General features: G+C 36.0%; 1 protein-coding gene across 1 annotated transcript; it reads right to left on the bottom strand.

Moving 5' to 3' along the window:
• Window positions 1-23,224: 23,224 nt before the first annotated feature.
• Window positions 23,225-84,750, bottom strand: SCN7A (sodium voltage-gated channel alpha subunit 7; the record flags this gene model as incomplete). Its single annotated transcript, XM_080927292.1, has 24 exons — window positions 23,225-24,288; window positions 27,546-27,816; window positions 28,355-28,456; window positions 29,264-29,401; window positions 29,779-29,832; window positions 30,537-30,815; window positions 34,185-34,292; window positions 36,601-36,774; window positions 37,684-37,838; window positions 40,332-40,437; window positions 45,733-46,143; window positions 47,849-48,205; window positions 48,744-48,914; window positions 51,835-52,073; window positions 53,025-53,121; window positions 60,980-61,186; window positions 66,116-66,257; window positions 68,772-68,841; window positions 72,130-72,336; window positions 77,453-77,544; window positions 78,992-79,120; window positions 80,831-80,919; window positions 81,160-81,279; window positions 84,517-84,750. 24 exons carry the CDS (start codon window positions 84,748-84,750, stop codon window positions 23,225-23,227), a joined length of 5,016 nt encoding a protein of 1,671 aa, XP_080783418.1.
• Window positions 84,751-144,179: the final 59,429 nt, after the last annotated feature.

Genomic DNA, 144,179 nt, shown 5'->3' on the forward strand with positions numbered 1-144,179 from the left:
AAGAGCCTCTCCCAGGTGTAGAAAAACAATTGCAGGAAAACCAAACCTCTTTAATGACAGTTTTTGAACTGTGTAATAACAAAAAGAATATATCTACAGTAACTCAGACCATCTCTGAACACCCAACAGAGGGAATGTATCCAACTATAACTCAGACCATCTCTGAACACCCAACAGAGGGAAATGTAACCAACTGTACCTCAGACCATCTCTGAGAACCCTAACACTATATTTGGTGGTAGCAATCATGAGCATTTACTCAATATTTAAATGACAGTAGCAGTAGGTATTTTTGTCATTTCTACTTCAAGTGGTACTGGGATTGTCAGTTACACAATGTAGATATCACTGAGAAACTATAATCATAAAGAAAGAAAAATTTCATTTGTGGGTGATATGAATACAGACAACAAACACTTAAGAACACATTTGAGAAATTTCAGTCTCTGAAAACCTGTGTTCAGAGTTGTGATACAATATTCTGCATGTCAGTGACTAAATCAACTGTGCTTGGGCAGAGTGTGTGCTGGCACTGTTCTAATATCAAATTAGTTTTCAAATCCTACATAATTTCTGATTGCTTCGCCTTGTTCAGATCTGAAGGTAGAATGCAAGGACTCTGATCATGCTGGGATGTTTTCTATTTCTCCTTAATATGCCATTAGTACATGTGCCTGTGTGTGTTCATGCCTTTGGTGAATCAGGAGATTACTGATTTAGGTAGACTTTCTCGATGGTAAACTCCTAAGATGTCTCTTCCTCCCTAGCACTGGGGATTACTTACAGACAGATCATGCCAAACTTTTTACATCAGTGTTGAGAATGTTTTTGTGGCACCACTTTAAGGACCAAGTCTTCTCCCCAACATTCTACTTATTTATAAATCCTATTGATTTGTTCATTTTCTTTAGGATATTGTTTACATATTAAACCTTGATCTTTTGTGCTGTTAGTGTATTTTAACTCTACTTATATTTGTTAAATTCTTGTTTATTTCTTCAGACAATACTCCTGATATAGCCCCATGCTGGTCCTGAGCTTACAAGCCTTCTGGATCTTCATTCCAATTGGAGGGATCATAGGCATGTGTCACAATACCCGCCTGCCTCATTTTTTGTTTTTTTTAACATAAAGCTTTAACATAAAATCTATGTTAAATAATTTTAACATAAATTATTAAATAAATAATATGTCATTAAATCTACCATTTTGCTATTTATTTTCAATATCTCTAGTTTTAAAAATTAATTTATGGAATGGGAGTCTATTATATCCCTTATGTTGACATAGTATCTGAAGTATTTTTAGTTAGCATTATACTTCATTATTTTTTATATGACATTTATGCTTCATTTGACATTGTGCCTCTTCATGTACAGTGTACAAATCTTACTAGAATAGCACTCATGCCTACGTCACTCTTTGTTCTACTCTATAAACACCTGTACATTAGAAACAAACAGCATTATATAATGCTGTATTTTTACTGTAGGATTTATTTTTATTTATATATGGGTATTTTTCCCATATATCCACGTGTATCATCTTCAAGCCCAATATGTGTGGAGGCCAGAGAAATTGTCAGATCCTATGGAACTGGACATACAAATGATTGTAAACTTCCGCATGGGTTCTGGGAACCAAACTTAGGTCCTTTGCCAAAGCACCAAGTGCTCTTTATCATAAACCACCGCCTAGCCCACAAGGTTAAATTTAAAAAATTTTACTTTCTAAATATTCAAAACATACATTTTACATGTATAGATTTTAGTCTGGCATCCTGTGTTTTCCACCTGAAGAATTCTTTCTGACCTGCTCTGAAACACAACAGTACTGGGAATGGATTCATTTTCTGTTTGTGACACTGGGAGTGAATTCAGTTTCTGTTTGTTTGTGATAATGTCATCAGATTGTTCTACATTGGTGCAGAGATTACAGAGGTATTACTTATTTTTTATTTTATTTTTTTATCTGTTAACTGTGTGTGTGTGTTTTTATAGTCCAAATCATTAATCTCTTTTGTAGGGTCTAATATTTGAAGGCCATGAAGTTAATTTTTCATTTTGAATAATATTTTTATTTCTTGGACTTTCTGGTGTTTTACAAATGTTTTCTATCTTTCTTTATATAACCCAAAGTCTAATTAATGTGCATAGTTATATAATGTGTAACGTCTAATTTTATGTATAATTGGCTTATTCTGTCATTTATGTTTTGAATGAAATTTTTATGGATAAGGTACAAACGTTTTGGTTTCTATCTAGTTTGAATGCCAGTATTAATGAAATGTTGGACATAGACTGAGGAGATGCTCTGTTGGTAAGATGGTTGACGTGCAAGCATGAGGACCTGAGTCTGATCTCTACCTCCCAAGTACAAAGGAGCCTGCACACTGCATGATTTGTCTTCTTAGCTTTGGGGAGGATGAGAAAGCCAATCCACAGTGCTCGCTGGGGGTCCACCACTGCATCAAAGCCAATGACGTTCAGAGAAAGGTCAATCAGAGAAAACAAAACTAAGAGGAAAGTCATCATGATACGGCTCAATGACTCAAAGGTACTTACTGCCAAATTTGCCATCCCAAGTTCAATACTCCAGTTCCACATAGTGGAAGAACAGAACTGACTCCTGCAATGTATCTTTGGACAGCTACACATGTGCTGCAGTATGTTCATATCCCCACATGCATGTACATACATGTGCATATGTAAATAACTACATAATTTGAATCAAAAATGGATGAAATGCAGTTAAAAAAACACTTGATTTGACGTCCTCTCAACTACGCTCAAGTATGAAGATGTGCCACATTCGCAAGCATACAAAACTATGTAAGACCCTGAGTGCTGAACAATGTGAATTTTATATTATGGATGATTTTATTTTATTTTGCCCTTGAATACAACACATTACCCTGTCTTTTGTAGATTCTTTCTTTGCAACATGTTATAGAATATGTGGAATAGTCTTTAAGTCAAATCTATGGTAGTCTTTAAGTAGGGCAGAAAATCTTAAGTTTTTTTTTTTTTAAGGAAAAAATAATAATCACATATTAATATTGTACAGGAAATATTCATAAAATTGTTGTAAAAATACAAAACTCCACAATAAATGAAATAGACAGGCAGATAACATTGCAACCAGACATACAAATATCTGTAAGTGCTTTTAATAATTCACAGTATATGCCACATTACCGTTACTCGTTTAATATTCATGTAAATGGTCAAAAGCTTTGTTGGACCTTTAGCATAATTTCCCAATCATGAGAGTATCTGTATTCATCCTAAATTGGGCCGATAATCTTGGCTGATTGAGGTGTGTCTACAAAAGATATGATATTTCAAGTCTAATACACAGTCTCTGATTGAGAAAGTAGTGTTCTCTATTTTCATCTTACATAATAAAAAGATAATATAATTATGCAGAAGACTCATGATAGTCATTCCAGGAAGGCACCTAGAGTCACTTGATGCTTCCTGTCCTTGGCATTAAGAAAAAAGCTTAGAATAGAATCATAGCCTTCATGCTGTTTCATTAGACACACATCAGGACTGAATCCTGTTTCTAAACCCACTTACCCCATTATAAAGTAGGTTCGTATTAGAAGCTTTGGTTTCATACTTTCTCTGAAATATTACTCTAAATTTTGATTCCCGAGACTTGAAAATGTTTCCCCATTTTTGTTTTGTGCTGCATTTTTGATTACCCTACAATATATAAAAGCTTTTTGCAGAAAATAATGCAGGCCAACTCAAGCTAATGCACATAAACTCAATACCTTCCTTGCTTAGCTTTTCATCACACTCTCTTCCTTTGTAGATCAATAGATAATGAAGGTATCCAGTTACTTCCCTCAGAGTGTATTTGGGAATAGCATTAAGTGAAGAGAGCATGAAATGGCCACCTGTTTATAATCATAAATCATTTATGAGGCAATTTCTGTGTGCATCAAATGATGCTGTGGTGGAGAGCCACACAGACACCAGCATAATGCACTTGGTGACATTCCAATAGAATCTTTGCATGAATTTACTAAACCCAGAGCTTTCTTTAGCAAAACATGAGGTGAAGACATTATAATATATTTAATGATTAAATAAAGAAGAAGTACAGCCTCTTACAGATAAATAATTGCCACTTCGAGTGACATAAAACAATATATCTCCTTTAATTAAACTAGTATTCCTGCTGAGGAATGTTACCTTTCCTAACATAAGAATGCATATCACTCAGTTGAAAGAACAAATAAGTTTCTTGACTTGAACTGTGAAGCATGATCAAAAGGTCAAAGAACATTGATTATTTAGCAATCTTGGTGGCTCTTCTACATACAAATACAAAGTAGTATCAGGGTATTTAGTGTTCAAAAGACTGGATTGCAGAGTAGGCTGGGCCTCTCTTTACTGTAATCTTGGCACTTGGAAAGCTGATGTAGGAAAACAACCTTGAGTTCAAGTCCAACCTTGGCGATGTACTATGAGAGTGATCCCCTGTCTCAAACATCACTAACAAAGCAAATGAACAATTCAAACAATAAAAAACATCTTTGGGAAAGGATGTCTAGTTCTTGGGCATATGAGGCACAGTGACATAGCTGTGCCTATGGGAGATTTAATTTTCATGCTAATTTTCTGATCTGACATGCCAGTTTTTAGTATCACAAACTGTGACTGAGTGTTCCTTTTATGTACATTCTTTCCACCCAGCCTTTATTCTCTCTTGTTGTGTTTGTCTCAGTCTGACTGGAGCAAGGTGAAATATAAATGATGTTTTAATTTGTATTGACCTATTTGCTAAGGACGATGAAGACTTTGAGATATTTCTGAGCAGTCTCATCCTTTAATTAGAATTCTGTTTGAGTCCATGGCATATTTTTTTTAACTTTAAAATTTTATTTTAATTATTTTCTAAACTTTTAAAAGTTGTTGCTCTTTCTTTTCTTTTCTTTTAAAAAAATTTTTGGATATTTACTTGATGTATATGAGTGCTCTGTTTTCATACACACCAGAAGAGGGAATCAGATTGTAATACAGATAGTTGTGAGTCATTATGTGGTTGCTGGGAATTGAACTCAGATGTCTTGTAGAGCAGCCAGTACTCTTAACTATTGAGCTTTCCGGCCCTACATTCTAAATTTTTAATTAAGATGCACTTATATCAGTTATCCCATCTTTCACCCCTTCAACTTCTCTTATGACACGCTCAATGCACTCTCAAATCCATGATCTCTTATTCTTTAATATACAGCCATTGGTATATCTATCTATCTATCTATCTATCTATCTATCTATCTATCTATCTATAAATATATATGTAGCAATAACCAAAATTATATAAATAAGTATATAAATACAACTCACAAAGTTCATTTAGTCTTGCTTATATTTATATGATGACTTGGTATAACATTAGTAGCCTCATATCAGAGGAAGACTAATATCACTGTCAGCAGTTATTAATTGCCTATAGATCTTTATCTAAGGTTGATATCCTGTGGCATTTCCCCTATCTATATCGACACGTCGGTTGATATTGTGATCATTCCAATCATCTTTGGATAGCCAGATTGTACAGACTTCATGGGTGTACCTTCTATGTCCTATCTAGAAAACAATCTCACATCAGACTTCTTGGTCCTCTGGCTCTTATCCTATCCCTTCTTCTGCAATGGTCCATGAACCTTAGGTGTAGACATTGTTTATTAGATGTATCAACTCCGGCACCGAAAAATTGTTCTCTGCATTTTGTCCAGGTGAAGCTTTCTTTAAAGGTCTTTGTTTAATGTAGACAAAAAAGAGTCTTTGGTGAGCGACAGAGCTCTGCTTCTCTGTGAATATACAGATATTTATAACGCTGTCAGGAATGGTTTAGGAAGGCAACAATAGTTGTTTCTCTTCATAGATTCATAGTCACACTAACCATGGGAGCTTGTCTGAGTTCACAGTACCTGGCATAATTATCTTCCTGTTGAACAACCCCTAAATCCCATTAGACAGCTCTTGGGTATGTCTGAGACATGTGCACTGCTACTGACCTGTTAGAAACCTCTCCCCAGGCTTGTCCTTATTATGGTTCATAGACATCACAACTGGGTAGAAATGCTAGTTGCCTTTCTCCCTTGGCAGCATCAATATCAATTCCGACACTACAAAATCAAGTCCCCAGGCTTTTGGTCAGATCCAGCTCTATTCCTATATTTTTTACTGTCTTCAGCAAAAGGGACATATCTTCAACATTTTGGAGGTAACAACAGGCAACAAAAATAGCCTATATGGTTCAGAGTCTCTTGGTTTCCTTTACCAACAACTCAAAAGCAGGCTTACGAGTACTTGGTGTTTTGCTAGAAAATGGACAGTTTTCTTGGCAAGCATTATCACCCAAGTAGCACAATGACATTTAACACACAAATTGTTGATAAATCTTAGCTGTATGTCTTTTAGGAAAGTTTCACTCATTCAGTCCCAGCATAGCATCTGCCTGAGAAGCTGTCCTCTGCTCCTGCGAAGTTGAAGCTTTGAAAGCAACAAGATTTAATACTCCTAAAGAGAACTTTTACAAGTAGTCAGTCTTAGATTTGATACTAAGGAAGTGATTTTCTCAGGAAAGGATTCAGGTAATTGGAAGTTGAAGTAAGAGAAGAAAAGGGATTGGTGTAAAAGTTGTCAAAAATATTTTCACCTTAATCACATATAGATGTTTATGATGTGGTGCAGGACTGGGTCCGATTCAATGTGCTCTCAACACTGCAACTGTAGTATATGTAATACCATTGGTAGCTAAGGTTGAAGTATTTCTTATCACTTTCTTTGTGGATAGCAACTTTTTGAAGTGAGAAAATTTGTTGTTCACAGGTTTGTTTGTTTATTTGTTTGTTTGTTTTGTGGCTGTTTAAATCAATTTGAAATCCAGGAGAAAAGTAGAAGGAACAAACTGAATGGAGGTCACCAAATGAGACAAAACCCTCCAAATCAACACCATCAAAGCTCCTATGAACTCACAGACTTGGAGTCAGCATTCACAAGGCCTCTACAGTTTTCACCATGTCCTCTGTATATACAGTAGCTGGCAGTTTGGTGTTGTTATGGGATTCTTAACTGTGTACAAAAGAGTTGGCCTATGATTTTTGAGGCTTCATTTTGATCACCTTGCTCTATCCATTTGTCCTGTCCAACTCTGATCTATTAGTTTTTATTTCATCAATATTATGTAGTATAGCATGTATAGTCCTTTACAAGACTATTCGTTTTCTAAAGTGACACAGCAAGGAAGATTCAGATGGTTGGGAAGGTAGGGAGGTAATGAGAGGAATAAAGAGAAGGAAAACAATAACCAGGCTGTATTATATAAAAACATATCTATTTTCAATAAAAGGAAAATCATCTTAAAAATAAAATAAAACAAATCGTTAAAATAAATCTAAAAATATGTGATTTCAAATGCAAAAAAATAATAATGGCTTTGTTGATATTGATTCACTTGATGCTATTCTGCATACATTTTGGTATTTAAAATTTAGAAAAAAATGACTCCATAGTGGTATTCTATAATGAAGAAGTAATAACAACCAATTATAAACTCTTTCAAAAATTTTATATACATGGAATACTAACAAATTTATTTTTATGCCAAAATTTTCTCATGTAAAATTCAGATGTAGCATAATAAAAGAAAATTGTACATCAATGTTCCCAATATACATGAATTAAATTTGTCATGGAAATATCAGCAACCTCAGAGTGGGCATCCACCCAATTAATTTGGATTTATCATGGAAAATCAATGTCAAATCAGCATATGTCATGTTATCTGTATGACAGACCACATCAAAAGAACAGAAGTTTAAAAAATATGATCATGGTAACTCAATAGTTACAGAAAATGCATTTGATAAAGTTCAACACCCTTTTATGATAAAGCACTCTTTAAATGTGGAATATAATGAAATGCAACAAACACCGTATATAACAAACTTGCAGTTAACACACACGTAATGATAGAAAGTTGAAAGCATTTTATTAAATGAGCTGGAACAACAACAGAATTGAGATTTCTCACACTGGTATTTATCAAATAACTGAGACATTTAGATAGGACAGGAAATACAGGCATTCAGATGATTAAAAAAAAATAGTGATGTCTCAGTTTGAGGAAGACACAATCAAATTTGTGAAAATACTTAGATTCCATGAAATCATGACAACTGAATACACCATCACAACACAATTCTGAATGCTTACTTATGATTTTGTAGTTTGTCGAGTCAAGGTGGATCACGGATCATTTGTTAAAATTTTTACATAAAAATAAATCAATACACCATTCAAAAATCCTACCCCAAGTCAGAGGAATCAAGGAAATTGCCTTTTCTTTTGTTCAACAATATGGAAAGTAATTGTGAAAACAATGAAAGGCTACAGGGAATATTAAAAAGTTCTTCGTGTAACTGTGTAATTTTAGTGAATCATTTCAATTCCTGCAGAAAAAAATACTTTTATTAAAGCAGGGTGAACTAGAAGAATATTTTAACTGTAAGAGCATGCTTCTTGATAATAAGGCCACTGTGTAGATGTGTGACCTGAAACAAGTCACATTTCATATAGTTTGATGTGAAAGTACTTAGTTAAGAAAATGTTAGCATATTTACAGCATTGTTGACTGGTCATAAGTGTTAATTCTGAATGTTCTCATGACTTTAAACCCATGGCCACACCTAGTCATTCCCCTTTCTCTTCTCTGTCTAGTCCCTACCTACTACCTCACCATTTTCAGACTCCAGATATTCTGCTCCAGAACATTTCCATAAAAGGAATAACACAATGTGTGCTCTTTGTGTGAAGCTTTTTAAATTTACTTTCCTGACTTAATGTTGCACCATATGTTGCTAGTTCAGACACTTGGCAGTTGAATGATTTTCATTGTATGAAAATAACACATTATACTCATCCATCAATCAGCTCATGACATTTAAGTCATCTCTACACATTTATCTAGTGTAAATAATAGCATTCCAAATATTTATGAAGAAGAAAAATCACAAAGTAACTGGGATTTCTTCACAATAATGACAGCTTGTCTGAAAAAGTTAATAAAAAGTTCAATTACATTTGCCATAACACAAAATATTTAAGTGTAAATTTAGCCAAAGTGCTAAGATATCCATATGCTACAAATTATCAAATATTGCTGAAATATTTTATTATAGAATATATGGCATAATGAATGCAAATATACAGTTTATGGATTTATAGGATTACAAGTTAGTAATTATTTCAAAAATTATATTTCGATTTAGGAGGCAATTAAAATATTCATATTATCCAAAGTGAACTTCAAATTCAATGTTATCACTACTAAAATCTCAAAATTTTTATTGAACTATGTGTAAAAATACTCCAAATTTCTATGAAACAACAATGTTGAAAATAATTTTCAAAGTTATCATGAATAAAAATCCAGAAGCTGGAAGCAGCGTACTACATGACCTAAACATCTTCTTAAAAAAACTGTCAGAAAAGTGTGCAGCCACTTTCACTGTGACATGACATTGTGACATATAAACATGATTTGTCATGACTACAGACATCCCAGGATGTATGCAGTTCATAGGCTGGAGGTATGACGTAACTGTTAGTGGTCAAAGTGCCTTAAAAGTGGCATGTCATAAAAATTGACTAATTGACAAAATACACATCATTGAGACCCAAAATAAACCCATATACTTATGGTCAATTGATTTTTTACATAGTTGCCAAGAACACACATAGCTGGCTATAGAGTCTTTATAGTAAAACAGACTAGGAAAACCAAATATTCACAAACAGAAGAAAAAAGTGAACCCTTATCTAATTAATGTTTTTGTAAAACTCAATTTAAAATGAATTAAAGAGTCAAACATAAGGCACACATTAAAATTAGAATAAAACATACGTGTCCTATGATATAGTTGTGGGGAAAGTTCTTGAATCAGATTCCAAAACTCAGGCAATAGCAGTAGGTTACCTAGTCACAAAAGAACACACATGAATGTACTCACTGAAAAGAATATGTTAGCAAATAAAGTTCAAAATACCCATGATGCAACTCAGAGATCTAAAAACCTCAAGAAGAAGAAAGACAAAAGTGTGGTTGCTTTAGTCCTACTCAGAAGAAAATAATTATGAGAGGCAAAGGGAGGGAGGGATCTAGGAAGGGAAAAGGAGAAGAAGTGACAAGGGGGAACAGAATCGGATGTAGGAGGAGATGGGTGAACAGACAGAAGCTGGAAATGACCCATATGTTCTTCAAAAGAGGAATGGATACAGAGATTGTGGTACATTTACACAATGAAGTACTACTCAGCTATTAAAAACAAGTTCATGAAATTCCTAGGCAAATGCATGGAACTTGAAGCTATCATCCTGAGTGAGGTAACCCAGTCCAAAAGAACACTCATGGTATGCACTCACTTATAAGCAGATATGCTCCCCCCACCCAAAAAAAAAAAAAAGCTCGGAATACCCAAGAAACCATCCACAGAACTTATGAAGCTCAAAAAGAATGAAGACCAGAATGTGGATGACTCAGTCCTTCGTAGAAGGGAGAACAAAACAGGAGGAAATGCAAGGTCAAATAGAGGAGCAGGGATTGAATAAAAGATCTCCATAGACTGCCTCACCTGGAGAACCACCCCATATGCAGCCACCAAATCCAAACACTATTGCTGATGCCAAGAAGTGTTTACTGGCAGGAACCAGGCATGGATGTCTCCTCAGATGCTCTCCCTGAGTCATATAGATACAGATGAGGATGCTTCCAGCTAAACATCAGACTAAACACAGGGACCCCAGTGAAAGAGCTAGAGTAAGGACTGAAAGAGGTGAAAGGTTTGTACCTTCTTGTTAAGAACAACATCATCAACAGCTAAGACACTGAGATGGAGAGGGTGATTGGGAAAGGGAGCAGCTTTGTGGAAACAAGTTGAGGGGCAGGAAGGAGTGGAATGGAAGGAGGGTATAGCATTTGAAATATAAATGCCAAGAATATCCAATAAAATGAAAAAAGGGAAAAGTGTTCTAGATGCCAGGAACCTGAGAGATTCCTAGGATCCAACAAGGATGCCATTAGAAAAAATTCCTAACAAAGGGGAGAGGAAACCTGTAGATAACATATCCAGTGGATAGGCATGGCCCTCGGTTGTATGGACCATTTGCCCATCTCAAAAATATTAACCCAGAACTACTTCTGTCCAAAGAAAATGCAGGGCCAATGAATAAAGCAGAGACTGAAGAAAAGGCCATCCAGAGACTGCTCCACTTAGGGATCCATGCCATTTTCAGACATCAAACCCAGACACTATTTCTGATGCCAAGAAATGCTTGCTGATAGGAGCACAGAGTAGCTGTTTCCTGAGAGGCTGTGCCAGAGCCAGGCCAATACAGATGTGGATTCACACAGCCAACCATCAGATTGAGTGCAAGGGACCCCAATGGAGGAGTCAGAGCAAGAACTGTAGGGGTTTGCAAACCCATAGAAAGAACAATATAAACCAACTAGACCCCCCAAAGTTCCAGAGACTAAACCACAAGCCAAAGAATATACATGATGGGGGGGACTCATGGCTCCAGCTGGATATGTAGCAGAGGATTGCCTTCTCTGGCATCAATGGAAAGGTATCTTCTTGGTCTCATGGCGGCTCAATGCTCTAGTGTAGGGGAATGCTTGGGTACTGATTCAGAAGTGGGTGGGTAGGTGGGGGAGAATTCTCATAGAAGAGGGAGGGCAGACAGACAGGGTATCAGGGGTTTATGGAGGGCAGGGTATCAGGGGTTTATGGAGGGAAAACGGAGAAAGGGGATAACATTTGAAATGTAAATAAATAAAATAACCAATAAAAAATCCAGTGATCTAATATTACCTGCAAAACTCCATCCAAAACTGATTAAAGAGTCAAACATAAGACACAAATTATAAAACTAGAATAAAAAATATGTCAGGATTACACGTTGTAACTTCAACTATGACTTCAAAACATAAGCAAGAACAATAAAAATAAACAAATTGGATTGCATCACACCTAAACTTTCTACCTAGCAAATGATTCCATCACCAGAGAGAAAGGTCAAGCTCCTAGATCTAGAGAAAAGATGTGAAACCTATACAATATATAAAAAGATTACATCCCAAATATGTATGACACATAAGCAAATCAGTATAAATGAAACCATTCCATTAGAAGTGTGCAAAGAACATCAAACAATAGTATAACAAGTGATAAACACAATTAATACATTTAGAAGAAAAGTTACCAAATTTTCATCAAAGGAACAGAAACTTAAAGCACAATGAGCATCACCCACAAGCGTTAGACATTCTTCTAACATTAAGATGAAAGATAGTGTTGGGAAAGGCGTGGAGAAAATGGAACCTTTGGAGATGCTAGTGGGAATGCAACTATAATCATCATGGGAAACAATATATTAAGATTCCTGAAAACACTAAGAATTAGAATTATGATTTGACTCTCTAATCTCCCTGCCAAGTACATATGTAACCAGAGGCATCAAAAAATTACTCCAAGTACTTTTTCTGAACTCTTGTGCTCATTGAAATTATTAATGAAAGCCAAGATATGAAATTATCTAAGTATCTCTATCAGTAAATAAAGTTAGAAAAATTTCAGTCAGTATAGTATTGTAATAGTTTTGGTGGGCTATTATTCATTCTGCTACCCTAATGGTTTGCTAATATGGATGAATCTGGACCACATTACATTAAATTAAATAATGCAGGAAGAGCAAGTCAGAATGGCCTCTCTAAGGTAGGAGACCTAAAATGCAAATGGATAGAATGAGGAAGCAGAATTGTGGTAGTATTCTACTAAGAAGTAGAATTACAGGAGCCTGGGATAGGGGTGTACATTGGGACAATGAGGGTGCTGCTCAGAGTGTACAGAATTTTTGTTAGGGAAAGCAAGAATAAAGAACAAACATATATTGAAGAAAATGCAGACAATAACAAACAATAGTGTAATTTAAATGTTATTTAAATTGCTAAAAGATTTTTAAATGCTCTCCTAATAGAAATAAAACTGAGAGTTAGATATATGCACTAACCTCATTTCACATGGTAGGCATATATAAAATCATCATTTTGCACAAAACTAATATCTGTAATTACTGATATCAATTAAAACATTAAACTTCAAAAGAAATATATTTTGTGATATTGCTTGATACAAAACCATAATTTTTATAATAGTTCATTAATTTTTTGTGAAGTCTATGCAACATATTTTAACCTTATTACTTTCTCTTGGATCCACCTCCACATTTTTAACAACTCAAATTCTTGTTTGCTCTGTCTTTATTAAACCTTTACAGTCAATTGGGTTGTCAAAAAAGTCTTGAGAGTGGGATTTGCCCATTACATGTGATTATACTTGAAGAAAACTGACTTTCCCTCTCTCAGCAGCTATCAAATGTCAATACCTCCTCTTTTAGGCAGGACTTTGAGGCCTCTTCCCTCCCTCATGCTTGGATTTTGTCTGAGTTTGTTTTGCACAAGACTAGTTCATTCTGTAGCAACCACTCTTTGTTCATATGTGCAACTATCCTACCTATCTGAAAAACACTGCTTGTGGACTTACTCTGTTTCTAGCCCTTATAAGTTTTATGTTCCATTTACCTCAGTGATCACTGAACCTTGTGAGAAAGGGTTCAATATAAATGACCAAGTTCAGAAGAAGTGCTCTGAAGTATAGTGTTCTCTGTACACTGAACAGTTGTGAGGTTTTGTGTGGTTATCTGCTTCAAAAACAAGCTTCTTTAATGAGGGTTGAGAGATACATTCATCCATGAGTATAATGTTAAGACATTAGGAGTCTGTTTCATATTTCCACTTAGCAGAAAAACAGCAGTAAATTTCCTCCTTGATTGGCCTCCAATCTATCCAGAAACAGATCCACAGTTCCAACACCTGTGCCAGCTCTTGATTCCATTCCTTGAGTAGCCCATAAATCCAATGAGAAAGTGTTTGGTTACCCCTGTAAGATTCATATAACCACTCCTGCAGCACCATGAAAACTACCCAATAGAGATGAAGTACTCATCTTATTTCCAATGCTCTTGTTGAAGTATAGAGGGTAACCAAGAGCAGTGACAGTGAAGGGCTATGTTAGAATTATATGGCTCTCCCCTGGCCAACAACTCCAAAAATGATGACCAACTACTCGTACTAAGAGTTTTATTTGCTAGTATGTGTTACCTTGGGTATTTGCCCATACTTCTTTACATAGCAACACTACTTAAACTCCTTATATAGATGAATATGTGTATTTTGAGGAAGCTTCTAGAGTTGTAGATTTTCACATGGTACTTGGTATAATGATGGATTCATATCTTTGGACCTTTATTTTACACTTTCAATCCTCGGATATTTTCCTCCCATGTAAGCAAAGAAGAGTTTTTCTTTTTTCTAAATTCAAGTATGAGACAATACAAATGGAAAACAGTGTCCATGTTTTTTAAAATATAGGTTTTTCTCAAAAAATATATGATTTGAATACATTTTAAGACTGAACGGAAAATATAAAAAGGCAGAAAAATAATATGACCTTTACTTCACCAGATGAAATAAACTGTTCTCCATGCTGAATATAAGAGGGGGAGTCAATATCTTTACAATGCAAAGAAATAAGAAATTATACATATGATAGAGGATTACTGTCTAGAATAAATATAAAACTAAAGAATAGTGAACATAAAGAAGGCAAATAACCATATTAAAATGAGATGCAAAGGTAAATAGAGTTCTCCCAAAATGAAACAAATGAAATACTTTATAAATATTGAGTTAGGTAAGTCGGGAAGTGGGAATGATATAAGAGAAGTTGTGGGAGAGTAAACTGTGATTGGAACATACATATATATTTATATATATTAATAAAATTACAACAGAATATACTTTTTTTTTCAAAAAAAGATAGAAGATGTAGAAATAAAAAAGAACTGAAATGGGAAAAATATCCTTAGAGAACAAATGTCAGTCTTCAGGAATAACAAATCTCTAGGTAAATGTGAATAGTTGAATACATAAATACAACAAAATCCTTCTTATCAGAAATTTCCAATTCAATGGCATATGAAATTGGTAATTAAAAGGTCAAAAGTAAGGAAAAAATTTACCAAACCCAACCCAACTCTTCTAAGAAAGCAACACAAATTATATTATCTGCTGAAGTCAATTTCAGAAGGAATGATTATGAGGTGAATTCTATAGAGTGATAAAAAGAAAGGCTTATCAGGGCAAAAATAACAATGCTTAATATAAATGTGTCAACAACAGCACTTCAAAATAAAGAAAAGTACATTGAAAGCAGGAGAATATTTCCCTCTCAAATAGCAACAGAATCCGCAAAGACACAGATGATCTGCACAGCACAGAGAGTGAATGGAATGTAAGCACACACCAATCAGCCACTCAACCATGACAGTGCACATGTTATCAAGTCCCCATGAGCAGCATCTGAAACAGGTCAATATTTGCTCAACAAATGGATGGCCAAATGAATTGAAATTTGCATTCCATATGTTACTAGGCCACAATGTATCTAAATTATAAATCAATAAATAACATACATGAAAGTACTAAACATGGAAACAAAACAGAACAAATTCTGGTTTCGAATGATGAGCAATAAAGAAAAATTTAAAAGATTCCAAATTAATGTGTTCTTGTATAAATAAAGCACAGGGACGCAGGCCTGGTGAGACTGCACTGAGAGTAGCCTGGGCGCAGAGAGGACTGGGCCAAGCACGCAGAAAGCAGGCTCCCTTCCTCGATTGTTTCAGGATGTGGAAAGCCGAGATAACATTCGCCATCACAAGATGCCAATGACTTCCGTTGCAGCAGCCTGGCCCCTCTCTGTAATCAAACTGTGTGCACGTGTGCAAGAGTGTGTTCCTGCCAAGTCTTTGCCCAACCCGGGGCGTGCCAGTGAGATCGTGAGTAAGCGATCAATTAGACGTGGACACGCAGCTTTGGGGACTATATAAGGGACAGCTCACGGGGTCTCGTGGTCTTTCTCTTCAAGATGCAATAAACGCTTTGCTGCAGAAGGATCCTGGTGCTCTGTGTGCATTCTTGCTGGCGAGACGGTAGCCCGGGACATCAGGAGAGCAGGAACTCTGTCATAGGGGCTAGGTTTACACCTGGAGGGACTGTGCCTGCAGACAAAATGCTCAGGCCATCCTCCACCAGAAATAGCAGAAACCCAGGGAGGCAGGCCTGGCAAGACTGCACTCGAGTATCCGGAGCTCAGAGAGGTCTGGGCCTAGAGCGTGGAAAGTGACCCCCCCTGAAAGGTTCAGGGGAGCAGGAAATCTGCCATAGGGACTTGGTTTCCACCCGGAGGGCCCGTGCCTGCGGACTAAATGCTCAGGCCATCTGATACTGGGAACAGCGGAGATCCTGGGACACAGGCAGGGTACACAGAAGAGATCAACTAAGAGGCACAGTAAATATCTTTAACAAAATTGTAGAAGAAATCTTCCCTACCCTTAAAAATGAGATGACCACAAGCATAAGAGAAGCCTACAGAACTCCAAATAGATTGGACCAGAAAAGAAATTCCTCCCGACACATAATAATTAAAACACCAAGTGCCCAAAGCAAAGAAAGAATACTAAAAGCAGTAAGGGAATAAGACCATGTAACATATAAAGGCAGACCAATCAGAATCACATCCAACTTCTCCACAGAGACTATGAAAGCTAGAAGATCCTGGACAGACATCATGCAGACTCTAAGAGAACACAAGTGTCAGCCTAAGCTGTTATACCCAGCAAAAATCTCAATCACCATAAAAGGAGAGACCAAGATATTCCAGGACAAAACCAAATTTACACAATATCTGACCACAGACCCCGCACTACAACAAATTATAGGTGGAAAACCCGATACAAAAAGGGAAACTACATCCTAATAAAATCAAGAAAATACCTAAGCAAGAAAACCAAAAGAAGAAAGACACACTGGCACAATTCAACATATACACATGGCAACTAAACAATGCTCTATTATACGATAGCAGGGTAAAAGAAGAAATAAAGAAAGAAATTAAGAATTTTCTAGAATTCAATGAAAATGAAAACATAACATACCCAAACCTATTGGATGCAATGAAAGCAGTACTGAGAGGAAAACTCATAGCTGTGAGTGCTTCCAAAAAGAAACTGGAGAGAGCATACACTAGCAACCTGACAGCACAATTGTAAGCTCTAGAACAAAAGGAAGCAGATACACCCAAGAGGAGTAGATGGCAAAAAATAATCAAACTTAGCTCAGAAATAGAACAAATAGAAACAAAAAGAACCATCCAAAGAATCAACAAAACCAAGAGCTGGTTCTTTGAGAAAATTAACAAGATTGATAAAAACTTAGCCAGACTAACTAGAGGGCAAAGAGAGAGTATCCAAATTAACAAAATCAGAAAGGAAAGCGGAGACATAACAATTGAAAATGAGGTAATTCAAGAAATCATCAGATCCTACTACAAAACCCTATACTCAACAAAGCTAGAAAATCTGGAGGAAATGGATGAATTTCTAGACAGATAATAGATACTAAAGTTAAACCAGGACCAGGTAAACCATATAAATAATCCCATAACACCTAAAGAAATAGAAGCAGCCATCAAAAGCCTTCAAACCAAATAAAGCCCAGGTCCAGATGGGTTCAGTTCAGAATTCTATCAGACAATTATTGACGACCTAATATTAATACTCTCAAAACTATTTCACAAAAGAGAGTCAGATAGAATACTACTTAACTCATTTTTCGAGGCCACAATAACCCTTGTTTGTAAACCACACAAAAACCCTACAAAGAAAGAGAACTTCAGACCAATCTCACTTATGAACATTGATGCAAAAATACTCAACAATATCCTTGCAAACTGAATCCAAGAACACATCAAAATAATCATTCACAATGATCAAGTAGGCTTCATCCCTGGGATGCAGGGATGATTTAGTATATGGAAATGCATCAATGTAATCCACTATATAAACAAACTCAAAGAAAAAACCACATGGTCATCACATTGGATGCTGAGAAAGCATTTGACAAAATTCAATACTCCTTCATGTTAAAAGTCTTGGAAAGAACAGGAAAGCAAGGCCCATATCAAAACATAATAAATGCAATATATAGCAAAGCAATAGCCAACATCAAACTTAAAGGTGAGAAACTTGAAGCAATCCCACTAAAATCAGAGGCCAGACAAGGCTGCCCACTCTCCCCCTACCTATTAAAGGTAGTACTGGAAATCCTAGCCTGAGCAATTAGACAGCAAAAGGAAATCAAAAGGATACAAATTGAAAAGGAAGAAGTAAAAATATCACTGTTTACAGATGACATTATAGTGTATGTAAGTGATCACAAAAATTCCACCAGAGAACTTCTACAGCTGATAAACAAATTTTTTTTTTATTTCAGCAAAGTGGCTGGATATAAAATTAACTCAAACAAATCAGTAGCCTTCCTTTACTCAAAGTACAAACATGCTGAGAAAGAAATTAGGGAAAAGATACCCTTCACAATAGTCACAAACCATATGAAATACCTTGGTGTGACTCTAAGTAAGCAAGTGAAGAACCTGTATGACAAAAACTTCAAACCTCTAAAGAAGAAATAGAGGAAGATCTCAGAAAATGGAAAGATTTCCCATGCTCATGGATTGGAAGGATCAATATTGTAAAAATGGCCATCTTACCAAAAGCAATCTACAGATTCAATGCAATCCCCATCAAAATTCCAACCCAATTCTTCATAGAGTTGGAAAGAGCTAGAATAGCAAAATCCATCCTCAACAACAAGAAATCTTCTGTGGGAATCACTATCCCTGACCTCAAGCTATATTACAAGGCAATTGTGCTAAAAACTGCATGGTACTGGTACAGAGATAGGCCCTTGGATCAATGGAATAGAATAGAATATCCAGGAATGAGCCCTCACATATATGGTCACTTGATTTTTGACAAAGGAGCTATAAACATCAATGGAAAAAGGACAACCTATTCAACAAATGGTGTTGTTCCATCTGGCACTCAGCATGCAGAAGAATGAAAATAGACCCTTTCTTATCTCCTTGTACAAGGCTCAACTGCAAGGGATCAAAAATCTCCACAGTAAACCAGGTACACTGAAAATATTAGAAGAGAAATTAGAGAAAACTTTAGAACACATAGGCACAGGAGCAATTTTCATGAACATAACACCAATGGCTCGTGCTCTAAGGTCAAATATCGACAAATGGGACTTAATGAGAATGCAAAGTTTCTGTAAGGCTAAGGACACTGTCAAGAAAACAAAACAACATCCAACAATTTGGGAAAAGATCTTTACCAACCCCACATCAGATAGAAGCCTAATATCCAAGGTATACAAAGAACTCAAGAAGTTAGACACCAGAGATTCGAACAACCCTATTAAAAAATGGGATATAGAGATAAACAAACAGTTCTCAATTGAGGAATATAGAATGTTGGAGAAGCATCCAAGAAAGTGCAGTACATCCTTAGGCATCAGGGAAATGCAAATTAAAACAACTCAGAGATTTCAAGTCACACCAGACAGAATTGCTAAGATCAAAAATTCAGATGACAACATATGCTAGCGAGGATGAGGAGAAAGAATAACACTTCTCCACTGTTGGTAGGGTTGTAAACTGGTACAACCACTCTGGAAATCAGTATGGTGATTCCTCAGAAAATTGGACATAGTACTATCTGAAGATCCACCTATTCCACTTCTGGGCATATACCCCAGAGAAGCTCCAACACATAACAAAGACACATGCACCACAATATTTATAATAGCCAGAAGCTGGAAAGAACCCAATTTCCTTCAGTAGATGAATGGGTACAAAAATTGTGGTATATTTATACATTGGAGTACTACTCAGCTATCAGAAATAATGACTTTATGAAATTCTTAAGAAAATGTATGCATCTAGAGAATATCATCCTGAGTGAGGTAACCCAGTCACAAAAGAACAGACATAATATGTAGTCACTGATAATAGGATCCTAACCCCTGAAAGCTCTGAACACCCCAGAAGCATCTTAGAGACTATATGAAGTTCAAGAAACACAAAGGCCAAAAAAAAAAAAAAAAAAAAAAAAAAAACAAAAAACAAAAAAAAAAAATCATTATGCCTAATCTTTACACACCAAAAAAAACTTTAACTATTTCCAGGTTACATCTTGTTTTACATGCACTTTATGCTCATTGTAACTAGTAAGGTTTTAAGGCTTACTATCAAACCTTTAAAAAATCAAGTACTGACAAAATATATTCATATAATTCTATGCAAAAATACTTCAAAATATGTACCTTTATCTTTGTTTTTAAAAATAAAGTTGTTCAATTAAAAAAAAGAAAAAAAGCATGGGCTACAAGTGTGAATCTACATACAACAAGGTATTTTAAGACCTACGTAAGTGATACAGTCTTACTTCTATTCATAGAATACTTTATTTTTGATTATTTTAAGAGTGCACATGTGTGTGTGTGTTTGTGTGTGTATGTACACATGTGTACAGATGCCTACCTATAATTTTAAGTATTTACTTTTTAATTTTTACCTAAATTTCATGGCGATCAGAGGAGATCCTGATCTATGTGACTGACATCATTCTTTGAAATTCACGAAGATCTATATTTATGGACCAAAAGATGTTTAGTTTTGATAAATCATCCATAGGCTCAAAGATGATTTATGTTCTGAGCTTATTAGGTAATGTCCTATAACACCCAATTCAAGTTTATTTAATAAAGGCTTAAGGTTTTGTATGTCTCTAAAAGGATGATATAGAATTAAATAAATACATTCAACACATGCTTTATTAGTGGAACAGAAGGCATGGTGACTATGCTAATACCCAAATAAATCTCAGAGTCAACGTGAGTCTCAGTAACATCCTAACCATGCTGTTTTGTGGATTTGTTAGCTGATCCAACACTGATGTATAAGTGTCAGAGATCCACAGCCAACCTAAGGATTTTCACTCTTTTATTATGAGGATGAGCACATGAACAACTTACGATGTAAATATTATTTAAAGTTTCACTAATCAGTTTTGCCAAAATGGCTTATAAAAGAATAATATTAAAAACAAACCAAGCCAAGTGTTCTTAACAGGTTATATTTATTATTTTCTGTGAGATCTCAACAGAGCACATGTGACAACAGTCTTCAGAAATGAAACTTTCTAGTTTTTGGATGGTTACTGCTTGGCATTCTTTATATGTAACTGCAAAATGATTTTCAAACTCAGTGTGTTGTCTGAATGGGATTTACGGAAGCAAGTTATGATTCAGCCTTACAATCTGTATCATTTTCCTTATTAAGGCATTAAGAAATTAGAAAACTGAGACATTGAGGTAACATAGAAGCTAACATTTCCCCAGTTAAACCTCCATGTTTCTCTTGTCTTCAGCACATAACAAAGAGTGCCAACCAACCAAAGAACCAGTCAAACAGCCAGCCAGCCAAACAAACAAACAGACAAACAAAAACACAGAACCCACAGACTCAGTTACATTTACTTAGGCGATCATCCAAGGCAAATTGGTTAGGTCATTGAGTTTGTAAGGTCTGGGAGTAGATTACAGGAGTTAAGGCTCAAGTTCATGCGTTTGTTACAAAATACAATCTTTAGAATATAATGGCATTCAGTGTAATCAAGCCCATTTAAAGCTTCTTATTTCAGTCAGTAGAATATATATCTTTTTTCTTTTTAATTCTGTAGGATTTCATAGGCACAGTGAAATCAGTTCTTACACAAATGGAGAAAATATGTGATTCTCAAACTACATAGGTAGAAGTAAACAATTTTGTGAAGAAATCAAAACCAACTATGTGTGTTAAAAATAATATCAGTAGTGAAAACTAATGTTTGTTATTAGATTCTCAAATATAAAACCCTTGCATGAGTACTTATATGTATGACAAGATATAAAAGAAATAAGGGAAAAGATAAGTGAGCGATAAAACTAATTTGCATATCAATGTTAGAAAATGCCAACTTAACATTCATCTGCTTATTTACTACCCCTATTGTTGGAAAGATCACTTTCTTCTTCAAGTTACAAGAAATACAAAGTGCAATTGAAAGAACTTTCAAGTGACCAGTTTCCTAATTAAGGGCCAGGGCACTGAAAATCCCCAAACATGCGGGTTGCCCCCAAAGCTTCTAATTTACATGATAGCATGCACCTGCTATGGATAAGTAGTAAAAAATACACCAGTTTTTAGAACAAGATAAAGCTTTAGTCCATTAACATTTTTTATGTCTATTGTATTCTTTTAGTAAATGTGTACTTTTAAAAAGGTATAAATGTGAATCAAATACAGAAAACACACTCATTCTTAAGCGTGTCTTCTTTGTTTCTTGCTCTGTAAATCTCAGCTGTTGCTAAGCTGGAGCTCTTGTAGATCTTCCATGGCCATGAGGACCAAGAAGCAATGAAACAAAGTCACCTTCTACTAGCCAAAACTAGAGAACAGTGAGGAAACAAAGCAAGAAAACAAGCAAGCAAACAAAAAGGAAAGAAAAATACAAGAAGCCCACAGCAAGAAAGCAAAATGGGGCAGGGCTGTCAGTTAAACATTTTGAAAAATAGATCTTGAAAATTAGCCCAGATCTGAACTGAAGGCACTTTCTGATGACATGCATTTTTCTTTACCACACAGCAGCATTTATTTGGGATGTTTGTGATTTAATGCAGTCCTTTTCTAATCCTGAAACACAATTGCACATGAAGGAAATATCTCACATTTGCAACTAAGCCCCAGTGGTGGTGATCCTGCCTGTAAAACCACATATAAAATATATAAGGGGAATTGTTTAGCTGCTGAACTTTATGTCCATTTCTTCCCCTTTCCACTGCCACATTGTCCACTCTACACAATACTAGACAATTCACAGAGAAACATTTTAAATAGCTCAATGACAACGGTAACCTACTTTAGCTACCTGCGGAAGCACTGAGGTGCTGTCTTTCCTGAAGCATCTGAAGGCTGAACATAAGCTGAGCTTGTTATGGAGAAGTGTGGGCACACAGATGTGGTCCCTGTCTCTAGTCTCTGATCTTCAGCTTAATTGAGCATTTAGTGTGTGTGGGAATATGCCAAAAAAAAAAAAAAAAAAAAAAAAAAAACCAGAAGTGGGAAGAGGCATTAGATCTGGGTCTGAACAGACGCCTTTTCCTGGATTTTGCCAGAGTGGACACCTTTAGAAGTAAGATCATCTCTGCCATCATCTATTACAGGGATATCTGGTACATTTTTGTCATTTTGCCTTAAGCGGTAATTTTTATATGCACGCTGGATGATGGTTGCTGAGACTGCCTCTTGTTTGCGTTTCAAAGTAGTTGTAATTGGCTCATATGTAATTTTGAAAGGGTTTGCTAACATAAACCCGGATTCTATCTCTGAAAGGATTTTCTCCACCCTCTCATCCTTTCCCATCACTCTATTCGTAAAGGCAAGTAAAACATCGAGACAATGAATTCTGTCTCCTGCAGCCATGGGGAGATCCATGGCCACGAGCTGGCCCTTGTTCGGTTTTGCCATGAAAAGAGGAGGATCTAGAGAGGCTGCAAAATCGGAAAGTTTACTAGAGTCAATGTACTGGGTCCTATTAGGGTCAAACCTGTTCCACACCTGGAAGAATCTCCTAAAGTCATCTTCACTCAAGGTCCTGTTTTTTTTCTTAGAAGGAATACTTAAGAACTCCATGATCAAAACAATGTACATATTAACAATGATCAACCATGATATGAGGATATAGCTGACAAAATAAAAAATTCCAACGGAAGGGCTCCCACAATCTCCCCTGACCTGAGTGCCTGGATTAATTTTATCAGGATCACAGTCAGACCACTGACTGTTGAAAATTGCATCCAGCATCCCGTCCCAACCAGAAAATGTTGTAACTTGAAAGAGACAGAGCATACTGCTTCCAAAGGTCTCAAAGTTGGACACATCATTAATTCCGGCTTCCTTCTTCACGTAGGCAAAGTTGTACATGCCAAAGATGGCGTAGATGAACATGACCAGGAAGATGAGAAGACCAATGTTGAGCAATGCTGGGAGTGACAGCATCAAGGGGAGCATCAGATCATGGAACACCTTTGGTCCTTTTCCAGGACGCAGGATGTGAATGATGCGAGAGAGGAGTATCAGCTGCACAAGTGAAGTAGGCACAAAGTATTGTCCTATTGTCAGAGGCAGCAGCAGTCCTTAGTGTGAGAAAAGAGAAGGAAAGAACAACATTATCCAAATGCAACTGTATATAAAAAGATGATTGAGTTTGCAATGGATCTAGTTTTGTATAGTTCATGAATCTACTATTACTCCATCACTTAACCTGTCTCATAAAACAGCATATTGGACATTGGGTTAGTTAAGTATTAGTTGCATCAATGATCAGGCTCTGTATCAAAATTTAAAATAGAATTCTTCTGTGTTATTATTAAACGGTAGTTTTGAAATCACAGGTGACCAGATCCATACTGTAGTTCAATAATTCAATTTTTCAAACATTGTTGGATTAAGGGGTTTTGCCCAATCTCACGAATACCCAATACCTTCACAATGTATATGTAAATACAGAAAGGAGGATATTATAATTTTTCTCAAAGACTTTATAGTGCGTTAACTTTTGATAGTTATCAAAGACAAATAGACTGCAAGGAGGGAGACATTATTGATAACCAAGATTGAAAGAATGTATAGCATTCAGTGGTTCGTAGAGTGTAATTTAATATAACTCTTTTACGGGTAGCATTTGAGTCCAAAGAACTTTAAATATTAGCATAATATATGAGAATCTCTTCATAACTTCATTGCAGTTTTAGTTGCAAAGGTTATGGAGGCATTTGCTGAGAGGAACTATCAGGCCTAATTTTTTCGTTAACATACCCACTCTCTAAGATGAGCTTTTTGGTGGAGTTCTGTCATGTCTACATTCCCTCCAATGTATGCTTGTGACTCTTCTACACTGGAAAAATTCCCATCTCTTCCAAGTCTTTCAAGCTCTTCCATTAATAAAGAGGAATCCTCAATTCTTTGCACAAATTCTTCCTTGTGCTCAGTACCAGTAGATTAAACCCCATTATCTAAAATGACTCTGCTGAAGACATTATTTTCCACATATTCACTTCTACCCTATATTTCTAAGGCAAAGTGGCAGTAAATGCATCCAGTGAGACTCCAGGCACATTTTATTCAACAATTTTTATTAAAAGATATGATACATTTCTGACCTCAGTGGAGTATGCTGTCCAACTCAATTGTTTCTTATCATCTCTTTGCTCTGTGATTCACATAGTTCTCATCACTTACACTCAGCTGAAGACATACTAAGTGGCTCATGGTTGCCCTGTTCACCTCAGCATCTCCCTCAATGAACCATCGCAGGGCTCAGGTCAGCCTTTAACCATCTCAATTTAACAATACTCATTATTTTAGTTAAGTTGACAACATCAGTGCCTTGGCCAGATGAGTGCCTCAGAAGATTAGAGATTAACGTTGAGTCCCTTTCTTGATGGCTACTTTTGCTATTCCTGCACACCTTTTAATGCCTCCTTCAGTCACTGTAGTTCTATAATTCACTTGTTTCTTTCTTCTTGTCTCTTTGATCTCCACATACTTTTCTCTCAAGATTATATTTTTCTTTCTTTAGTCAGTGACATGAATTCACTATTATACTGAAAGAGTGAAATTTCTAAATTCATATTAGGCAGGTGATTTATATATGTTTTCTCTTATAAATTTTCTGGTTGATATCATTAACATTTTATTTATTTATTTTTTTTTACTTTTTTAGATCATAATATAATCTCACCAGATTCCCTTCCCTTCATTAAAACCTTTCTATATACTCGTCCTCCCTCTCTTTTCTATTTATAGCTTCTTTCTACATTAATTGATATTACATAAACATACACACACATCTATATGTGTATATATATAACAATGTATATATATGCATAAACACATAAATACTTAGTTGCTCCTTAATATGTAAATACAACCTGCCAATTATATGTAATGTTACTTATATGTTTGTTTTTCAGGACTGAGCATTTGGCATGGGATAACCAATTGGTGTGCTCTTCCTTAGAAAGAGTAGTCCTCCTACTCACAACATTCTTTGTTCCCTGTAGATCTTTGTGTGTGGTAGAAATGTCCTGAGCTTTCCTTTGTAGCATATCTTTCATCCTTATTCATCAAATGTTTATACAGCCACATTGGTGTGACTTCATGAGTGTAGCTTCTGACATTCTTAGGAGACACAATCTCTCAGCACACTCCCTGCTTCTCTGGCTCTTACATTCTTCCTACCCACCCCCCTTCTCCAATGATCCCTGAGTCTTAAGTGCAGGCATTGATTAACATCATTGATTTTTAAATGCTTCTTACTAACATGGAGATCACATCCTGGTTATGCAGAAGCAACCACTAAAGAAACTTCTTTATTCCTGGCATAATTTTGCCCTCAATTTAGTGTCTGGATAACCCCTTACCAAGTAGGTCTCTGTTTAAATTTGTTTCTGAAATGGCATTTTCTCTGACCACCAGTTACTGGTCAGGTGCTCTTTCTTTTGCTACGTGTTATAGTGCCGTATGCTTGAGCACATTCCTGAATGTTCTGCTCTGCGTGTGTATGCTCTGATAGTCTATAAATGATATGTATACAGAAAATTTCCTAGCCTTAATATACAGAGTTCTATTTAGCAAGATGATCATGAAATGATTTTGTCAACAAATGTAATGTTTTTCTTTTTTCTCTTCTATTTATTAGATATTCTGTATTTACATTTGAGATGTTATCCCTTTACCCTGCCCAGCTCCCATCCCCTCTCCCCTCCAGTTGCATTTACAAAGGTGGACTCCCTTCTGGTCCACCTCTGCACCCCATTGCCTTGTCATTTCCTGTACTGGGACAATGTGCCCTCTCTAGAATAAAATCCTCTTCTCACATTGATGCCAGACACTGCTATCTTCAGCCACATATGAAACTGAGTCAATAGATCTCTCAAAGTGAATATATTCAAGTAAGAGAAAACTAGAGACAAATTCATTAAGCCCTAAAACTATGAGACTAGGAACAAAGTCCTTTAAGTCCTAAACTCTTAATGATGGGATGGTTGAGGACATTTTAAATAATTAAAAGTAAGGGATTGTAGTGAGCGTTGATAGTTTAGTGATCATTTTAATACACATACCTCTTCTATGGCAGCTTAGAATGTTACAGATTACAGATAACCAAACCCATATCATACGTTTGTGACAAATACTTATGTTTCTAAAAATATGAAATATATTTTACCACCTCAAAATAGTAATAGTACATATATATGACAAATTATGATTCATCCGTTTGGGGGAAAATGATCTAATCATTTTGCTTCTTCAACGTCACTATCCTGGTACATGATATGATAGACTGAATTAATATCATAAAGGAAAACATGACAAGGGACAGCCTTACCTGTAATGGAGAAAATGACCACCATAAAGTCATGCACATTCCATGCACTGGTGAAGTAGTGGCAGTGGAAGGCGGTGAGCTTCAGTATGCATTCCAGAGTGAACAACATGACAAAAATGGAGTTCATCCAGAAGACGGCAGTTTCCATTGCTGGACCCTGCTCATCATTTTGTATCATAATGGTTGTTGCTTGGAAACAGATGAGAAGTATGATGGTAACATTAAAGACACGGTGTGTTACTAGGTCAAAAATGAAGCCTTGGAATTTGTTCTGTAGGTGAAAAAGAAAGGCAATGCTTATTAACAAGAGACTTATAGACTTGTAGGCACAGTTTTTGAATTCTACAGTCTCCCTCCCCAAGCAATATAAAACCATCACTCAAGTCCTTTGTCAAAGAATGTATTTTATAATTGTTGTCAAGAAACAGTTACACACAGGCACACACATACACACACACACACACACACACACACACACACACACACACACACACTCGAAAGTAGTGAAGACCAGTGATTGTCTCCTGATACTGCTGCCTCTACATCCCACTTTCTGGGATTAAAGGCATGTTCCACTACAACTAACATATCTTTTAAAGAATAAAAGAAAACATATTTATGTGACTTGTAAGAATATAATGAATATGTTTATGTTTATTTTTCAAAGAAGTTTTTTTTTTTTTTTTTTTCAGGTACTAGGGATTAAACCTAGACTCTTGAATTGGTTAGGCATGCATTCTGGCACCAAGCTGTAGTCCCAGCCTGAATAAAATGAATATGTTTTAAGGTTCAATATAATATTGTCTTACTATAGGACGGGGTGCTGGTTTTTGAGGGTCTGCATACAAGAGCTTCTTCAGTGCCCGGTACTGCTTTTTCTGTTTTACTGTTATAAAGATATTTGATCCTCCCTGGTAAACAATAAATAAATAAAAACATATGAAAATTGCATTTTACCCAAATTCTTCCCTTTATTGTTGTACACTTTAGAAAACTAGGCTTCATTCTTCACACATTCAACTTTTCTCTGTAAAATCCATATAAAACATGAGGAATATATGATAATAACCATCGTTATTACTTGTTTTCCTTTTCGTTAGTGAGACAAGGACATAGAGTGGAAGACATGAGAAACCGGCCATGACAAATTTAATTTAATAGATATGATTTGTGTCTGTTACCAAGTAGAAGTCATTAAAATTAGAATTAAATAGTTTTTATAAGCTCAAAATATGGCCAAATTTTACAAATGTAATAAAAATATTTTTAAAAAATAATTCTGAAAGTACATAACGTTTATGTCCCCTGCCTAATTGCAAAAACTTACTGTAATTACACTTTAACATTGCCTTGAATTTATGATGTTTCTACTCCAAAGAATAGTGAGGCCTTATTAATAAGTAATACTTTTTCTGAACATATACATACTTGTATGGACATAGAAACATTTTGTTATTTGGTTCTCATTACACTATCAATTACAAACAGACACATATAAATGCAGGGACTTTTTAATTTTGCCTCTTCTCTGAATGTGCTTTGAATATGGCGGGTACAATAAGGTGGGCATTTCTGTCATATGGATAATGTACAAGAACACTAATTATTGTTCTATTACATCTGTGCCATGAAAATACGACATTAACCCAAGAAGACAATCCTAGAAATACTTTGCAAAGTCTGATCTTTAAGCATGTAGAAAGAATATTTATACTTACCTTATTTTTCTGCTTGTTGAAATTACTAATAATAACACCAATCAGCATACACAGAGGGAGAAATAATCCAAACATAACAAAGATGATGAAGTAAGTATACATATAGAGGTTGTGCTCAAAACTAGGTTGCATGTTTACCTACAATGAAATGTGAAAAAAAATAGTAAAATATGGATACTAATGTGTAAACGTGAGACTTATAACACAAATGAGGACAAGAAAACCCTGATAAATAAAGCCAATGCTTTCCTGGTTTCTTGGTGTAAGGCTATCATGGCTGTGTTCATTTGGAACTTTATTATGCTTATTTTGTTTAGTTCGGTTTTCAAAAGATGACAATGCTTCAAGAGGGATAATCAGGGCTCAATTTTCACATATGTTACTAGAAAAAAAATTCAGTGCCCATTAAATACCATATGCGGGAGAGAATAAGTGAATTAATCTACTGAAATTACCATTATGACCTGAGCTTTAATTATCCCTTTGACAATACATTGGGAATGTCAGATACTTACACCAACAGAATCGATTGCTGAATTCATAATACTGATCCACCCATTGAATGTTGCCTGTGAAAAGGAAAAGATATGGAAATCTTATAGAAAAATTTACTATATATAAAAACACAAACCTTAAGTCATTTTAGTTTAGTACTCTAAAAGCCTGGATTGTGGGGTTTCCCACACTTCAATATACTGTGCAACTGAGATATTTAACCCATTAATGTCAGAGTGCTATTTTTACCTAATTCATTTAAAATTCATAAGATAGATAATATACTTTCAATAGAATGAGAGAGACAAAGGAAACTGATACTAAAATCTGAACTACATGTTAACAAGCATCAAGGTTACATTTGTTGTCTTATTCACATGATTTGAATGGTGGACCCTGCCTATCTGCTGGATACCAGACTAGCGCATGGCTGTCACCCAGCATTTTACATGGTGTAGAGATAATGGCCACATAACCAGACTGAAGGACTGTGAGCCTGTTACCAAAGAGCAATGGTGGAGATTGTCAAGTCGAGGCATTTCCTCTCCTTTGTCTGTGCTGTTACCCTACTTGCTTCTCCCGCAAGACACCCTGCCTTACTGGATCTCAAAGAAGCCTAGAATAGCATACATCTCAGAATTGTGATCTATCACTTAATAAAATTGTCCCGCTGTTTTATAACCAGATCTGTTTATTATCCATATTCTGTTCCAGATGCAAGTTTGGACTCTAGCTTAAACATAAATTTGATTTTAAATAGGTGAAAAACTGCACTCACCACTTGGAACAAAGAAAGAAATCCATTTCCGACATTATCAAAGTTCAGTTTCGCATTCTCCCATGGCATTGATTCATTAAATACTAGGTTTTCACATTGACTCTTATTCATAACTTCAAACACAGAGAATCTTTCCCCCCTTGTTGGGTCAATGCATTCATAGAACTTGCCAGCAAATAAGTGTACCCCGATAACACTGAAAAGCAGCCAGATCATTAGGGAGACAAGAAACACGCTCACAGTGGGTAAAGATGTTTTCATCAAAGCTCTCAGAACCACCTGGAGTATAAGAAAATGAGCATTTGAGAAAAAAAAGAAAAGCATTTTAATTTATAATCAGATTAAAAGTACTAATTCATATAGTAACACATTGAGTCATATAACAGGCATATCTAAAGATTGAGTACTTAATATCCCAATATTTGAACTAACTTAACATCCTTTCACTTTTAATAAAAATTGTACTATAAGTTAAAATTCCTTACAAAATTTGACACATCATTAACGGGTAACAGAAAGGTTAGTTCAAATATTATACCAAGTCTTTATTTCAGTTAATTCTGTACTCTCAAAGAATGGCTTAGATAACTGAAACTCTGCATGAATTAGATTATGAATAGAATTGGGTTATATATAAAAGTGACAGAGAACAGGATGAGAGGTGACCTGAAGGTTATGAACTTTGGAAGGATGGATTTCCAAAGGAGACAATAAAGGAAAGTCACAGGAAATCTGAATCAGCGACTGATGCAGTAATGAAGTCAAAGCCATAGATGGGCACAGGAAACATAGTATCCCTAACTTGGATTCTGCCCTGCTTGCTGAATTATGCTACTAGTGAGTGAGGTGGGGAGAGAGGTCGGAGTAATGAATCCACACCCTAAAGGATATGAGCACCAGCCACAGTCTACAGTCACTGTCTTCCTTTCCTCATCACGTGCCCTTCCACATTTTAATGGGAACTTTGTGCTTATTACTGCACTGAAACTTTTGCATCAAAATTGAACTGTTTGCTATACTCAACAGAATCCCTTCAAACCATTGCTGTCTATTTTATTCTCTCTAGGAATTTATATTCTTATTTATTTTCCAACCTGAACCACCATCAATTCTGTTACTTCATCAGTCTAAACATTTTTTGATCTTTTAACCACTATCTTTTCCATACTTCTTTGTTTATATGCCATGGATTTATGATCTTGTATTAATGTTTTCACTTAAGGTGTTTTTACAACCACTTCACTATAACTCTAAAATGAAGCCACAGAACATTTATTGACATTGTAGATATTTTGGCATTTATATAGTTGAACCCATTGATTATCTTCATAATTTTCAGAGAAGCCTTAAGGGTTCAAGTGGGGAGAACACACAAGTAAGAATTAACTGGGAGTGAAAGGTAACTTTAAGTAAATTTATTTATAGAAAAGTCCAGTATGCAAGAGAAATTAATTTTTCATTCGCTGGCATCAAGAATGCATACAGCCTTGATAGTCCTCTGTGATTAGAAGGAGAAACATCCAGAGACAGCCTCACCTGGCAATCCACCCCATTTGAAGCCACCCAACCAAAGCATTATTGCTGATGCCAAGAAGTGCTTACTGACAGGACCAAGATGTGGATGCCTCATTACAGGCTCTGCCAGTGTCATACAGGTAGAGTTGAGAATGCTTACAGCTAACCATTGGTCTGAACACAGGGACCCCAATGAAAGATCTAGAGAAAGGACTAAAGGAGTTGAAGGAGTTTGCAACCTCCTGGGAAGAACAATATTATAAACTAACCAAAACCTCCAGAACTCCCAGGGACTAAAACACCAACCAATGAACACACATGGAAAGAAGTATGGCTCCAGGTGCATATGCAGCAGAGAATAGCATTTTCTGGCATCAATGGGAGGAGAGGCCTTTGGTCCAGGAAAGGCTCGTTTTCCCAGTGTAGGGGAATGCCAAGACACTGAGGTGGAGAAGGTGCTTGGGAGAGAGAGCACCTTCAAGAAAGCAAGTGGAGGGGGAGGGGAGAGGGGGGAGGGGGGTGGGAGAGGAGTAAATGTGATAACATTTGTAAATACAGAGAATATCCTATGAAAAACAGAATAAAGTAAGAACATCACTCTCTCAAAAAAGGAATGATATAGAAAACAGTAGTTTAAAGAATGGGTTTTAGTCATAGACTTAAATTTCAGAAATATCATTTAAATAGAAAATTACTGAAGCTGAGGGTGTTGAGATTAAAAGAAGAGAGCCTAAGAAATGTGTCTGGAGTAAAGGACCTGGGACAGGTGTGAGGAGGAGAGAACCCAGGACAGGTGTGTGGGGAAGAGAACTCAGGACAGGTATGTGGAGGAGAGAACCCAGGACAGGTGTGTGGAGGAGAGAACCCAGAACAGGTGTGTGGGGAAGAGAACCCAGGACAGGTGTGTGTAGGAGAGAACCCAGGACAGGTATATGGGGAAGACAACCCAGGACAGGTGTGTGTGTGTGTGTGTGTGTGTGTGTGTGTGTGTGTGTGTGTGTGTGTGTGTAATAAAGAACCCAGGACATGTGTGTAGAGAAGAGGGCTTGGGATGGGTGTGTGGAGAATGCCTTTTTGAAGGAACCAAGAGGGAAATGATGGAATGTCCTGTGGAAGAGAAATGTTCAGATAGGGAAAGAATAAGAAAGATTCCCTGGTGTAGAAATCAAGAGCTTTGAAAGATTTTTTTTTTTTAACAGAATTAAGCATGGTCATGGAAGATGAACACTGAGATAAAAATGTCTGGAACACTCATAGTGAGATTGTCTGTGGTTATAAGGACTTGTTTTCTAGCACACTGGGAGCAGGATGGCAAATCAGAGGTAGATGTTAGGCATAACAGATGTTCCTTTGTTCACTGGATGACGGTTAATGCAGAAAAAAAGAAAAACAGTTAATATGAAGAGCATCAATAAGTGCTCAGCCACAGATGGAACATTTAAATTATTCTTCCTCTCTGAGACTCTGACCATGGCAGAATAAGAGGCAAAAAAGTTGTCAGAGACACAGGTTCAAAATGACCAGGGTGAAAGAGTGTATTTTAGACAGATCCCTGCACTCATGAACCGACATCAGCCATGGTTACCCACACGATTAAACAAGTCAACTCTAATGCAGGGAGGAGAAAGTAGTTCCTGAGACCCTATTCCTCACTGAGGAGCCCTGGACGGGTGAATATGATTGAAATGTGTTTATGAAATTAATTTACAATTAACTGAAATACTAAAATAGCTAATAAACTTGTTTTCCTGATAGTCCCCGTGTGTGTGTGTGTGTAAAATATATACATTTATATTGTATATCATATATAAAAAAGAATAGTATTTTATTAAACAAATGATACAAATATTGAATATATATGAGGGTTAGAAAGATATTGTTTCTGAAACTGTTCTTAATCTCTCAATTTTTACTTGTCTTTACTTTCTTTGTTAGTTTTCAGGACTTTTGGGCAACAGATTCCTAAAATCAGTAATTGTGTTGCCAACAAAGCTTCTCTATTTGTTTGCACTGGGAGATATGCTATTGGTTTGTTTAAAAATAACCGTTAATAGCAACAATAAAGCTTGTCAATTCATGGAAATCTAGTGGTCCTACAGGAAAACTTCCAGCTGAGTTTTAAGTCTGTCTTACCTTCATTCTTTCAAACTGAGACAGAACTCGGAGTGCTCGAAGGAATTTTATGGAAGTAAGAGGGTTCAGATCTTCTCGAGTTTTGCCTATTAAGCTAAGGCAAAACACCTGCACACATGTTAAAAAGAATTAATACAGTCATAACCTCTGTGCTTATAATAAACAGTACACTATCTAAAGCTAACACCCAACCTTTTAAACACCTAAATGTGCCTTAAAAATACAAACAGTCAAGAAAATAATTTTTGTTAAAATTATTTTATAAAAGGTAAAACAGAAAACATTTCCCCAAATAAATAATATTCTTACATAAATATTTATAAATATTCTTTATAAACAAGATTAATGTTTATATTGTTTTTAATTTTCAGTAAGATAATTTATAATACATCAGTGAAAATATACTCATTGAAACACACAGACTATACTTACATATTCACAAGTGCATAATTAGGGTTAAGATAACATATAATAAAAAAATCCAGAAGCTATGTATATAGAAAGATACTAATTGAATTAAACAAATGTATAGATTATAAAATATATGGCTATGTGCTGAAGTGACTTTTAAAGTAAGTTTATATTCATAAAATTGTCAGTGCTTATTATATGTTACTTAGAACTGAACAATATTGATACTGCTATGATGAAACTTATACTGTGTCTCTATGATTCCTGTATTTTCAAGTCAGCACAGAGAAACACGAATTTGTTCTTATCTCTGGGCTATAAAAATGGTGTTGAGGCACCCTTAGAATCACAGGGCTGCCCACAAAAATATACAGGGATGGAGATTAAAATAGCATTCAGTAGAGGCTCAATGCTATTTGCTTCTCCATAGCGTAGAAGGCTCATGATGAAAACTGAGTTATGAGACAGTGGTCACCTATTACAAGTCACTAATTCTGTGCATAAAAGCCTCTGTAGTTTCTCATAACAGACAATCAGCTATTCCTTGGGCAAACACTATCAGCTCTATGATATGTCTAGAAGGCACAGTGAATAAAGGGCGATAAATAACACTCAGAAATTTCTGTCCTAATAAAACTTACCTTTAAGCACGGGAAGACAAATTATTCATCACAACTGAATAGATTAATTAATATTCACAGGCAGTATGGAAGCAAAGGGAGATGACATGAAAATACTGGGGTGGTTGTAGGTTTTATCAGAAAGCTCAGGATGATAGAATGTCAAAGGTTTCATTTCAGCTACAGCATAAACACTTGCAAAATCCCAGATGGAGGAATGAGTATCAAGGCAATAAGATGGAAGTCATATGGACTAATTTGAAGCACTTCAAAAACCAGTGCTGTCAGGTCATCTACTGAGATGGCAGGGGTAGAGAATGGGGTGGCTGGGAAGTGGAGCAATGGGTGATCTCATCACATCAGGCTGAATTCAAAATAGCAGAGACCCATCTGCCTCCACCTTAGAACTGGGGCTAAAGGCTTTACCACCACTACCCAGTCAAGAGAGACTTTTATTTATAAAGAGTGGGCTTTTGCTCTGAGGAGCAAAGACTGTTATACGGTTCCACTAAGAGAAGTAAGTGCATTAACTGATTCCACTTTTGACTTTTTCACCTTGTTTTCCGTGCAGTAAAATAACAGAAACTCCACCTCTGCCAAAGCTGGAATGTTAGCAAAAAGTTTACACAATGATCCACTAGAGAAGCCCTGACACTGTGTGGATGGTTCAGATGACAATAAATATTCAAATTGTGTATATATTATTTAAATGTCAAATCAATAGAATTTAAAGATTTTAGTGACTTTTCACAATCTTGTTCAATAAACTGGCATACTATCAGTAATTGCCTGTGTGAATTATTGTAATAATCTAGAATTGTAATAATGGATGTGTTAAGTTGTGCAGTGACAGAGTATGAATAGACGTTAAACATTACAGTTGTGGACATGTAGCTAAAGAATTCTTGGTGTAGATGTTGTATGGTGGGGAGGGGGGATAAGGTCAAAGGTCGAGAATAAACAGAGGAGAGTATAACTTAAAATACAAACAATATCCCCATGGTGAACCAGAGAAAAGCTGGACGAACCTGAGGACAACCCTATCGGAAGACCAGCAGTCCCAGTTAACCTGGATCCCCAGGATCTCTCAGACACTAAGCCACCAACCAGGCAGCATACTCCAGCTGCTATGAGGCCCCCAACACATATACAACAGAGGACTGCTGAGTCTGGACTCCTTCAGAGAAGATTTGCGGTCCCTGGGAATTGGAAGGTCTAGTGGGGTGGGGTGGGTGAGGATAATCTCTCAGAGATTGGGGTTGGGATGTGGGAAGTATGGGATGTGGAAAAGTCAGAGGGTGGGTGGGGGAATAAAGTCTGGACTGTAAAAAAAGATTAAAAATAATTTTTTTAAAAGATAGTGAAAAGTGGGAAAGAATACATACGATAACGACCATGAAGTCCAGCTTGTACCAGTTGTTAGAGAAAAAGGCTTTAAAGCCATAAGCCACCCACTTGAGAAGCATCTCCAGAATGAAGATGTAAGCAAATATCATGTCCGCGTATTCCAGTAAGATTTTAATGGTTTTTCTCTGATCAATATATATGTCTTCAAGAGCCTGTAATTAAAGATTTACATGGTAATGTACAAAATATTCTAGGAATTCTGATTATATGAAATTAAATTCAATTTCAAATCTGATGACACATAAAAAAATCTAAATGAAAAGCTAATGACTTTCACGAATTCCTATGTGCAGGTCACAGCAGGTTGTATGTGAACATACTTTGAAAAAAATGAAACTAAGATATTTAGAAAACAATGAATTGTAGCACAGTGATTTTACACATTGATTTTTATACTTAGTACCCTAACACAGTGTTTGTCATCTAAGTACTAACTTTACTTTTGCTTAGCTTCTAAGATCAGTGAGGCCAGGCATGTAGTTTGGAAAGGCCACAAATAAAAATCAACCCTATTTCATCAGTAGACATATAACAGATAAAGCCAAAAGAATCAACAAATTAAATAATTGCACAAGCTGTACCCCAATATATCATGGCACCTACTTTTAAAGTACACATGGAGTAGTTCATTTATTCTACAGTTGTCATCCAAAACTCAACACTGATCAGATGTCAGTTCCACAAATTGTAAATGTGTGTAAATCTCGCTAGCAAACAATATAGTTAAACAGAAACACCCTCAGTTTTCACTTTTACAGGGAAATGTCATAGCTGCCATCAGAAAAACAGGTACAATAGACAACCACTTTTCTACTCAAGGTGGATTTTCTGGGGTATTTTTTGGACTCTAGAGTATTCTTGTAAAATCCACAAAGTCTGTTCCCACTTGAGGACCATAGAAACTTGTTCAATAAGTAAGGTATTTTTGGAAAACAAACAGGACACATTTAAAACAATATAACTTTATCAATGTTCTAGACGTACAAACAATAGTTTTTATCAAGTAGCTAGAGGATTGCTAAAGAAGGGGACTGTGACATTTCCTGAGGCTGAGAGCTCACCAGAGTGCCGGTGCAGAGCAACGTGACCAGGCCAATGAAACACTCAAACCAGGTGTTCTCTACTATCTTGCAGCAAGTTTTCCTTATGTTCTTCCAAATCTTTCCATTCCTAGATTCTCTACTGACTTGACCAGTTGAAGATTTGCGTTCATAACCTGCCAAGAATGGAACTGTTAGAGGCGACTATCTAGGAAACTCACAAGGGATAAACGTCTCATTCTTTTATGCTTTACTGATGACTTATTAACTGATTCTGATACCCATGCTCTGTGACCCATACACATTTGTCTTTGTTACCACCACTTAGTGTCCGGTGATTCGAGAGGAAATGAGAAGAACTGAAGCCCTGTGTTTGCAAGAGCAAGAAATGAGATGCTCAAGGTAAATAGAACAGAATATCCTTCTCCCAGAGAGGGCAAAGAAGGAATGTGAAGGAAACCAGCCAGCCAATGCTACCGTCATGTAGCTATAAGAAGGCTGCCTTCTTGCCAGAGAGAGTTAGCACAAACAAAGTTGTATCTCAGTGAGTGAATGATTATTGGGGTGGCTGAAACAAATGGATGTGGGTGTTGGATAAAGTTAAAAAATAATTTGAGTAAGCTTTAAGTACAAAAATGTGCTTCTTTACTAAAAATGGAATATATTCTTGCCTTTGTCTTAGTTGATTCATTTGAATTTAAGTTGCTGAAATATTTGTCTTTGTGTGTGTGTGTGTGTGTGTGTGTGTGTGTGTGTGTGTGTGTGTGTGTAAATGTGTGGTGGTGTGTCTGTCCATTTGGATTCTTGAGAAGTTGCTGATGTGGGGATGTTTTTCTTGATTTTTTTTCTATATCTATATTTTGATACAGGTCTCTCACTGTACTTGGAACTCACCATTTCCACTAGACTAGCTGGCCCTCAGGTCCTTGGATCCATCTGTGTCTGCTTCACCAACACAGGGATTATAAACTTGGCTGCCAGACTTGGCTTTTATGTGGATGCTTGGGATCCAAATTCTGCTCTTTCTGGATTGTATAGCAAGCACTCTATCCATATCATATCTACTCTGAGCCATATTTTGAGCCCAAAATATTCTTATTTTGGCAGTTAGTAATTTAATGAGTGAAATGACTTTAAAACTCTAAATCTGTAGTTAATTTATTAATCTTGCTAGTAAACAAATTTGAATTAAAATCACTAAGAAGTACTCAGTTATTCTACTTCTGGGCATATACTCCCGAGATGCTCCAACATACAATAAGGACACATGCACCACAATGTTCATAGCAGCCATATTTATAATAGCCAGAAGCTGGAAAGAATCCAGATGTCATTCAGTAGATGAAGAGATACAAGTGTGCTATATTTACACAATGGAGTACTATTCAGCAATTAGAAATAATGACTTTATGAAATTTCTAGGAAAATGGATTCATGTAGAGAATATCATCCTGAGTGAGGTAACCCAGTTACAAAAGAACAGACATAATATGCAGTCACTGATAATTGGATACTAACCCCAGAAAGCTCTAAACACCCCAGAAACAACTCACAGTCAATATGAAGCTCAAGAAAAACAAAGACCAAAAAGTGAAAGTCTCAGTCTTTCTTAAGGAAACAAAAGTGTATAGCACCCTTTTAGAGTGTGGTACATCTAGACTTTAAATCATTAATAATCAAAGAGCTAGGAATTAAGCCTTGTGGCAATTTTTGATATTCAAAGATCATTATGTTTAATCTATACACACACACAAAAAAACTCTGACTGTTTCCATGGTACATTCTGTTCTACATGTACTTTATGCTTATGGTAACTAGTGGGATTTCAATGCATGCTATCAAACCTCTAAAGGAGTTAAGTACTGACAAAAATAAATTCGTATAGTTTTATGCCAAAATGCTTTTAAAAATCTGCACATGTATCTCTCTTTTTTAAATAAAGTTGTAAGGAAAAAATGTATACAGTATATACCTGGTATGCCAAAGATATTCCTGAAGTTATATTTTATATATACTAATATTTATGCAAATATATAAATATATAATTATGCTTTATTTTTGTCTTAAGTATGTAGAAAATTAAATTGACTCAATTCATGAAGTCAAAATTATTTTACTTGCCATTTATATAGTCTAGTTCCAATTTAGATACAATTCCTTGTCCTGGTACAATGTATGCAGTTACATTAGATACCAGTAGGCAATTACATACAAACTTTAGATATACTCTTAATATTATACCACAAAGAGTGCATTTGAGTAAACTACCAATATTATTTCATCAGTCATAAATTTGAAGAGTTCCTTTCTTTAACAACGATGTCAATAACACTCACTACAGGCTTCTAAAATTTATTGCTCTTTAGATGAGAAGGTGGTGCAGGGCCTGATAATAGACAGACAGACAGACAGATGAAATGAGCTGTTGATGTCACAGATTTTAACTCCCACATTACAATGCATCATACAGACCCTTTCTCTTTTCCCAAAGATGATTTTTTTCTTGATACTTATTTTATCTATTAAATTATAGGTGTGTTGATGTGTACACATTTCAATACGTGTGCAACTTTTTTCACCATTACATTTCAAAGTAAAGACCACGCTGTTATTGGGATTCAGAAAAATAACCTATTTGGAATGAAGTTACTAATGGAGTGAGTACTTGCCATTTTTATGAAGCTTTGACTTTGCATGCTCATAGACAATGTCTTCCTCTTCAGAAATGGCGATGTCAACAGTGCTGCACTCCGATGAACTAGACTGCTTCATTTTCTAGAAAAAGATGTATAGCCCCAACAAAAATGTTACAGCCAAAGGTCAACTTGATTATTGTAGGTTTGTTTCATTTTTCAGAAGTAAATATGATATAAATATATATTTTCCAAAGTTAAAAGACATCAAGGTAGTTGAGGCTGACATGAAATGAAATTCACCCTGCAAAGATTTGCTTTTGAAGTTGCTTTGAAATATAACTTTGGATAAGATTAAAGTTTAGATATAAAGCACTTATTGTTTATAAAATAACTGGGTTTAAAAGTGTAAGGCAATTCACACAGGACATATATGTGTTTTTCTAAATAGACAGATACAGCACAATAATTCTTTCTATTACCAAGTAGACAATAAATTTCCTGATCACTGCTTATTTCAATTCAGATAGTTTTGTATTTGTCAACTTTGCACATGAAGTTTTGATGGGAAAGGAGAAACACACAAAGAAAAGATATCTCTAGACAGAATGTGGCAAGTGGATAAAGCCAGATATGAAGATCCTGGAGACAGAGAGGTTCTTCATCCCCACACAGCCATGACTGAGGCTCAAGACTACCCAGTCTAGGTGTTGATTGCTTTGTGCATATGGTAAAAGTTTCAGTTTACTTTGCTTTGAGATGGACATAAACATGCTCTCATTTAAGTACGCCAGGGTCCTATAAGTCAATAGCACCAAAAGATATTTTCTAATTTAGACAATTCACACATAGGAGTACGTAAAAATATTATGTTTGTGTTAAATATTCTCTGTATTTACACATTCGATGTTATCCCCTTCCCTCAATCTGACCCCCCCACCACCTCCAATTGCCTCCATGAAGGTGCTCCCTTCTCCCAGCCACCTGCACAATGGCGCTCCCTACACTTCGAAAAGGAGCCTTCGCTGGACCAGAGGTTTCTCCTCCCATTGATGTCAGGTCTAAGTTTCATTATTTTCTGCCATCTTCTCCTCTTGGGTGTATCTGCTTCTTTTTGTTCTAGAGCTTCCATGTTTGCTTTCAAGTGTATGCTTTCTCCAGTTTTTTTTTTTTTTTTTTGGAGACACTAAGAGCTACAAGTTTTTCTCTTAGTACTGCTTTCATTGTGTCCCATAACTTTGGGTATGCTGTACTTTCATTTTCATCACATGATAAAAGGTCTTTGATTTCTTTATTTCTTCCTTGACCAAGTTATCATTGAGTAGAGCATTGTTTAGCTTCCATGTGTATGTGGGCTTCTTTTGTTTTCATTAAAGACCAGCTTTAGTCCTTAGTGATATGATAGGATGCATGGGATTGTTTTGATGTTCCTGTATCTATTGAGGCCTGTTTTGTGTCCCATTATATTGTCAGTTTCGCAGAAGGTGCTGAGGAAAAGGTATATTCCTTTGTCTTAAAATGAAATGTCTGTTAAACCCATTTGGTTCATAACTTATGTTAGTTTCAGTGAGTCTCTGTTAAGTTTCTGCTTCCATGATCTGTCTGTTTATGAGAGTAGGGTGTTGAAGTCTCCCACTATTATTGTGTGGTGCAATATTCGCTTTGAACTCTAGTAGAGTTTCTTTTATGAACATGGGTGCCCTTGTATTTAGAGCATAAATGTTCAGGATTGATAGTTCATCTTGATAGATTTTTTCCTTTAATGAGTAAAAAGTTTCCTTCCTTATCTTTTTTGATGACTTTTTGTTGAAAAATCTATTTTATTTGATATTAGGATGGCTACTCCAGCTTGTTTCTTGATACCATTTGCTTGGAAAGTTTTTTTCCCAACCTTTTACTCTGAGGTAGTGCCTATCTTTGTTGCTGAGATGAGTTTCTCATATGCAGAAAATGCTGGATCCTGTTTATGTATCCAGTCTGATAATCTATGCCTTTTAATCGAGGAATTGAACCATTGGTGTTAAGAGATATTAAGAAATAGTGATTGTTGTTTTCTGCTATTTTTGTAGTGAGAAGTAGAATTATATTTGTGTGCTTTTTTCCTTTGGGGTTTGTTGCAAGAGGATTAATTTTTTTTCTAGGGTGAAGTTTCTCTCTTTGTGGTGGCATTTTCCATCTATTATTCTTTGTAGGGCTGGATTTGTGGACAGATATTGTGTAAATTTGCTTTTGTCCTAGACTATCTTGGTTTCTCTATCTATGGCAATTGAGAATTTTGCTGAATATAGTATCCTGGGCTGGCATTTGAGTTCTTTTAGGGTCTGTATGATGGTAGTCCACGATCTTCTAGTTTTCAAAGTCTCTGTTGAAAAGTCTGGTGTAATTCTGATCAGCCTGCCTTTATATGGTCCCTGTCCTTTGTCCCTTACTGCTTTTAGTATTCTCCCTTTGTTTTGAACATTTGTTGCTTTAACTATTATGTATCAGGAAGAATTTCATTACTGGTCAGGATTATTCATGTAGAGTTTGAAAAAACAACTTATCAATAATTGATCATTCCTTGTGATCTCATGCCCAATCATTACAGTGGAAAGCTTACTTTTCTTTAGTTCTGACAAATTGCTCAATTAAATATATAGCACTTGTATAATAGAATATATCTTTGATAAGTTATTTAACCAAATAAAGACTTAAATATGCACACAATATTAATGATAGATTCTGAAATCCAATATTTATAGTTATTTTACATTGCTGTTTTATTTCATATTATTTCCTTTTTTTTTTTACTGGAAATTTTTTGCATTTACATTTCAAATGTTATCCCTTTTCCACAATCCCATCTCCCTCCTCCTCACATTGCCTCCATGAAGGTGCTCCCTCTCCCAACCAACCTTTCCATCTCAACATCATGGCCTTCTGCTACACTGGGAAAATAAGCCTTTGTTGGACCAAAGGCTTCTCCTCCCATTGGTGTCAGAGAATGCTATCTTCTGCTGTGTATGTACCATAGGTCTCTTTATGCAAACTCATTGGTTGGTGTTTTAGTCCCTTGGAGCTGTGATAGGTTTGAATACTTGATAATTCTGTTCTTCCCTTGGGGTTGCAGACCCTTTCAGCTCTTTCAGTCCTTTCTCCAGCTCCTTCATTTGGGTCCTCATTTTCAGTCTGTGGTTAGCTGCAAGTATCCTCCTCTGTATCAGTATGGCTCTGGAAGAGCCCCTGAAGAGGCATTTATGTTAGGTTCTTGCCAGTAAGCACTACTTAGCATCAGAAATAGTGCTTTGGTTTATTAGGCACATATGGGGTGTATCCCCAGATGAGGCAGTCTCTGGATGATATTTTCTTTGATCCCTTCTCCTATTTATGTATCTTTATTTCCTCACATGAACGTTTTGTTCTTCCTTCTAAGAAGGACTGAGGCATATAGCTTCTAGCCTTCAGTCTCTTTGAGCTTCATAAGTTTTGTGAATTATTTTTTGGGTATTCCCAGCTTTTAAGGCTAGTATCGACTTATAAGTGAGTACATACTATGAGTGTTCTTTTGTAACTGGGTTACTTCACTCAAGATGATAGCTTCAAGTTCCATCCATTTGCCTAAGAATTTCATGAAGTCGTTGTTTTTGATAGGTGAGTAGTACTCCATTGTGTATATGTACCAGAATTTCTGTATCCATTCCTCTGTTGAAGCACATCTGAGTTGTTTCCAGCTTCTGGCGATTATAAATAAGGCTGCTATGAACATGGCTGTGCATGTATCCTTATGAGATGTTTGAGATTATTTTGGTTATATGTTCAAGAGTGGTAAGGTGGGTCTTCAGGTAGTACTATGTCCAATTTTCTGAGGAACCGCCAGACTGATTTCCAGAGTGGTTCCAGTTTATAATCCCACCAATGGTGGAGGAGTGTTCCTCTTTCTCCACATCCCCACCAGCATCTGCTGCTATCTGAGGTTTTGATCTTAGCCATTCTCACTAATGTAAGGTGAAATCTCAGGGTTGTTTTGATTTGCATTTCCCTGATGACTAGGGATGTGGAGCATTTCTTTAGGTGCTTCTCAACCATTCAATATTCTTCAGTTGAGTATTCTTTGTTTAGTTTTGTATCCTATTTTTTGTATGATTATGTGGTTCTCTGTATCCTAATTTCTTGAGTTCTTTGTATATATTGGATACTAGCCCTCTCTTAGATGTAGAATTGGTAAAGATATTTTCCCAATCTGTTGGTTGCCTTTTTTTAAAAATTCTGTATTGTGTGCTTTAGACTTTCTAATAATAGTACCAAGCTTTTGCAATGAAAGCCCGGTTTTATTTGCTATGCCAAACAGCAGTTTTATCTAGAGATCTATGTAAGCCAAGACTTCAGAGGAGAAAGATATGTGTGAATATTTGAGGAATAGAGATTCCCATCATCTTGTCATTAAGATTAAAAAAAGCCAAGAATATTGATATGCTCAAGAGGGAAGTTGAGGGACTACTAATTACTGACCCTGAACTTGTATCAGAAGATACATTTGAGGCATCATAATAGACCACATATGCCTAGCCAGCAGAGTTTTGAGGAAAGGAATGCCAGGCACAATGGAGACATGTTAAAGACATAATATGTCCTTCTCTGTAGCCTTCAACTGATCTGAGATGATAACCAATGAGACTCATAGCTTGAAGCTGATACATCACACAGTGCTCGCTGTAACACTGACTCTTACCTTTCCTAACTGTACCTTTAGATAATGCATTGTTATTTCTAAGTGAAAAGAATACAACATTAAATATTTCAGAAGCTAAATAAACAACAATTTTTAGCCATTTAAATGTGTTTGCTATGTGTTTTTCTAATTCAGGTATTTATAAACTTACCAATTAGTCACAATTCAAACTACTGACTTTATTATTATTATTATTATTTTAGTCTTAATCCATTATATTTTAAAATATGGTAGACGTGTGTGAATGGACTAAACTTTGATTCTTAGCAATCAGGAAATAATCATGCCACACTCATTAAGGCTATCCTCACAGCTTGAAGGTGATAATGCACAAAGAATTCGAATCTCCCTGTCATACACATTGATCTTTATAAAGGTATCTATGTGCTTTAAAGATAATTTTCATCACCACAAACTTTTTATATATTGATTTACAGAATTTCACAATGAAATCATCTGATAGCTTCTGAATATCCCTTTAGTCTAGGCATATTCGGTCCTATTTCTCTTACTTCTTCCCTACAAAAGAAATATATCTTCATTTTCGGAGGAGGAAACAAAAGCCTGGGCATTTAAGTTGTTTGATTAAAACTGTTGAAATCCAGTACTTAGGGCAGGTGGAGTTAGGATCAGGTGTGCAATTTGACTCTATAACTTCAGTATTGACTTACTTCTTTTGAACAAACCCACAAATCTACAATGAATACAGAATATAACAGGACATCTTACCTCTTTACTGCCCCCATTCCCAGTCTTGCTCTGAGTCTCCTTGTTACCCAGATTTTCTATATCAGTTTCGGAGACACTGGGACTCGCCATCAGCGACTGGCTCTCAGACTCAGTCACTGGAGTTTTCTCAGTGCCACTGCTCTGGTCCTTATATCTGAGGAACGTTTGGGTGTCACTCAGTTCAGAAAGAGTATGACCGGAAATATTTTCTTTAACACTTGGATCACATATTTGATCTGTTGCTTCTGTAGAAACAGTTCTCTTTATGCACAACATTTTAAGAAGCACACAGTTTATTCCAGTCTTTACCCTTGCCATGGCAAGTTGAAGGTTTTTGGTTTCTTTGCTCACTTCTGTTGTAGCATCGTATGAAGCGAATGAACTCACCAATGCCACAAAGAGGTAAAGTATCTTAAAAAAAAAAAAAAAGAAAGAAAAATGACATTTAATGTATCTCGCTTGTTTTGCTTATTATGATAAAAGCAGACCTCTAAAAATCCTAGTCTTAGACACAAAATTTTATCAACTGCTAGTAGATTTTGTGAACACATTTCCATTTGGTCACTTGGTGGGTTGCTGGTTTTGCTGATGTAGTTGTAGTTAATGCTTCTTTTGATGCTAAAGATTGAACATGAGGACTTACAGACCTGTGAGTGCTGTAGGAAATATTACTACTCCACCAAACATCTAATTGTAAGTTTACAACACTCACTTAGCTATTCTAGATTGTCATGCCAAAACTTGTTTTCTCATGGAGCCTGGTTTCCTTAAAGTGAGAGAACTTACACTAACTTATAAACAGGTAGCAGTACAACTGACAGATAAGCACTCTATCAACAAATGCCTATGGCAAGTCTGTTGTCAGCTGAGCCCAGTGCCAGCAAGATGGGCAGACCATACAATGAAAAGATAAGCTCCAGGGAGTTGGCCATATTACCAAACTCAATGTCTAATTCTTCCAGTGCCATGTAAACAGTCATTACATGAAATATCGTCTCATAGTAAATGAATAGAGTCATGTAATGCAAAACTAATTAAAAATCATTGTATAGAGATAATTTTCTAAACCAACAATAGTGTTTGGCTTCACTATCACTGAGAAATATAATCAATTTCTGTTTAATTTACAGAGAACTATTTTTAACTTTGTATGCAACACTTGCACATGTATAATCCTTTTGGATTATTGCTTTTCTTTCTAAGTCTTTTGCAAAACAATTGATTTTCATGACATAATAAAGAAACAAAATTTAAGAAATCTATAAGAAAATATAAGAAAAACAAGGAAGAAAATTTCAAGTCCCATTTTTTGTTCTATGAAAAATATTTTAAAATTTTATGCCATATTATTATTTTAGAAGCAATGAAGGCTCTTTACTCAGTCCATTCAGCAGTAGTTCAATGGTAAAGCAATTGAAAAGTAAAAGCTTTCTTCTTTATCTAATGCAGAACTCTCATATACCTACTGGTTTATAATCATTGAAAATTAAAAAAAAATTCCTTGTCTAATTATAAGTCTACCACATATCAATAGCATCAGTATCTGTGGGCATGCATTCTGGGCATGACTCCACCACTACGAATTCCCCAGATAACACCAGTGTGCTGGTGTGTTGACAGCCACTGTTGCATTTAAGTGCTTCTTAAGGTTTAATGGACAAACAAATCTTTTGGGAATAGAGTTACAAGGTGAAATATGCTTTCATATACTTGTATGGAATTAGAAACAGCAGGTCTAACCATTTCCATGTGATTCCAAAACTACTTTGATTAACAATAGTATCACCTTGTACTAGCCAAGAGATGTATGGGAATTACACATGTAATATTAAAGATTAATGCACTTCAATAAACTATATGCTATAAATAATTTTATAAGTACAAATTTATTAACAAAACACATTCTTTGGGAATAAGACTTAAGTTCAGCATATATTTTTCAGTTACTACATGGCTCAAATTGGACCAATTGCATTTCAATCATTAATCACTATTTACCCATTACTTTGGACAATGCAGCTACAGATTACTGGATTCCACTAATCCATCAATCACAAATATGTACAACAGGATTCTTTGTTGTTGTTAAGAAGAAATAAAGACAATCAATACTTACCAATAAATTTCCAACTAAAATGACCATCATGTAAAAAGGAATACACCAGGCCTGGCCTGCAACTTCCATACACTCCCATAATGTCTCTATCCACTCTCCACAGAGGATTCGGAACACAGTCATGTAGGCATGGAGGAAGTCACTCATGTGCCAACGCTGGCGTTGACAGTCTTGATCTATGTGGCAGACACATTCCTTGTAACTTCTACCAAACAGCTTCATGCCGAACACGGCAGAGAAGTAAATGAATATGACGAGCAACAGCACCAAGTCTTTCAGTGCTACCAATGTGCTACCAAGGATGCGCATCAAATTCCTAAATGGTGGTCCATATTTTCCCAGTTTTATGAATCTCAACTAATAGACAAAAGTAAAATAGGGGAAAAATCAACAAAGGAATGTTCTTGATTATAATGAGCAATTAATTTTTTATCAGAATTATATATATATATATATATATATATATATATATATACTTATATACACATTAAAGTCGTACCAATTTCAACATTATTGATAAAAACAAGTGATTACATTAATAATCATCTCACACATTTTAAAATCTTGTACACTAATTCTATATATATGTTCTTAACCTATTTTTTAATTCACTATCACTATCGTATTTTTCTTATTGAGACAGGTTTGAATTTTAATATCTGGTGGGCATAAATATCCACCTTTTGTTTTTCTTTATAACATTTTTGGTTTTTCTTATCATTAATATTCTCTTGCATTTATGTTCACTGAAAACATTACATATTCTCAGGACTGAATGAATTTTACAGAGGATCCTAATATTTCTATTTTAAAATGTTTCAATATTATCCTTTTATGTTCATGAACGGGAGAGATACTACAATAATATGAAAATTTGCTTTTGAATTCTACTTACTGGGACTAATATAAAAACAGTTATTCCTTCAATATTTGCTAGTAAAGTTTCTGTTAACCCAAAAACCACAAGTATACTGTCAAAAATATTCCAGCATATTTGGAAATATCCGTATGGATGCATAGCGATTATCTTCAAAATCATTTCTATTGTGTAAATTCCAATAAAAATCTGAAAGGAAACCAAACATATGGTAAGAACATTTCTCCAGAGGAAGGTAACACTCACACACAGGCCTATGATGTGGAGGAAGCTCCACACCCCGACTTGCTACACAGTATTGTTCAGACCTTTGTTGGTTTAGGGTCTGTACTTGGTTTCTATTTTAAGTCCTAATGCATGGCACATGATAATTTAATAAAATCTATTTTTGAAGAAAGGGAGTATCTGAATAGTAATTACATTTGGAATTCTCTCTCTCTCTCTCTCTCTCTCTCTCTCTCTCTCTCTCTCTCTCTCTTCTCTTTCTCTGTCTTTCTCTCTGTCTCTCTCCCTCCCTCCCTCCCCCTGCCTCTCTCTCTCACTCCCTATCTATCTATCTATCTATCTATCTATCTATCTATCATCTATCTATCTATCTATAAAACACACATTAAGACACTTAAACATTTAACTCATGAAAGAATGTAAGAATTACGTATTTATGCATCTGCATGCAATGACACTTTGTAAAAAACAAAAAACAAAACAAAAAACAAAAAACAAAAAAACCAAAAAAACTAGGACATCATGAGTTTTGCAGGCAAATGGATGGAACTAAAAGAATATTATCCTAAGTGAGATAACTCAGACCCAAAAGAACATGCATGGTATGTACTCACTAAAACGTGGATATTAGCCCAAAAAATACGAAATATCGAGGATATAATCCATAGAACTTAAGAATGTTACCAAGCTGAAGGGCCCCCAAGTGAGGACTCCTCAATCCCCCTTGAGAGAGAGAAGAAAGCAATAACAGGAGAGGGGCAGAAGAAAGGAGGTTCCTGGGTAGGAGAGGAGACAAGGAGGGAAAGGGGGAAACATGATCAGATATTGGAGGGGACTGAACTGAAGAGTTGAGGTCAATGTAAAGAACAAAAACAGGCAACCTCGGGAGATAGGAGATGGGGGACACTCCAGAACACACCAGAGACCTGGGAGGTTGAAGACTTTCTGGACTCAAATGGAGGAAACTTTAATGAAGTGCTTTATAGTGGGGAGAGGGAACTTGTAGAGTTCACCTCCAATAGAAAGACAGGGCATCAAGTGGAGGTATGGGGTTGCATCTCACAGTCAAAAACTCTGACTCAGAATTGTTCCCATCTAAAAACACTGCAGGGATAAAACTGGAGAACAGCCTGAGAGAAAGGCAGTCAGTGGCAGGCCCAAATTGGAATTCAGTTTAAGAAGAGGCCTGACACTGTTACTGTTGCTGTGGTGTGCTTAAAGTCAGGAGCCCAGCATGTCTGCCCTCTCAGCCTATCAAGCAGCTGAAAGAGTCTGATGTAGATACAAACATCCAATCAATGGACAGAAGTCAGAGGCCCCTGTGGTTAAATTGTGGATAAAGCTGACATACATAAAAGAGAGGACTCCCTGGTCTGCCTCAGTGAGAGAAGATGCACTTAACCCTTGAAAGACTTGAGGCCCCAGGAAGTGGGAAGGTCTGGTGGGATGGGATGGATGGGTGGGGACTTCCTCTTCGAGTCAGGTGGGGGGGGGTGAGATGAGGAGCAGTCAAGGGGACTGGGAGGGGGATGAAGACTGGACTGTAAGAAAGGATTAAAAAATAAAAAACTAGGAAGTATATTTGAAAGAGGAAAGGGGAAATGTTGTAGTTATAACCTTTAAAAAGTACATACATGATCAAGAAAAATTCCTGAATAAATGTATGCAAATTATTTTTCAAATGTTATACTGACAGTAATTTCTAAACTATTGTTTTTTACAATTTTATTTATTCATTAAAGTGTGTGTGTCTGTGTGTGTGTGTGTGTGTGTGTGTGTGTGTGTGTGTTTCAGGGTGGTGGTGACATATACCTTTATTCCCAGAATCAGGAGGCAGAGGCAGATGGATCTTTGAGTTCAAGGTCCACCTGGTCTACAGACTGAGTTCTAGGGCTGCACAGAAAAACCCCATCTTCGAAAACAAACACCAACCAAACAAAAAACAAAACAAAACAAAAAGCAACTACCCTTCCAAAAAACCCAAAAACCTAAAACAAAAATACTGTGTGTGTGTGTGTGTGTGTGTGTGTGTGTGTGTGTGTGTGTGTGTGTGCAGGTGCATGCAGAGGCCAGAAATTCAGATCCCTATTGAAGCTAGAGTTACAGTCAGCTTTGAGCTTTCTGATATGGGCGGCAGGTACTCTAGTGACTGAATTTAGGTCCTCTACAAGAAAACTATGTACTCTTAACCACTGAGCTATCTCTCTGGTATCCCATTATTATAGTATTAAGTAAATGTATATTTTTAAATGTACTGCTGGTTTGTTATATGTATAATATTTAGCAACTAAATAAGAAAATTCAGTTAAAAGATTTAAGCAATATTCATTTGCTTGAGTGTTAATGTGTTTATAAATCCATAGAAATCCATTTCATTTATTGCATTGTTTATGAAAAACTACTCATAAATCTCAAAAATGCCTCATTAAAATAATAAACACCAACCTAACTAAAAGAGAGACAGTTAAAACAAATGGTTTTATGGACTGCTGTAGTCAGGATTTAGAATGCAGAAGAGAGCTACCATTCACACTACCACACCCCTGGGGTATGATTACAATAGGACATCCATACCTAGAATGTATGTTTGGGAAAGACTAAACAATAAATCATTTCCATTTAATTTCATTGCCAAGAGGCAGGATTGGATTCCCAATATAAATGATAGAATTCTGAGTTTTAATTGTCAAACTTTTGACAATAACACTATTTACAATGCAGGGGCTGAAGTGAACATGATAATAACAGACCATCTTACTCAATACCAGAACAATCCATGCATACAGCAACATAGGGGGTTATGAGATTATCCAATAAGAATAACAATTACACTATTACAAAAGCCTGAAAGAGTGAGTGAAAACCATGAACGATGAGCTCTTACCAAGTTTCCAATATGAAGGACAGACATGAGATCCTCACTCATTGGAAAATGTTCTAGGGCCAGAAAGCATATGTTTAAAATGATGCACATGACAAGGAAAAGATCAGTCAATGGGTGTGTTATGATTCTGTCAGCAAACTCGCTCAGTTTCAGCCAACATGGAGAACATTTCCAGATGAAGCAGGTTTTAGCAAACTTATGCCAACCCAGTGGGCATTTTTTTCTGGATGTTTCTGGTTCTAACATGAAAGATAAGAAAAGTTAACTATTGAAAAATAAACGTTAAATTCTTGACAGTAGACAAATTGAACACTTTCATGCAAAGAGCTCTACCGATCTTGAGTTTGTATGTAGAATTAGCATATACTATACAAATACCCATGTCTTGTGTTTCTCATAAACAAAGTAGAGTGAGAATGAGATGAGTTTTAATTTCTAGAATTATATGCTCTATATTAGCTCTTGAAATTGTCTATGATGAAGAACCGACTGGTTAAATGTAAACAGAGGGTAGATGAAGTACTCTTAGATATTGTGATTATACGAGTGATCTTTATACGAGATTAGGACAAAGACTCTGCCACCCAAGGCCCAGATCTATCTTCCCATCCCAACAGAAGTACTAAAACTCTCAAGCTGAGCTGAGATTTACTAACATAACAGTCAGTTAACACATTTTTTTATTTTATATGTCTTAGTTGTGGTGAAAAATCTGTGAACCATGGGCAGGAAACTGCAATAAATAATCAATCGATTAAAAACCCAACTACTGTGCAATGACTAACACTTCATGGCAGAAGATATTCAAACCGAGGCCATTGCAGCAGCAATGGGAGATGGCTTCACAATGCTTACGTTCACTACTGAAAATGACACCATTCTGCTGTTATTTCATTGCACCTCTTAAATCTGTGTCTATTCCTCTCTGCAGTTGGTACAGTATGCATTCTATGACTCTACCATGATATCTTTTAATGACACTTTCTAATGGTGAAGAGACTTCATTCTGAATTTTCATATAGTGTTCACCGTGACGTCTTCATAGTGTCACTTATGTTTTGCTTGTCCTGGCCTCGATTCTAAAGGAACTGCTCAACGATTTAAGAATGGATTTTGCAAACAGTTCAATACCAAGAATTGTATAATACTGTGTTCAAGTAGGTTTTTTTTTTTTTTTAATTTTATTTTACCTTCTTTGTTTCCAAGGGCGGTGTCTTCCAGTATATCCAATGTGGTGTTTACAGAAGTTGGTGATCTTTTCTTCATTTCTATTTGTGTGGTTTCCATCTGAAAGAGGTTTCATGGGTTTAGTAGTAGCTAGCGCTCCACTGTCACACCACGGCAGCATGACATTAGCGGCATATGGAACCTGACCTCTCTTCAGGTTCTTGCTTTCAGGGCCTTTTTGTTCCATCACTGGCCCTTCCTATCGCACTGGATGTACTAAAATTATTTATGATTATATGGAATATAAATGCTAAAGTTCGAAGGCAATCAAATTTTACTCTGAGCTGAACAAAAAAATGGAGCAGTAAATGTTAGCAGTACTATTTATATTTATAAAATTTATATTCAAAAAGTAATTTAAAGCAATTATTAGATTATTATAGAATGCCCATTTGATGAATATGCTTCTTAGTAATGAAGATATTTCCCTCAAACAACAATATTTTTGTTCAAATACTAACTTTATAACATGCTCAATTCGCTCACTAAAATTAATATTATTTGGATATATTATTAAATAAATCTTGAAGAACATAAAGTCCTGGATTGGATTTAAAGGGTTGTTTGAATGGATTATGTGTGACAGTAATATGTGTAACTGGTCTAAGTCACAAATGAATCATTCCTTAAAGTGTCTCATGTCACCTCAATAATGTTTTCAACATACACTCTGTTGTGTTTATCTTCTATATGTTTTACATTTACTTATTGTTTGTGAGTGTACTTGGTGTGTGCTTTGTGTGTGTCTCTGTGTGTATATGTATGTGAGACTCAGACTAGACTCAGTTCCTGTTTTCACCATGTGGGTCCCTGGGATGGAACTGGGGCCATTGGGTTTAGTTGTGTCTTGCGAATCTTTTAAATAATTTTTAAAAGATATTTTGCAGTAGATGGTTACTATAAAATTAAAATCTTTGGTGTGGATGCTTCAGTTTTACTAAGTCATAACATCACAGGAAAAAACAAACAAATCTCCCGGGACAGTATTGTTGAAGTTCATACACAGTAATGCTAAAACTGTCATAGAACTACTGTTGCACAAGTCTAGGGATGAGCAGCAGTCACGGTCTTCCAGAATCCAGACTCTGGTCTTTATATTCTGCTGTTTGACAATTTATGGCATTGTACATCTTATGTGGCCACATAGGGATTTATGAAATCACTGCATTAACTTCAGTATCAATCAAATTTCATAGCTAGAGGCAGAGGATATTAAGACCAGCTATATAGCATATTGAGTTTCATCACGAGGATGAGACTCATCAGATCTACTGAGCCTCACTTCACTTTATAATTAGGTTAAAATGTAAGCTAAAATTTAGGAATTTCACACTAGTTGTTTAATAAAAGTACACATATCCAAAAAAAACTATTTTAGCTGAATTGCAAGGTTATATATAAAATTGAAGTTATATCTCATGAATTTCTATGACATGATCTTCAACAGAAGTAAAATTTATTTCTATGATCTGACAAGGATTTCTCAGGAAATACTCTCCATAGAGATTATAGTTTCTGATGTAATTCATAATATCTCAGGTGATCACTTATGACATAGGAGTTGACTCACAAGGAGTTGATTTAGTCAACAACAATTTGCTGGAATCCCACCAAAGAGCAGTCGGCGAATATAATTATCAATGAGGGACAGGAAAGAATTGGGGTGACCCCAAACCTAGCCTTAACAATGAACAACATATGACAGACCCCAGTTTTCAGTTTCCTGAAGATATGAAATGAAACTCAGATGTGATATTATTTTGGGACACATCCCCTGTTTCCCTAGGAACATTAGAAAGGGAAGCTTCACAAGCGCCCCTATAAATTTTTAAAATACCAAGTACAAATATCAGTAATGTGGATCACAGTTCCTTCCAGGCCCATCAAATGACCTGGAGAGGAAGACAAATAGAGTCAACGAACCTAGACCCTTGAGGGCTCACAGAGTCTGAAGCACCAACTAAAAACATTTGGGGCTGGACCTAGGTCTCCCACACATATGTAGCAGATGTGCAGCTCACTCATCATGCAGGCTCACAGCAACTGAGGTGGAGGTTGCCCCTAAATCTGTTGCCTGTCTGTGAGTCCTGTTTCTCTAACTGAGCTATGTCTAGGCATATTGTGAGAGGATATGCTTAGCCTTGCAGAGACCTGATGCACTAGGTGTGGGGAGATGCTTAGTGGTGTCTTGACATTCTCAGAAGAGAAGGGGGCAGAAAGATGTGTATGGGGGACCTGGAAGAGGGGGAGGGCTGCCATTAGAATGTGAACTGAATAAATGCATTAATTAACAAAAATAAGGATAACATTTTTTCCTTTTTTTTTTTTTTTTTGTATCTTGTTTCAACTTCCTGCCTAACTTAAAAAAGCATGATTCTTTTTCTATATATGTACTCCGGTTCTCTCATCAGGTGCTGAGACTTAGAGCTTGCCTCGCTTCCTACTTTACTCTCAGTCAACCTGGACTAGAGTTTCCATCTTGATCTACTTTCAATTGCTGTGTCAAAATGATGTTAGTACTGTGTGTATGTGTGTGATGGTGTATGAATGCCTGCATGTGTGTGTACTTGTGTGTGGTAATTGTGTGTGTGTGTGTGTGTATACCCTCCATGTGCAGAGGTAAGAAGACAGCTCAGTGAGATTGATTTTTCTCGGTTCACTTTTAAATGGGGTCTAGAGCTCAAACTCAGATCATCAGGATTATATGACAAGGAAATTTCTGTGATTAGCACTCTCCCTGGCCCCACCTTTAAACTGTTTTATTAATGAAATTAAAAACTTATATAGAAACACAATTTGCCTTTCAGAGAACTAAGTAGTTAAGTGATGAGCAATGGCTTCAACCCACAAGTAAAAAGCAATAAAAGAATGTCTGGGTGAATCACCATCCTGACCTCAAGCTGAATTACAGAGAAATTGTAATTAAAAACTGTATGGTACCAGTACAGAATCAGGCAGGTAGATAAATGGAATAGAATTGAAGATCCATAAATGATATCCATATACCATATATGGTCACTTGATCTTTGACAAAGGAGCTAAAACCATTAAATGGAAAAAGGACAGCCTCTAAAACAAATGGTGCTAGTTCAACTGGAGGTCAGCATATAGAAGAATGCAAATCAGTACATTCTTATCTCCTTGTACAAAGCAAGTCCAAGTGAATCAAAGACAGCCACGTAAAATCAGATACTCTGAAAATATTAGAAGAAAAAGTGGGTAAGAGCCTTGAACACATGGGCACAGAGGAAAACTTTTTGAGTATAACACCAATAGCTTATGCTCTAAGATCAACAATTGACAAATGGTACCTCATAAAATTAAAACGCTTTCGTAAGGCAAAGGACAATCTTACATCCAATAGAGGGCTGATATCCAATATATACAAAGAACTCAAGAAGGTAGACACCAGAGAATCAAATAACTCTATTAAAAATGGGGTACAGAGCAAAATACAGAATTCTCAACTGAGGAATATCGAATGACTGAGAAACACCTAAAGAGATGCTCAACATCCCTGGCCATAAGGGAAATACAAATAAAAACATCCCTGAAGTTTCTCTTCATACCAGTCAGAATGACTAAGATCAAAAACTCAGATGACAGCAGATGTTGGTGAGGATGTGGAGAAAGAGGAACACTCAACCATTACTGGTGGGATTGCAAGCTGGTACAACCATTCTGGAACTCAGTCTGGAGAATCTCCAAAACATTGGATATATTACTACCTGAGGACGTAGCTATACCAATCCTGAACATATACCCCAAAGCTGTCCAAAAATATAACAGGAATGTATGCTTAACTATGTTCATAGCAGCCTTATTTATAATAGCCAGAGGCTGGAAAACAACCCAGATGTCATTCAACAGAGGAATGGATACAGAAAATGTGGTATGTTTACACAATAGAGTATTATTTAGCTATTAAACAATGATTTTATGAAATTCTTAGGCAAATGGATGGGATTAGAAAATATCATAATGAATAAGGTAACCCCATCACAAAGCACACACATGGTGTGCATTGAGTGATAAGTAGATGTTAGTTCAAAATCTCTGAATACCCAAGATACAATTCATAGAACATATGAAGCTAAAGAAGTAGGAAGATCAAAGCTTGGATACTTCAGTTCTTTTTAGAAGGGGGAACAAAATGCTCAAGGGAGGAAATAAGGAGATGAAGTGTGGAGCAGAGACTGAAGGAAATGCCATTGTAAGGCTGCCCTACCTGGGGATTATTCCCACTTACAATCACCACAACCAGACACTATCACTATTGCAGATTCTAAGATGTCCTTGCTGACAGGAGCATGGTATTGATTTCTCCAGAGAGGCTTTGCCAGAGCCTGACAAATACAGAGGTGGATGCTTGCAGACAACCATTGGACTGAGCAAGGGGTCAAAAATGGAGGAATTAGAGAAAGGACTGAAGGAGCTGAAAGGGGTTTGCAAATCCATAGGAAGAAAAACATCAACCAACCAGGTCCTCCAAAGCTCTCAGAGAATAAACCACCAACAAAAGAGTACACATGTATAGAACCATAGCTACAGCTGCATATGTAGCAAAGGATAACCTTGCCCAAAATCAATGGGAAGACAGGCCCTTGGTTCTATAAAGTCTTGATGCCCCAGTGTAGAAAAATGCCAGGCCAGGGAGGCAGGAATGGGTGGATGTGTGGGAGAGCACCCTCATAAAATAGGCAGGGGTGGGAGAGATGGAATAGGGGCTTCTGGAGGGTAAACCAGGAAAGGGAGTAACATTTGAAATGTAAATATATACAGTATGCAATAAAAACAAAGCAACACAAAACAAAACAAAATGTCTGGTACCAGTGCATAGTGATTAATGTTTGTTGTTGTTGATCCTCATCAAGAATTACTCACTTAAATTCAACAGTAACTATTAAGTGACTTTATATGCTGTCATTAATGTTACTTTTGAAATTCTGCCAAAGATGTAAGACTTTCACACTGGTGTGCTATTCTCCATTCAGATTATTCAATGCTCTTATATTTTCTCTCCTTTTGGTTCTCTAAGTAATTTCTGATCTTTTATAATTATTATCAGATGTGAACTGAATTTATTAGGAAAGAATATGAGCATTTATGAAATATGGCCCTCAATTTTTCTCATCTGAAATTCTGGGAACTGTATCTCAAGGTGTATCACACACACATACAGTGTGATATAGCATATGCTACACATTCTGCAAAGAGAATGGCATAGACTAAATGGTTAATGTCTCACAAAATTAACATTATACTCTTATGACCTAGTTTATATTTAACTATACGTTTTTCCTAAAAACGTTATGTGTTGCATCTGGCTGTTGTGGTGTATGCCTGTAATTCTTGCAAGATGAAGTCAGTTGAAGGATTTGTTTATGACCTTCTGGGCTACATGGTTAAATTCTAAATTCTAGGTTAGTCTCAACTACTTTATGAAACCTTATGTTGAAAAAGCAACCACCCCCACCAAAAAAAAAAAAAAAACAATCAAACAGAAACAACAACAAAAAAATCAAAAAGAACAGTGAAAACAACAAAAACACAGATCAAGTAAGTGTCGGTAGTTTTCTGGTTGTAATACATCAAAGCTACCTGTTATATGGTCTATGGTACTGACGGTGACATTAATAATATGTATTTTTCATAACATGCTTTTGCACCACATGATGTTTTGTGCATGTTTCCTTTGAACTTCATGCCACCTATATGACATAATATTAATGGTCAATGGTTTATTGATAAGGAAGCTGCTTCCTAAGTGAGATAGAATTGGAAAAGGTCATGAATATATCATGTAGCTAAAAATGAATTCAAGTCCACATGTGTATGACTGCAATACTACACTTTTAGTCAACAAAATTCTCAGAGTTCCTATGGTATGAGAATTTGTCCCGTGTAGTCAGTCTCTTTGTAAGTCCATTTTGAGAAGTTGAACTGACATAATATCAAAAGGTCATTCAGTAACCGAATTCTTTATGTTTTTTCATGTATAAAGACCAATGGAAATAAAGAGAATTTATAAAAATGGATTTTATTCTCAATTTCAAAAAAAACCTATATATGAGAAATGTTCTAGGTTTCTTTCAGGAAAGAAAATATTTATAATTGAAAATTTTTAATAAATACCAGGAAAGATTTATTAAAACCAAATTTACTAGGTGAAAATTGAAATTTAGAAATGCCAAAGCTCTTTCATAATCAGATCTATTTCATAATCAAAGCTAATGGAAAATTTCATCTAGGAATAAAGAAAGTATTGTTAAGCTATTGGGTACATTGGGATTAGCAAGAAGCTCTTGAGTTCCTAAAATGCCACTTTCAAACAAATTACACAGTCAACATTTCCTTCAACCCTTCAAGTTCAATCTGAAGGACAGAAATCCTTTGTAATTTTCTTTCTTACATTTTATTTTTGAGTCATAAAGGCCTCTTTATGTACATGTTTTGTTCATACAATCTATAATTACTTCTTGTTCAATGGCATGCCTGTTATGGGCACAAGTGCCTATGACCTCCTTGGGTACATTCTAATATCCTGTTGTTCAAAATTTCTCATGGGCTACTCTTGTTTCCCAGAGCCTGTTCAGTGAGGGTAACAACATGGAGGAATGGTTAGCCTTCGCTGCTTTTAAGAAGGATTTTTTTTTTTTGTATTAACAAATCTCTCAGCTAATCTTTCTACAATTTCTTAGGTCTAATTGCTTATTGATCTGTTTTACTCCATCTATACTATTCGTTTGGAAAATACTTCCGGAATGTACTTTCTCTCTGACTTTTGTTTTCTGTTTCAGTTTTGACTATTTTCTTGTCTTCTGGAAGAGGTGTGATCACTCACAATGCCAGAAGGTACTCATTGTTGCATTCCTCTCTTCCTTCATTCTTATTTAAACATGTATGGTTAATTAAATTTAAAAAATGATGCTGTACAGTCTTCCAAACATCACTTCTGCTAACACTTTCAGATTCATAAACTGAGTTTTTATAGAAGGCTAACTATCTGAAAGTTATTTAAGTATGAGACTAGGGGATTTAAAATCAAAATAAAATATTATAAGGTAAATAAAATAAATAATTGAATATTGTTAGATTTATTATCATAGATTCAATCATCCATCAATAAAATAATTCCAGATATTATGAAGACCTTTGTTTAATGAGCAGGCCAAAGGTTTATTTCTTTTCTTTATTCTTATTATTTCACTTTCTAGCTTTAGCACTATATCTTAAGTAACTTATAGTAAAAATTAAGGAGGCCATTATTTACATTTGAGCACACTGTTCAAAACTAATTCTGATGTGCTATCTGAAGCATGTCGGAATTAATAAATTAAATCCTTTTTAGAAAAATGTCATTATAAGAACACAGCATATCAAGTCTTTCTCAATAGTAATGCAAATTTGCATTAACCTTTATACATATAGAATATGCAAATACATTGGTCATTCTTAATACACTATATATAAAAAGAGCAAGTATATACAGGACAGTAAAGTAAGAATTTAAAAGTGAGTCCCTTTAGGTGAAAACTTTACAAAAACTGTTTTAAATTAAGTATTCCTGTGTCAGTGTGTATATGTGTTAACATGTGTGTGCATATGTATGTGATTGTCTTGTTTGCGTTCATTGGATACATGTGCTTGTCGAGTCCAGAAGAGAATGTCAGAGTCATCTGGAGTTATAGTTACAGGAAGTTATACTGAATGATGTGAATATGGTGCACTACTTTGACCTCTGCAAGAGCAGTATATGCACTTACCTGAACAGCCATCCTACCTGCCCTTACAAAAGCACTTGATTTTCTGATAGGATTGTATGCAAAAATATGTTCATCTGACCACACACAAATATGACACTAAGACACTGAGGAGTTCCTATAATACTATGAATCTTTGAAGCACAAATTTATACCTTGGCTGCTTCATTTTCTTCTTTGAGTTCTTTCACAGTCTGTTGACATTTAGGATCCATGTCTCTGGATTCCTCAGAAGCTCTCTGCTTTTCCTTTTCATAGGTCATTGTGAGTATGCCCAGGAACAAACTTGCCATATAGAAGGCAAACCAGAAACTGATCATAATAAAAAATATCATGTAGACCTTCCCTGAAGCATAAAGAATCTGCAGAAATGTGGATCACAAAGATAGAGAGAAGCATTATTATCTTCCTCTATAGTTTCCTCATTCAAGATGAAAAATAAGCTATTGTTATGAAATTATTTAGTCCTACATACAATATATTCAAAGCATAATTTATGTCTTCAGTTACTACTTAAATAAACAAAAGATAAAAAATAAGTATGTCTTATTTGCTTTCAATAAGATATAAAATATATGTTAGTAAGTCAAGAGATGAAATTAGGAATTCTCTTAATTTGATTCCTGTCTTCATTACCAAAATAAACACACTGAAATAGAAAAACCTTAACTCCATATAATAAAAATCTGGAAAATACTAATACAGCAGATGTTTTATTTCTGTAAGTATTGGGAGATTTCAAGGTATGTTTAGAACATCATTTTCTTTCACCATCAATTTATAGAAAAGGCACATGTGAAAACTCAGGCTAATGGAAGTGTTTCTCTGCAGAAAAGAGTTCCTGCCTTGATTAATTCTTCCGAGAAACCAAGTAAAATAAATAAGACATAAGTGACATCATTATGGAAGAAATGTTTCTGGATAATTTAATGAAGAATTTTATATTTTTGAATACAACTAGCTTTGATTTCATAATAATTACATATGATGGATCAAAACAAATCTAGCAAATCCAATCAATTTTTTTGTTGACTAAGTGCACATGAATACAAGTAAAGGAAGCACAATCTTAATTTTTAAGCTTACATTTGAATACATAGAAAACTGTTATCTACAGAAAATATTTTGTGGCTACAGTAAGTTAAAAATGGTTTTGGAATAGTAGTAAGTTCCAAATTTACTCTGAAGCAATATCTTATTTACTTAGAACGTGTGAGTCTTTAAAAGTAAATTTTTATAATTGGATATTACATTGAAATAGTTATTCACAATTTAGAATGTGGAATTACTTTTCAAAACACTTAGATATATAATTGTTTAGATTTTTAACATACAGTATGGGCTCTAATATGGGCTAAATAACTACAAAGTATTTTCTCTTTTTAAAGAGAAGAGATTTATACAGCTCAGACCAGTTAGTCTTGTTGTAACCTCTCCAACTCCAATCAGACCATTTAATGACAACACAACTCCATTAATATGAATGCAAGTTGTGTGCCTAGATGGGGCAGTTCTACCACTACACTACTTTATTCCCCAGCTATGAGATTCTTAAAACTTGCAGATTCTCCAGGCCAGGTGCTTCAGCTCCATCTTCCTTCCACCACTTCGTTCTCTTCCAGAGAACCTCTCCTTCACCTCTCTCCAACCCTCCAGATCCACCTTTTTTCCCCTGCCCAACCACTTGCTCTCACCTGTATTTTACAAATTAAAATGGAAAGAAAGTTCTGATGAAGTCACTTGAGTATATGACTAGGCAGCCCTTCTTGTGGAAGTAGAATTAGCATCAAAATGCAAACAGCTGTAGGACAATATATAACAATTTAGCATCATTTAATATTTTCCTGCCTCAGTGGTTGGCATTATAGTTGTGCAACACCTACTCAGACTCAAGATATACATCCTTGTTATCAGATAATAATGAGGACATTATTGTTTTATTAGGTCTTAGTAAAGTATCAGCTAATGCTAGAACTGATTTCATAGTATTTGTGTGAGGCTAACATGAATCAACGCATACATTTAGCACACAGATTATCTACATTAAACTTAGTATATTGTTAAACTTGACTCTCTTTATGAATTTTGCTAATGAGTCCCAAGGAATACTGGGACCAAACTAAATATTTTCTAAGACATGAACTGTACTATTTGGTAATAACCACAAAATATCTGAGCCTTGATCAATTGAGTTTATGAAAATGCTAAGTAAAATCTACTATCAAATCAAAGCAAAAATGCAGGAATTGGAAGTGAATGTCATGAGTAGAATCCAAGCCTGAGTACTCACAAATTCTGTTTCTTTTTTACTTCAAGAGACATGGGTTTGACTTTAAAACAATCCTAACTAGTCAGCTTTATATCTATGAATGTGTGAGTGTGTATATAATATATATATGTACACACACACACACACACACACACACACACACACACACAAAGAATTCATTAGTATACAGATTGTTGTTGATGACACAAAAGTTCTTGATTTTTCCCCCTAATTAAAAAGAATCCTTTTGGGTGAGTTTGTTCCCTAGAGGAAAATATCTGAACAAGTACTTAAGCTACCCAATCATGAGGATAAGTAAACACTGCTCTCTCTCTGAAATGGGTGAAGGGAAATGACTCTTGATAATTACAGAAGAAAATTTTCATTTTTGTGGAGTTTTAAAAATATGCATGGAAAGAATTACAAAAACATACCACTGAGTGAATTTCTTATTCCAGTACAGCAGAGATCTTAAAGGATATTGCATCATCAAAAGGAACTTTGAACAATAGTTCAAAGACCATAAATAAATAAATAAATAAATAAATAAATAAATAAATAAATAATTTTGAGGGCAGATTATTTAATAAAACATCTAGACAAATTTTACAAATAAAACACTCAGACTGTTGCATAAGATGCAGAAACATAGCATAAATTTTAGGAAATGAAAATGTAAACACTAACAATTAACTTTGGAAATCAGTTTACACAAGAAAACTATGTTACATCCAACATTTTCATAACTTTCTTTTTATATGCTGTTTTAACATGTAGGGAACAATGAGGCCATACTATCTACACAGAGAACTTTAGGCCAAACAACACTACAGAGAGACCCTATCCCAAAAACTAAACCAAACCAAAACAACAATAAAAGAAAAGCAAAAACAAAAAAGAAACAAAGAAAGAAAATTTCCATAATACAATTGAACTTCATATATAAGCTTAATTTCCTTTTAGAAATATATTATCAACCATTGTCTATGTCAAAAATATAATAGATTATTCAAAATTTTTAAATATTTAAGTTTTTACTTCTCTGTGTGTGTATGTGTGTGTGTGTGTGTGTTTGTGTGTGTGTGTGTGTGTGTGTGTGTGTGTGTGTGAGAGAGAGAGAGAGAGAGAGAGAGAGAGAGAGAGAAAACATGTGTATGTGTCTGAATGTATATTTGCACAATGCTTGGAGGTACATACAGAGATAAGAAAAGAGCACCAAGTCCTCTGAAGCTGGAGTTTTAGTGGGACTTGAGCTATTTTAAAAGGGTGGTCAGATGCAAATTTAGGTCCTTTGACAAAACCAAGAAGTGCTCTAAACCACTGAGCAACTTTAAAGATTGTTCCCTATCATTTTTAAATAACCACACATGCACATATATCAGTGTGACCATAATAGAAATAAATAGATTAGGTATATGACTTGTTATGGAAGTCCATTCTTCAAGCTTATCCACTGTCATTTTCCGCAAACCACCTACAACAGAGCCTCACTACCAGACCTCTGAATTGTTGACACACACGTAAGGTAGTCACAGGTAAGCACAGGCACTGAAACCTCACTGGAGACCATAGCCACTCTCTCTTGCACTATGTAGAGACAGTCTATATATAATTCTGCTCCAGTGGTATGTGGCCTAGGGGGCTCAGAAGGTTCTATAACATATGAGCTGTGGAAGGAAAATAGGGATGGTGGGATTCATCTAAACAGCAACAAGGATGTCATCACCCATGGTAAGATGAATTTTTTAATTGAACAACTTCTTCGAAGTCTCCTACACACTACTCAATAACTGGCAACTGTGAAATTAGAGAACTTGGTGGAAGTGGATTTTGGTCTGTCATTGGCACCCTATCTCGGGGGATCAAGGTATTTGCTTATATTGACCCAGTGAAAGAGCTCGATCAACAGAAAACTTTTTTAAAAGGAATACTCTCAACTCTAAAACCTTTTAGAATTTAGAGAAACAACTTTGTTCTAATATCTGTTGATATTAACTCTTCTGCTTTGATTACATTACATATTTCATTGCAGTGGAGAGGGTCTTTAGAGAAATTGCAGATCTCTATTGTAATAAGTTTTATCCAGTATTGGGAGACTGCTTTACAAAGGTACCTATGGTGAACATTCTTTTATCATCACACCTGGAGAACTGTTTCATAGTTAATTAGAAAATATTAAATAGGATCAAAAGAAGTAGAAAATTTCAGTCAACATATTATTATTCAATGTGTTCCAATCTGATAGGCTCATGATAGTTTTACTCAATAATTAAATGCTCATTGTATAAATCACATATATCAAACAGGTCAGTAGTATGGCCTTTGGAGTAATAAAGTGAGCTCCACATCTAAAAATTTGCCGATGTTATTCAATATACTCAACTCCTATATAAAAATGCGTAAATAGATGTTCTTCATTTTATATGGTATTTCGTCTCAATAAATTCATGTTGGGCTGAATGTGTGTAAGCTGCCTATGTACTATTGTGGCTGAGCACATAAATAACATAGCTTAACCTGATTACACACACCCCAGTAGATGGCTGCTTATAAGACTGTGTGGTTGGTGTTACTGAAGCTGTTGCCATTGCCTATTGTGGAAAGTATGTTAGAACCCAATGGGTAAGATCAGAATAAAAATCTAAGTGTCACTACTACTGAATGCTATTATTAGGCACTACTGTAAAGCTGAAACCTCTGAAATGAAGTCCTTGTAAACCAGGCTCTCTGCATTGACCTTGGAGCACTATTTTAGAGATGAAATATCAAAAGCCCAACACAGACAGGGCACAGGAGCTGATGTAATATTTCACCTTCATCTGCTGAGATTCTCTGATTCTGTCATTGATTTCTTCTTCACTCAATCCCTCTTTTCATACACAACGAGTGTGTGTGTGTGTGTGTGTGTGTGTGTGTGTGTGTGTAGTAATTCCTTTCCAATAACTTGACTTACATTTTAGCCTGTATTTTGCACATGTGGAGAAGTTACCTTTATCATGTGCAGTTCAGAATATCTTCTTACCTGGTGATAAAGCAGTTCAGGGTAATCCTGTGTCATCAATCGAAACACAGCAAGCAGAGCCCAGCCAAAATTGTCAAAACTCGTGAAGCCATTGTCAGGATTTGTGCCCTCTTTTACACACACATAACCTTCTGGACACTGGCTAAAGAAGACAAAGAAGGAAAGAAATGTTTGCTATCAAGTAGATTTCGGGCAATAAGCCACTTAAAAATACTGTCTTCTTTCTGCCAAAGTGCACAGAGAGAGCTCCTTTCATAAAGTCAATCAATTTCCTTTTTAGAGAAAGCACTAAAAATCAGCTGTATTTTAGGTTGATGCACATGAAAAGTGTTGAAAGAGAATTGTAAATACTTACAAATTGACTTTCAAAAAGCTATTGTTGAATGATTGATTTAAATTGACAAAATGTATATATTCATCACACATATGCTTTAAATATTTATACACTGTTGAGTGTCTAAATTAGACTAATTCATACATTGTTCACATATCTACAATCAACATAACAAGAAACTTTGCAGTGTCAAGAATAAACTATTATTCATAATTTTGCTGCTCAAAATCAAATTCAAGAAGCTCAAAGTGTAACTCAGACTCAGTGGTAAACTGTTTGCCTAGTAATTTGAGTATTTTAGTTCAAGCCATAACACAGTAAAAGTAAGAAGACAAGAGGAAAGGCAGGGAGAGAGAGGGGAGAGAGAGAGAGAGAGAGAGAGAGAGAGAGAGAGAGAGAGAGAGAGAGAGAGAGAGAGAGAGAGAGAGAGGAGAGAGGGGGGGTGAAGGGAGAGGAACATAAGAATCTTTGAATGTCATAGTGCAAGTATAAATCTTAGAAAATAGCACTGTTAAAAATAAACTCCAATATTTGAAGGCTTAATCTTCAAGCAATCTCACCTCAGACTCTTAGTCCCCATTATTTAAGGGTGAGAAAACATTTGTCACATTAATAATTGAAGAGCAGAGCACTTGGGGGAAAGAGCACATTAAATATTAATTTTCTTTCCTTCCAGGGAGTTCCCAAACGTTTATCTATGTAGCGTTAGAGTACTGTGGCTCATTGTTATGGTATTGGCTCAATATATTCTATTTTCTTCTCTCCAAAGCTTTGTGTAGTTTCTCTCTCCACATTATTGTGGGGTTGGCCATGGCATAGGCCTTAGACATGTAATGGAAGAAGAGGTTTAATGCGCTTGTACATAGGGGCTTGCTAGACTGAAATCCTAAGACTCAGAGCAGAGGCATGTTGGGTGTTATATTCATCTCCTAGTTTGGGGTAGCTTATGGTGCTGGTAACTATGGTGTTGGAGGTGATATACCACCTGTTTTTTATTAATTGCCTTGAAATACAACAATGTATTCCTAACATTCATAGCCAGATGCCTTCATAAAGTATATGGAAAGTATTGAAAGTAGAGAGCTTCACAATAAACGGTTACAAACAGAAGGCCCCAAAGGCTGGTTTTGAGAATAAAATAGAAACTAAGCAATGAATCTTCTAAATCACTCAAATGTGTAGATCAACTCTACAAGGGTGCTTTACCTTCCACAGGGATTTAATTATTTCCCTGAATGTAAGGGTTAAGAACAAAAAGGAAAGGGGACTATGAGAAATGGGTGGCATATCATCTCTACCGAGAGCAAAGCAATAAGGACCACTTATAAATCAACAAGGTTGGGCAGTGGCTTGTTGCTATTTCCTTATTTGTTCCCTTATACTCTATAGGATAGAGGCAGTGAAGAGCCTAAGAGAATTCAGTCACTTGCTGACAGGCCTTACCACCTAACCTCAAGTCTCTGGACTCACATGGTAGAAGAGAGAATCAACTCCTGCAAGTGAACATTTGACCTTCCTGGGTGCCATGGCCATACCCCAGCCCCCTTTCATTATAGATATGTAATAAAGAGAGTCTCTAGTAGTAACACATGAGAAGACCTTTCTGAATAACTACTGTTTTGGAGAAGTAATTCTATTAGTGTGAAATACATATATAAAATACACATAGACACCAAGTAAATAAAGTAGCAGTATATGTATAACGTACTTTCCTGAAAAGCTCTTAAACTAAGAGCTGATTTACATTACCTTTTTGTTGATTGCAGGTGCTGGAATGTACAAAATATAAACCACATCTTTGTTGGAATTCTTCTTAAGCTACAATAAGCCCCTCTCCTAATTTACCTATTGCTTGTCTAGAAAATTGAGTTAATGGTATTTCATAATACACATTTCTGCTTTTGCTTAAAGTCGATATTTTGGAATTCTACCTTAAGGTTATGGTAGTACTGGGTGGAGCTCTTAATGACAAACTAGACCAAAAATGAGGCTTCATATGTGTTGTTAATTTAACGTGTATACAGAGGAAATCTGAAAGGCTTTGCCCACTTCTGTTATGAGGCTACAGATAAAAAAGGCACAACCTATGAGCCAATAGAGCTAGTCTCAAATCTGCCAAACTAAGAAATACATACTTTTGTTACTAACATTTGCAATCTATGGAATTTTTTTTGAGAAACTTCTCATAAAGAACAAAGCAGCTCCCCCGAATAGCTTTGATAACAAAGTGAGAAAACATAGGCAAAGGAGAACAGAAGCAAAACACATATTCATTCAATGAGTGTTAAAGACAAGCAAGAGGAAAGCATTGGTCCTACCTACCCAGCATCTGTCCTGTTGCCGCAGAGGAGAGCATATCTTGCACCTTCCATATAGTAGAAGTTTTCTCTTTCTGAAAACATAAGAAAGAAATAAGGTTCTATGTTTCATCTTGAGTCAGCCACATGAGGCCCATCTGGCTTTTTATAGGAGATGCACATCTGTCCACGACCTAGAGAAAAAGAGCAATCTTTTGCTCTTTACTCTGCTGTTTCATGAACAAGCCAGGGACCATTGAGAACTCAGGTGCTTTGTTGTTCTGGAACTGAAATTGTTGAGCACTGGAGGAATAGAATATTGAAGTCAGAGTTCAGGAAAATGAATAAAACAGCCACACATGACATTTTGACTGAAGAAAAATACCCAATCTTTCTTAGCAAGCTGAGAACTGCTTTTGAAGGTGTGTTCTCGATGATATTCCAGAACTGAGGCCAGAGTCCTTGGCCTCTTTCCAACTTGAGCCAGGATTTCAGTATTTAGTACCTAGTGCTAGTTACATAGTAATGGCAACCACAAACTTTACTAATATTCTTCATAGTCTACATAATTTGTTGGCACATGCTAAGCTGTTGTTAATAAGAATGCATTATGGTTGCAGATATTAGGTACTATGGCTAGGAATATGCAGGTTTAGGAACATCACACCATCTGTTCCAGATTCAATTCAATTTGTGTTAAATATCTTATATCTAAAACATTTTCTCTAGTTCTTAGTACATTATTGATGGAATGGGAAATATTGACATCATATATATATGTATATATATATATATATATATATATATATATATATATATATATATAACATTTTCTCTGCTTCTTAGTATGTCATTGATGAAATGGGAAATATTGACATCATATATATATATGTATATATATAATATTTTCTCTAGTTCTTACTACATTATTAATGGAATGGGAAATATTGACATCATATATATATATGTGTGTGTATATAATATTTTCTCTAGTTCTTACTACGTCATTAATGGAGTGGGAAATATTGACATCATATATATATATATATATATATATATATATATATATATATATGACATTTTCTCTAGTTCTTGGTATGTCATTGATGGAATGGAAAATATTGACATCATATATATATATATATGTGTATATATATATAACATTTTCTCTAGTTCTTGGTATGTCATTGATGGAATGGAAAATATTGACATTATATATATATATATATATATAACATTTTCTCTAGTTCTTAGTATGTCATTGATGGAATGGGAAATATTGACATCATATATATATATGTGTGTATATATATATATATATATATATATATATATATGTATATATATAACATTTTCTCTAGTTCTTAGCATGTCATTGATGGAATGGGAAATATTTCCAGGCGTTACAACAGTGTTGCACTAAGACAGTCTTCAAGATTACAACATTGTGCGTCAACATCGATGGAAAGAATCAGAGTTCTGGTTTGTTGGTAGGTTGGTTATTTTTTCAATAACCAGTAAAGTAGTAATATTTGTTTACCTTAAATGAATAGAAGATTTTATTTAAAAAATAAACCAATGAGTTATTCAGTAAAAATCAGGAATTAATGTGCATCTCCCTTGATCTTCTGTCCTAAAATTGCTTTTGGATGTAAATAGATAAGAAATAAAACCCCTATTGTGTTCATGTACTTACAGTTCATACTGCAAAATAATCACTGTGCAGTTGGTCACGGAGCTCAACTGTTACAGTTTATGCCAGTGTTAATAAAGCATGAAAAATAAGTGAAATTAACATAAACAGCTGCATTAGTTTGAAGGATTAAATATTTTTTGAGAAAAACATAGACACATTCCAAAATATTGTCAACAGAGATCTAATATGAGAGAAGAGTCCAATATGAGTTTATTGCTAGTTAAAAGATGTATGATCTTAGTATACTCTTAGCTTGGCTAAAATCCCAGCTTCTCTGCCAAGCAGTTCTAAAACCTCGAAGCATCATCCAATAATGTTGCTAATGGTAACACAGTCATTCTTATGCCTCTTTTGAAAAGTTATAATGAGCATAAGTTTATTTACTGATGTCCAAAAGGTAAGAAATTACATTATTTGTTATCTTATGTTTCAATTGTTTTCCTTTCTTTAAAAGGTAGAACTACAAAAAGTCTTAAGAACACACCGGTAACCAAAATCTTATAACTTTATTTTCATATTAAGATGACTATGTGACTTTCAGAGAAATCTCATACATTGTAACAGATAAAATAAAAGTTTACTCTACCTAGGCAAATGTATGGAAGTAGAAGTTATCATCATAAGTGAGGTAACTCACAAAAGAACACTCATGGCATGCACTCTCTTATAAGCAGATACTAGCCCCAAAAGCTTAAAATACCCAAGAAACAATTCACAAAACTTATGGACCTCAAAGAGTAGGAAGGCCAGTAGGTGGATGCCTCAGTACTTCTTAGAAGGGAGAACAAAACACTCATGGGAGGAAATATAGGGACAAGCAGAGGAGCAGGGATTGGAGACAAGATCATCCAGAGACTGCGTCACCTGGGGATCCACCTCATATCCAGCCAGAAACCCAAGCACTATTGCTGATGCCAAGAAGTGCTCACTGGCAAGAGCCTGATATGAATGCCTCCTCACAGGCTCTGCTAGAGTCACATTGAGATAGATGAGGATGCTTATAGCTAACCTTCAGACTGAACATGGGGACCCCAATGAAGTAACCAGAGAAGGGACTGAAGGAGGGTCTGAAAGGGTCTGCAACTCCATGGGAAAAACAAAATTATCAACTAACCAAACACACTACAGCTCCCAGGAGGTTAAACACCAACCAATGAGTCCTTATAAAGAGACCCATCACTCCAGGTGCATATGCAGCAGAGAATAGCATTCGCTGGCATCAATGGGAGGAGAGTTCTTTGTTTCAGCAAAGGCTCATTTTCCCAGTGTAGGGGAACACAAAGGCATTGAGGTGGGAGAGGGTGGTTGGGAGAGAGAACATCCTCATGGAGGCAATCAGAGTGGGAGGGAAGATTGGATTGGGAGAAAAGGGGATAATATTTGAAATGAAAATACAGAGAATATCCAATAAAAATTTAAAGTTTACTCTTAGGTAAACAGTTATTTAAACAGTGGCTAAAAACACCCGATGAACTTTAGTCTCTCTGGAATAAAATTAAAAATTAAGTTTAACTGACTTTACAAAATTTATGTTCTCCTGAGTAACTGTCTGAAAATTGTGAAATTTGTTATTTTGATTAAAAAAGAAAGAAAGAAAAACAGATTCAAATTAGTTCTTGAGTGTAATTACAGGATTTATAATTTCCCAGAAACAGAGGCTTCTGTCATTTCATGGAGCGACTCTTACCTGGGACAGAGAGCAGGCTCCCAGTTCTGTTGTGCAGTGTATCATTATCACTTTCTTGGGGCCATCGCAGACATTTGTGCTTCAGGTTGCCCATGAAGAGACCCATTCCAAGTAGTGAAAACACAGTCAGAAAAAGCAGAGCTAGGACAATGGCACCAAACAGTTTCTTCAAACACTGGGCTAATGTCACCACAATAGACTGCAGGCCTGGAGAGAAAGACATCTGTTCTTTACTCAAGAAGAAAAACTTATTTCTGACAAAGCAGTTTCAGAAAACCTCTCCTGTGGCAAATGCCTATCCCTTTGCAGCCAATAAGCCTGTCTTTCATTTGAAGTTCTACTGTCTGGGTCTAAAAAAAGAGCCCAAGTCACGGCTAGAGGGTTCTGTGTTGTTGTTGCTTATGAGATATTTAATGCTACTTTGTGAAATCAGAAACATTATTTTAAGTGGGTGTATAGTTGAACTGCTGGCTTGTCAATACCTAGACTCTTAAAGCAGTAGAGAAAAGCAGATAGGCACTGGTTCACAAAAAATGTTTCTGCCTCAAATAAAAAGAGGGAATAAAATGGAGCAGTGTCTGAAGGAACACCATCTGAGGTCTGCCCCACCTGGGGATCCATCCTGTCTGCAGACAGCAAACCTGACACTGTTGCAGTGGCCAAGAGGCACTTGCTGGCAGAAATCTGGTATGACTGCTCCATGGGAGGCTCATCTAGCAACTGACCAGTGCAGATGTGGGTACTTGGAACCAACTCTCAGACTGAGCTCAGGGACCCTATTGGGGGAGCTAGCAGAGGACTCTAGGAGCTGAGGATTGCAACTTCATAGGAAGAACAACATCAGCTGCTGATCCACCCAGTGCTCCCAGGGACTAGACAACCAACTAAGTAGTGTACAGGGAGGGACCCATGGCTCCAGATACATAAGTAGCAGAGAATGGACTTGTCTAACTTTAGAGGAAGGGGAGGCCCTTGGTACTGTGGAGGTTTGATGCCCCAGCATAGGGGGGACGCTAAAGGGGTGAAGTAGGAGAGGGTAGATGAGTGGGAGAGCATCCTCATAGAGGCAAAAAGGAGAGAGGAGAGTGAGGTTGTAGGATAGGGCTTATGGAGGGGAAACTAGGAAGTGGTTATCATTTGAGATGTAAATGAATGAAATGATAAAAAATAGTAAATAAAATAAAATACTGTGTTTGTTAACTCTCAGATCTCTCTTTTCCCAGTTCTCCCTACACTTGATCCAACTCAACTCTTGTTCCCCTATTCATCCCTTCTCTGCAGGTGGAGGGCATCTCTAGGACATGCCAGAGACCTGGGATTGGGGAGACTCTAGGAATATAGAACCTGAAGTGTCCACTTCCTGTAGCCAGGAAAGACTCCCAGTAGAGGGATAAGGATAGCAACCCACCTACAAAACTTTCAGCCTAAAATTTGTCTTGCCTATAAAGGTAAAATGGCAAAGACAGAGTAGAGCTGAATGGTCAACCAATGACTGGCTTAGCTTGAGACCCATCCTGTGAGCAGGTACCAATCCCTGACACTACTAATGATACTGTTATGCTTTGCTTATGAACAGGAACCTAGCATAGCTGTCCTCTGAAAGGTTCCACCCAGTAGCTGACTGAACCGGATGCAGTAAACTACAAACAGTAGAAGGAGCTTAGGGAGTTTTGTGGAAGGGTTGGGAGAAGAATGGAAGGACCAGGATAGGAATTCCATAGAAAGACCAACAAGTTGATTACCTTAGGCCCTTGTGGGATACCAGACACAGAAACGGCAAGTAAAGAACATCCATTGGTTAGATCGAGGCCCCCTGCCTATATGTAGCAGATGTGCAGCTCATTCTGCTTGTGAGTTCCCCAATAACTGGAGCAGAAGCTGACCCTGAATCTGTTGTCTGTCTGTGGATCCTGCTCCCCTAACTGGCCTGCCTTGTGTGGCCTCAGTGGGAGAGGATGTTCATTAGCCTGCAGTGCCTTGATGTGCCGGGGTGGGTTGGAACCCAGTGGGAGAGAATCAGCCATCTCATAGGGGAAGGGATGGGGATGGGGAAGGGGGATGGGCTGCATGTTAGTGAGGGACTGGGAGTAGAGTCGGGGGGCCTGACATCAGGATGTAAAGTGAATAAGTATATAAACTAATGGAAAAATACTGTGTCTGAATTATCTAGCAAAGATATGTTTCTGCTTTTAAAGGCATCCTTTGGTTAAAAACTCAAAGAAACATATATCTACAATGATGCCTTTTTCAAGGTCAATCATGCAGAATATGGAATGCAGTTTTTTTTTTTTCTCATTTATTTATCAACCTCAATAATCAGCTGAGATAGAACCTCTTTAGTCTTCCTTCAAACTCTGGATTTGTTTGATGTATTGATAATAATTATTCATATGACCACTTTATATTTATACAGCCTATTATAACTTATATCACTTTATCATCTTTAAAATGTATGACTAAGTCATATCTAAGTTTCGTAATCTGCCTGACAGAATCTAGCCCCATTGTTCTCCCTGTGGAAAGCCTCAAGTCAGACTGGCACAGTCTGGTCCACATCTTAGGATGCTAAGCACAGCTTCTGAAACTTGACATACATAATAACCATGCTATGCCCCACTGAAGAGCCACACACCCATGCACACATGCACACCCATGCACACCTAGTCAGCACCGGTTGGACTCAAGATTGTATTAAGGACACAAGAAATACTGTTATGGGGATGGGGTGTTGCTCTAGAGTGAGTTGGAGGGAGGGTGGTGGATGGGTGTAATCAATAAATGATCAATGCAAAACAAAATTTAAAGACTAAAAATAGTTTTAAGAATGAATAAAAGTCACCATTCCATATGGTTTTTTTTGTTATTGCTTCTATTCAATGTACAGATGAAATTACTTTCTTTTGAATGATATACTTCTCTTTCTCTCTTTCCCTATCAGTTCGTATACTCTATATTGTTGGCAGATGCCCTACTTTCCTTGGACAAGGAAGATACACCCATGAAACGTCCACTCTCAGCTCTTTCTTGAATTGACAAAAACTTTCTAATCTTTCTTAAAAATTCCTCTGGCCAAGATGAAAATCCTGCCATTTTATGGTCTCGTTGTTTCCTAGGTACAAAGAAAGTTAAAGGTGCTATGTACCCTAAAGAACAGAACTATATAGCTCCTTTTCTGGCTTGGGTTGGGTTGCATGCAAAAAATACTTTCATCTAGCATATTCATTGGGTTGTAATTCAAAAATCCTAAAATATCCCTACTTAATGTATACAAGTCAGTGTTTTAAATATTTACTTGTTGGTTCTTTATTACACCTGTAGTCTAGTCTTGACGGCTTATCTGGAATTTTAAGTTCATAATGTGGATATATGTTTTGCACAGTGTTTTGATTAGAAAACCACCTCTAGATCTCACTTTTGACACTTTGTGTTGAAACTTTAGTGTTGTCAGTAAACTTGTTAGACTCTGTTTCCTTCCTATTTTCCTTCCTTCCTTATTTACTTCCTTCCTTTTCCCTCCCTCCTCTCTTTCTATTCTTCTTTACTTCTTTCCTTAATTTGTTTTCTCTTCTCTCTCTCTGTCTGTCTCTGTCTCTGTCTCTGTCTCTGTCTCTGTCTCTCTCTCTCCCTCCCTCTCCCCCCCCCTCTCTCTCACTCTCTCTCTCTCATGTTTAGAATGATACATTGCAGACACCCTTAGGTGTCCTTACCAAATGGTTTCATCATAATTTATGATTCACAACATTCTAGTGACCTTTCTAGACTCTGTTTTCTTTTTCTAAGGACTCATAAAAAGGTACAGGTGAGTAGAGCATCTGCCTGCACATTCAAAAAATAGAAGCTGTAGCTGATCCTCACCATCCTTCATTGACAGTATCACAGCTCTCCACTTTTTTCTTGAGAACATCCCTGACTAACCATTTTTCTATATCTATTTGTTATGTATTGAGTATAAGGGAGATTGTATTAGCTGATATCAGGATAAGCCATACTCTGTTCCAGATAATGTAAAACAGTAGTTTTTCAAGAAATGCCTTAACCAAGACAGACTCTATTTCATTAGTACTTTTGAACTACATTTTGAGGGTAGAGATGTTTGTGGTAAACAATGCTATCTTCCTAGCACCAACAGAATGAAATATGACTTATCATGGGGAGCATAAATTATATTGCTATTTGAATTTACCTGGGTAAGTTGAGAATGTAAGTGTGCATTGCCATATTAAAGTCATGTCAGGAAAGCCAGGCCCAAGACTTTACAGAATATGCTGGACTGAAGAAAGGGTTAAGTCCATCACCAGAGCCCATAAAGTGCTAGAAAGTGCAGTGCTATGGGTACTGGTGCTTGGTAAGGACAAACAGACAGAGAACCAATGATCCCTGGTGCCTCAGTCAGGCTCAGTTCTTCCATTATGAATGCAATGTATGCAACTGAAATCGGCCTGGCTCTGGGCTCACCTTATGGCTCTAAACCTATAGCTTCCAATCTGACTCAGTTTCTGCCCTTTCACCTCACAGTTAAACATAACTGTATCTTCAGTCTCTATCCTGACACTTCCTATGCCTCAACAGTATCCTTCCCTAGATCTGTCTTAGGTTCCTTATGTTATCAGTAAAGAATCTGTATATATTTCTCTTGTCTATTTCTTAAATCTCTTGAGCTCTTTGGTATCTTTTCCAAGTTATATTATCATGTAAACTATATAAATAAAAGATTTACATATATTTACTGTGAGCTACATCAATATAAGCAATAAAGATTGGAATAAATCTATACTCACCTTGGCCAGGCTACCAAGATAGACAGGGTTGTCTGGCAAACTGCTGGAATTGACCTTTCAATTAGTGTACTTATTCTATTTTTGTCAAGTGTGACACTGTGTAAGGTGACAAATTTGTTCATCTATGTTTCTGATGCAACGAGCTGATCATTATATTAGACTATGTTAATTCATTTAAAATGGTTTCTTCGTGAAATGAGGCAACATGGAGGCAAAAGAAACATTAGAGTCTATCTGTTTTCCACGGAGATTATAGAATATAAGTTCTTTTACAATTAGTAAGGATAACTGAAAATAAAATAAAAGTATGGCTAGTTTTAATCTATAATTTTGTATCACATGTCACACCATCTAACAACAATTTAATGTATTTGTTTTTCTTGAATTTCTTTGTTGACAAATAGATTTAAAGTTTCCATGACTTTTGGATAACTTAAAGTGGAGACATTGTTTAATTTAACCTCTTTTATCTAAGTAATAATAAGGCAATTCAGGTAACTCCATGAACACACAATGGAGATAATGGATTCAATAGCATTTCTTACCATGGTCTAAAGGAATGATCTTCAAAATTCGCAGGGTTCGTACAGTTTTAAGCATTAGAAGGGGGCTTAGAGATGAAAACCTTGTGATAAGCCTGTGGGAGTGAAGGACAGTTAATTATAAGTCATTGAGCTCATGGTCTGTAAAAGCTCCTATCAAATTATATTTCTGAGGATGTCCCTTGCTCCCATGATTCCACTTAGAAATAGAATTATTATTGGTTGACAGACAAATTTGCTCTGGACAAGGAAGCCCTGTGTAGTAATAGTTGACACATTCGGGCTGAGCTTAAAACACTTTCACTCTGTGCTAAATTTCAGTGAAACATCAAACTATAATGTGTTCATAAAATGTTACTTTATCACAAAAATGACAACAAAAATGAGAAAATCTACTTGCTGTTTCTTTTTTAAATAGGAATACGATTAATATTAAGTGTTTAGTCAGGTACCTGATGGTAAAAAGCCATGAATGCAAAAGGCAGTGTGCATTTTGTGTACGTGAATATCCTCTGTGGGTAGAATGTCAATGTAGAAATAATATCCACTGGTTACTAACTGTGTGACAGGACTTGGGGTAGATGTGATATGCCACAATTAGCTCAGTTGCAGAGTAGAAGGTATTTCCTAATTTAAAGGAAATTTTTAGGAATTTAATGGATCAATGTATTCAGACTTCATAGATATGTGCATGCACACAACATAGGCTTTCTGTCACTCAGGTTAGGTAAGTGTTAATAACAGAAATGAGAACTCAAGTAGCAATAGTAATTGTAATGACAATAATTGTTATAATACCAGTCATTTCATTTTATTCTTACCATATGGTAGACACTGCTATTGAAAATATTTTTTATAAATTGAACAACTTTATTTAAAAAAAGATAAATGTACAGATTTTAAGCATTTTTGCATAAAATATGTCAATAAATTTTTGTCACTACTTGATTTTTTAAAGGTTTGATAATATGCATTAAAATCTTACTAGTTACAATGAGCATTAAGTACATGTAAAACAAGATGCAACCTGGAAATTGTCAAAGTTTTCTTGGTGTGTAAAGTTTAAGCATAATGGTTTTTCATTTTCATCTTCTTTTTTTTTTTGGCCTAAAGTAGAATCTCTTTTAAAATAATTTGAACAGAAATTTGGCTCTATTAATCATTTACAATTTCTCGAAAAAGAATAGAATTAATACAAGCACTGAAAAGTTAGATAAGAATTAGCAATATAGCTAATATTTCAGAAAGATCTGTGCGTACTTAAACAGTTGATTTGGATATGTAGCATATTTCCTGGTCTCCGACAATGAACTATATAAAATGGGTAAATACTGAGCTGCAAGTCAGATTCCTCCCCTAAATCTTAAGACCATCCTGTGTGCAGCAACAAAAGTAAAATAAAAAACACTTACAATGCATATTGCTAAGAGAATTTTATTTTTTATATGAAAGCAAACCACCATTCCTTTCATTTATAATGACCACCCAAAGACAATTGTCTGAAAGACACACGGTAACTGAAATCATTAAAATACTACTCACTCAAACAAAGTTACACTGAAATCAAGCCAGTTCCAAAGATCCCCAAGGAAGGAAAATGACCCAGCCCAGACACCTCTTGCAATGAGCTTTACAAGTATTTCAAATGAGTAAATCCCAAGCAAAGTATTCCTGCAGAAAAAAAAATCACACAAATATTAATTGTCGAAGATAATATAATGTCAACTCTGAAATTATGTCTCTCATAGTAATCAACTATGGAACATAAGTTATCTTGAAAGTAAAATTTAATCTGTGTGGCAGGATGGAAACAATCAATCAGACAATAATCATAGGTTGTTCTCTTAGAAACTTAGCAAAGAGCTGCTGGAGGGCCTTGGTGATGCCTGTGTGAACTATTTGATAAATTATTTCTTCCCAATAGTTCTGATTCAGAGGTTATATATACATTTTTATAGTATGCCAGCAAATTGTAGCAAATGTACTCCAAATGGGAATTTTACCATAACTCACTTGGTAGTATTTAAACACCAATGTAATAAAATGTGAGAAAAGACACACTCAGACAGACAGACAGACAGACAGACAGACAGACAGACAGACACACACACATACACACACACACATACACACACACACACACACACACAAACTCAAGAATTTTGTTTTTGATGAGTCAGTATCATAGTTACCTTGCCAAATCACTTGGATTCAAGAACAGTGTTAATGCTCAAAATTATTGTCTAGTACCTTTATTTTCCAAAAATATTTTTGCAAACAAACAAAAACCCTGACAATAACAACAAAACCAAAAGAGCCAAAACCCACCACCAACAGAAACCCATAATGTACTGTTCCATTACTCTGCTAAAAACCAGATGTTTTAGATTTCCATGGACAGTGAAAAGTATAAAAAGAACAATATTTTAATAGGTGGAAATAAATAAAACTTTGAGTAGTAAAGAAAACAAACATGAGGTAAAACCTCATGCACAAGTATCCAGGGCATATACCTATAGCAAAAGACCTAAACATCCCAACAAATGCAATTATTTATATAATTAACCCCTAGTCTATATAGAACTCTAGGTATTTAAAGTGGTAAAATGAAGTTAGAATTCTAGGATTCAAGAGTCTGGGACAGGCCTCAAGAGCAAGTAAGTGAGATAGCACGAAAACTCGAACTAAATAAGTTAACAATAACAGGAAATAAGTAAGAAGGATGAAAGGGCAAAAAAAAATCATCCCCAAATTGATGAATTGATAAAGTACATACTTTTTTTATTTAGAAAATCCAGTCACGATGTTCATTACTATGCCCCACCAATTTACCAGTACATACAGGATAGAAATATTACGACGTGGTTTATCTTTGTAAGTCTACACTATGTCTATGTATTGAGAACTTTATGTTGATCACGGTGAGGCAAACGTTTATGGAACTCGAGAAGTGGGGCCTATTTGAGGGTCCCTGTGGCACTGGGGCCATGGCCTACCTGTTTTCACAGGATTCACTAGACGAGTAATAGAAAAGCTGAGGCAGGCTTCCTACCATTCATGAGATTATTGTATCAAGACACAAATGGCTGCTTGTCAAGGATCCTCTGCTGTTTGCAGAGGTCACAGTTGAATGGAGATGAGAGGACCTAATTGTCTTTGTAAAGAAATAGCAGCAGTGCCCTGTTCTTGCCTCTTCAAAACTGTGAATGAAATGAGCCTCTTGTTTTTATACATTTTTAAGCTTTAAAATTTTTAGTGGTTAAATAGTATTATGATTTAATCCATAACATATTTTGTAATGGAATGCAATACATCTTCAAAATGTTAAAGCTAAAATATAATTATAGACTCTATTATATATAGCCGGAGTAAGTAACTTACTCTATTGCCGGTATCCATTCTGGTAGATTACTCATGCACATAAGTATGCTGTCCGTGAGAACACTAATTAAAATCAGCAGGCGGAAAAGCGTAAGCCATGGTCAAGGAATAACAGATAAGAAATCACATTAGAAAAGATGTACTATATAATCTCATTTGTAAATTCAAGTGACAAAATTCTTTTGCAAATATTGAACATCCGTGTCATTCTAATTGAAAACTGAGAATTAACATTTATTAACTATTATTACAATAGCAGATGGATAACAGAACATCTGGAATTATTTTTAGTGTGCTGAAGACACAGCCAGCCAGCATTCGAAAGGATATGGATGCACCAAAACCTTGATAACTGCTCTTCTGAGCGAGCTTAAGGGAGACAATGTGCAGAAGATGGACACTGCATTGAACCGGAAGATGACTCTGTTTCTGTTTAAGACCATGAAAGTCTGTAAGAAACCACAGAAGACACAGTTAATGAAGAATGAAAGGCTGAAGCCACACATTTCCAATGCTCACCAGCTCGAAATGCTGCCACATTTCCATTGGTTGGGATGCTTAATTGTATTTAAAGCAAAAGAAGTCATAGTTTTTCCGTTTTCAGTCGTAGTTGACTTACCTGATAGTTTATAGCCTTTTTTTTCCTCTGGTGATGGATTAAAGGGAGACATGTACCATGGAATCGCATCTGGAACTAATGTAACATAAACTCTCCAGATGTTGTGTGAACTTGCACGTATCAGAGGGGTTTTGTCTCATAACTTAATGAATGTGAAAATTTTAATTTTATATCACAAAAATAAATCAACAAAGTGTTATAACAAAGATCAAATGTTTTGTATCAATCGCATATATTATTTATGAGGGTGGGACTGTAGGGGAGAAAAGAAGAGAATATTTGATATAAGTCTATTTTAAATAAAATTTTATGAGAAATAAAAAAATTAAAAGGTAAGCCCTAAAACTTAATGTTTGTAAAAATTTAACTTATTTAATATTATTAACACAAACCTTTCTAAAAATATTAATTTTTATAATATAAACACAGGGGTTTTGGATACTAAAGCATTAAATCTTGGTAAGTATAGTAAAAGAAATATTCTAAAACAGAAATTGCTCCATCTCCACACACACACACACACACACACACATGCAAGTGGGTGGGTTAATTTATACTTATGTACCTGTGAGCTTATGTACATTCATATGTGTACATATTTTTAGAATTGTATGTATAAATGAATGTTATAATATATGTGATATATACTACATGTTGTCATTGGAAGTATATATAAATATATATTTACTATTATAAATATAAACTATATCTTTCCCTTCATAAAAGCATTAATGTGGGGTGTGCATTAACATTTACTGTCTGGTAATATAACTTGGAGATAGTGTTTGCTCAGCCTTCAGCAAACCCTGGGTTTGATCCAGTTAACAGTGGAAAAAATTATGAGTAGTAAACATTCTGAAAACAATAAGATAAAATGCCGTATTTTATAACATGACAGTACAGAATTATTATATTGTTATAAGTAAACAATTACGTGTTAATTTCTTCCTTTTTAACAGGGATTACGTCAAGGGCTTCACATGTGCTAGGCAAACCCTCTTTCACTATGTATTCCAAGGTTCTTTTTTTCTTTTTTCTTTTGAAAATAGATTTTATTAAGTTGTAAAGGCTGGCCTTGAACTCAACTTTAAACCACAGAGGATCTGAATCATTCGAGAATTACAGGCCTGGCCAGAAGGCCTTGTTTAGCAGTAATCTTACATACAATACTATAGACTATATGTCTACTATGTAGTCTGATAATAATATAAGGGATATGACTTATTGTTCTTTATATTGGCAGATGCATATGAAAAAGAAGCTATAAGAACATACAACTGCCAACACATCTCCATGCCGGTCAGCTCTAACTGGAAACCACTCTGGGTCTCAATTCTTAGGTTAGTGTAGTTCAACATGTCACTGCTGTGAGGTTTTGTTCAGCTATCGTTCTTATTTTCTAATCCACATTTAAACTATCCAAATAGAAACAAATAATACATCTCACTGTGTAAATTCTCCTTTCTATAGTAGCTTCCAAAGCAACTGCAGACTCCGTGGGAAGTTCAACATATGTGTGTGCCATTGTGAAGAGATGCAGACTTTCAGCTTATCTCCTTATTTCATGTGCTGTGCTTGTTTTCTAATTTTTTGTTGCTGCAAGTATAATCTTTTCTTTTTATTAATTTATTCATTTTATAAAATATTATTATAGCTCACAAAATTTGTTACATAATAATATATGATGAATACACAGTTTTTTTTCTTTTCTTTTTTTCTAAGAAGGACTGAGGCTTTCACATTTTGGTCTTCCTTCTTTTTGAGCTTTATAAGGTCTGTGAGTTCTTTCTTGGGTATTCAGAGCTTTCTGGGGCTAGTATCCAATTATCAGTGACTGCATATTATGTCTGCTCTTTTGTGACTGGGTTACCTCACTCAGAATGGTATTCTCTAGTTCCATCTTCGATTGTTTTGTTAATTTTGTGATTAATTTTCTCTATGATGTATGGAAGAGAGTAAGTCAAATACAACCCAGATATTTAAACAATGTAACCTAACTGAGAACAGTACTGAGTCTATGAGGTCACCCTTGCAGGATTCATAGTGCATGAGGTCACCCTGGCAGGATACAGAGTGTATAAGGTCACCCTGGTAGGTTTCAGAGTGCATGAGGTCACTCCTGAAGGCTTCTGAGTTCATAAGGCCTTCAGAGTGCATGAGGTCACCCTGGTAGGCTTCAGAGTGCATGAGATCACCTTTGCAGGCTTCATAGTGGAATATGCCACCCTTGTAGGCCTCATAGTCCAAGCGATTGCCCTGTCAGGTTTCCAAAGACCTCATAGCAGCTAGGACCCTAAATCACTTGGAATCTTATTTTGAGTTTTTAAGATTATTTCATATTTGATTTATTTTTTATATAACACATTTTGATAATATTTTTTGCCCTTTGCCAAGTCCTCCCAGATCCTCCCCACCTCCCTATCCATCCCACTTCACAGACTTTTACTTTCTCAAAACAAACAAACAAATAAAACACTTCTAGCTTCATCACTTCAAATTTCTGTATTTTTTAACAAAAAATATTCTTATACTTAGCATTTGTGCTTGTCCTGGGAATGTGTGTGTGTGTGTGTGTGTGTGTGTGTGTGTGTGTGTGTGTGTTTGTGTGTATCTGAGTGTTTGTGTGTTTCTGTGTATACATAATTTGTATGTCCCTCAAGTCTTTCTGGAAATGAGGTAAGTTTGAATTTTGAATTTATGAATGAATTAAAATATGCATTATATTGACAAGTACGTTATCAAGGTATTTGGAATTCCTGTCCATATTCTAAATATTTTATGATTATTTAAAAATTGATAATGAGAAAAAGGTAATTAGCGTATTTCCACAATAGTCACTTACATTAAGGTATAACAGTACATATACTAAAGTCATTAACCATAACATATTACTCATATATTTTACTGGATTTTTTAATCTATATTGAATATGTTGACCCCACATAAAATTCATTATGAAGGAATGCCTTCTCTATTAATTTTTGTTAAGTCTTATCTCAATTATATTTCAAGTGGCTAAAAATAAATGAATTAAAATATAACTTCAATAATAATGAGTAATACTTACATTTCTCTTTACATAGTAGTATGGATCCACATCTTCCAAGGGCTCTGACAGGGCTCCTTGAGGAAGGGTCCCATAGGTAAATGGAAGTTTTTTGCCTGCTTCTAAATCAGGGTTTGGTCTTAAATCTTCTTCTTCATGCTCTTCGTTGCATTTTTTAGCAATGTGATTTTCTATAAGATCAAGTGATTCTGCCGTAAATGGGACAAGACCCTTCGGCTCTGGGGAAGTCAACATTTTCAATTTTATAACTGTAAAAAAGTAAATGTATAAAATATGATCATGTGTGAAGTCATCATATCAGTAAGTTATCATATGCTCTTTGAACTCACAGAAAGCTCTGGAAGTCGGGCTCTCCCCTGACATTTCAGGCCTAAGAACAATTACCTTAAAGTATACTCCAAGGACCCTTGTGTGGGCATAAGCTGCCCCCTTATCTTTACGATAATGAGGAAAGGGAACAGCAAAATGGCTGAGGAGTGAAGATGTTATGTCCTTGACAATTATAGGATGAATTGTTCTCAATTAAGACTACTTTAAAAAATTTTTTGTTTTATAAAAATACTGGCAATAGAGAATAGAAGCATGAAATTCAGCCATCTAAAGCTGGTCCACGAATTGTAGCTTAATGAAACACCTCAGCTAGACTGCCTCAGTCTCCACTGTTGAAAGACATCTTCATCAGGTCAGAGTAAATAAAGGTGAGGGTGTAGGGTCAGTGATGGATCACTCAGCAGACTGCTCTGCGGGAGTCAAGCTTGATTATCTGGGGCTGAAAGAAGGGGGGAAATAATCACACACACACACGCACACACACACACTTGGTGGGTGAAGCCATGTTCAACAAGCACCAACAACCTTACATGTACACACACACACACACACATACATACATACATACATACATACATACATATAAACATACATTCATATTCACACAATGGGTGAATGGAGCAAAGCCCCAGCTACTTTACATACATAAACATACATGCATTTGTGAATGGATGGAGCAAAACTTAACTGAGCAAGCTTCGACAACTCTGTTTTCTTCCATAGTTTATAGAGCCCACCAAGGTCTTACAGAAACTACAAAAATCATAATATGATTACATTTTATTTTGATTTTATCAAATAATCTTAAAAAAACAGTATGTTCTCCAATACCTTTACATGAAAACATTTTACTACTGAAGGTGAAAAATAATACTCCTAAGAACCCACATACACCGGTAACTAAGCATTTTTTTTTTTTTTTTTTTTTTTTTTTTTTTTTTTTTTTTTTTTGTAGAGTGACAAAGTTAAGCAAGCAAGGTAACTTTCTAAGCCAGTTTCTCTTTACAGGCAGGTGGCAATTTGCAATTGTAAAGACAGAATCAGGGAGTTGCAGGCAGATGGATGGAACTAGAACCTATCATCCTGAGTGTGGTAACCCAGATCCAAAAGGACATACATGGTATCTACTCACTGATAAGTGAACATTTGCCAAAAAGTTTAGAACGTCCATGATACAATTCCTATGAAGTGTAACAAGCAGAAAGGCCCAAGTTTGGATGCTTCATTCCCACTTAGAAGGGGGAACAAAAGGCAGAATTTGGTATGGAACAGGGAGAAGCACAGGGGGCCAGGGGCTTGAGTAGAAACATGCAACAGTGTGGGTTGGGCAATGGGGGAAACAAATAGAAAGTCCTAGACACCAGGGGTCCAGGTTCCCAGAACCCCATAGAGATGACATTAGACAAAATGCCCAAAAGTGAGAACATGGAACCTGAAGAGACCACTTGCAGTAGATAGAAATGAACCCGATCTCAAACTTTTTGACCCAGAATTATTCCTGTCTAAAGAAAATGCAGGTAAAAAAAAATGGACCAGACACCCATCCAGAGACCGCCACAACATGAAATCCAACCAATGAGCAGGCACCAAACTCCAACAATATTGCTAATGCCACTATGTGCTTGCATTCAGACGCCTGGAATGGCTGTCCTCCAAGAGGCTTGACCAGCACCTGACTGAGACAGATGCAGATACTTACTATTAGACTGAGCACATGGACCACAGTGGAAGAGTTTGGGGCAGGACTGGAGGAGCTGTAGGGAACTGCAACCCCTTAGAAACAACAACAATATCAACTAACTGGATTCCCCCTACCCCCAGAGCTCCAAGGGACTAAGCCACCAACAAAGCATTTGCACGGGCTGGTCCATACCCCACTATACATGTCCCAGAGGACTGCCTTGTTTGGCCTCAGTGGGAGGGTATGTGCTTTGTCCTGTAGAGGCTTGGTGTTCCAGAGAAGAAGGACGCTAGAAGGGTGAGGTGGGAGTAGATGAGTGGTGGAAAGACCCTTTTAGAGGTGAAAGGAAGGGGGGACTAGAAAGAGGGTCAACATTTGAAATATAAATAAATAAAATAATTAATAAAATACAGAATCAATTATTTTAATATTTATCTTAAAAAGCAAACTTATAAGAATCTTAGAAGTATCACAAATCTAAACTTTTATGTAAACAAAAACGAGTCACTTCTTTAAATCTTTAAATCTTCAGGGGCACATCTCCTTATTATCATTCTTAAATAAACCGTATCAGCATACCCTGGGCTAAAAAATGAGCCCAACTAATTAATTATCACCTTGATCTCCAGCCGAGCTTCAGTAAAATGGTCACATCAGTTCCTGCAATTCAGGCCGCCATTACTGTTTCTTGACCTTCAAATTTCTCTAGCTCAACACTTAAAAGTGTGCCCTTCTGAACTTCAAATTGTTTTCTAAAATTTTCCGACATCAGAACCTCTAGAAAAATGTCTTAACCTAACTTCACTAACACTGTACATCTCCAAAAGTCTTCTAAGGGTAGTTGTCATGGCCAACAAGCAACAAGTTCTTTCTGAGAATGATGAATCATTAATCTGCCCTAGCAGCAATGCTTGGAAAGGATCAATTATTAATATTGTAAGTGCCGATGACACTGCCTTATGAGGGGCTGGAAGCCCTCTTGAACTTTCCACAGAACTCACAGGTTATGAGGGATGTGATGTGAGGGCAGTAAGCAGAGAAAAACCCGACAACAGCATGAAGTCCCCAGGACAAGTAGTCCTCGGGGCTCTCCCTCTCTGAGGCTCACCAATCCTGGCTGTGTAACTATGAGTTCTAGTTAGTTTGGGTTTCCCCCTGCACAGTCAACAGTCCACAGCCAGTTTGTGCAAGATGCTGTAAGCTCATTCTGTGGTGTGATTTCTCTCTGTCAGTATTGTTACAGTTACTTCAGAGTTTACCATGACACACAGTTCCTCCTGGAATTATCAGTCTGGTGTTCCGGCTGGTAACCTCGATAGGGCTTCTCCAGTTGATTCATGCTTCCTGTTTTTGTATTTGATTTCATATAATAATGCTCTCCCTTCTCCTTCTGTCTCTGTCTCTCTCCCATTATCTAACTATCCATCCATCGACACATTCATTCCTTGCTAATATTTACTCTTTTACTTCACACTCTTAAATATCTACTAACTTGAACTGATTCAAAAATTTTTAAAAAGTAATAATATTATGGATGATTCTCTGGACCATATATAATATTATGGTCTTTAAATTCAAATTTTGAGATCAAGATATAAAAATATAGATACTCCCCCAAACTAAATAGGTACATTTAAGGAGATCATATCTCAATTTTATAGAGCTATGAGCCATACAGAATTTTATTAAACTTAATATTATACCCATTTTGGAATTTCATTTAGTCCTTAATAGAATTCTTTTAATTGTATTGGTATTTCTGCTTCTCTATTATAAGAGATAACTTTTAACAGTAATTGAGATCTTATAATGCTGAAATCTAATTATTTCCAATGTACAGCATATAGCCATTAACTGGTCTTTTGTTTCATAAAGGTCTTCAGTCATTCGAGATCCCATTTTTTTTTCTTGTGTTTAGCTTTGGATTACTTACTTTAGCTCTATCCAGGCATGACTTGTTACCATTCTTACTTTTAAGTGGCTCAGGGATAAAACTAGAGCTGTGCTCATAGCTGGAAAATGCTCTTCCGGTGAGATACGTCTCCAGGAATATAGGTCGAGTTTTATTGGATTTTTAACTCCTATATTTGTAAAATTCTGCCTTTCTCTCATGTCATACAAATGTCTTGATGAGAGCACAGGAGTTGTGTTACTCTCTGTATACTGGCACCTACCAATTACAGTTCTAAAATAGTTTCTCCTCTTAGATGTTTGTGTGGAATAATCACCAATAAAAGCAACAGGAGAAAAGTTTGGATTTTTAAATTCTTTTCATAATTATAACAAATACTCTTTAATATTTGAGCCATTTTTTGTTTTCTAATAAGATCTGGGGAGAAGTGGAGAGGATCGGGGAGGAGTTGGAAAAGAAGAAATTGGAAAATATTGAATGAAAAAATTGTAATTAAAAAGTCAATAAAGGAGCTGGAGACATGGCTTTGTAGTTAGGAGCAGAAGATGATCTTCCGGAGGACCCAGGCCCAGTTCACAGAATCCACATGGCAGCTCACAACTGTCTCTAACTCCAGCTTCAGGGGACCTAACACATCATACACACATGTAAGCCAATGAAACACCAATTTACCTAAAATAAAAATAAAATAGCAAAACTTAAAATGCAGACAAAGGGAAAATATAAAAAATAAAACAAAATTAAAAAACCACAAATTTATGACTGGAAAATTACTCATGACATTTTTCTCGGTGTCATGACTGTCTCTTTGTGTGACACAATTTTGTGATATTGTTCATGATGATCTTGAATACTGTCCATTTACACAACTGCCTGAGAGCATTTAAATTCACAGTCCCCTCTTTGGTACACTTTGGTAGTGTCAGGTATCAATTCTGCTGTTTGTTTGCTGATGGTAACCCACCCAGATAGCCATGGGAAGGCGTTCAATTCTGCTGTTAGCCGATGTTAACACACTCTGTTAGACATGGTAAGGTGTTTGGTTCTGCTGTTGGCCAATGTTAACACACTCTGATAGACATGGGAAGGTGTGTCTTTCCATGAATTGACTGCAATATCAGTGTTTACTCAAATAAGATTTTCTTTATTGATACATGCAAGTGTGGTATTTTATAGAAGATATATGTAGTCTTATTTATTTTATATTTAGTTTTATTTATTGCTGTTTGGCCTACATTTATGTATGTGCTACATAATATCTAAGGTTATCAGAGATGAGCTTCGATCCTTAACATGAGTGGTAGCAACCGAATCCACGTCTACTGGAAGAGCAACAGTGTTTTAACCATGTGGCCACTCAAAGCCACCTTTCCAGCCCACAAAATGGGTTTACACTATGTTTTCTGACAGCTCAGATCTTACAAAAAATTATAGCATCAGGGAGTTATTGACCATTATTAATTTTCCCAGCCCTTCTTTATAAGAAGAAGAAGGCAAAAGGTTGTGTATTTAATAATGCACATTTGATAGCTTTATATTCTGCCTCCCAGCGGACAAATTTCTTTCAAGATAATTTTTTGAACAAAAGAAGTGCCATGTGACATATTTACCTCCAGAATTTTCATTTTTGTATGAAGCATGGAGTAATATGTTAACACATTACCTAGTAACTAAGAAGAAGGCAAAGAACATAGTTATTGTTAGTGGGGTAGGACTCATTGAAGAATCAGACCTCTCGCTTAAGGCAATGGTGAATCTGAGACCATGCAAATATAGAACAATCTCATAGACTTCTAGGGAGAAGGCATGAAGTCTGTAGTAAGTGCTCATGGGAAAACAAGACTGCATTGACCACTCACATCTTGCATAGAACATTTACTGGCTTTTGTCTTCTTTTCATTTTTCTCTTATCATTGCTGTGCTCCAGGAGGTTTCTACATCAACAATACCATCACAATTATAACTGTAGTCACTCTTCTGTTTACATTAAAAGATGTTTGAAAATTTATTCTATTGCGTATTCTCTGTATTTACATTTCAAATATTATCCCCTCCCTTCCCTGCTCCCATCCTCCTCCCCCCTCCCTTGCTTTCATGAAGGTGCTTTCTCTTCCAACCACCCTCTCCAACTCAGGACCTTCATTCCCCTACACTAGAAAAATGCATCTTCACTGGACCAACGACCTTTTCTCCCATTGATGCCAGACAATACTGTCCTCTGCTGCATGCACCTGGAGCCATGGGTCTCTCCATGTGTGCTCCATGGTTGTTGTTTTAGTCCCTGGAAGCTGTGGAGGGTTTGTTTGGTATATAATGTTCTTCCCATGAAGTTGGAAACCCTTCCAGTTCCTTCAGTCCTTTCTCTAGCTCCCTCCTTTGGGTTCCTACGTTCAGTCTAATGGTTTTTAAAGATTTTTCTCTTTTAAAATAAAATTATATCACTTCCATTTCTTTGTCTTCTTTCCCATATGATGTGTTCTCTGTCCCCCATTGTAATTTCTCTCAAATTCATGCCATCATCTTCAAATTTTTGCTGTTACATATATAATTATGTACTATATATTTACATGTATATTTGTAAATATATAAAATAGATCCTGCTGAGTCATTTTAGTTTTGCTTGTGTGTTATGTTTTATGGATGATCAATAGGTATTAGGTAAATAATTACTGAATTAATTACTGGAGAAGAATAATTCTCAGCAGTAGTTACTTGCTTGTAGCTCTTAATTTAGGTATAGGATGGCATGAGATATTCCCTACCTGCACTAGAATATTAACTGGTTCTGGAATTGCTCACCTTTTGTTCTGGAAGGTTGAAAATTTGTGGGTATAGCTTCAATGTAACATCTAAAATACAGGATCTCAAATCAAACATCCTGGTCTTTGGTTTTACAATCTTGCCAGCCATTCATCCAGGATGTTCCCTAAACCTCAGGGGTAGGGTTTATTTTACAGATTGTTTGTCTCAGGATGGACACTCCCAAATAAGGTATTCCCTACACTGTGATTAATTGTGGCTTTGTGCAATGGCTCCTGTTGAAAAAGAAGCTCTTAGAATTAAGACTGTCTACATTTATCTGTGTGTATGAGAATAGATATTTGTAATATATCTAGGAATTTTATAAGTTTATGGAAGTGACAGTAGTAGGTTTTAATCTAAGATCTGTGATATCAATAGCCATGAGCCACTGACTATGTATCCAGTACTAGGCCTGGATAACATCCTGTTAAAGGGGTTTTAGGTTTAAGGAGAGAGCTGTTGGTTACTGCTTAAATAAGTGTCATTATTGCACTTTTAAGAAAATCTTGCCCTGTTGGTCATTGTGGTTCACCAGGATGTCTCCTGTGTATGACTATTCTTGGCTTCAAACTCTTATCATTTTACAAGGTACCTTCCAGTTACATCAAAGCTTGTCCTTGGGGAGAGGACTTCAGGTTAGATCCAGCTTTAATCCCTTGCCCCCATGTGTGAAAAGCGTAATGTCTTCTGCAACAGACACTTGCTTTCAATCTTTAGAAGGCATCCATGGGAAGCAGCAATAACATAATGTTTTATGAGTCTCTTGGATTCTTTTGACCAACAATTTTAAAGGATTTTTATGGCCAGTACTGAGATTTTTGTTGGAGGGTCAATGGTCTAGAAAGGCATATATGTTTGTCTTTCTATGTATCTATGTGTCTATGTATGTATGTATGTATCTATTTATCTATCATCTATCTATCTATAACCTATCTATCATCTACCTATCTATACATATGTATACATACATATGTGTAGATATAGATATATGTGTGATTTTACAGAATGATACCCTGAATCAAACACACATAGTGCTATTTATTTTCCCTATCTCTCCTGCTGTGATGTCATTTCTATCTTTAATTAAAGCTACCCTTTCTTCTTCTTTCAGTTTTTCTCGTTCACATTTCATATCTTCTGTGCTTTGCTATTTCCCTCCTTTTACTGCTCCCATCATTGTCTCTTTTTTTACTTTTTGTTTTATGCTGTTATTTTAGGTAAAATAGTTATTTCTGAGGGTTTGGAGCTTGAAATCGGACGAGAAGAAAAAGAGCATGTGCAATTTTTCTTTTTATGCCTGGGTAATATCATTCAATGTAGTTTTTAGTTCCATGCATTTATCAAAAAGTTTTCTTTTCATTAGAACCAAATAGTATTCTGTTGTGTTTGTAACACATTCTCATTATACATCCATCACCTCAAGGACATTTGGGTATTTTCCATTTTCAAGATATTGTGCATGTAACTTTTCAGTATATGTTTATAATCTACATTTCAAAATATGTAAATGAGAAGATGCTTTATTGTTCTGTTCTACTCATGGATTCCTTTACTCTTGAATCTGCTCCTTGTAATCACAGAGGGTTATAATCACATTAGTGATTGACTATGCCTGAGTTCTTAAAAATTGCTCAGGGCCCATGTGCAGAGCAAATCTAAAGAGAGAACGTTTAAAAGAAGTTGAGCATATGGTATGCAGAACTTTCATCCTATATGAATGTTATAAAATTAAAAACTGTTCGCCAGGACATGAAGTATTTTCCAAAAATGTTATTCAATATATACTTAAAACTGACAAATATTCATTAAAAGATTGCTACGTTTTTCCACACGTACAACACGTGCATACACAGATCCATCTTCTACAAATAGGAACACTCTGTATTAAACTTTACTGTGGAGTTTTACAGTGGTTTGAGTGATGTATGTTACAGGAAATAGTTTCCTTTTAATATAATTTTATTATACAATGTTTAATACAGACATCTCTATACTACCTGGTTTATTGATGACTGATGATTATAAAACTAACATTCATTTAATGCATCATGTTGTAATACAGTGTGACCCCCAGATGAATCATTGAATCATATTTTTGTGTTTTCGGTTTCCATTTGTTTTTTTCCATAGCCAAATGTTATCTGATGCTGTCCTGATGTTTCCTAACCACCCTTTTATTTATGAATTGAAAAAAAATTGAAGGGTCCTCATCTACAGCTAGTTAAATTCATTACACTAAATGAGTCCATACATAAGAAACACATTAAAGACTTTTCCATTTACATACGCTGGTAATGTTTAGATTTTTACCATAAGCTTTGATAGCTTAATAATGAAATAAAATATAAAATAAAATAAATTTACAGCACAACTCAACATAGAAAACATACTTGCTAGAAAAATATTGTAATATGATGATTTTCCAAAGTCACTTTGACCCACTAAACCTTTTATTATCCTTTGTGAATTTTAGATGGAAAAACAACTTTGGCTGTGGTGGAAAAATGGTCTAGAGAAAATAAATACAAGTAAAATGACAAAGCTTAAAATCGAATGTATGTACATTCAAGCTTGAAATTGTTCTTATGGTTTATTGAGATCTTAGTAATGTTAATGATATATTTGAACCTGGTTTTTCAGTCACATAACTGAGATTTCCCCTTGAACTAGAGATAAAACTATACACATTGGCAAAAGTTCCAATACAATAATATGCACATAATAGATAAAAATTAATTATCTATTCTTTGGGAATTAAATTTTAGTTTTATTTTATTTGTATGGGTGTGTTGATCTGGATTTTTAGATGATTTTAGAACTAGAATTTTAGATTGTTGTTAGCTACCACGTGTGTTCTGGTAATTAAATATGGGTCTTCTGTCTTCTGGAAGGGCAGTTGCTGAGAGTAACAACTGAGCTATCTCTCCAGACCCTTACAACAAATTTTATTTGTGATAAATTTGGTATGTGGATCTACAGTACTAGAATGATATACATTGAGAGTCCATACCTGTACTAGATATGCTCAACTACACATGTATAACACATATAACACAAAAGTGGTATGCTTTGTAACGGGAAACTGCCAATCCATTTTATTTAGTAGAAATTTAATATAAGTCAATATGAGTTTCCTTTGCCAAGAAAGATCATTATAATCTTAGGCTCTCTTGACAGAAGACTGAGAAGGAATCTGCCACTCTTCAGTTTGGATAAACCGAAAAAAAACCTTATAATTTTTTTTTAAAAAATAAAATAAAGTAAAACTATGGAGAGTCTGGCTAAAAAGATGCACTTGTGACACATTGACACAGAAAAGGCACAGAGTGAAACTTGTTGCTTCCAAGTATCTGAAAAATTCTAGGTGGAAACTAGATACTCGTATTACCATAGAGGAAGAAATAGACTCAATGAGCCAATTGCAGATCAGACTTGCTTTTACAATAAAGTGTGTTCCAATATTAAATGAGCACCTATGGGCATTATGTCTTACTGTAATCAGCTATAGTAAGCATCAAATAACTGTTCCTTGGATGAGACATTTGCAATATATACAAATATTGATTTGTAATGTTAATATCATGTAATCTTAGAAAAGTCAAACATCAAGATACTTGTATTGAAGATTTTGTACAGCAACATAAGATATAAAGTTTGGCTGAGACTAGGAATTATGAATAGAGAATATTTGGACTTATGGCACCATCAAATCCAGTCTGAAATAATTCTTATAATGCCATTAGAACTGCTTAGATGGCTAGCCCACAATATTAAGCACATGTATATTAAAATTACATTTATTAGTACTAGACATGGAAGAGGAGATTGTTCAAGCTCCTTGTAACATGCTCTCATTAGTAAAAATAGCCTAGACACACTTCATTGAAACCTCAAAATTCAATTTGCCGGTCTGGTTGTGCTTTGTTTGTTTGTTTTTTTTTTTTTATTTTTTTATTTTTTTTATTTTTTAAACGACTTTATTTTGCAAAACAAAGATAAATGTACAGATTTTAAACATTTTTTTTGCTTAAAATTATACATTTTTGTCAGTACTGTTTTTTCAGACATTAAAATAAATTTTACATAAAACCATGTGAATATGTTTTTTAGTCAGTACTTGATTTTTTTCAAGGGCTTGACAGTATGCGTTGAAAACCTACTAGTTTGTTTTGTTTTTATTGTATAGTCCCAATATAACCTTTTTCTTTCTGGACCACTCAGTAAAAATAATCAAATGATTCCTTCTTTTATTAGCTAACTAACTAACTAACATATATATATATATATATATATATATATATATATATATATATATACAGTAAAATTCTCAGTGACTTTCCATATATATAAAATTATAAATCCTTTATACACAAACAATGTAAAATGCTATAAGATTAAATCAGATAATGTAGAATCTCTGAGTCACATTACAGTCTTTATTGGGACTTAGTCTTTTCCTCATTGCACCAACTTATTCCTGATGATTTTTTTCAGAGTAGCTACTCTAACACTGAAAGAAACTTTATCCAGTGGTTGACTTGAAGAATGAATAGACAATAGGCATTTGCCTGCAATGCACAGAAAAGCAAAACAAACATTTCTCAAGTGAATTGGCAGGCTTCTGACTTTTAGTTGGTAGAGTGCAGACTGAATTATTAATCATTAAAACATAATTCAGTAAAAGCATTTCTGTGGGAATTTTATATAACATGGTCCAGGCACTATACTTTCTGTTGTGCTATCTTAATACAGCATCAATGCCTAAGAAAATAAAGATTAATAGTTAATCTGCCCATTAGATGGCCGTTCTAAAAAATTGAATAGCCAGAGTAAGGCTTTGGCAATAATTATATTACAATTACACCCTTGATAAGTTGCCATTGCAAAACTGTTCAGCAAAATGGAATCCATTCCTTCTGAATAATCAGAAAAACAATAGAGTATAAACTTACAGAAAAAGTTATTGGGTTGAAAAACTAATATGGACAAATTTATCAAAATAATGTGACAACTGTAATTAGAACAGTCTTACTGAATGACTGCCATTCCTAAGAGGAATTTGTTAATCTCTCTTACTTTCTTTTGTATTGTCTCTGTGAATATCATTTTACAGAAGAGGGGGTGTTTTTTGTTCTCTCACATGACTGCTTTATCATGGTACCCCTGGGTATTTGGAGGAGACCAAAGCTAACACAATTATGCTTAGATCTCAGTATGGAGGTGCTTAAAATAAAACCTCCAGAGGAGCTACAAATAGCTTAGGCAAATGTCAGCTACTGATATACCAGTATGGCTACTTTAAAAATGTCCAAAACAAAGACAACATCGAATCACTTTTCAGTTGACAGGCCAATGACAAGTGGGCCCATCTAGCGAAAGATAAAGGAGAAAAGTAGACATTAGTTTGGAGAGGACAATATTGAAATCTTGCAATCCACACTCTGGATTCAACTCTCAGGATTTAGGGGATTTGTATTTATGTACATTACGGTAGGGACTTCCTGAACAACAACTGAAAGGAAAGAGCTAGATATTAGGAAATGACACTGGTTTCTCTCAAGCAGGTGCATCTGTTCAAGATATTGAACTTGGACCCAAAGACATCAAGCAGGAAGGATTGTAGGTAATCCATGTTTGAAGGTACCAGAGGGCTTGTGGCAACGTTCAGCAGTTTAAGGGGCAGTCGCCTCAACAGAGCCTGGCACAATGTCCAGCACTGTGTGCTTGGCCTCTTAAGGTTGAAGTACTATGACCTCACTGGAGTAATTTTTTTTCTCCAATGGATATTGACTGTAAACATATCTGGGACTTATTTAACTTACTAATGTAAAAGTATTTAACAGTAATCTTAAAATTTTTTAATGTTTTTAATTTTTGACTTCTTTTATTTATTGGCTATTCTCTTTATTTACATTTCAGATGTTATCCCCTTTCCCTCAATCCCATCCCCCTCCCACTGTCTCAATCTATCCTGCAATTTTCTATTTCCCAGTGCTCCCCTTGGTATGATCATTAAGCACAATTTGAATCATTGGCAGTTTGTAGATATATAGTTATTAAGGAGCGCCTTTCAAACTTGAGTGGAAAATCACGTTTAATCAAAGAGTGCTTATGGAGAATGTTTTTCCATCCAGTATTTTTTCATATTTGCATATTTGCATACAGGGAACATCCTCCCTGTCAGCCATCTTACATCACGCTTCCTCCTCTCCCAGCCATGTTTTCACTTTTGCTTGCCATTCACAATTCCAATTAAATCCACAGATTTATGACTGTGAGATACAGTGCATGGGGCCCTAGCTTTACTGCCCTTGTACAACACTGTGAGGTATGAGCACTTCTTATATTTTTATTATGCCTACAGGGGCTTTTTTTGTTCTCTGCATATTTGGAAAAGTTCTTATAGCAAGACACGGGACCAAGAAGTTCCCATTAACCTGGTTAATGCAGATTTGCAACCAAATCCAGATTCTTAATGCAAGCATCCATTCATTTATTTATTATAATTTAAAATGGAGAGGCTGGAAAAAAAAGTCTCATGGTATAAAGTGCTTGGCAAACAAGAGAGAAGACAGACATTCAGATTGCCGTGGGAATGATGGCTTCTCTAACACCTCAGCGCTGGGAAAGCAGAGACAGGGAGTCCATGCACAAACTGGCTAACTGAACTGGCTAAATATATCAACTCTAGATTCAGTAAGAGTCCCACCTTGGTAAGTAAAGTGGCAAGCAATCTAGAAAGACACCAATGTCATTCGCCTACAAGCATGCATATGACACCTACACATATGTATTCACCCACATGTAAACACATGAACATATGTGCACATGTATATTCCATCTAATAAGTAAATAAATATAGTAGAAGGCCTAGTTTAATGAACTGGTGACTAATATGCAGGGAAGCATACTAGGGTACTCTTGGGAGCATAAGCCATTAGAGAATTTCCGAGTAGAATTCTGAGGTGGGGTGTCTCAGATGCATCCTCCAAAACCATATAGAGAGATTTTAAATAGAATTCCTATACATTATTAATGCTTCCAAACTTACAGTAGTATTTTTAGAATTTTTAAAAATAGAAATAGGTAGTAACTAGATAGTATCCTCTCTAGTATTCTTTAAAGTTTAGAATTTTAATAGTTGACTTCTGGGTCCTGGTAGGAGAAATGACAAAACCTTATAAGAGTTATAAGATTTGGAAAGTGATTATTAGCTATTTATAAAGGTATTGTAGAACATGGGGAGTGCTACTTCGAATATTATAAATGAGTTGCTATTTTGAATTTGAGATACATCTAAAACCTGGGAAGTCACTGGGAAATTATTAACATAGACATGAAGGTTGATAAAAATAAGCAAATTCTGTTGGCTACATCTGCTATATAAATAAATCTGCATATATTTGCACTGGTATGCATGCATATATAATATATGATAATAAAAATAACTGAAACCAAGTTCAAATATAAGATCATGTGTATTGGCAAAACCACTGGAACTCTTCTTATTTTTTTAAAGTAAATACTCATATGTATGTGTGTGTTATATGTCTGAATATCATGTGTGTACATATTATGTTGTGGCATATTCATGAGTGCGCACATGTATGAGCGGTACTCACACTTGTGTGGGTATATATGGAGGCAAGAAGGTAATATTAAGATGCCTTTTCTTAATAGCTTTTTGCCTTCATTATTAAAGATAAGAAAGTAGCCCAGTCTTATGTTCAAGAATCATGAGTGTCCACAAAACCTCGCCTTTGCTTAGATCCTTTTCCTTGTGCTTGATTAGCAAGCATAATGCCTTACAATCCATCTTCCCAGTCCCTGAAATTTGTTATAAAATGATTTCAAATAAAATCCATAGGAAGAATAGCTTTATAAAACAACTGTAATTTAAAAATGAACCAGAAGTAAAAACTTGTCTAAATGTTTAAGTCACATAAATTAAATATTAACAAGTTATATAATAGCCAAATCTTGAAAACAATTAAGGATGACATACGTGTTAGAGATAGTAGCAAGAGTAATTACTGAATTCTTTGTAGAAACAAAGCAAAAGGAAAGAAGCCAAAACAAAGGAGAACAATGCTATTAATGTCTACAAGGGAAAGGATTTGTAAAGCCCTGATGCTGTATTCAGCAGAGATCCTCCTGAATAAAGGACATACAACAAAGACAATTTCATATCTTCAGGTAAATATTTAGACATTCAAGATGAATAAATGAGGAAAAGAGAGAAATGAAACATGAGTATAAAAATGAAAATAAAGCTGATTTAATTACCAAAACCTGGAAACAGTCTATTAAAATAGATTAAGACAAAAATACTTGTAGTATTTTTATAGAATAAGATTTATATAATAGAATGCATAACAGCAATGCAAGGGGTGAACTACTAATCGACCTAATGAGCCCAAAACTCACCCTAATTAACAGACACATCAAGGATTATACAGAGCATAACTCCACATGTAAAAAAAGGTTAGGCATGTTCCACTGTGGTGGTGTTCAAGGAATATCAGTACTCATGCAAATGTGCAAAAATCTCTTAGAAATTTTGAACACATGGGTGAATATACTTTTCGAAGTGACACACAAAATCTTAGGATTTGTGAATTTTAACTTTGGGAAGCCATAAATAACTGTGGTTGTAATTTAATTATTAAACCAATAAAGAATTCTTAGGAGGCAGATACACAGTCATTTGGAAACTGTTTTGAAAGGCATGGAATAAGCACTAAAACCTGGTTTTAAAAATGTGCATCTAGATAAACAGTATAAAATAGTTGTTAAATTTCAGTTACTGATGATACATTGCTCACCAGCCCTTCATATGTTTAAATAGCTTTTCAACATGTGGAAGATTCAGTAGTAGATTTAGGTTCCTATCTAGGCTCTACTTTTTTTAAATTTAGTTAATTAACTAGTTAATTAATTTGTTAAATTTACTTAATTAATTACTTTATATATGTATGGGTGTTTTGCCTGAATATATATCTCTGTACCACAGGTGTAAAGTGTCCTCAGTGGACCGAAGAGGGTATTGGCTCCCCTGGGACTGGAGTTACAGTTGGGTGTGTACTGAAAATCAAACCTGGGTTTTCTAGAAGAGCATTCAGTTCTTTTAAACACTGAACTATCTCTCCAGTGCTGGATTATTATTTTTTTTAAATAGTGCACATTCATCGTAAATGGTCATGCATTTATAAAACACACTTTTCTTCATCTTTGGCCTTATACAAGGTAACTCACCTCTTGATGCCTTGATTTCCTTAGCTACAATGTGGAAATGATGAAAATAAGGGTAATGATAGAAATGATAAGAAATGTGAGGCATTACTACATCTTTTATTATTGTTTTAAATATTTTAAACCATACTCCTTTTACACCTACTGGCTTTCAATTAACAAGTTATCTAAAATAGTGTAATTTATAAAGAAAATATTCAGAAGTTAGCAGAACTCCTTACTGGTAACCAATAATTAATAGTAAAATAACAAGTTACAGTGACCGGCTGTAATACATTGACTTTCTTAAAGAGCTTCCAATACTCTGCAATGTTTTCCTACTTTATGTATATTTCTTTTATGATTGGACTTTAAGTCTGTGACTATTTTCAGATTGTTTACTTCTGTTTCCTATTCTAACATCTGTCTCTAACTCATTATAATTGAACATGATAATGGAAATAACAGACTATAAAAAGCAGCTTAAGACAGCCAATGGAAAGTCAACTGTGCTATAAATATTTTGACTCCTTAGATTTCCTTCCCTCCTCCGTCTCACCACGCCCAAATGCACTATTGTTTCCTCATCCCAGTTAAGCTTGAAGGCTTGAGATCTATGAAAGATCAGCCTGGTCAAGGAATCATCACACAGTTTGCTCTAGCTTTGAAGTTCCTCATCAGATTTAGAAAGAATGGCTGATTTTGCATGTATAATCTGAATTTTTCACAACTATTCTTTAGTGGCTGTAAGTCTCAAGGGTACAAACACTTTCCTGTGAGACACTAAAACAACCCAGCTGCTCAGACTTGTGTCTAACAGAAAAGGATCAGGTCCATCTGTGCAGCACTCTGGCTTCCATAGTTGCTTGGAGTTTATTTCATCAGTACAGACTATATTCCCTTAATGCAACTGTAACTTTCATTATTACAATTGTTCTACTTCCTCTCAAGGGAAAAATGGTGTTTTGCTTTATTCTTCTTTAATTAATCCACCGCTGATTTACTCATGGTTCTTCTTTTTTGGGATGCTTGAAATTGTGTTGTTCTCATAGTTCAGCAAATTTTGGCTAATACTCCCAATTTAACTTCCTGGAGAAAAATTAACCCAATCACAAAGGAACCAAGTATAGTTTATATTTCCTGGCTTCATATTTTCAGATTTTTTTAAATTTGTTATTCTTTATTTCTTTGCTTTGCCATAGTCTAGCTCTTAGGAACACATTGTTGAAGTTGGATCATAAAGAGAACATCTGAAAAGAAAAGAAGGTTTGTACAATACAGTCTTGATCACTTTAAAGACAAAATGTGTTTTGCACAAGTTCACATGAAGTAGCCCAAGTTGGCTTTGATCTTGCAATATTGCTATTTTAGGTTCGACAGGGTTGCAGTTACATGTGTTTGACAACATGCTCAGCTCTTATCTTTTATTATTATACTGTATTTTTAATTGAACAACTTTATTAAAAAAAGAAAGATAAATGTACAGATTTTAAGCATTTTTTGCATAAAATATACGAATAAATTTTTGTCAGTACTTGGATTTTTAAAGGTTTGCTAGTATGCATTAAGATCTTACCAGTTAAAATAGGCATAAAGTACATGTAAAACAAGATGTAATATTTTTTACTTCAAATATAGTAAAGTAAATCTAAACTTTACAAAAGATTATTCATCCATTTAATAGTCCTAAGTGACACTAAAATTAACTATGGTACCATGTCTTTTATTGAAATTAGTTTTAAATTATACCTAATATTTGTATGTACTTGAAGAATGCAACATGGTGTTTTGATTTGCATACAGTACGTGCTTTTCTTTATCACCTCATCTGTGGAATATATAATATATTAAAAATGGGATCATATATTGGTCTTTCCAATATAAATATGTTCCCTAAATTAAGGACAGTGGGATGCAGATTCTTAAACAAACTACAACCAATGTTTACCTTGTTCATCCTTGAAAATGATTAAGACTTCAAGAAGATTAGACAAAAATTATCCCAAATCTTGGTGAATCTAGACTGTATGGGTTGTAAAACTGGAAAACTGGACTGTGCCCTTGAACAATAAATTAATCAATTTCCTTCTGATGTGCAAAGTGACATAGATAATGGACAGCATTAGCCTAGAACTCTACAGAGTCAGACAGCAGAAAGCCAAGTCAAATCATTCCTGACTGCAAATTTGCAAGAGCCACAGCTTGCCCATCAGTGGGTAGATAGAAGCTGAAGAAAGCACCTTCAGTAGATTGACTGGGTCCCCGGTAGAGAGAGGAGGTCACTAATCTACCTTCAAAATTTTTGGCCCAGGATTGTTCCAGTCTAAAAGAATTGCAGGAACAAAAACGGAAAAAATACTAAAGGAAAGACCATCTAGTGACTGGCCCAAATTGGGATCTATCCCGTGGTGTGGCACCAAACCCTGACACTATTACTGATACTATATTGTACTTGTAGGAATGAAGCTAGCATGGCTGTCCTCTGAGAGGCTCTACCAGTTCTGACTGAGGCAGATGCAGCCAACCATTGGACTGAGCTTCCAGAACCCTGTGAAAAATCTAGGGGAAAGGTTTGATGAAGCTGAATGGGATGGCAACCCCATAGAAAGACAAGTAATGTGAACTAACCCATATCCGTGAGAGCTCCAAGAGTTTAACCACCAGTCAAAGAACATATACAAGTTGCTCTGAGGACCCCTACACATCTGTAACAGAGGACTCCATTGTCTAGCCTCAGTGGAAGAGGATGTGCCTAATCCTATAGAAACTTGATGTCCCAGGGAAGAGGGATGCTTGTCAGGGGAGCACCTTCTCAGATGCAAAGAGGTGAGGGAATGGGATGAAGAATTCTGGGAGAGATAACCTCTAAGGGGGTAACATAAATAAAGTAATTGATTAAAAAGAAAATAATAACTTAGTATGAGTGAACAGCTGGAAGGGGTGTGGGTCAGGGTACAGTAACGTCCTCTCAAATGTCTCCAAATAAATTTTATTATGACATATGACTGTGATAAAACAATATAGAAGTTTATCTATCAGGTTTACAATGTATATCTGGTTCTGCCCTAAATGTTCCTACCACCATCTTGCAAGGTTTTAATGGTCTTCCACTCCTTGCCATGAATTCTATAAGGTAGTCTAACTTGGGATTTTAAACAGTGCAATTTACTTTATTTCTACAGATATCCTAAGTATGTCCAGTGTATCATGAAATCATAAGGATTGCAGAGTCATCCTTGATACCTTGCCAAAATACACAAGTTGCAGCAGAGTCAGGCTTGTCCTAGAATTCTGACAGACCGATTCTGCCAGATTTTTGACCAATTACTTCTGGGTTGTGATCACATTAGAGATAGAAAGTTACAGGAAACTTACCCTGCAGCTCCCTGCAGGGAAACAAGTGTGGTTCAGGCAACCCGACTCCAATGTGTCGCTTGTTGTAATCTTTGGTACAACTGAGATAGGGGAGCAGACTGATGCAGGGGGTGGGAGTGCACCTCAAGAATGAGAACTGTCTCTAGAGTGTTGGAGAAGGTCCCAGAGCCAGTTGAGCTCCTGTATCTTTCTGGTGACTTCATTCTGCTAGACTTCCTTGTCTCCTCACTGGTGATTAGCTTTTCAACTGACAAAGTAAGCATATAGATTCTAACAAGGTTTTCTGAAAGACCAGACAGAGGAATTTGAAACAGTTTTCCTACATGTCCAATCCTAAGCCTCTAACATCTTTTCTGCCTATGTTAGTTTGACATGGGACCCGGACTTTCAACAATGTGCTAGACTCTGGGCAGGTGATTTGATGTAATGGTGTCTGTAGTCTGAGAGGATAAAATATAAGATTCGGTAGCTGATTTGAGCACCGTTGAGTGATGTACAGTTCTTGGCTGTAGATCAGCATTCTCCCTGGCCTGTCTCTCAAAAATGAACAATCAGTGGTCAAAGCCAGACAACTTCAGAATATTTGGGTTGCAGCTCCTTGAGGAGAAGCTGACCCATACTGGCTCAACTCAAACTTCTTCACGGACCTCTACAGAATGTACACCACTGGGTTTCTATTTTCTTCTGTTTTAATTTTAATAAACATTACTTAATAAGATAGATCAAGCACAAAAAAATTGCTGCTTAGGAGTCCCGGATCATTCAGAAAATTCACATTGTTTTCATCCCCTTAGGCATCTACATTACTTTAGCTGAATAGTTTTTCATCATCTGCTAACTACATAATGATGACCTTGTCAGGGTGCTATTCAGGTAACAGAAGACCTCAGATACCTGGACACCAAAGCCCTGGAGGTTGAGATTAAACTCATGGGGACCTCCCTTTCATCTTATCCTGTGCCTTATTGCTGCCTAGTTGATAACTAACTTTTGCTTTTTCTTCTATGTTTTTCCTCTTCTTCTCAAGGTACCCTAATTTATCTTCAAATAATATAGTCAAAGTCCTCAGTAGCTGGGCAGAGTTTGAGTGCCCATCAGTTGTGGATGAAAACTATCAACATTTTCTGTCATTTCCCAAGGAATTCTGACTTTGATGATGAATTACATCACCACCGAATCACTGAGCCAATACTAGGCTCACGAGGTTAAATGAGTTTTAGGGGGATTTTCTGCTCACAACTGCTGTTTTATCATAGAAATAATGAAGGACGTGAGAAAAAAAAATGGAATGTTATGGTTGATGTTTCTTTATTATTCCTATTCCCCTCCCACTCCACTCCCTTCATCACGTTTTTATTTTCTTTTTCCAGTTTATATCTAGAGCAAAATCTGCAATGATACAGGTAACCTACACAGCTATTTCTACAGAGACCTTAGGTGCCTTAGACATCCATTGCCTCTGCATGCATGTTCCTATTTTAGGGCATTTAATCTATTGGAATATAAATAATTAATCAGCATGCTTTCTGAAACCCGAGGAGGTTTATCAGGAAACAAATATTTAGATTAGTTTTGACAGGGAATTTTACTAGATATCACGTGTACACATCTCGTCTGCATATAAATATACAAATTCACATTTCTGATGAACTTCCAAATGTTTTAGGCTAGAGAATAAGGGCAGAGAGAATAGGAGAGGAGACTAAAAATGAGGAATAAGGCAAAAGAAAACCAACAATTTAGTACAATAGATCAGTCAAGTCAAGGTGGCCTCCCAGATGCCAGTTTTAAGCAGTCATAATATGAAACAACTTCTCATTTAATAGTTATCAAACTCTTTTGAATGAGTGTTGTTCAACAATGGACAAGAGCAATGCATGACGCTATCACACCCTTGCCATACAAATAGTTGTTCTCTTTTTTTTTTAAATTTTAGAACAATGATAGTTATAAGTCCACCATTATGTGCGGAATTAGATTTGCTTCAGATTAGTTGGTGCCTCCATCTTAGGTGACAGGCAGAGAAATGAAAACACTGAACATTTGAGACTGTAAGAAGCAAACTGCTAATCAATTTAGGCACTTAATGGTCAATTTCGACTGAGATGGTTGTTGGTTTTGGCTTTCTCACTGCACTTAGTAGATGTATTGTAACTTATATTTCATCTCTGCTGCATTCCAGTGTGACTCACAGCTGAACGATCTGATGTATTTTTTCACTCAAAACTCTCTGATTAAAATCTATTTTCCCCATGGAGCATTACACATAAGTCTTATTTGGTGTATTGTTCTTTTTCTTTTAAAAAATGGGAGTATCTGAAATATATAATTATTGATTTTTGAAAACAGAAGCTTACAAAGAAAGATGATTGTAGGTAATAAAATTCTGAGAAGCCTCAATGCAATTATCATAATCAATAACTTTAATGGTGAAACTCTATAGTGACATAAAAGAAACCTCTGAGTGAACAGCTTTTGGTTGACTGGCATATGGGCACTCAGATATGTTTGAGATCAGAATAGAAATTTCTGTATTATTTTTTCTTTAGGATAACATTTTTTTCAGTCAGTATCATTTGTGAAAACACAGAAATTGAAATGTCATACAGTGAAAATTTGAGGACAAGTGCATCCTGACTGAGAGAACACCAGTCTACCTATAATTTGGCAGCCATCTGTAATGTTTCTTTTCTTTGCTCTCCTTGATGTTCCACTTTTCCTAAATCTGGATTCATTATTGTTGGTATCTGCTTCTGAGTCTGTAACTTGTTCCCAGCATTCTATTTAGCCTGACCTATGACTTTTGCCATAGTCTCTTTGACCTAAATTTTTTAACCTCTGTTCTGTAACCAGGTCAACTAATTTTGGCTGTAAGCAGTTCACTGCATTATATGATGGCATTAAATTATGTTGTAAGTGGTCTCAGAATGATATATTATAAATGGAAAGATATGCAGAAATAAATGAAAATATGACGTGGTTTTATATAAAAAACCTAAAGTTCTACAGATTCTAGTCTCCACAAAGGGATTCTGAAATCACACCTCTATGAAAGCCATGGTGATATTTAAGTTAATGTTGCATAATACATTCCAGAATTATTTCTCTCTTTTTGTGTGTGTTTAGGGGTGTGTGTGTGTGTGTGTGTGTGTGTGTGTGTGTGTGTTTGTGTATGTGTATGCATGCATGTAGCAACTAAGTTCAGAATTTTTAAGAGGTTGTCAATACAATCATATTAAATATACATTTATTTACCACAGGAATGAATCAGAATCAAACTCAGTGTCTATCAACATCAGAAGTGGTCAAGCATTTATATACAATTCAGCCATAAAGAGAAAGGAAATTAAGTTATTTACATTGTCTTTTTGTTTGAGTATAGTTCTGAAAACTTTAATTCAGGTTTGTCTATGCATTATGAACTATAAATAGTAATATGTGACGGAGTGTCAACAAAGGCTAAAATACAGACATCATTACTGTTTTAAGAGACAAATTCCACTTAGAGTCTAGCAAACATATATTTTACAATCCCTCAAATTTATAACTAGAATTCATGGTCTGTCTATAAGTCTTCTATTGAGGAAAGAGGAATTAGAGTCACCAACATTCAGACTGCAAGGTCAGCTTAATTATAAGAGCAGTCACAGGACAAACTCTCAAATTGCTACCAGTGACAGGGGTTAAGTGTTCAGCATTATTGTTTAGAAAGTTCCCAGAAACTTCAACACAACACACACTACAGCCATTTCTTTCAGCTGCCCATGAGAACTACATTGTAGGAGTCACACATACAAGTTTACTGTAGGACACAGAAATCAAGCTGAAAATAAACTAGAAGCTTTCTGCCTGCTAAGTAGATTTTATATTTGTAAAAAATGCTATACCGACAGTTGGGAGAGGGAAGGCATAATATGTCTTTCCTTGTAGTAGACTTTGAATGCTATTATAATGACTTGTAAGGTCTTCCTACTGATGCAGTTGTAGGGACTATTACTGAGTAGCCCACCCTTTATGATAGATTGGAGGTCTGTCTCAAAGGAGGAAATTCATATCTTATACTAGAAATGCCCATGGCTACTGAAGAGATCATATACCCTCAAAGGACAGTTACTACTATAGTTTTGCTAAACCAACATGATGTAAAACTATCTTCAAAATATTGTTTTTGTTACTAAAGATAAATGATACTGTAATCCTTGATCAGCAAAGTGGCTTGCTTTTCAAATAAATAGCAATGGTTTCAGAATAGCTGCTCAAGGTGTACAGAATATATAAATAAATAATGGCTGTCTATATCAGGGGTTATTAACATTCCTGATTCTCTGGCCCATTCATAAATTCCCTTATATCATAGTGACACAAACATATTTTATTTTTCTTTCTATTTCCTAACTGTAATTTTGCTACTCTTATGAATAATTATGTAAAAATTTTTGAAGATAGAGATGTGTCAAAGTGTTGAGACCTACATGTTGAGAACACTATTTTCTGACCATGCCACCATGAATACAGTCTGTGCTATTTGAAAATAAATGACAGAAGAATCAATGAAATCATAAACTCAGGAGGTGTGGTTTCCTGCACTGGGATTCAAAAGACAGAACCTGTCAACCTTCTGTCTTGATCATTCCAGCCATCAGATGAAAAACATCTTCTCAACTTCAAAGGATTCATTATCACTGTTAGGATGTAAGATCTTTCTTAGCTGATACTCTTATCAACCAGGAAATGCAGAAGAGGAACAAGACAAAGAAAATGTGATGTATTTCGATAGGTTAATTGCAGGTAAAGAACGACATCATTATAAATGGAAACTACTGAGTAGGAATAGATGTCAGGATAGTGGGAAGTCTCCCTCCTTCAACCCAGTGGTAAATTCTATTGGTGAATCCAGCATGATCTAGTGGATTGCCTCACATCCTGCCTTATAGTCAGAGCCTTGGTTAGATTTTTGTGAGTCACAACATATAATAAAAGCCAAACCTAGATGAAGCAAAATGCCATGACAATTGGAAGGAGACCTGCAGTGAAGAGAGTGAACTGACAGTGAAAAGGAGCAGGGGTGAATAAGAGAGTGTAAAGAAACGGGAGTATTCTCAGAATGCATTATATACATTTATGAGATTGCCAAAGACGAATCTATTTTAAAAAGAAGAATAAAATCCTATCCAAATTCATATGGATTTGAATTTCTTCAAAGACCCACAGGGTATCAAGTCTATGGAAGGTGTATTTCATCACAGTGAACTTTCATAACAAGTCAGTGTAATTAGGGGAAGACTGCAGGCACCAGAATGAAAGCTGTTCATGTGACCAGTGTCCAGTGAGTCTATGCCAATTTCATGGTTCCCTAGGAAGGTCTTCTACAGAGATTGTGGAAACTAACAGGCTGTGCTTGTCTGTTCTACAAAACAAGCAAGCTGGAGGAAAGCCAAAGCTTTCAAAATTAAATATTCTTACAATCCTAGTCTGTCAAACCCTTGACTAGAAATAGCTGGACAGAGGCCATGTAAGACCTCAAAGGAGAGGAATGCATTCTTGTCTCTGTTTGAGAAACCAAAAAAAAAAAAAAAAAAAAAAAAAAAAAAAAAAAAAAAACTGTAACAATGAATGAATGTAGTTTTTACAGTCCCCAACAACCCTAAAACTTTTGGACAAGAGTATTAGATGCCAATGGATCTATGACATGTTCTTCTTAAATCCAGATTTTGACATTTTATGGAGGCCCAATGACCTCTTGGGATTGTCTCTTTACTTCTCTTCATAGCCCTGAATCTGCCTGACATTTTTGGATCCCAGAGTTCTCCTAAACAACTCTAGCTAGACTTTCAAATGTGAAGAGTTAAACACAATAGCTGTCCACCAATTTTAAATAGGAGAGCAACAACGTAGAAATTTTGATAAAAAACTGGGTTGAATAATGAACTAGTTTTTAATCTCACTTTGCACTGGGAGAACCATGACCGATTTAGGTCTATATGGTTAATGGAAGATGAAAGCGATAGACAAGAGCAAAAGTGGCAACCTATGATTTGTGATTTAGGCAAAGAGGATTCTATTTATTCATTCATTTAGGTCCCCAAAGAATCAGCATCTAGTGTTCTAGTTGAAAACCAACTATTATAATTATAGACATGTTGAGTTTGAATTTTTGAGTGGGACTCTATGTTCAGCTCTTCTTTCAATTAAGATCATTGATACCTACACAGTGAGGTTGGTACCTGACTCTGCTATGGAGATGTCCCCAGTTATTCTCAGATATTCATCAGCAGAGTGAATTGAGTCCAAAAAGATACACCAACAACAGCGAGACCTAATTGCTTGTATAGGAAGGCAGAACACCACAAGATGGATCCTGGTTTACAATAAATGAACCAGTAGCCACATAATTTTAGGAAAATCAGAATCTTAACTGGGCCAAAAATATGATACAGCATAACGATAACAACCAACATATGGAAGCATTCTCTTCAAAGCAAAGGCTCCATCTTCTGATGTTTGGGAGGTGAGACTTTGCTTAGCTGATATTGCATTACCCAGAAAATATCAGAGAGAGGAAGACTAAGGCTTAGGAAATGATGACTGTTTTACAAATTAATCTCATGGACTTTGCTAACAGTCCATGAAGGTAGGTAGGGTTTGTAGATAGTCTCAAACTGATCAGCCTTAATATTGGCTTGTGAAAATAAAAGAACAGACTTCCAGAAATGTAACAGAAATTAAAAATAATAGAGACCATGGATTTTTGAAAAAGCAGTGAGGTAGGAAAAGGGGTAATGAGGTAAAAATGAGGTAAGCAAAGGTGGCAACATTTTGTAATTATATTGTAATGTCAAAAATTAAATATTTATTTAAAAGAACACCTCTTGTGAGCTAATGATAATACTGTAAGCTTTAAAACAAGGTTTAAACAGTGACTTGAGAAATGTGTGGGTGACTCTCGGGGCACTGTTCCGACATGCAGAGCTCATTCTAGTAAGGTTTAAAATTGGAACCATCAGCATAATTCTTAACAAAGGAAAGGCTCAGGGAAGTTACTGACTCTTCATTTCTAATCTGATGTGACACACTTCACCTCCGTTGAACAAAATCAATCATAGCACTTATCTGTTACCTTGTCCATTTACTTCACGAGAAACAAGAGGCAGAATGTCCAGTTCCCAAGTGTTTGATTTGTACTCCACTTCTCCAGGTGAGACTGGTAAGCAGCAAGAGAGGACAGGTCATCAACATGTCATCCAAGGCTAGACAACCCCTATTCCTTAGCGCCATGACCATTTTCAGTTAATTATACTATTTTAAGCATATCTACAAGTAAAGGGGTACTCTGGATACCCTATGCTGCACTGTTAAGACTTAATGGCTTTCTGCAACCAAGAAATTTTAATGCCTAAACTTGACTGCATCCATATTAATAACTGTATCAAATAAATTCCATACAGTCTACTTTCTATGCTAAATATTTTTAACTTAAAATTTTAAGGCCATACACGAACAGTAAACTTTGAAACTGAGAAGAGAAAAAGAGTACTTTACATTCACAGAAGACCCCAGTGGGCTGCCATATGAGTGGTACCCTTTTTAGAAGGATAAAATCTCACAGGTGATAATATGCTCTCAAGGGTATGACTGATGAAAGTCCCAACTGATTTTCTCTTACTCTCATAACTCTAGAACCGTGTGTCTAAAGATCCCCTTCTTCACATACAGAAACTGTAGTTCAAATGGGAACCAGACTGGTAGAGTAGAGAATAACCAACAATTAAACAAATGTTTGCTTTCATAAAACAATTCACATTGTTTCTACCAGTCCTTAGCAGGAACTAGTTATATATTATTTTCTTTTAAAAAAATCAGGAGAAAAATTATGTGAGGTTTAAATGTGAATATTAATTGTGAATATTAATTGTGAATATTAATAATTCATATTGCTATACCAAATATGAATAAAGTATTGTAATTCTAAATTCTCCCCAATTTTATGCCTGGGATACTAGTTCAATTATTAGGTAGCCCAATAACTTGTCATATTATTACTTAAAGCGTGAAAGTAGGAGGGCAACTATGAAGCAAATGAAAAAAGCCCGCAGAAGAGGAAGGGGGCTTTTATTCTTCATGGGTCTTGTCTGTACTACTTATGAAGGTAACAGCTCATAACAGCGCCTAAGGGCTAGTCACAGGAGACAAGGTGCCAGAATTCTGAACACTCCACAGGAAGTCCCTTCAACTGTGCTTTCCACTCTCTTCAAATGCCCACCAAAATACTTCCACCCTTCTATTTCAGAGTCCCCTAACCAAAATCCACGTGGCACCTTGAACAAGTCCATCCAGCATCACTACTGCTCTGACCAGTTTGTGAGTGTCGGAGGAAACACACCCGGAACAGAATCACCAGTTTTGAAAGGAAGCAGACATCTAGAAGGAATGTGCTTGAGAGATCACATAATGCAACAAATAAGACCTAAATCATGTTGAACCAAAATAATGTCAAAGTCCAAGCTGTTCAAAATAAACACCGCATTTCCAATAGCGTTCCTTGTCTGCTTAATACAGAGATCGGCACATCAATAGTCCTACTCTTAAATGCACAAAATTACCCAAAAATACGTGTTCTGAATTACTTAATAGTATAGTCCAACTCGTATTACCTCCTGTTTCATCTAGTCTGACCATCACCTCCTAGGGAGTTCTAGAAATTTTACAGTAACAAATCTCTTGGTTTCAGCTTCCCTGACTGGGTGATACAAGTAGCCACATATGCAAAGCAAACAGCCAACTTGGTTCAGGTCTAGATATTACTGTTCTTTCAGGTTCTCAAGCATTGCCCAAAGATTGTGCATGGGGTGGGGTGGGATGAGTGGGGACAGAAACGCGGGGCACAGCCATGAGCTATCCCCATCCTGGGATTGTCACTAAAAGAAAAAAAATGCACTTACTTGTGGCCAAATGATAGTCTTCAGTAAAACTCCAGCAAGAATGCCCCGAAGCAAGGCTCAGGAGAGCCCTTTGCTCTCCTGGGCTTGTCTTTTTCTCAGATCTCTGCTTAGCAGGTTCTTACACTGTGTTTGCTGTCCACTGCCGCTGCCAGATAGCCACTCAGCCACGTGGCTGTCTCCTCAGTCACACACCCAGAGACCACCTACAGACAGATGCCCAGCAAGCCTTGTAGCTGTTTTATTTCCTTTGCCTTCTTGCCTCCTTTCTCTTGGCCACTCCCCCACCCTCATCTCCAGGCCAGTCTGTGACTCCAGAAGCTAGAGAAGCGTGGGCGGGTGATATTGACAGAGACCCAGCAGCTGCAGAAGCAGTAACAGCTTCAGCCCGGTGGCTTTGCATCCTCCTGCTGCCTGGGAAGGAGCCAGTCAGTTAAGAGTTTTGTAAAGAGAGAGGGAAAGAGCTGGGCATGGGCATGAGGGTACAAAACCTGGGGGAATAGCAAAAACGGGATGCAGGTAAATTGTGTGTTTATATATCACTCAGTGTGTAGTAAAGGCAGAGGGAAGTGTGTTAGGAGGATGGTAAACACAGGGTCCTGATGTGCAGGAGGCTTAGCCTGCACTGGTCTGACTGCTCAGAAGAACACATGGGGCTAAATGTCAAACTGGACAGCCAGCCTTTAGGATGGGAAGCTGGACATTGCAGTGGTTGCTGCTTTGGGCAGGTCTGAAACTGCTTAGAAAATGCTTTATTGGGAATCTAAAACCATCAGATATTTGTGTCCCACTTTGGCTAGTGGAATATGAGTGAGGTACAGAGGAGACTGTTATTGTTTTTAAAAAGTGCATATTCTATAACTAAAGTGTGTTCTGAGGGATGCAGGAAAGATCTATATCTATATCAATATCTATATCAATATCTATAATCTATCTATATACATATATTGCTGCGATGGAGCAAAGGTTTTGAAATAATATAGACTCCTCTTTATATAATCTTATTTGTTCCAGGTATCACAGCATTTTATTAAAAATATGATTTTTTAAAAATCAGCGTATGTCCATGAATAAGAAAGTTATTTTACAGAATTTAACTCAGTACAGTTGTCATACCTAAAAATGAAAGTAACACTTTTGCAATGTTAAACCTTCTTTTTTAAAGATGACACATGGATTTCCAGCGTTTCTTGCCTAAGTTTTGTCATGCTAATACAAATACATATGCAAGTGTGGAAAGCTTTCTCTTGGGGCAATCTGCCGTGCTTACCAACACAATCCTATGTATCTTTTAGTATATTAAAACATAAGGGACTCTGGCTCTCTCTTACTCTCTCTTGTCCTCTTTCTTTCTTGCTTTCCCTTCCTCCCCTTGTCCCTCCTCTCCCCATTCCCTTCCTCCTTCTCTCTCTAAGTGCTCATGGCTGGCTTCTACTCCTCTACTTCTCTACTTTCCTCTTCTCTCTCTCTGTCTCTACTACCCTCTTAACTCCACCCATTACCTGAATAAACTCTTTTGTACTATATAAAAAAAACATAAAAAAACCCCAACAAATAATGTTGTTAAACATTCTCAAAGATAGACAAATGCCCTATGAAAAAATTACTATAGCTATGTGTGTGTGTGTGTGTGTGTGTGTGTGTGTGTTTAAAAGTGGTTTAAGTGGAGTTACCCTATAATAGAAGAAATTGCCTTCCTCGGGCATCATAAGCTTTCATAATGTATTATGTACCTATACATAATAGCATTGCTAAAAGAATCTGTGGGGTTAACAGCAACAATTGACATATAAATTTGAAGGGAAAATTGTTGGAAGGGGAAGCCTAGAAATTGGAGAAGAGGCAATAGACTGTGAACTCAGTCATATTAAAATTTGTATGGCTTTCTTTAGCAATACTCAATATTTCAAACATTTAATAAGTTAATTGAAAGGACCACAAGTGAGAACAATATTAGATATTGTATGAAAAACAGGCAGCTGCAAACTCATGATCTAAAAAATGAAGTGCAGAGGAAAATCTTTGGACTGGGTATACATTTCAAGGTAGAAACTTTGGTTTTGAAACCGTATATTTAAATTGTTCTAAAGAAAATATCATGCTAACACTGTTAGATAATGGAATTAGGTGAAATATTCTTATAATCAATATGTTCCAAAGACTACACAAAGCCTCCTCTCTGCTTTTATCAGCAGAAAGATGGGTGGAAAATGGACCATGCTTCATATATCTTGCTTTGGACCTGGTCTACTCTTGTCATAATATAGTATGATTGACCATGTTGTTGTATTTTCTAAGCTGTTTTTTCTTCTGCACATATTTAAATCACAGAAGCTATGGACCTATTATTCTTATGCCTTATCAAAAAACAAACAAACAAACAAAAAAACAAATTAACCAAAAAACATACTATTTTAAACAGCCCCTTGACTTGTGAGCACTATTTTTCTCATGGTCTGTTTTAACAGGGGATGTTTGTTGTACGATAAACAGATCAGTATTAGAACTGAAGGTCGATTCAGACTTCTTTTTTGCCTATATTACCATCCCAGAATTTACATAGCCTTGTATAAATATAAGCACAGCACAATATCAAACAATTCTACCAAACACAAGTATATTCTTTTCTGAAACTATACCTCAGTCTTCACCAGTTTTGTTTACTGTTAAATTTATCTTAACATATATATGTATATATATGTATATTGTGCATACATAAAAATTATGACTATATATACATATATGTATATATAATCACAAATAAAATCAGATACCATAAATGTGCAGGAGAGAAAGCATCAGGAAGGTTCAAAGAATGTGTTGGAGGAAAGAAAAAGGACAATGTGATGTAATGTTTATGTATTTAATTTAAAAATACATCTAAAAAGAATTTAGTTTGTGGTTGGTAGTATCTTCTCCATCTAAACTCTTGCTGCCTCTCTTAACACTGTCTAATTAAGTTTAAGCCCCTTTCAGTAGGAGAGAAACTGTATCTGGAACTGGCAACCTATTAAACTGTGCAGGCCTACTGAGGTCATGGATAGTAAAAGAAAACTTGTTCTACACTTTACTAAGCCAGCATAATTCCTAACTATACTCTAAATATTGATCCTTACACTCATAGAGAAAAAATGTCCTGTAATTCCCATTGAAGGAGTTTCTTTTTGGAGGAGACAGAAACTATTACAGAAATTCAAAACTTATTAAAATGAAGCGAACAGCTGATTGTGGAGTTTGGGAAGATTGTAATAGACAGAGGATCAGAAGGTCTCCTATGAGATCAAATATTCTAGAACTAATGAAGAAGCTACATTTATGATAATTCAACAATATGATGTTTTTGAAATTCTTAGCAGTAGCAACTCCAAGAGACATTCTATTTTAGAGGAGAAAATCTTACTGGAGTACAAACCTTTGTCAAAATTGCCCACAGCTATGAACTTCTGAAAGCAGGAAAAGTAATCTTCCCCAGGAGTAACCTTTATAATTAACTGTCCAATATGAAGTATTCAGCCACATATGTAATTATGCACACATTGGTAAGAAATACAGGATTTTAGCAGGTTGTATATATGTATGCATTTGTTGGGAACTTCCTGGCCTGAACCAAGTTGAAAGGAGACATAGAGTGAGATGCTGTTGGGGCTTTAAGAGTGATGGTCTCTGGATAGTCTAGCACTCTTACTATAGTAAATGTTGATGGTACCTTCTAAAAAGTCCTAAAAACTTTCTTGCTCATTCTGAGGGTTACAAGCCATGGGTTTAGAGGACTAACACCTGTAGCCTAATACTGTACAGGGGTTGGAGTTGGGGGTGGAGGTGGGGTAAGGGGATAATAAAATGTAGCTTTTGATTTATCCCCACAGGAATTGCACAACTCTAACTTTTAATCTGCTAGTTGAAGTCGCAGGAAGAAAAGATTTTAAGATTTATTTCTAAGTTGTAAAATGTTCTTTATGACAGCTCTCTAAGAAAAAAAGGAAAAGCAGAATGATCATGATAATACCATGTGAAACAAGGGAAATTCACTCTTTTCTCTGTGCCCTCATAACTTATCTTTCCAAATGCATGATCACAAGGTAAAGGATTCATCGCAAATTGACACATAAATTCAAATCATAAATTGAATAGAAAAGTTCACAACAGTGAACATTCACATGCATATCCAGTAGGAGTAATTATCTGGGGTAATAATTCATCACCTGTCAATGTTCCACAGGTTTATGGAGAGTTAAAAAACATAACTAAGTTATTACTGAAGTTTTGTATAAATAAAGCAACCTAAGAGTAATACCTGACAAAGATACAGAAAATAGAACAGTTCTATATAGTTGATAGGAATGTAAATTCATGCTGTAAATGTGGGAAAGAGTATGGAAGTTCTTGGAAAACTAAAAAGTAGTGCTATAATATGATCTAACATTATTTCTCAGTAATAATACAAAGGAATTAAAATTAAGACATCAAAAGACAGCTGAACTTTTGCTTCCTAACTACAGAGTCCACCAACATGACAGTGAGTAAAGAAATGGAATAGACACATACTAGAATACTACAGGATCATAAGAAACATGAATTCTGTGACTTGCAAATGCATGAAAGGTTGCTTGTAATGGTATAGGAACTAAGCCACATCCAGGAAGGCAGATGCTGTAATGGTCCTATCTCTGTATGGAAGCATCCAAATGAATGTTAGAAACATGAATTGCAGCTGAAGGGAGAGAAGGGAAGATGAAAATTTCAGCCAAAGTGTACAGACATTTTAATTATGCTGAAGGACTTAGCTTCTGTGAGACTGGGTACTACATGCTAACCAAATGAAGAAAATATTATTACCCATTCCAAAATTACCTAGAACATATTTTTAAAACTATCACCACATCACCACATCCACAATAACAGAGTGATGGATATGTTAATTAGTTTGAGTATTTCACAATGCATTCAGATGTCAAAACACCACTGTTTAGCTCATAAACATACCCCTTTTTTTGGTCAGTTAACAATACAAGAGAGAAGCTGTTTCTTCAACATGAATTCATTAGGTGGGTGCTCTGCCTAGTCAACATCCTTTCTTTATCCTAGCTGAGGAATAAGGAGTACATATGGCTTTGGGGCTGTTGTCAAAATCAGGACAATTGCTTTTAAGGATGAATAAATTATAAATCATATTGTAGAATCATGTCTTCCTGAAGGTTGGCATTTTGTATATCCCTTTACTTTGGAATGTGGGAGGTGGGACCCAGTTCCTCTCTCATGCTATGCCAAGGATCATAACACAGACTTACATTGTTTATTCTAGAATTTATTATTCTTCTAAATTCACAGGTATTATTTTGCAAATGCTAATTGATTCTTCAGGTGTAGTTTGAAATATCACTGGAAGAGACCTTAATAGTTAAAGTTTACACAGTGTTGCTTTCTTATCATGCTTTTTATATACATGGAATTTTATAAACAACACTATTTATAAACTTGAGTTCTTTGGCATTGGTTCAAGAAAGCCTTATCATAGTCTTCAGTCCTGTCCTGTGTTGTATAGTTGTTAGAATGTGGTTCTAGTTGCTGTGTGAAACTGGAAATGTTTGACAGTCAGAGAGGACAGCATAAACAAACTGTATCATGGATTCTCAGATGGGAAAGATAGCCTACTTGAATCTTCTTACAATAGTGGGGAGAAACATTAACCATAATTCAAGAAAGATTTTAAACTAATTTTTGTTTCTTGGAACCCCTGGAAGATGTAAGCAAAGAACTTCTTATCTCAGTTTGAGTTTTCAGTCTTGCAAATATGGTCATGATCAATAAGAAAGAATTTTAAAAATTAAAAATTTTTAAAGAATTAAGAAAATTAAAAATTTAAGTTTAGAAAGCATATTTAGTACATTAAAAGAATTTTTATTCATATAGATTTTTAAAAATCTATTTCATGCCTTCCTTGAGTTTACAATACTGCCTTGATCCTAGGAATGTGACTATGAAAGCTATTAGCAAGTTCATGTTTAAAATGCTCCTAACCACAATTCATTCCAGTTTCAATTATATGTTCAACAGCCACCTGCAACTACTTCCCAGACAGCCTTGGTAGCATCCCAGAGGACTCCAAGTGATAAAAATAAAATGGAAAACATAATTGATAAGCTGCAGCTTCTTGTTACTTACTGGAAGTTATATTTTCATTGTCTGAATACATATAAAACCTCTACTATGTTTATATCATGTATACAAGTCATATTTCAGCACTATATTTTTCTAACATAAGAGTAAATGAAAAATAACAAAGTTTGTGTCTCTCAGAAATTGAGAGGGGGGGGACCCAACATTCCAGAATTTTGCTTATTCAAACTTGTTGACTCTCATTTCTTTGAGACCTATCACTGTTTCTAGGATGTCTAATGAATATACTTATGAATGAAATATCTGAATGCAATATTTCTCTCACATAACTTGGAATTATCAGGTGAGGAGTTTAGATAGGTCAGTATAGTAGTGGGTTTTCACTAGTTTTGTAAAATGATATGTTTTCAATATTGCATGATTATATGTAAACACACGCACAAACATATACACACACACACACACATACACACCACACACACACACACACACACACACACACACACACACACACACACACACACTTTCTCACAATGACAGATTTTTCTTTTCTCCATCGACTTCTGGCATCAAAATCCTTGTCATTAAGTTTGGTTCCCAGTGTGTTTTTCCACTGAGCCACTTACTGTACCTACTTCTTTTTCTTCTACCACTTTATTTTTGGTTAGGTAAAATATCAGCTGAAATCCATTTCTCCATTAGAAGAGTCAAGGTGAATTTCTTAACTCCTAAGGACATTTCCTATGAAACATAATAGATCTACAACACGAATGCATGTTGGACAGAGTGGAGCACATCAGACTAATGATAAATGACTCAGTCAAGGGGAAAAATAGAAATTTCAAATTCACTATCCATAGAAAGTGATACTGGTGAGAATCACATTAGCTTTCTTTCTGACAATTATATATCTTTGTGAAGATATTTGGTCACAGAACAACTGGATAAGACAAGATGCTACAGATAGCATTCTCTGAAAATCTTAGGTTATCAGAAATTCAATTCCAACCCACCCTGCCTTGCCTCTCACATTCAAAATATAAAGTAGATGCTCTAAAAGCTCTATATCACAAATTTTTGAATCTGGTACAATAACAACAGTCAAAAACAGAGGCTTGACTGAAAACAGCACTTGGGTAACAGTGTTGAAAATAAAAAGATTTGAACTTTACTGCCATTTTTTTCTTAAGCCTGAGAATTTTAGTCATGTTCTTAATTTCACAAGGCCAATTCTAAGGTGTTTCTGTGATGTATGACACTGTAAGCCCAACAATATTAGCATTGGATGACTTTAATAAGGAAGTTGAATCATCCAAATGCATTGTACAAAATTCTCAAAAATAAATATATTACAAATATGAGTAAAGGAAAGGTCAACTAATCCCAGATCAACAACAAAGAATCTGATCCCCAAGATCAGCTTCTTCAACCATTTTATGAATGCTCAGTGCACAGAGCATGAAGCTTTTTATATGGTCATCACACAAAATTAGAGCCACTGCTGAATGCCTTCAGAATGGCAGAAAAGTATATGTAAATCTCCCGAAAGTACAGACTCAGTGTGGTAAAAGCAGTAAAGTTAATAAGCAAATTTAAATGATAGATGTACCCTTTAAAATGCAGAATCCTCAGTGGAAAATTATTTTTTTAGCTTGGTACCCCAATTTTTAATAGGATTATTTGTTTCTCTGGGGTCTAACTTCTCAAATTTTTGTATATATTAGATAATAGTCCTCTATTGGACGTAGGATTGGTAAAGTTCTTTTCCCAATTTGTTGGTTGCTGTTTTGTCCTATTGACAGTGTCCTTTGCCTTACAAAAGCTTGGCAATTTTATGAGGTCCCATTTGTTGATTCTTGATCTTAGAGCATAAACCATTGGTGTTCTATTCAGGAAATTGCCCCCTGTGTCCATGTATTTGATGCTCTTCCCCACTTTTTCTTCTATTAGTTTGACGGTATCTGGTTTTATGTAGAGGTCAATGATCCAGTTGAACTTGAGCTTTGTACAAGAAGATAAGAACGGACAGATTTGCATTCTTCTACATGTTGACCTCCAGTTGAACCATCCCCAATTTTTGAAAATGCTATTTTTTTTCCACTGGATGGCTTTAGCTCCCTTGTCAAATATCATGTGACCATAGGTCACATAGGTGTGTGGGTTAATTTCTGGGTCCTCAATTCTATTCCATTGATCTATCTGCCTGTTTCTGTACTAATAGAATGCAGTTTTTATCATGGTTGCTTTGTAATGAGTTTTTAAACTATGCTCATGTTTTGCCTTAATAAAATATATGTAAAATAACCAATGTATAATTTTAAGGGAAGTTTTAAGCACGTATGAAGTTATACTAATGACTTACCTTTTATAAGGACCATTGCTTTGTCTAAGTCACTTTTAGAAAAACAATTAATAGTTACATATTTTATAGAAAACTTATTCAAGACTGAAGTGAGAGAATTTTCCATCTTTTCACATGGTCAGGATGGGGGTAATGTTTAGAAAAACTGCCAGAGCTCAATCTGCTTTCTGCCTTCTTATATTACATTTATAAATGTAACCTGAGAAACTCTCCCTGGTCTTCCTTGCACCTGGTCTGCAGGAAGCCCTCTAGACAGAGTATTTCTGTTGGTAACTCTCAAACACCTGGCTGCTTTCCTTTCAAAAACAATAAGAATGTCCTTTGAGACCCAATCTGTTAGCAGTGCAGTTGGAACATGAAACAAATCTTCAAAGAATCTAAGTTGAATTCAAAATAGAATGCTCCAGGGACTGGGTGTGCATTGGCCTCTTATTACAGCAAATTTTAGCTGTAGTGCAAAGTTAATTGATGTGAGGACCAAGGGACTGGAAAAGAAGGTAATGGTGGACAAGACACTGGGCTCGCTTCAGGAATTAAGTATTAGCTTTTCCAATGCTGTTTATGCATCACTTAGATATAGATACTGCTAAAGATAGAACAGAAGTGGAGCTTAAGTGAGTGATTGTCTCTTGGACCCCATCCACACTTCCTGCCCTTGTGATCTAGTTTTGTCCCTGGGAACGTTCTTCCTGGGCTTTATCTAGTAACTATAGTTTTCCAAACTCATATCACAGTCATGTAGCTCCAATTCAGTCATGATTTGTGCCCCAGAAAAGAAGCACAGATCTAGCTGGACCCCAGCAGTTACTTATCAAAATGTATCTTGTATACAAAATAACATAAATATATTTTTTTATCCTCTGGCATATTATACAAATCTGGAAGGAATAACTAACAGTAACATCTTGCTGGTATGTCTTTTTCTTCACTCCCTTTCAGTTGTTAGCAGGCATATTTAAGAGGAATAAGAACTACTTGGTTATTCCTTACTAAGAAGTTACAAGTATTTACACAGCCTATTGCAATTACTATCAACAATGTCATTATTCATTTAACTGTGATCTTACCAGAGCATAATTCCCTAGGAATCAGAGAACACTCCTCTTTCTTGTCATATGTGCCAGCTTCTAAGAAACCTGCAAGAAATTTTTTTCTGCTTTGGTAGTTTGGAAATAAGAGTAAATAGAAAAAAAAATGACCATTAAAGGCCCAAGAATTATTGTGTTTATTAAGCTACCTGGAAAGTGTGATAGTGCACCTATATCCAAAGTTATGGAGATTAAATGATTACTCCAACATGAAGCTTTTGAATGATAATTACCAGATAAATGCTACACATCTGCAGTTTATTACAGAACAATTAGATCAACAGTGTGATCAGAGATTGACTTGCATTCACATGTTTTAGAGTAAAACCGTAAAGAACCGTTAAAAAGAAAAATGGCACTGAATTATAAGTAAATAAGCTTTCTTGGAACAGTGAGTGCTTATTGCAAAGTACAAGGAGGGTTCTGTATATGCTGGAGAAAGGGGTGAAATAAATTATGTATCATGAATATCAAAGATAAAGAAGATTCCCAGATGTACTAAATATTTAAAAATCACTTGAGTAATGCTGCATCTCAGCCTTTCTGAATATTTCTGGTCTTGGTACAAATGAGCATGCACAAGAATAATTTTAAAAGTGCTGAACTTGATGAGCTCATAGTGGCCCAAATAATAAGTGTGGATAAGTTAAGTATAAAATCTAGGTTTTTAACATATGCAATATTCTTCACCCAAGAGGTTTCCTTAGCTATGGAGTGTGGAAAACACAGCATGAAACAGAAAAGAAATGCACAGCCCCGAGAAGGAAGTTGCCGACTTCCTTGGACTTGTGGCTTAGGTTTTCTCCCCCACCCTCCATTTAGTGAGAAGGACTGAGAATTTGATGGTCCTTCATGCATTGAACACAGTTCCTTTCTTTATGTGTTTTTCTGTGGCACTAGCTTAGATTCCCCTTCCTTTCTTATTTTTGCTTGGCAAATTCTTTTATTCAAGTATAGACATGGATGCACTATTTCTAGAACACAAACCCAGATAACTAAATATTTGGTTTCCTCATGATTGTGAACCATCATTGTTAGAGAGATGTTGCAATGAAACCAACCCTGATCTTCTATGGACTCCTCGCTTTCCTGTCTTTCTATTACATTCTTAAATGGCTTCTGTGTGGCATTTTTATCCTATTTACTCTTGCATGTTTCTGTACTGCAGGGGACATGGTAGCAGGTGACACTATCATAAGGCGTCTTTCCTCCTAGGTTACAAAAAACTTCACACTTTAAACAACAAAAAGTGAAACTTGGAAATGGCTCTGATTAATTAATTGATACCTTGTGATATCTTCAAATTCAGTACTCCATTTACTTGAACCATTAGTCCCTCTGTAGTTTATAATATCCTATTATAATACTGGAAACAGGAAGACTTTGTACAATGTGTTGAAGACTATTTCCTGAATGTCAGAACCCAGTGCTGTTGAATCATTCCTTCCTTGAAAACTTTTGTTTGTGTTTGCTGACACTACACTTTTCTGATTCAATCTCTCTGGCACATCTTCTCAGAAGATATGGTTTTATATTACCTTTGGCTTTGGTATCCAAAAGAACATTCTGTAGTGATGGAGATGTCTGAAGAACAAGGTAATTAGCAACCACGTGTAGCTATGGGTCATTTGCTTTACGGAGAGTGAACTCGAATTTAATGCACTTTTAAATGCCTTTGATTGAAATATATTATTTATTAATAAATTTCCTCAATATTGTATCAAGGGATTTGCATACAATGGCATTTACTAAATGTGGGTGATTGAAATTCTCAAATTAAGAATTCCTAGAGGTTGTATTTTAAAGAAGAAAATGCTCTACTGCCCCCTGGTGTTCGGAAATCATAACATTGCATGACATCCAGAACAACTACTGTCACAGAATTTGGGGATAGAAGTGAGATTTATTTGAACTGTTGCTGCAAATTTTCAGACAACAACAACAACAACAACAACAACAACAACAACAACAATAATAATAATAATAATAATAATAATAATAATAAAGATTTTTCAGTTTTTGTTTAATGTATGTATTTGAAATTATTCCAATCTAAAATTAATCATCTGGAACTATAAATTCAGGTTCTTGGCAGAAATTTGTTTACTGTACACCAAGGCCTAAGATCAATACTCAACACTGAAAGAGAATAACATTTCCCATTAAAGCATGATATGGTTCATGTGCCTTTAATCCTAGCACTAAAGAGGTTGATGCAAAAAGGAAAAAAAAAATGGCTTCAAGGCCAGCTTGGGTTACATAGCAAAACTGTAGTTCTAAAATAAGAAAAAACTAGATAAAACAGGAGGATTATGGGTCTTGTGATCTCTGTATGTAAGGTAGACATCAAGGGGTTTTCCAGTCTGAGTCTAACTCAAACGGCAGGAGAAGCCAAGAGTATCAGCTCAAGATATCCTTCCTTGCACCCTATTCAAAGGTTGAGCAAAGACTTTTTTTTCTTGTTCATTCTTCAACACTTTAGATGAGAGCTCTCTTGACTAGGGAGAACAGTTTACTTTGTCAACCCTTTGGCTGAAAAGTGGATCTCATTCAGAAACAACTCATGGGCATGGCAAAACTATTTTCCCCCAAATATCAGGTGCCTCCGTCGGTCGCCCATTCCACTTGACATAGAGTTATCTCTATACTAAGTTTATGAAAACATCTAAGAAAACCTGGAAAACATATCTTTTTTTCTCTCCTTCCAAATTATAGCATGGAATACAGTGAGAAGGTGATTCAGCTGCACTTTTAGAGCCACCAGCAATCTCAAGGCAGCAGTGGCTAAGTCCCATTTCAACTGGAGAAATTTATAATAAGGAACATTAGACTTAACAGAGATCCATGAGAAAAGTCGCAAATGCTCTGTTTCATTTCAGACATTTCCCCTTGTAAGTTACCATTGGTAAACACGGAAGACATTTTATTATTTCCATAAACAAGTATTTGTGAGGTGCCTCCTATGTGCCGTACACTGTGGCAGACAGACTGCAAACACCTTCTACGATCAAGTAGAAGATAGGATAAATATGAACCTAAATTAAAAGAACTAGTAGAAAATACAACTAGGGTTGAAAGTGGAGAGCTAGCGGTTGGAGTGTGCTAATGGTTAGGAACATGCTCTGCTAATGCACAGGGTTCTAGTTTGGATCTCAGCACCTGTGTCATGTGACTCACACTCTCTGTAGTTCCAGTCTGAGGAGATCTGATACTCTATCTGAATTCCAAAGATGCCTGCACATACACTCATGCACGTTCTCTCTCTCTCTCTCTCTCTCTCTCTCTCTCTCTCTCTCTCTCTCTCTCTCTCTTCTACCCCCCCCACACACATAAAATTTAAAAATTTTAAAAGTAACTCAGACACTTGCAGAAGCTTTAGCCAATATAGAAATTTAAATAATGAACCTGTACTTATACAAAATTGCCTTGTAGCATGAACTAGGAGGAGTCCACATTAATATAGAAATGGGATTCGTGCTTAGAGAATAATACAAAAGAAATAATACAGATTCATTCTCTTTCTGATTATCAGCCTGTTCTCATAGCACAGTCATAAAAAAATAAGAAAGTGGAGATAAATAAGTTTACAAGGAATAACACCATAGACATAAGAGTGTTTTAAACCATTCCAATAGAAAATATTGCCACTAAATTGCTTAAGGGAAAGAATCATGTTTTGAAATTCCAGGTAACCTAAGAAAAATGGATGTGAAATAAACATTAAAACTTTATTTTAATAAGATAATTTGTATAGAAAAGACAGAATAAATGAAACTCCTTGCTATACTTCGGGAATGAGTCTTTGACAGCAAAAACAGAATTTTTATATTGGATCCTAAGGGAAGAAAAGGAGAACAACATATTTGACACATTTCTTATTAAGCAACTTGCTTTTAAAAATTTTTTATTTTGCATCTCGGTAGTCATTGCAAATTTACCTTCAAAGATAAGTAGAACTTCAGATCTTAGAACTCTTACAAAAGCTATAATTATAACAAAATGAACTTTCTACACATAATCGATTGTAATTGCTTTTTGGCTTCCACACTGAGTCATTAAGAAGAAATGTCAGTATTTGTAATGGCACAAAATGAGTGTTGCTGCAGTGGTAATGATTTTCAATATTCTAAGAGCAAGGACAAAAAAACTGAAAATGCACTTAGAAGATGAAGAGAAATGTGAAAACATGTTACCAGTCAGTTCCGAGCCTCTGGGACCTGGAGACCAGGGGGACAGCTTGTCTGAGCACTCAACAGTTGTATCTGAAGCACAGTGGGAGCATTTGTGTGGAATCAATAGTGTCAAACTATTCTTTATAGATTTTAAGTTTTATCTTCGATATTAGCGCTTGCAGATCACATTGGAAATGCTGTTATTTACTAAACTCAGAAGCACTCTGGAGTCCATGAATAATGCATCATGTTGCACTCTTAAATTTGTTTGCTCTGGTTGGTTAGCCACACTATTGTTTTAGGGCCTGTTCAGTCCTCTCCTAGTTCCTTTGTCCTTGGAGAAGCCAAGATGTCATTGTTCTCAGGTTTTTGTTTGTTTGTTTGCTTTATGAGACTTGAGCAAAACCAGAATGAGTTAACTCGGTGCCAGTTTTTTTTTGGCAGTGTTCTAGGAAACTTCACCTTTTGGTCTGACACAGAGACATCTGAGAGAATATTAGCTGAAGGACTGACCATCTTAGATTGGCACAGGGCTATGTCTGTGGGAGATTAGCATTGTGACGGTTGATGGTGTCCAGCCCACTGGGCCCTATGCCTAGGCAAGTGGGTCTGAGTTGTCCTAAAATGCTGCTCAGCATGAGTCAGTAAGGAAGCAAGAAAGTGAGTCATTAGGCAGTGTTTCTCCACGATTTCAACTTCACATCCCTACCTTGAGTTCTAGCCTTGCTCTCCCCCTTAGTCATAGCCTGTAATCTATAAGATGAAATAAAACTTTTTTTTTGTCTAACTTACTTTTGGTCAGAATGCTTTATCACAGCAAGAAAGAAAATTCACCACGATGGATGGTCACGCAGATTAACTCATCAGACATTTGTCACAACTGAACAGAGATATTCTTTAAGGAAATGTACTTTCTCATCTTTCGAAACATTAATCCAAAATTACTAGATAGTAGACACTTGGGAAAGCACAAAATATTTCAGTTGTTTTTCTTTTTTTTTAAACTTTATTTAAAAAAACAAAGCTAAAAAAAATTTTAAATGTTTTTGCATAAATGTATACAAATACATTTTTGTCAGTACTTGGCTTTTTTTTTTTTTTTTAAAGATTTGATACTCTGCATTAAGGTCTTACTAGTTACAATGAGCAAAAAGCACATGTAAAAGAGGATGTAACCGGGAATTAGTCAACGTTTTCTTGGTGTGTAAGGTTTGAGCGTAATGGTTTTTTTGTTTGTTTGTTTTGTTTTCTTTTCTTTTTTTCTTGAGCTTCACACAGTCTGTGAGTTGTTTCTGGGGCAGTCGAGCCTCTGGGGTTAGCATCCCACTATCAGTGACTGCATATTATGTCTGTTCTTTTGTGACTGGGTTATCTCACTCAGGATGATATTCTCTAGATGCAACCATTTTCTTAAGAATTTGGTTAAGTCATTGTTTCTGATGGCTGAGTAGTACTCCATTGTGTAAATGTACCATAATTTTTGTATCCATTCATCTACTGAAGGACATCTGGGTTCTTTCCAGCTTCTGGCTATTATAAATAGAGCTGCTATCAACATTGTGGTGCATGCGTCTTTGTTGTATATTGTAGTGTCTCTGGGGTATATGCCCAGAAGTGGAATAGCTGGGTCTTCAGGTAGTACTATGTCTAATTTTCTGAGGACTCGCCAGACTGATTTCCAGAGTGGTTGTATCAGTTTACAACCCCACCAACAGTGGAGAAGTGTTCCTCTTTCTCCACAACCTTGCCAGCATCTGCTGTCATCTGAGTTTTGGAACTTGGCCAGTCTGACTGGTGTCAGGTGAAATCTCAGGGTTGTTTTGATTTGCATTTCCCTGATGGCTAAGGATGTCGAGCACTTCCTTAGATGTTTCTCAGCCATTCCATATTCCTCAATTGATTCAGTTGTTTTTCAACTAATACATTTCTCAGTCTGTAGATTTATGACCCTATTAACATAACCATTCAGAGAAATCATACAAGAGATATGGACATTTTTTTTTTAAAGCACTAAAGAGTAATCGTGCTGAAAACCTTGGCCATTCCCTTGGTCTTTCTCAGTACAGACATTCGGTGAGCATGTTACTTGTTAACATGATGAAAGGACATTGTTAGCCCAGAATGACCAATGCCTTCACAATCTGATTCTGCATTGTGTCCTCCTCCTGCTCTGCTGAGGACAATCCAAGAGCCGTTCTATCCTAATGGCAGTTTGAGCTTCAGTTTGCATTTAGAATGTCTGAAGAAGTTGAAGAAAATCTATGGTACATATGGAATAGGGTCCATGACTTTAATACTTAACTGCAGATCTGAGCTGAATCTTATCCACACGAAGTGTGGGGGCAAATTGATTTATTGCACAGTGAACATATGATGGGGTGACTCATCCAAATGAACGCAAGTTATTCTGTCTGCTAGCATTAAAGGAGAGAGTTTTTCATTCTTTACTTCCTTTTCCCCACTAACTGCCTCCTGCATCCCTGTCCAGCACCAGCCAGGCCAAGCATCTCCCAGGGACTCACCGTGGAGAACGGCCATGACCTCTTTCTAACCCCTTCCTAATGTAGCTGTGTTGGCCAAGAACTTACATCTTAGCATTTTAGGAGTTAGAAGAAACTAACAACCCTTTTGGCCCACAGGGACTGCAGAGTACAGCATTGAAAAACCCCTTCTAAGATCTGATAAGAGCTAGGAGTGCAAGTGAGATTTGTATCTGTTTTTTAAGTAGAGGCAATAGAAGGCAGTAGCCAATCCTATGGTAGTAACATAGCTTTTAGCATTGTTATGACTGAGATGTGAAAAGCAAACCTTAAGACAGCCTATAATTGTGGTGTTGCTCTTTTTTCCCCCCTCACTTATTTATATTAACTCAGTCTCAACTGTGGCTGATTTATACATTCATTTCACACCATTTAAACCAAATCACGTCTGATTTTACCACCTCGGGTTTTTAATGTAGGAGGCACACACACCATACTAAACAATGAATGAGTGTATGCAAAACTTTACAAGCAAGGCTCATGTGGGTAAAACTGTTGTTTTAGTGAAGAGGCTAATTTTGCTTCATCAACCCCATCAGGAGGAGATCAGGTACTCAGGTGATTCCATGTGAAGCTTCTCTCCATTTTGATTGTCTCCATAAATAGAGCAGAAGCCAATTGTTGGGCAAATGATAGGCGGGATTTCAAGGCAGGACAGGAAGGAGGATGGAGAGATGGAGAAGAAGACCAGAGGGGATGCGGATAGGAGCTGAGACATGTTGGCTTTTGGGGCACCAATAGTTTGTGGAATCCAAAGAGGATGGGTCAGGGTATCCTTTGCCATGCCTTTCAATTTTCTGGTCAGTTTTATATAAAAGTCTCTATTGTTTTCCTTTCATGGGGCTAGAATGAAGCTGGGTGAGGTTGGCTGTCAGCAGAGTCAGCCACAGGGATGACTGGTCAGTGGAGCATTCATGAACAGTGACTCTGGGTGTTCTCAGGAGGAATGGGCAAGAGTGGTGTGATCGCAGAGCTAAGTTATTTTTTTTTCTCTATTTGTTTATTAGATACTTGCGCTGTATTTACATTTGAAATGTTATTCCTTTACCCCACTCTGCTCCCATCCCCCCTCGCTCTCCATTTGCCTTCACAAAGGTGCACTCTCTTCTGATCACCCTCTCGACCCCATTGCCTTGGCATTCCCGTACATTGGGAAAATGTGCCCTTTCTGGAACAAAAGCCTCTTCTCACATTGATGCCAGACACTGCTATCTTCAGCTACATATGCAACAGGATCAATAGGTCTCTCAATGGCCATGACACTGGGCAAGGAGACCAGGCATGGGAAGCATGCGCTTTTAAAATTACATGCAACAGGGGGACAGTCTATAACTGTTTTCCCCGCACTAAATTTAAAAATCTGCAAACAAACTCATCTGTTTATTATTAGTAAGGCAACAGTAGAAATATTCAGTGTATTTCCAGCGGTTCTCAGGCAAACAGAGACTATATTTGTATATCTACAATAAAATATTGGTGGTGCTATTATTATTTATTATTTTTTATGAAATACAGTCTCACTATAGCCCAAGTGGCCTCAAACTTGAATTACTTCTGCCTCAATTTGATGTGTTTTGGGATTATGAGCATGGGCCTCATGTCCTAGATGTTATTACCTACTACTAGCTCAGTTTTCTTAACTCACCAGTCTTTCTAACCAATGGTTAGTCCTGTGTTTTTACCTAATATCTTCAGATGGCTTTTACCCCAACTGTAGCTGAATGAGTAATATTGCTTTCACTACTCGGCACCCACAGGAGGTTCTCTGGAGCATTTGGCAAGTCTGGACCTCACTGTGTAGGACAGAATAATTAGATGAGTACCCTTCTAACAAACAGAAGCTCACCTTCCAAAAAAATGGTCCAGCAGTAACTGGAACAAAACCTCTCTGTGCATCCTTACCTTGAACATTTGTAGAGCAATGGCTCTGTAGCTTCCATGGAAGAACCCAGAGAGACAAGCAATAGTCACCCTGGCTGCCAAGCTACACCTGTATCACTTCTGCACTTCCTGTATCTTAAGCAAACAGTTATTTCTTGTGCTTTGCTGGTGATTTTAGTCCCTCAGAACTGCTCCCATGGGATTGCAATCACCAATAAGCCAGATGCATTAAGCTTTACCTTCAAATTTATTTTCTATTGTTCTTGCCTGAGCCAGTGTGACTAGATGGGTAGTGTTTAATATTTAATAAAATTTCAGTCATAATGTAATTTTCAGTAATGTAGGAGTCTGTCCATTTTCCATTAGAGCAGCCATGGATAGCTGCATAGGGTTAACTCCACCAAGAATCTTGAGTTTAAAAATTCAGAAATTAAAGTAGGGAGCACAGTGTGCTCAAAACAGTTCCCCCCAGGTTGGCCGAGTGTTACAGGAGTACTTGGAATTATAATTCATGGTTTTCTTCATTCTAGGATTAGGATTTCTTCTGATAGATAACGGAAAGGGAAAATCGACAGGATGTGAAAGAAGTTGAAAAAAATCAGGAGGCAAACTTTGTGAATGACTCATGATTCAGTCGAGTGAAGAAATACGAGCCATAGTCAAGTCCAAGAAAGAGGAGGCTATAGCCCAGACTGCCTTAAGAAGGACACACCGATCCTGACTACTATAACACATTAGGACTGACCCTAAAACTAACTGGGCCTCACAAATGAGATTCCATGAGAAAAGAAGAAAATAAAAAAGAAGTGACATTGCTACCAACAACAAAGAGACCAGACCCAAAATTTGAGGGAGATATCAATGTGTCTTCAGAGAACCATGGTTTTTCTACCATGCAGAAAAAATAATATTAAATGGAGGGAGACAATGCGCATTTGGTTTTCTGATGAAACATGTTTAAGCATGTGTGTGTGAATGTGTGTGTTGCTGTTGTTGTTGTTTGAGGAAGCATCACAGGGAAACAAGTAAATATGAAAGGGGGTGTTTCCCTAATTCTGAACACAAAAGAATAGTTATTTACTAGCTAAATAATAAAATTTGAATTCTGTTCAATTTAACTCAAAGCTGAAATATATAATATTGCTTATTTCCTTTAACATAAAATTTGTGCAGTTTCCTGGAAGTATATTTAAATATTTAAACAGAAGACATATATGTGCCACTGAACATTTTGAGTTAATAATGTTCAGATTTATAAAACTGCAAAGGAGGAGGTGAAATCATTTTGATGTGGGTTTATTCTAGGAGTTGTAAGTAGGACAAACCGAAGCATGTACTCTAAAGTACAAGATGATAGGGCAGAGTAATTGGGTTGCTGATTATCACAGAAAAATAGTTTTGTTTCCACATACAACAAAAGCAAAATGAAATAGTACATTATAAATCATACATTATAACAGCCACAAAATTAGGAAAAATGTTTTAAAATAGTGTACAACCTAAAATGGCAGTATTTGGGGTAAAAAAAATATATGGTGATGGGAATTTTATGCCAAATCACTCTAAAAAAAATCAGTATGCCAAAAGATAAATTCACTGTACTTTCAAGATCAATTTATAAATATAACTCTACTTCAGGGAAATGTCAAACATTTTCTTATTTTTGGAGATTTCCAACAAACTTTTAAATGTTTACATTCAAAATGAATGAGTAGATAAAGGAAGCCTATAGAACAGGCTCAAGATTAAGTACAAAAAAAGGACATTTATAATACTTTTCAAGAAATAACTTTCTTGTTAATTGATTTTCTTTATTAGTGCATGCTGGTTTTATCTACTTTAACCTCTGGCACTTATTCCTCCTGTTTCCCTTAAGTTTCATTTATTGTTCTGTTTTCTAATTCCTTCTTTTTTAAAGAGAAGCTGTTGACTGTGTTCTCTCACTCTCGCTCCCCCACCCCCTCTCTGTGTGTGATTTTGTTTCAATTTGTTTGGTTTTGGTATTTTTTTTTTGCCTAATAAGATTTTCTTATGCTTTTTTTTTGAGAGAGAGAGGGAGAGGCAAAAACAGAAAGAAAGAGAGAGAGAGAAGGGGAGAGGGAGAGGAAGAAAAAGAGGAAGGAGGGGGACAGAGGGGGAGGAGAAGAAGGAGAAGAAGAAGAAGAAGAAGAAGAAGAAGAAGAAGAAGAAGAAGAAGAAGAAGAGGAAGAGGAAGAGGAAGAGGAAGAGGAAGAGGAAGAGGAAGAAGAAGAAGAAGAAGAAGAAGAAGAAGAAGAAGAAGAGGAAGAAGAAGAAGAAGAAGAGGAAGAAGAGGAAGAAGAGGAAGAAAAGGAAGAAGAGGAAGAAGAGGAAGAGAAGAAGAGGAAGAAGAAGAAGGGGAAGAAGAAGAAGGGGAAAAAGGAGAAGTAGAAGAAGAAGACGAAGAAGAAGAAGAAGAAGAAGAAGAAGAAGAAGAAGAAGAAGAAGAAGAAGAAGAAGAGGAAGAGGAAGAGGAAGAGGAAGAGGAAGAGGAAGAGGAAGAGGAAGAGGAAGAGGAAGAGGAAGAGGAAGAAGAAGAAGAAGAAGAAGAAGAAGAAGAAGAAGAAGAAGAAGAAGAAGAAGAAGAAGAAGAAGAAGAAGAAGAAGAAGAAGAAGAAAGGGAGATTTAAAGCCCCCGATTTACATCCTAGGGCTTACTTTACCTACTCTGTTCACATTTCAATGAAAATTTCTATATGACTTTTTTATATTTAACTGACAAAGTGGCTATAAATTTATATTGTAGTAAACAGCCAATAACAATAAAATGACTTTGTCATGAAAGGATTTATGGTGTAAGACACAAATACTCATTTTAAGGCTACACAGTCGCAAGAGTATAGACAACTCAAAGATCCATCACAATAGAGCACTTCCGATTGTAAAGACACGTGAATATTAAATAATTCAAAAATTAAAATAAAGAGCCATAACTTAGTGGTTTTTTGGGAGTAGGTACTGAAGAATTTGTTGGGTACTAGTTTGCTGTACTAGTTGGTTTTCTGGTTATACAATGTCCACACTGAAAAAACTGGGAGGGCACGTTTTTCCCAATGTAAGGGAATGCCAAGGCACTGAGGTGGAGAGGATGATTAGGAGTGAGTCCACCTTTGTGAAGACAAGTGGAGGAGAGTGAGGGATGGGAGAAGGATGGGGGAAGGGGATAACATTTCAAATGTAAATACAGGAAGTATTTAATAAAAATTGTACACTTATATACATAGATTTCTATGGATATGCTATGCATATCTCTTATTATTGTGGGTAAAACCTTAATAATGTTTAAAGGAAATTATGCCTTTAGCAATATCCCACCAGGGAAAACTTCTATGCCACTTAGATAGTGTGGATCAATCACAGTGTCTCGAATCTCAGTGCTAATGCTTTTGGCACTTCTAAGGAACACCGAATCATGCCAGCTTATACAAAACTTTGCCATCACATTGTTTCTAAGGGAGGTTATGTAACTAGACATTTATTTTCTGTCAATAGCTCTGCAGGTTCATTGAGGGCTTAAATTATAATTCTTAGGTCCAAGTTAACATTGAAGATTTGTATTGGTAAATCCAGTCAATATTTTATCTTCTCTCCTTGTACCTATAATAAACAGTTCATTCCCAGATTCTGGCCTTGAGTTAATGGTTTTATGCCCTAAAGATATGAATTCCTACATTGTGAATCTGTATCAATGACTGCTTCCTGTCTCATATCAATTAACACATGACATGTGAAGGCTCCAGAATCCTATTTGGAGTTTTCATATCTCAGAGGGCCTTAATCATAGTCCTTATTGCACAGGACTCAATAATTGTTAGTACACATTTAGGAATTCTAATAGAACCATCATTAGGAATTATTATTCTGTCTATATAGCATCATGAAAAGGGAGACCATCTTCACTGAGTTGCAGAAAATCTGTCCACGAAGGGAACATAATGTCCAGGAAACATTATATTGATTTAATGATGACAGGAAAGGCATAGAAAGAATCAATCCTGAGACTTGTCCTTCAGGCCTCACCTCCATGAGCTCATTCATGGCAGTTCCACGGTGAAACATCACTTGACAATCACCCACTAGGCTTAGCCTTTCCTATATGATTCCTGGCAATTTTTAAGTCATCTCTCTTGATAAATAATCTTCTAAAATGAAGAAGCAATAATGCTATCTTGTATAGTCAACTTAAATTTTGTTCCCACATGCTGCTTTTTTTGTGTAGCTTTTTATCAAGGGAACCTCTTTTCTGTCCATTACACTTTCATAAGCCTATTTCTCAGCTAAAAATTCCAAACTTGACATTACTTACATGGTTTCTCATGGTGTGTACCATTCTCAGAATTCCTTCTATTATTACATCTACCTCCATGCACCTCAGTGGCCTTCTTTATATCATTCCTTAGAACAAGCTATGCCACTTGCAGGAATTATCCTTTCCATCCCAGAGAGATTGCTATTATTTATCCTAAATAGATCAAACTCTTCCCCCCAACACACACCCTCAAGAGTTGTTTCAAGAGTCATTTTAATACACCCAGGCTACTTTTTCACTTAATCATGTGACACTTTTTACTCTGTCAAATGCATATTAAGAACCTGCTGCCTTGTTTTTATACTATCAACACCCAATTGTTTTAGCTCATTAGCAATTTGTGGGATGAATGAATGAAAGAGTTCTCATGGGACCAATATAAAATAAATAAAATTAACACTGGTATACATACCTACCACCAAGCCTGATGCCACAAGTTTAATTCCCACATCCCACAGAATGGATGCAGAAAAATGACTTTCCAAAGCTCACCCCCCACACATAGTCAATAGATGCTTCCCAGATCCTCTCCTCTACAAATAAATTAGTAAAAACATACATACATGCATACATTCATGTATACATATATACATGCTGCATACATACATACATACATATGTATGTACATACATACATACATATACAGAATACTAATGCTAGCTGGAAGAAACAAGAAGAAATGGGTTCTTTCTTAGAGATTCTGAAAGGATGCTAGTGGTGGGTAGCACTGATTTTGGGAATTCTAACTATAATTGGAGAAATGCCAGTGTATTTGTGGAAATACACAACAATAATGGAAACCAAATACCTCATTGAGACAACAATAGTTATTTTTTTTTCCTTTCGGGTTTGCAAAGTAGGAAAAATTAGTACCAATTTCTGTGAAAGACTCAAATATTATATTGCTGCTGAGGCAAGAGATGACTAAAGCAATTCTTGCAACCAATCCCTGGAAAATCAAAAGAAATCTAGTTTTGCTTTGTTCTTAGATTGTGTGTTAGGAGATTTTATTTTTTCAAAACAGTATTACACCAGGGGCAAAAGCTCAATACTGGGAGGAAAAGGTGGTGGTTCGTGCAGGTTTGTCATAAATTATCGATTTTTGAGATTTGTTTAATTTCAGCTGTGCCAATTTATAAACCACCCATTTCCATCTTATATCTTGTGAGGTTGTCAGAATAAAGAAAAAGCAGCAGAAATTCAAAAGGACATATGATCCTGGTATATACACTCCACTACAAAAAAAATGTGGAACAATGTCATTAAAACTGAATGCTTGCTGCAAATTGGAAGAAGGCCAACCTGATATAGAGGTTTGCATCTGTGATTTCAGAACCGAGGAGGTTTAGGCAGCAAGACCACAACTTCCAAGCACAACACAGTGAAGGGAAAAAATAATAAACAAAACAAAAATAAGTATTTTTACATTTTCCTCTATGTTTATTGTTCTCTCTCATGCATACACTAACCTAAAATGGCAAATTATTTCCTTTCTACTCATGTATATGTGTGTTTGTATAAACTAAACATTCATACAGTTCAAAGTTATCTTTATCTTCTCATGTGTTCCACAAATAATCTACCTATGATCTCCAAGCCAGAGCCTTTGCAAAGATGGCTGAACACATACTTAAATATTCGTAATTTAATCTCAATATTGTCTTATATCTAAAGGTGACTGATTATACATATGATATCTCCTATGTTATTTCTGATGATGCCACACCCACAACCTGGGAAGGACTCCATCATGACAGCTGACCATATTTATTAAATGCTACATAATTAACAAGCCTTACTCCTCAGAGTAATTTAAGAAAGAACTCTCAACTTGCCAGATGTCAGTCTCATGGCAATTAAAATTTGGGAAAATCCTCAGAGAGTACTGTTTTGCTTTTTCAGTTCTGTGGTGTAAACTGACCTTTCATGATCTCAGTAGAAAGTGCCAAGGGAACTTATTCCTCTTTGATTTCATGAACACTTAGGTTTCATGAGGCTGCCAGTTCATTTATTTAGGCAAGATCTGCAGAGCTCAGATCCTCAAACAGGAAGATACCCATTTAAAATGCAATTGTGAGATGGGAAGGTAGTTCTTCCTCTTCTCTGGTCACTCATTGACCAAACACATTTATCACTTAAATCTGTGATGTTATGATCCTGTGTTCCTAACTTAAATGCTTCTCATAAAGGGATTTGCATTGTACAGAAATGGAATGGGCAACTATTCATCTTTTATGTGGCTGTTTTCACATCACTCATAATATTGGAGTTGAGCGTCATCATGTCAAACCATTCATTTCATGATGACTACCATTGACCCTGGTAATTCCTTCTTCCGGACTTTGCAATATCCCATTGTCTCATTAAGTTCAGTTCTGGTTCATTTCACGGGCAGGCAGCAGCTTGCCAGCCTTCCATTAAGACCATCATAGTTAACCTTTTTAAGGACTCCCCCACGAGTTATCAAACAGAAGGAGGGCACTGGCAGATTTCAGACTTGCTCTGCCTTTGGGTGTACGCTAGGCAGATGGTGAAAAGTTTAAAACGACCTGGATTTGCAGCCAATCAGACTGAAGAATATACTGTAATTTCTTTGGTTCCTATAATCAGAAAGTTTGAGTGAATTTAATTAGTTACACTTCACATCACTGAGAACTTAACAAGTGGAGTCTAGACAATAGGCCGGAAAGTATGAAAATTAGATTCAGATGTTTTTTACCAGTAAAGCTGATCTGAAGATTATGATAGGATCTGGTTCTTTTATCAATTTACTCAAATCAGTGTTTAACTCTATGTTTATAAACAAGCTCCAGGAACTGCCCATCCGCAACTGTAAATATGAAAAATCTGGGTTTATATGGAATTGATAATTATCAGTGTTGGTTGGGTTTTATAGCTGAAACAGACAGATAACACATGGCACTCAAAGCTAATCATTTCTCCTTGTGTATTACTCAGCAAAAGTATGAACCTTGTGCTAACATCTTTTCAGACATGGAACACCTCAAAGGCCCAGAGCTTACACACTAAGAAGCGGTTTGAGGGATTCAAGATTAGGTAGAAGATCCAAACACTCTGGCTGACATAATGATAAAAATGTGACTGTACCTTTAATATGGGTTTAAGAAACAGCTTGACCTTGGAGCTTGCTAAAATTACTGAGAATCTCTTGCATTTAGATAATCAAACATGAAATGAAAAGTTAGGATATTGTCTGAAACTTATATTTCTTCACAGAAGTCTTGAGTGTGCACGTGCGCACACACATGCAGACACATAAACACACACACACACACACACACATTTTCTTTTTTCTTCAGTAATTTTCTCCTATACTTCTCATGTTATAGTACTTATGGCAAATGCTAATCCCACCTTTATTAATGATAGTTAGCAGTTTTCTTCTTGCCTCTTTAATTTGGTACTTATTTGACTGTGATCTGATACTGTTTCTAAATAGCTATGAGAGATTAAATTCTTTTATCTAGGTATTTTATTCATTGAGAGTATGATGAGGTAATATCTTACTAAGATGATTTAAGATAATCTTTTTAGTCTGGCAATGCAGCTAGAATGGGTTGCTTGCCTAGCATGTACAAGCACCTGGCTGGGTCGCCAATGCCTTCTTTTCTAAACAAAAATATTAATCTTAGCTAAGTGCATGACAAATATCTTACAAAATACAATAAAACTTATTCTTTATTTAATGAAATTAAGATTCTCAATATATTATCATATTAAATATATATGTAATCAAAATCATTGATTGTATTATTCATAGACTCCATGTCCTCTCTGTGTGGCATATTTACTATGCCAATCAATTCCGAAGTGAATGTATTGAAATCTATTCGAGTTTAGAACATAAAAGTAGTAGTATGACCACATTCATGCATATGCATAACCTCATTCATGCATACGCATGACTATTTTTAAACCTGCAGGTTAGCAGGTACCAATACCTCTTTTACCTTGCATGACATCTGAAGTTTTATTTCCACAAAATCAGAACTTCTGTTTTCTTGTGTCTTTTATGTCTTTGTCTTTTTTCCACATATGAGTAATCAAATATGTGTGTGTCCATATGAATTTATATATGTGTGGCTTTGGAGGTCACTGGTAAACATTGAGTCTTATTCAATAGCTACCTACCTTATTTATTTAAACAAAACTTCCACTGAACCCAGAGCTCACGAATTCAGCTAGACTTACTGACCAACCAGCCTTGAGAATCCTCCTATGACTAACTCTCCAAACTCTGATTATAGGTTCATGCTGCCAAATTTAGCTTTTTTTATGCATGCTCTTGAAATCAAACACATGTCTTCATTCCTGCCCTGCCAATAAGTTATTTATTGATCCATCTATCTAGGCCTAAGCCTTCCTAATTTTAAAGGTGACACATAACTGACTACTTTCTCAGAGTGTCTGTAAAACATTTTAGCCTTCCCTTGGTTATGAAAGAGGTTTCTTCTGGGTGGACATGCCTCATATATTCGAGTTAGAAATACAAACGACATTTCTGACCTGATCTGGTATGCATCACTATCCTGTCTGTTTTAGGAATCACAGATTTTCATGTCTCAGATGCGATTCCACAGTCAGACACTAGGTGTTGCTAAGTTCTCACCAACTCCTTGTACAGCCTTTGATATATTTAACAGTGTTTTTAACTAAATCAAGCCCAAAAAGGCAATGTTTTTGTTTGTTTGATTGTTTGTTTTGCATCATTTTCTCGAGCCATTTATAAAGAACAAATTCTACAGAGGGCTTTTAGTCTCCAGTGTAGGTTTCTGGTTGCAAAAATCTGTGTGACGCTGAGGAACAGAGAGAGGTGAGAGAGATAACCAATAAAGCTCTTATGCCCAAACTGCTCAGGTCTAACAGTGGATATCCCCCAATCTTCTGTGGGGCATCAATTAATTTATGAGGGCCAAAGTTCTGCCTCACAGTCTCTAAATCTTAAGGCTAGCATGGCAGAGATATTTGCTGAAGTTAAAGTTTTGCTCAGAGTAGAACAACACTGGCTTCTTCCGGAACAAGTCCAAATTCCAGCCCACAGGACCAGCTAAGTGGTTTGCTCAATCATTATCTCTCAAGTATAATGCAAACTAAATGTTACAGTTTTTGAGGGAATCTAGTTAAAAATATTTTTCTTTATTATTTAATTACTATATCTTATTTTACATTTTAATTGTATCCTTTCATAAATATATCTTCATTTAACCCGCAAGTCAATTGTTGACAGTGTTCTAGTGGAAAAAGTGCTGGTAACAGGAAAAGAGGTGAAGGGACTTGGGCACCTAGTAGAGAACAAATGTCTTAATGTATTTTGTCTTATAGGAAGATAGAAATACTTGGAAATGAAAACAAAACTAAACAACAACAACAAAACCCACACAAAAAAACCAATGAACTAATTTTAAGAAGTTGCAATAACTAAAAAAGGAAAATACAGGAACTAACAGCATGAAAGAAAGTGATATTGCAAATACAGGACAGGAAAGAAAAAATTAAACATGGACCTTATTATAAACAAACGTTACAAAGTAAGTTGGAGAAGTATTTTTCTTAATCAGTGCACCTAGTGAGCCCTCTGTCTGGGTAGGAGAGGGCACCCTTCTTTTTTTGGTCTCATATGATAGAGATAAAGACAGAAGATGGGGGCGGGTTGTAGACAAACCAACACCAATGTGACTGAACCAAAGAATTAGAAGCTTGTGCTAAACAAGCAGACAGAAAGTCTACAGTAAGGGACAGAAAAGCAGGGAAAGGGACAAACTGTGTATCACACTGCTTTGTTGTCTGAGCAGTGTGTTATACAGTGCTCTTCACCAATGCCAATCAAGACAGCCAGAAACTGCTATTGTTGGAAAGATGATGAAGAAGCAGGATAAAACGCTCAAGTGTGTGTGTGTGTGTGTGTGTGTGTGTGTGTGTGTGTGTGTGTGTGTTTGTGTGTGTGTGTGCATGTGTGCATGTGTGTGTTTTGCATGTTTCTGAGGAATCAGCAGAGTGATTTCCAGAGATTTTAATGTATGTTCGGAGCAGACCTGGGGCTTTGGGCCTGTACCCAGTCCTACAATACCAAGAGAAAGCTCGACTCCCAGGTTCTCTGACATGCCTAGAATCACAGGATCACAAGATAACAGAGAAAGTTTCACTCCCAGGATATCAGACAGACCCAGGATCACTGAAGCTCTGACACAGACACACTCAAGATCACAGTTGAGGCCACAACATCTTTCCCAATACCTGATGTAACTGGAACACCTGCAGGAACCAGGGAACCATGAAGCCCTACTCGGGCAGAGCCACAGATTACTTCTGGCTCGCACCTTTGCCTGGAGCAGTCCTAAGGCTCTGGATCCCCACCCACTTCCACAGCACTCAAAGAAAGCTTGATTCACAGGAACTCTGACACAAAAGGATCTCAGGATCACAGGATCCCAGAATCACAAGATTCCAGAGTCAGCTAGACTCTGAGGAGTTCTGACACAACCAACATCACAGGAAGAATAGGCTCCAGTCAGAGACAGCTAGGCCAGTTAGCACTGCAGATAACCAGATGGTGAGAAGCAAGTGCAAGAATATAAGCAACAGAAACCAATGATACCTGAAAACATCAGAACACAGTTTTCCCACCACATGAAGCCCTGGATACCCTAATAAACCTGAAAAACAAGATTCACATCTAAAATCTTTTCTCATGAATATGATAGATAAATTTAAGAAAAGATAAATAATGCGCTTTAAAATACAAGAGAACACAGGTAAATAAGTAGAAGCCCTTAAAAAGGAAACAAATAAATCTCTTAAAGAAGTACAGGAAACACAATCAAGTGAAGAAATTGAACAAAAGCATCCAGGATCTATAAATGGACATAGAAAAGTTAAAGATAAAACAAGAAAGATAGCACTGGAGATGAAAAATCTAGGAAAGAGATCATGAAACACTAATGCAAGCCTCACCAACAGAATATAAAAGATAGAAGAGAGAATCTCAGGCATAGAAAATATAATAGAAGACATTGACACAGCAGATAAAAAGCAAAGTTTCTAACTCAAAACACCCAAGAAATCCAGGACACAATGAAAAACCTGAACCTCAGAATGATGGGTACAAAGGGCCAGCTAACATTTTCAACAAAATTATACAAGAAAAAAAATCTTAACTGAAAGAAAAAGATGCCCATAAACATGCAAGAAGCCTTCAGAACACAAAGCAGATTGGGCCAGAAATGAAATCCCTCCTGTCACATTATATTAAAACACCAAATGCACAGAACAAAAAAGGATATTAAAAGAAATAAGGGAAAATGGTCAAGTAACATATGAAGGGAGACCCATCAGAATTACACCATACTTTTCAACAGGTAACTAAAAGCCAGATCTTGGACAGATGTCATACAGACCTTCAAAGAACAAAAATGACAGCCCAGGCTAGTATATCCATCAAAACTCTCAATTACCATAGAGGGAGAAATCAAAATATTCTATGGAAAAAAAAAACAGTATCTTTCCACCAATCCAGCCCTACAGAGTATAATAGATGAAAATCTGCAACTCAAGTAGGGAAATTACACCAAAGAAAAAGCAAGAACATAATCTCACAACGATGCGAAAAGAAAAGAACTACAAAGCATAATTCCACCTCTAATAAGAAAAAATAACTGGAAGCAACAGTCATTGGTTCTTAATATGTTTGAAAATCAGTGGATTCAATTCCACAATAAAAATACATAGACTAACACACTGGAGATGTAAAGAGGACCCAGCATCTTGCTACATGCAGGAAATACATCTCAGTGAAAAAGACAGACACTGCATTAAAATAAAAGGCTGGAAAAAATTACCAAGAAAATAATCCAGAGAAACAATCTGGAGTAGCCATTCTAATATTCAGTAAAATAGACTTTTAATAAGAATTTAGCGAAAAAGATGAAGAAGGACACTACATACATATCAAAGGAAAAATCGACTAAGAGGAACTCTCAATTCTGAACATCTATTTCCTAAATTCAAGGACACCCACATTTGTAAAAGAAACATTGCTGAAGCTCAAAGTACACACTGAACTTCACACAGTAAAAGCAGGAGGCTTTAACCCTGGACTCTCACCAATGAACAGATCATGGAAATAGAAATTAAACAGAGACACAGTGAAACTAACAGAATTTATGAAACAAATGAACTTAACAGATATCTACAGAACATTTCACCCTAAAACAAAAGAATATACATTCTTTTTAGCTCCTCACAGTACTTTCTCCACTATTGACCATATAATGAAACACAAAAAAAGCTTCAAGCAATACAAGAAGATTGAAGTATTCCCAAGCATCAAATCAGATTAAGACTGACCTTCAATAACAATAAACACAACAAGAAGCCAACATATATATGGAAGCTGAACAATTAACTATATATGTAAAGCACACAATTATAATTTGGTCAGTGGAAAAATAAAAGAAATTAAAGTCTTTTAAGAATTCAATGAAAAAACCCAAGCTAATGGGACACAATGGAAATAGTGCTAAGAGGAAAACTCATTGCTCTGAGTGCCTCCAGAAGAAACTGGAGAGAGCATAAGCTAGAAGCTTGACAGCACACCTGAAACCTCTAAAACAAAAAGAAGCAAATATACCCAAGAGGGGTAGTCAGCAGGAAATAATGAAACTAAGGGCTGAAAGATACTAAGTAGAAACAAAGAGAACTATATAAAGAATCAACAAAAGCAGAAATGGTTCTTTGAGAAAAATCAACAAGATAGATAAACCCTTAGCCAGACTAACCAGAGGGCACAGAGACAGTGTCCAAATTGACAAAATTAGAAATAATTAAGGGAGACATAACAGCAAACAGTGAAGAAATGAAAAAAAAAAAAAAAAAAAAAAAAAAAAACCTCT

This window comes from Micromys minutus, assembly GCF_963924665.1.
Source record: "Micromys minutus genome assembly, chromosome: 13".
NCBI classification, from domain to species: Eukaryota; Metazoa; Chordata; class Mammalia; order Rodentia; family Muridae; genus Micromys; species Micromys minutus.